This window comes from Bactrocera dorsalis, chromosome 1 (genome assembly GCF_023373825.1).
Source record: "Bactrocera dorsalis isolate Fly_Bdor chromosome 1, ASM2337382v1, whole genome shotgun sequence".
Taxonomy (NCBI): Eukaryota; Metazoa; Arthropoda; class Insecta; order Diptera; family Tephritidae; genus Bactrocera; species Bactrocera dorsalis.
The window spans coordinates 102986582-103101779 of NC_064303.1; the positions used below are offsets into that span (position 1 = coordinate 102986582).

Here is a 115198-nt window from a genome sequence, read left to right on the forward strand (position 1 = left end):
AACTGCGTGCGCAAACCAAATCCATAAATATTTTGTTTCTAGATTGATACCACCTTTTAAATGTTCAGATGAAGTTTGATCTCTATATGTTTGGCAGCTGTTTGTTTACAACTAGGGTTAGTCCTAATCAATTTTGATCATTTGCCTTTTGTCGATAAAATTGAGCAAAAAGTGTAATCTTAATGAAGTTTACTACTCAAAAAAGATTTTTTTTTAATACAGATTTAGATTGCTGCAATCGTAACTAACATTAATATTCCACTGCATGTTAGTCAAGATACCCATAAACAAATTAAATTCGGGGAAGTTGAAAAAAAAAATTACAACTGTTCAAAATTAAGTGAAAATAATGAAGAAATTCGCTATATTTTGAAATTTTTGTATAAAAAAGGGAAGAATGCCACGCAAGCCACCAATGAAATTTGTGAAGTTTACGGAGACGATGCTGTATCAGTTCGTGTAGCACAACAATAGTTCAGTCGCTTCCGATCTTGAAATTTCGATATTTCGATTTACACTGATGGAATAATGTCTCTAGCGGAAAAATGACATTTATTAGTATAAACATAAAAAAAAAGTTGAAGTTTCATTAGAAAGAGGAAGCGACTTTTTCGACTACCTAACATTATTTTCCGAATTAAACTATTGAATATTGTTACATGATTTGTTCTAAAATCTTTAGCTGAGGGAAGCTTATGTTATGATGGTATAATAGTTAAATGATATAACTCGGGAAAGCCTTTATTAAACCTACTACATACATTGTCCATCTATAGATAATTCTTTCATACTGCACCTAACTTGAGACTTCTTCGTTTAACTTTTTAATTGGAGTCTAGGTGTCATTATGGTTGGCGATTATGAATCAGGCTAGGATCGAAGAGTTGTTTTAAAGAAACAGCTCCGAAAGTCTTAGTTCGCTTATAGTATAATAGCTCAAAATTTTTTAAGCTCAGATAAATGCACGAAACTTAATATTTATGCAGAACAATTTACATTTCCTAAGTACATTAAGCTTTAGCAATAATACGATGTTCAAAACAGCAGTTAATTACCATAAATAAAGAATAAACTGATACTTTTAATTGAACACCCGTTAATTATAAAAGCAATTTTTTTACATCAATCGCACTAAATTTTAATTGTTTATCTCTCCCGCCGATACTAAGTCCCTTAATTACGCCTCTCGACGATAGCCATGAAGTAAGCTGTTGAATATAGCTTTATATGTATGTATTCGAATGCAAATGTTTAGCAAGTAATTTAAAAACAGTATATAGTTATGTAATCAGCATATTTTTGTTAAATGCTACCTGTGCCATCCATTAAAGAGCCTATCTAAAAAGGTCTAAAAGCAAATCTCAAAGCTTTGTTAACACATTTGAATAAATGTACGCGCTGTAAGTACGGTATGCATCTCGTTTAACAGCGAGATATTCGTAACGCTCATTTAATAGCGGTTAGCGTGTAGGCAATCGGAAATATTGCGGCATTATCGGCAATAGGGATCACTCTAACTGCCGTGTTGGTTGTATTTCGTTAGCATGTTTATTGTATTTTATTTTGTTTGCAAGCAACTTTGCAAAAATATTATATATACAAAAATACATTTAAGAGCTCATAAAAGAGTTGGTGCGGAGCAGATGATTTTTGTTTTGGCAGTGCTCCGTTCAGTGTAATCATTATCAGTGTGCACAATTAACCTGAACGATCAGTGATTGCAATATTCAAGTGCCGAATAATTTTAAAATAATTACCAACCATTTGATGGATGGTTAGTCCCTTTCGAAGTACGCCACTACGCCACCGTATAAATATTACAGCGCGAATGGTACTTTTAACTTTCTGCTTTTTGTAATTCTACGCTATTGATCGAACAGAGCAGAATATAGCAGGGGTTTCAACATGGTTGCTATTAACTCTTTGATTATACTGATTTTCAGCATTGCCTTCGAAGGCGCACTGGCTTGCGTAAGTTGAACATTAAATAAATTTAATATTGATGTAGAATTTTGTTTATTTTTTTTTTCGAAACTTCCGCAGAACGGTTACAAGGCAAGAATTGTAAAAGCGGAAAATTGTGCCGGACCTGACGCCATTGTCATGCTGGATGAGGCTTTTGCTGTGAAACTTAATAAAAAGTGTGAAATTGTACCTACGGGCTGCGTCACGAACAAAGCCTTCAATACAGCTGTATCGAAGTTTAAAGTGCAAAAGGATGGTGTTGTCCTAAAGGAAGGCAAATTGGACCTTTGCTCTGCCGCGGAACATGTTCCGAATGAAGCAAAGGATATGTTAAAATTATTTGGTGCTCCATCTAGTTGCCCAGTACCAGCGGTGAGTATCCATACTTAATTATATGAATATATTATATATATATACATATAAATAATATTAAAAACATTTGTGATTTCGGGAAAATCTAGGAGAAAATCTGTGCAAATGATCACCGCGTCGATTTATCCAAATACAAAGCAATGCTGAGCATGGCTAAAGGCAATATTATTATCGATTCGGATATTACACACGACACTGTAAGATTCTTAATTTAATTTTCTTATGTGTATTGTTTGTTTAACAGTTATATAATATATTTTTTAGGGTAAATCATGTTTCCACGTTGAGCTCGAAATTTCAAAAAGCTAAGGCAGTTACAGTAGTGTAATCAAATAAGCAAATATTTAATGCAATTATTGATGTTAATTAAAAAAAGTATATATTAATAAATACAAGCAATTTAATAAATTAGATATTATTTTATTTGCATAAAAAAACTATTAGACTTGGTTAAAATAAAGTTTAATATGTTCCGAGGAAATTGTAAAGTTGTATAAGAAAAGAAAATGCCTCAAATAGTTTTGATTATTTTCGAAACACATCGCTTATAAAAAAGTTACTAGTTCTCAATGTCCGCCGTAAACGAATAGTTCGATACACTACTACAAATAAAAGACCCTGACAGAGTACTAGATTACTACACATAAAAATTATACTAACCTCACTTTTTTGTATGCTCGCATAAAAAAAATGATAAACTAACTTCTATAGATGTATGTATGCTGATGCGTTTATCCATGAGTAACAAAAATCTTTTCCTTTGTGGTAAGTTTGAAACATCCTTGTATATAATTAGCGCAAAGGAGAAGCTGGTGCCATCGCTGAAAGTACTCATATTATTTCGGCTACAGAAATGGCGTTGAATTCGTAGAAAAAATAAACTTCGTTTATCGAAAGTATTACACCCAATTGTTAATAATCTATTTATTTGCACTAGCAAAACACTTTAAGATTACTGAATAACAACAGAACACAATGATATTTCGAACTCAAACACTTTCAATAATTATTTCTGGCTTATTGTTATTTAATTTCCTGTTAACTGATTACCAAATTTCTAAATCTGAAATGCGAAGCGGAAGTTTAAATTAAATAAATCAGCTGTCAAACTTCGGAATAGCTCCATCTATAACTGTTATATTGTCATATAACAGTCATATAACAGCAAGAGTGGTTAGTGATCTGAAGCCCAATTATTTACATCATTAATTTAGTACCTTTGCAAAGTTATTAGTTCCATTTACAAATTATATTTTATTTAGATAAAGGTTTGGTTACTCACAGCAATTTCAAAAGTAAATCTGTAAGCTATTATTTTCAATGGATTAAAAATGTCTAGCTTGCCATAACATTACTGTTATAAATTATTGGTCAGAAACGAAAATACAACTCTGTCGATATATTCTCCGGCTGTCAGAAGAATGGAAAACATGGCGCTAGAAATCTTGCTAGTTTTGTGAATTAGAGAATATAATTTCTTGTTTTTCTCATATTTAAAGTGCAATTTATTAGAAGAAATTCCTTGACAAATACGTAGAAGTCTACGAAGAATACATAATCGTTGCAAGAAACAGTGCAATTGTGCGGTAAATAATAGGAAAATACTCGTGAAAAGCGCGTCGTTGCGAAAGAAGGAAGGAAAAATATATACAATAGTTTGAAGTGAAGAGTGAAGGGGTGCTATTGCAAATTAAAAAAAAAAAGAAAAGTGTTATCGGGTCTAGTGCGCTCCTGGCACATTGCTTACTCGCTGCTGTGGGCTATGCAAAAGCATAAATATCAACGAGAATAATGTCAACAATAACGCGAAAATAAGTAAAGACGCATTGCGAAGTAATTGGAAAACGCGCGTAAATTGTTGTAATAGTTTTGTGTTATTTACTTGCTGTTGATTAAAAGTTGCATATACTAAATATTTGTTGAGAGAAACCAATGTCCTAAAAATGAGTGCAGATAATTTTGATGATGACTTCTTCGAGACACGTCTGGAGGCACTCAAGGATACGCAGGAGGGCATACAGCAAATGTCAGCTTGGTGTCTACAACAACGTACTCACCACAAAAAGATTGTGTCCTGCTGGTTGAATGTGTTTAAGAGAGGTTTGTTTTGATTATATTTTTTATATAATTGATGCGAAATGGAAGTTTGTTGGACTCAAAATCTTGAAATGTTACCATCCACATATGCAAATCATTTTGAAGTTTTGAGTCAAAGTAGTACAACGTAAAACGTGCAACAACGGGCGATTTGAGAGTCCTGTATAAAGTATTCAACCAATTTTTTTAAGTTCTAAATAGCTTAATGAGCATATTTCCTGCTCGCGTTTATCAACATCATTGTATTTTTTACGTTTTCCTTAATTTCATTAAAGTACGTGTGGAACACAGGCTTACTTTATTCTATCTGGCTAACGATGTCATACAAAATAGTAAACGGAAACGGTATGAGTTTGTTGAAAGTTGGGCTACCGCTTTGCAGAGAGCAACGACCATGGTCAGGTATGTACACCTACATATATAAAACATATATTGTTAATAATTTTAACCAATTATACTCTACTTTCTGCAGAGATGAAAAGGTAAAAAGCAAAGTTCTACGTATATTCAGTATTTGGGAACAACGAGACATATACAGTGAGGAGTATCTGAGTGATTTAAGCGGCTTATTGAATATAAATCCACCCAAAAAAGCGCAAACAGTTACTATAGAAACTTCAGATGATTATACGGTTTGTTTTAAAAATTTTAAATATACATAGCACACAAATACAATTTTTTTCTTATTGGAATAGAATGGGCCACTCATAGCCAATATACGCGAATGTGTCGAACTTTCTTTGGCGACTGATAACAGTTTTAAAAAACTTCCGAAAGCACCTAATTGTGATATCGAGTTGATAAAACAACAAATAAAGGACAAAAGCCATTCAGATGATATTGAAAAGGAAATCGAACGGTACACAACTTACGCGGAAGCATATAGTAAGCACTTACAAGCCGAAATTCGTAGCCGCAAAGCGGTGCTAAGTAATCTCGATACAGCTATTAAATTCTATGCAAATCAACGTGGAGAAGTAAAGGTGGTCGTTAGCGTAAGTGTAAATTGTGTTTAACCTTTTACTTAAAAATTCTTTATATTATATATTGTAGACACACATACATGTGTATATATTTTTAATGTGGCCATTGGCTTTGTTTTCTTAGGCTTATAAAAACTTTGGTAGTCGCATAAAACTTGTGAAGAAGAAATTGGATGAAATCACACCCAACTTGCCTAGCCCTATACCATCGCCGGACATAAATGCGCCATCACCTGAACCTGATGCAGATCTACAACTGCCGGATGACCAAACACCGATCTCAATGGTAGTTTGAATGCATATATTTATCAAAATTTTTCTATATTAAACAATTTAAATATATTTTCAGAATTTATTTAAAAATTCAATCAATGGTTATTCAAGTTATTTAGATGGGAAATTACCCTTTGACATAAATGACTTTAAGCGAGACGACAATTCAAACAAATCAAGTAAGTATAAAATACAATTATATTCGTTTCGTTTCTAAAATTCTTCCATAAATCTCCAGGTCAGCCAATTGAGGTAATCGGTTCTCGTTCAGACGATGAGAGCTATAGTTCCAGCACGGAATATTATAAACCTGAGCCAATAACCGCTTTTTCCAGCAGCACCAACATTTCCATACCAGGCTTAAATCCTCTGCCAGTGCCTCCAGTTGAATCGGGCTACACATCACTCGCGCGCTCAGCTCAACAATATGGTGGTTTATTACCGCCACCCGCGACAACTCTCTTTGGTGGAAATAATGGCATACATCATGATTACAACTCGAGCTATACACCTGATAGTGGTTATCATAGAAGCGGTGGTGCGGGTGGTGCCGTTAATAATAGTACGATTATGGGTGGACAACCGCTAATGCCACCGCCGCCAATGCCTAATTTAAACGCATTAGACAATGTTAGCGGTGGCAATGGCATCAGTGGAGTGTCACGTACATCTAATAACAGCAGTGATGACTTCAATTCTACATGGAATATGAATTTGTCGTGGACATCCGTAGACAATTCTAATTTATCAAACTCTTCATATACGCGTGATAGCATAGATACACCTGTTTCACCGCCACATTTCGAGCGCGAAGCTAGTAGTGGAGCTGGCACGACCATCGAGTACAGCGAGCATCACACGAGCAATCTTTTGGTATCGCAACAAGATGTTGACCATCGACAATTAGCATTCGATGTGCCTAGTGCTGATTTGGGTGTAAAATTAGGTCTGAGCAAAGGTTGGTGATATTTATTTAACACTAGAAAAAACATTTTTTGTGTTGCTTGTTGCTTGTTTCTTTTTAATTTTATAATTTGTTTTAAATTATTAAAACAGCATTAAAAACTTGTTTGTTGTGAGCGTACTATGCCGGATGTCAATCCGGTACGTCATGGTAGCGTAGTAACGAATATTTGTGTCACTGTTCCTTTATAATATTAATTATTTTTGGTTTACAGAGAAATCACGTCAGTTGGATATAGATCATAGGAATTTGATTTCGCTAACCGGCTCACCAGGTGGCAATGATGGTGACAAAAAATCTTGGTTATCACAGGATCCGGTAAATATATAATTTTTTTAAGTAAAAAAGTTGAAATTACAACATCGATTTGTAATTATTAAATTCGTAGAATTTCCTTGAAAATACATCAGGCGATGTTGATTACCGTGCTTTGCCAGGAATGGCTATGGAGTCTGCTGATTTAGCGTCTAAACATGGAGTACGTATTGTACATTTATAATTTAATTAAATAATAATTGAAAATATAAGTTCAAAATATATGTGTTCCTAAGTTTCCAATTACTTAAAACCTAAACAAAAATAATAGCGTTGTTTTCATTTGTAATATCCACAGCTAATGGCCCCACCACCTCATAGTCTGCCGAAGAAGACGAGTTCGCCACAAAAAAGCAATGCCAGTAAGTTTGTATTTACAACAAAGTGAAACACTATAAAATTTCTACTTACGATTACTGCAGGCTCGTCATCAGACAAGGAAGATGCTGGTAGTGCACGCTATGATCCCTCCGATATGGTTATCGATATGGACATGTCCGATGAAGATCTCGATGATATATTGAGAGGTTTGCTTTACTTGTACTTTCAAACATACTTACAAATGAAAATATTTATTTTAACGTCAACAGAAGTGAATGAGCAGCAAAATGAACAGCTTGATAGTTCGCAGCAATCAATTGGTAGTGGTGATGGCTTACAAATCGATATTTCAAAAGACCATATCGACGATGAATCTTTGGGTGCAGCCGGTGGCGGAAGACCGGCTTTATTAGAAACACCGCCGGAATATATACCGCAACCGGTCTGGAACAACAATCAATTGGGTCAAGCGCCAATGCCCAACTACGAACCACAAAACATCGGCATGAACATGGAAATGCAACAGCAGGAAATGTGGAATCAAAATAGCTGGCATAACGATAACAATGGACGTGCTGGTGTGCCGCCACCTCCGCGCCCACCATTTCCATTGCCTTTTAATAATTTCCCGATGAATTCAAATATGCGCGGCGGTCGTGGTGGCGGTGGGCCAGGCTGGGGAAATTCGCCGCAACAAAATCAATTTCGCAATGACAGATTTCCACGGCCGCCACGTGGTGGACACCCCGGCAGCCCGTATTACAATCGTGGTGGCCGAGGCGGCGGTGGTGGTGGTATGCGTGGCGGATTTCGTGGTAAATTTCGCGGCAATCCAGCGTGGATTTAATTTTGATGTGACACTTTGAAATAAATATTTGCAATGTAAAGAGATGCAAAAGCGAGTTATATCATTTTTGTACATAACTTAAATTCTATATGAAATTTGAAAGAAAACTGAAACATTTTAGATATTTCATTTTTCGTTTAATGCATAGTTTTAGTGTGGACATAAATTATACTATGCATATGAGTTCATTTTTATTTGACGTTATAACAGTTTAATTGGATAATTAGCGTGTGTTTAAAATATATATGATTTGGAAAAAAAAAAACTTTTGCAAAAAGTTGCATAGTAAAAATCAGGTTGCATTTTTATAAAATCACAAAAAAAAAATGTTTTTAACACACTTTTGTCCAGTCAAGCAGCCTAAATATAGCTACTATATTTATTACTACTTAATTCTAATATTTGCACAACTTCATTAACATATGTGTGCGTATATACGTATATATTATGTATAAATTTATGTACGTACCTTTACTGCTTAAAGATTTACGCTATATGAACTTAGTGTTATGTTATTATTTTACGATATTCGATATGCAAGCAGAATCTCTTTACCAGCAAACAGTTGGAGAAGTTAAAAAAAATTAATGTTTTTTGATATAGATAGCCAAGAGCCATCTGTGCTTCGCTTTAACTTGCATACCGGCTTATTCGATGTGTGACTGCGCCAAAAGCTTTACAACGGCTTCCTTTTGCTGGTAAAGAAATAAAAACAACTACTGTTTAGTTTATTGTTTAATCGTTAACTAGGTTAAGTGTGGTAAATTTCTCAATTAATTGAACAAATATGAGTTACGTAATTTATCATATACCCTTATCCCATATGAAAAAATTAATTAAAGAGGAAAACCTGAAGTTTTTCTTTTCGAGATAGAACAATCAATCTTTAAAAAAATCGAAATTTGCTAAAAAAAATTTAAATAAATTGTTCTATAAATGATACATAAGTACACAGAAGATTGCACACACCAGAAACCTAGCGTTTGAACTCCATTACAATTACACATTTTTCTTTAAAAAATGTCCGATGACCTCGCCTCCCCCTACAACAATCCACAAGTACGTAGAGTTAGCAATTATAAATGTTTATCAAATAAAATTTAACAATAAAGTGTTTGCATTACTTTAAGGCGTTGCATTTATTCAAATTAAAGCATAAACAAAGCGTTGGAAAATCGACCTGAGCGCACTTACTTCAGCAAACGGTTGAATCTTCGTTACTCCAACACCGAACACGTTATTTCCAGTATATATATTTATATATATGTGTGTATGTGTAAGCAAAACCGTGGGATTTAACCAAATGACTTACTACACTGCTTTGACTGTTACAACGTTTATTAAATCAAAGTGAATTGCTTAAAGGGCGATAAAAAAATTATTTTTACAATGCAGCTGGAGTAAAGACGAAAATTCAATAGCTCGGATATCAATTTATTTTCAAAAATTAAATTTATTACTGTATGCTGATTCTTGTTGCCTGGATGGAAATCTATTTGCAGACAGTCAGCTGGGAAGAGCGCTTGTTTTGTCAATTAATTTTTTAATAATAATGATTTGCTTAAAACAATTTTTTGCAAAATTAAAATTGTGTTTTTTTTTTTAATTTTGAAAAAAGAAAATATATACAAAACTTTTCTGAAGTTTGCTTAATTTTATATTTTACAGCAAATTTTTTTGACAAGCGCACAGACTACATTCCTATAAAATATATGTATTTATATATAGTTTAAACTTTTTTTTTTGCCGTAAATTCTTCTCTACGTTTTTTTTTATCTCAGAACTTATATAAGACTGATATTTTACAAGGAAGTTTAAATAGTTTTTCATTGCTATGTTTTAAAAATAATTTTTTAAACTAAAAAGAGTCTTAATTAAAAAAATTAATTAAAAAAAATTTAAATAAAAAATTAACAAGGAAATTGCTGATAATTGGCGTAAAATTGTAAAGTTTTCGTTACATATATAAAATATTAATAATTTTCACAGCCAACAGCTGAGGTGTATATTTCTTTTGAGGTAACGGAGGAATAATTTAGCAATACAAATTATTTAACCCCAAAATTGCCTTAAGCTAATAAGGTATCATTTGATATCAATATGTGGAAGCCAACAGCAAATATTTTATTTATTTAATTTTTTTTTTCAATATCTTACATTTCGCTGATCTCACGTCTCACTTTAATTGTTATTATTTTATTACAAAAACAAAAATATTTACACTTCTAATAACTATAACGCCTAGTAATGCAATGCAATTTTTTCCTAATTTTTTTTTTAATTTTTATTCATTATTTTTTTATTTTAATTTTTTTAATCTTTAATTAATTCTTTTTTTTTAGTTTTTTATTTATTTCTTTTATTTTTTTACTTATTTTTTTGTGTTTTATTAATTAATTAATTTTTTTTAGTTTTTTATTAATTAATTAATTTTTTGTTTTTTTAGTTTTTTATTTTTTTTTTAGGTTTTTATTTATTTTTTTTAATTCTTCATTTATTATTTATTTTTCCTTTTTTCTTTTATATACATATGTATCTTTTTCCCTAATATTTTTTTTTATTTTTTATTTTAATTTTTTTTTTAATTTTTTTATTATTATTATTTTTTTAGCTTTTTATTTTAAATTAATTCTCTTATTTTTTTTATTTTTTTTTTAAATAATTTTTTTTAGTTTTTTATTTACTTTTTGTAGTGTTTTATTTTTTTTTTAGTTTTTTATTTATTTTGTATAATTTTTTTAATGTTCCATTTGTTATTTTTTTAACTATTATTTTTTAAATTAATATAATTTATTTATTATTTTTTTTATTATTATTTTTTTTATTATTATTATTTTTTTTATTATTATTATTATTATTTAATTATTATTTTCTTTTTTTTAGTTTGCTATTTATTGTTTACTAAGGTTTAATTAATTTCTATGAAAAGACGGTGTTTAACTACTATTTAGAAAGACTTTGTTGCCAAGTAACGCTATAAAGTGTTATTATAACAATAGGTTATCATATAAAGATAGGCAGATTATATACAACTTTACTACAAATTAAATTTTTTAACGGATAATAAGTTTGGCAAACAAAAAAATGGACTTTAACTATTATATGACTAAATTGTTTTTGTTGTTTACTTAGAATAAAAATTTCTGAATGTGCCTGATTTAATGAATTTACCAAAATTATAAAATAAAATTTTTTTATATACGTTTTTTATGCTTTTTACTTTTAGCAGAGTCAAATGCATTTACATTTTGTATTTAAAATAATTAATAAAAATAGTATCACGTAAATCAGTATGCATTATTTATGTAAAAATATTTTATTGAATTTTTAAAAAGTTTCAGTTATTAAAAGAAGATATAAAATAAGTCTTAATTTTTAAGCTAAAAATTATTTTTTTATATTAAAACCTATACCTTAAAATTATTATATATAATTATTTTTTTATTTAAAAACTTTAAATTTAATATTAAAATAAATAAAAAAGGAAATATTATATACCGAATATCGTAAAAAAGTATGCAGTAATATAAAACTATTTTTCATGAAATAAAAACATGTATTAAATATTGTAAATACATATATTTGTTTGTACATAATGAAAAGTAACTTACACATAGTGTTATAGAAAACCCAGGAATATATGTAAAAAAACATTTAGATTGTAACTTAAAATAAGCACAACAAAAACTACTTTAAACATTTAGAAGAAAAAGAGTAATAATAATAAATAATAGTATAATGTATGCTTTATTTAAGTAATATTCACATATGTATGTATATATGCTTTATTTTGTATGACCGAATGTACAAAGAACAACTGTAATGAAAATTAACTTGGAAATAGAAAACATTGTGATACTAAATGCAACTGGATAACGTCACCTAAAATGCAAAATACGTAACAACACTTTTCATTTTTTTACATAAGAAGTAAAAAGCTATTTAAAACAGAAATTCGTATTTAAATATGTTTGCACTTTTGTTATAATAAGATTATACATATGAGTATGACAGCAGAAACTTAATTTTAATCGTAGTCAATCGAATCGAAGTCAACAATAAAGTCAATTTTGAATTTTGTGATGTTATGTTGTTTTGCATTTTAGGTGACGTTGTGTACTTATTTTACCTTTAACTAATGTTCATATATATACATATGTATTTATGTATTATATATATGGAGTACAACCACCCCTTGATACACATTTGCTTCGCTCTATTTATCTACGACAACAAAACCGCCTACATCATCATTACAGGTTAGCTGCGGTTTAGAATCAATTTTCATGTCCTTCAAGTACGCCCACAGACTGTTAGGCAAATCCAAGTAGGTATGTATGTATATTGTCCATACTGCGGTATATCTAAAAATGTTGTTATGTGTGTGTATGTATGCATAGTCACTTAACTAACAAACATTGCGGACAAAAACAAAGTTGAAGGTAAGATCCCTTTCTGCCGTGCCGCATGTATGTACTTACTAATTTGTTACATTACGCGCATCGGAAGTCGGAACTTGCTACTTATCTATCTTTTCGTGTTTTCATTACATTCCTTTTTAGATATTTTCGGCAGGCTGATCCGAGATTACAGGAATATGGATGCTATTTTGATTTCTGGCACAGCGTTTACGCCCAGCACTCAATCGTCATTTAAAGCAGCGGTGTAGCAAGACATTTGCTAAATCTATATCCTTTTGATACACACACATACATGCACACATACTGAGGATTTTCGGACTTTTTTATCACGATAATTAGTTCAACTGGAGCGCATATCCGTCTACGGTAAGATCACTGGTGAGTTATTTTTTAAATGCATGTACGTATTTATGTAAGAAAAAATTGGAATGTCATCGCTGATGGAATTCTTTCCAATCAGCTAAGTTATAAGAAAGATCAGTAATTTTTGGAAAACTCTGCAAACTGTTATCGGCGGTACGCCATTTTTCAACGCCTCAATTTCTGCATACACAGTCAAAAATTGGGTTCAGCGTCTGGACTTCCGCAAGCGTGCCCGTGGTGGCCATGCAAAAGAAATCGAGTTCCATACATATTGACATCGACTTTACTTTCACAGAAATAAAGATTTTCATTGATATACCAAAACGGTTTTTGTTTTATTTAAAACAAAAACTTTTGTAGTGCTCTTATTGAAAACCCTTATATGTACTCGTATATAGCATATGTGAGTGATATCTGCATATATGATTGATAAGCAGAACAACCTGATATGAATTAGGCATACCGTCTGTCTGTATATACGCGAACTAGTCCATCAGTGTTTGAGATATCGATCCAACATTTTGCACGCTCCTTTTTGGAGATTGTATGTAGCTTTGCTTTGGCAATAATCTGAACTAAATTTTTTGGTGGGCACCGGGACTAGCTAGTGCTCAGGAGACACTCGCGCATCGATATTGATGTGATTAAAAAGTCATGAAGTGACCTCAAAAGATGCCGGCTGCAAGCTGGTATGAGATGAAAGTCAAAACGGTGACTTCGCGGCGTCTAGTTGCTATATAAGAAAAGCAAGCAGCGTGCCTGGCCAGTGCTTGAGTGATGCTCACGCCGCGAAGTGATGTGAGATGAAAGTCAAACGGTGACTTCGCGGCAGCTGTCTGCACGCTGGGTCTATATAAGAAAAGCAAGCAGCGTGCCTGGCCAATGCTTGAGTGATGCTCACGCCGCGAAGTGATGTGAGATGAAAGTCAAACGGTGACTTCGCGGCAGCTGGTTGCTATATAAGAAAAGCAGTCAGCGTGCCTGGCCAGTGCTTGAGTGATGCTCACGCCGCGAAGTGATGTGAGATGAAAGTCAAACGGTGACTTCGCGGCAGCTGGTTGCTATATAAGAAAAGCAGTCAGCGTGCCTGGCCAGTGCTTGAGTGATGCTCACGCCGCGAAGTGATGTGAGATGAAAGTCAAACGGTGACTTCGCGGCAGCTGGGTCTATATAAGAAAAGCAGTCAGCGTGCCTGGCCAGTGCTTCAGTGATGCTCACGCCGCGAAGTGATGTGAGATGAAAGTCAAACGGTGACTTCGCGGCAGCTGTCTGCACGCTGGGTCTATATAAGAAAAACAGTCAGCGTGACTGGCCAGTGCTTCTGTGATGCTCACGCCGCGAAGTGATGTGAGATGAAAGTCAAACGGTGACTTCGCGGCAGCTGGTTGCTATATAAGAAAAGCAGTCAGCGTGCCTGGCCAATGCTTCTGTGATGCTCACGCCGCGAAGTGATGTGAGATGAAAGTCAAACGGTGACTTCGCGGCAGCTGGTTGCTATATAAGAAACACAGTCAGCGTGTCTGGCCAGTGCGCGAGGGATGCTCACGCCGCGAAGTGATGTGAGATGAAAGTCAAACGGTGACTTCGCGGCAGCTGGTTACAATATAAGAAAAGCAGTCAGCGTATCTGGCCAGAACTTCAGTGATGCTCACGCCGCAAAGTGATGTGAGATGAAAGTCAAACGGTGACTTCGCGGCAGCTGGTTGCTATATAAGAAAATCAAACCAGCGTGCCTGGCAGTGCTTGAGTGATGGTCACGCCGCGAATTGATGTCAGATGAAAGTCAAACGGTGACTTCGCGGCAGCTGGGTCTATATAAGAAAAGCTGGCAGCGTGCCTGGCCAATGCTTGAGTGATGCTCAGGACGCGAAGTAATGTGAGATGAAAGTCAAACGGTGACTTCGCGGCAGCTGGTTGCTATATAAGAAACACAGTCAGCGTGTCTGGCCAGTGCGTGAGGGATGCTCACGCCGCGACGTGATGTGAGATGAAAGTCAAACGGTGACTTCGCGGCAGCTGGTTGCTATATAAGAAACACAGTCAGCGCGTCTGGCCAGTACTTCAGTGATGCTCACGCCGCGAAGTGATGTGAGATGAAAGTCACACGGTGACTTCGCGGCAGCTGGTTGCTATATAAGAAACACAGTCAGCGTGTCTGGCCAGTGCGTGAGGGATGCTCACGCCGCGCAGTGATGTGAGATGAAAGTCAAACGGTGACTTCGCGGCGGCTAGTTGCTATATAAGAAAAGCAAGCAGCGTGCCTGGCCATTGCTTGAGTGATGCTCACGGCGCGAAGTGATGTCAGATGAAAGTCAAACGGTGAGTTCGCGGCAGCTGGTTGCTATATAAGAAACACAGTCAGCGTGCCTGGCCAGTGCTTGAGTGATGCTCACGCCGCGAAGTTATGTGAGATGAAAGTCAAACGGTGACTTCGTGACAGCTGGTTGCTCGCTGGCTCTATACAAGAAAAGCAGGCAGCGTGCCTGGCCAGTGCTTGAGTTATGCTCACGCCGCGAAGTGATGTGAGATCAAAGTCAAACGGTGACTTCGCGGCAGCTGGCTGCACGCTGGCTTTATATAAGAAAAGCACGCAGAGTGCCTCGCCAATGCTTGAGTGATGCTCACGCCGCGAAGTGATGTGAGATTAAAGTCAAACGGTGACTTCACGGTAGCTGGCTGCTATATAAGAAACACAGTCAGCGTGCCTGGCCAGTGCTTGAGTGATGGTCACGCCGCGACGTGATGTGAGATTAAAGTCAAACGGTGACTTCACGGTAGCTGGCTGCTATATAAGAAACACAGTCAGCGTATCTGGCCAATGCTTGAGTGATGCTCACGCCGCGAAGTGATGTGAGATGAAAGTCAAACGGTGACTTCACGGTAGCTGGCTGCACGCTGGTTCTATATAAGAAAAGCAAGCAGCATGCCTGGGCAGTGCTTGAGTGATGGTCACGCCGCAAAGTGATGTGAGATGAAAGTCAAACAGTGACTTCGCGGCACCTGGCTGCACGCTGGCTCTATATAAGAAACGCAAGCAGCGTGCGTGGCCAGTGCTTGAGTGATGCTCACGGCGCGAAGTGATGTGAGATTAAAGTCAAATGGTGACTTCACGGTAGCTGGCTGCACGCTGGCTCTATATAAGCAAAGCAAGCAGCGTGCCTGGCCAGTGCTTGAGTGATGCTCACGCCGCGAAGTGATGTGAGATGAAAGTCAAACGGTGACTTCACGGCAGCTGGTTGCTATATAAGAAACACAGTCAGCGTGCCTGGCCAGTGCTTGAGTGATGCTCACGCCGCGAAGTGATGTGAGATGAAAGTCAAACGGTCACTTCGCGGCAGCTGGTTGCTATATAAGAAAAGCAGTCAGCGTTGGCCAATGCTTGAGTGATGCTCACGCCGCGAAGTGATGTGAGATTAAAGTCAAACGGTGACTTCACGGTAGCTGGCTGCTATATAAGAAACACAGTCAGCGTGCCTGGCCAATGCTTCAATGATATTCACGCCGCGAAGTGATGTGAGATGAAAGTCAAACGGTCACTTCGCGGCAGCTGGTTGCTATATAAGAAAAGCAGTCAGCGTTGGCCAATGCTTGAGTGATGCTCACGCCGCGAAGTGATGTGAGATGAAAGTCAAACGGTGACTTCGCGGCAGCTGGTTGCTATATAAGAAACACAGTCAGCGTGCCTGGCCAGTGCTTGAGTGATGCTCACGCCGCGAAGTGATGTGAGATGAAAGTCAAACGGTGACTTCACGGCAGCTGGTTGCTATATAAGAAACACAGTCAGCGTGCCTGGCCAGTGCTTGAGTGATGCTCACGGCGCGAAGTGATGTCAGATGAAAGTCAAACGGTGACTTCGCGGCAGCTGGCTGCACGCTGGCTCTATATAAGAAAAGCAAGCTGCGTGCCTGGCCTGTGCTTCAGTGATGCTCACGCCGCGATGCGATTTGAAAGCCAAACGGTGACTTCGCAGTAGATGGCTGCCAGCTATCTGGTTGGCCAAATGGACGGGACAATTTCCCTCACTTTTCATAATTTGCAGAGACGCTAGATATTATTTTAAGATTAAAAGATCGTAACTGAATTTTGTTACTCAAAACAAAATATTTAATTATTACATAATGAGGCTTCTAGTACAAATCCAATATTTCAAGCAAAGTCTAAACAAAAACATGTTCTAATAAATTAATTTTAATTATGTTTTTCAGTCAAAGTCCATTTTAACAAATATCGTACTAACTAATCTTAAATATAATTTAATCTAAATGATAGCAGCTAGAATAATTTATCTTAATGAACTAAATTTAATAATCGCGCGTCAGCAACTTAACCAAATCACCAATATATGCTTGAGCCATTTGCAATGTTTCGTATTTCGAGAGTCGACGATCATTTCCCAGCGATGGTACAACGTCTCGGAGTTTATCGAAAGCATCGTTCAAGCTATTCATGCGTCGACGTTCACGCGCATTGGCGGCTAGTCGGCGTTTCTTGATAACATCCTGTGGACCACAGTCGCTAGAACTCGTTGAAAAGCTGGAGTTTGTCTTGAAATGATGCTGAGATGGTGACGCAGACTTCAGTGAACCAATTCTATACGTCGATCTATAATGAGCTTTAATATTTTTCGTGCTTTCGACAGTTGGAGTTTTGCAGGAATCGTTAGTGTAAAATTGTTGATCACATAGTGAAGACCAGCGTTTAGGATTTGCGCTAATGCAGGTGACTTGTCTTGTGCTTTCAACTGCATAGCCAAAATCAAAGTTATCCACAAAATTTTCATCTGCTTGTAAGCCTATAAATTCCGGTTGGCTTTCTAACGACGACGAAGACGTTGATGGACTGTTGCTGCTGCTAACATCCATACTATACAAAGCCGTAAGTTCTTCCAAATTATCACTAAGCATTTTCGAGTAACTATCACTTTCCACCGATTCACTCGATTGCAAGCGCCGCATCGAAGAATAAAACGAAAGATCGCTCTCACAATATTCACCAGCTAACATTTTCTTGAATTTCGTGTATTAGTGCTGCACTTCAGTGTCAGATAAGAACTGTCTGGTGCTCCGCAGTTGTGCCTGTAATTTATATAAGCTAGCCTTGAGGATGCCGCAAACGTAAGGATGCACGAAACAGCAATATTCCGATTGGCTGATACTCAAATACTCCTCGCATACCTGCCCTCACCTGATCACGCAACGCTGCTACGCATGCCTACTTTTGATTCGTTGCTGTACTCGCTTCTTGACCTTTTGCTTTTTTCGTGCGCAATTGCCGAACTCCTCAACAACCGTTTCTTTTGCTCTCATTCTTGGACAATACAATTGTTGTTGCAGACACTGCCCCAAATTGGCTTGCGGTCAAAACGTTTAATTATTTCATTGTAACCAAAGAAATTTTTTATGCACCTATGCTATTATTGTTGTAATGGGGTTTACGCAAATCCATTGTTGCTGACTCCTTTGTAATACCAGATATGTTGCTTACAAATTGTGATAGGCCTTTAAGTGCTACCGCTTCGCAATTTTGTCGATCACGTCGATTTCTGGGCCAGTAGCTAATTTGCGGCCGCCGAAAGTACATACATATATATTTATATGTATGTATATCTGTGTATGTATGAGTATGTGTGAGTTTCGAATAGGACCTCAAACTTTCAATTTCTTTTGAATTTTTGTGGCTTTTGTATTTGCAAATTATAGTGTCAAAATCGTATTATGTGAAGCATTTTAAATGTCAAACATTTGCTTTGTACATACAACATATTATCAATGGTTTACGCTTACTCAGGATAATATTAAGTATATATACATACATATATACATATACATACATGAGAGCAACACACAAGGTCAACGGGAAAATCCTACTGGGAGAAGCGAAATCGCATACGAAGCCTCTAAAATTAGTTTCTCTGCACTAAAAGTTGTATGTGTACTGGAGAGGCAAAGCTGTGGCTTAGATAACGGGTTTTCCAACAAAATTTATGTGATGTTAAGATTAAATAAAGCACTCAAATTTCTTTAAAATTTATGCTAATTATGATTTGAACAAAATCTCGGTCAAATGGCTCTGTTTGCAGATCTTCACCCGTTTACGCAAAATTTTCGATAACACCGTGCAGCATTTCGGCTATACGAGGGCTGCTACATATATATATTTCTGGCCTAATAATGTAAATACGCTTATTTATCAATGAAAATGTTTTTTTTTTCCGTTGGATTTGGCTCGTCTTGGAAGACCCACACGGTCGATTGCTGTTTTGTTTCGGGCTCATACGCATAGATCCATGATTCGTCACCTGTGACGATCTTATAAACGTCTTTTGAAGCACCGCGATCGTATTTTTTCAGCATTTTTTTACACCAATCCACACGAGCCCTTTTTTAAGCGATTATCAAATTGTGCGGGATCCAACGAGAACAAACCTTTACGGCCAGGTGTTCATGCAATATCGAATGTATGCTGGTGGCAGAAATACATAGGCATGCCTCTATCTGAAGGTATGTTACATGACGGTCTTGCATTATCAGTTCACGTACGGCATCGGTGTTTTCTGGCACAACGTACCAGTTTTTCACAGTGCTATAGGATGGTGCTTCATAGCCGTACAAAGATTTTAGTTCATCGATGCGCTCTGGTCGTGATAATCCACGTCGAAAGTTGTGAAAATGGTCGCCCGAAAATGTTCACGAGTTAAGTCCATTTTTTGGCCGAGATGAATTTTTTAATTCCCTGTAAATAAAGCAATTCATGGTTAAATGACAAAACGTTCTGAGTGATGTTATGCTAAAAAATGTCAAACTTTCCAATGGAAATGTCAGATTGCACCTGGCAACACTTAGTGTTGCCTACGCCAGAGATATATATAGCAGCCTACGTAGTAAGCAATTGCTGTCTTCGAGCTTTTCGAGTGTTGCTGATTGATTGGGTAAACCTTTGGTTTAACATACCACCACCATCTAGAGGGGTTATCTCGCATGATTTTGGCAGCCATTTGGTTGGGCCATTTATCGAAATTAACAAGTCGCCAAACTTTGCACGCAATTTCTCCAAGTTTATATATGGAACAAGAGTCTTGAAAATAGAGACCTTTTGCGTCGATTTCAGCAGATTCCAGGGAAAAAAGTGGGTCAACATCGTGTTATAACACTCGCTAGTGATCTTAACGCGTTTTCCGACTCATTTCGAAAGAAATAAGGCTCGAAGATGCTGCCAAACCACAAGCCGTGAGATGAAATTGGGTTTCCTGAACCAAACAAGGATCTGACTCACACCAAAAGCGACAATTTTATTTGTTGACGAAGTCGTTAAGCCAATATGGGCTTCATCTCAGAAGACGATTTTTCGATGAGCCGTAGCTATCGTGAAATGTGAATTCGGATAGTAATCTTGGACAATTTTGAATCATTGAAACCAAAGTAAAACATGGCACGAGAAAATAACAAACCTTACTGAACACACTGACAAAATTAGACATAAATCCATAAACAAACATGACCGCCAAGAATTGTCAAAATCACGTTATTCCTAATGTAAAATATAAATAAAGGGATATGAACTAATAGTCGATTGATATTATTAAAGCAAATTTCTAAAACAGAAGCGGATTTATATAAAAACCTTACGTAGCCTTAGACGACTTCCGATTACTGTTCTTAATCTTAAATTGCCTTGCAAATTTTGACGGAGCTATTTCTCGCCATAACACCAGCTCAATTGCAATATTCGTCAGGACAGTGATGTATCTTAAAACTTGTGCTTTCATGGCGTCCGACCTAATCAAGCCATTGGGTACAAAACCCCCATTTTATCCAGCTTTCCAACCAATCCCGCCAAACATATAGTAGAATCTTGCCGACTGTCAATCCTGGCTTGGTCATCGTTTGTGCTGGCTCACCGCTGTTCGACGATCACAACCATTTTCGCTTGTTTGTTTACGTAAATTTCTCACTTTTATCATAAGTAACCATCCGCTTCAGAAATGCAGAAATGTTTTTTTTTCTTGGTTTACTCGTTTGGCATCCGTGAATCGAGTTCTTTTCGTATCCAGCCTTATACAAATGGTTCGAAACGGTGCAATATTCAGAAGTAGTGCTTACTTGCCGGTCGTACTCGACGGTTTTCGTTATATTATCGACATTTGCGAGGCTCTCCATTGGTTGATGCAACTTTGACATCACCGACGGAATCGGAGTCGATGAAACCAGAATTGCGGACAATCGGTTATTATAGTTTCTGAACACATTTTCAGCAGCCTGGAGTGCGTTTTCGCCTTTATCGAAGAAAGCTTATAAGATACTGTGGAAGGAGATTCCTAAAATCATCTATTGGAAAAATAATAGATTCCTATTTACTATATCTAATAATTTAGTAGCTATTTAGATCCATTTAAAGGTGGTAACTGCGGCATCAGAGGAAATGCTCGGCCAAACATCTTTAAAAATGTTCGATTATTCCATTCTTCCGATATGTTAAAGTCTTCAAGTGTTCATCTTTTGCCTGGGGAAATTTCTTGGTATACACATATCTATATACACCACACAGCATCAAAATAAAATTGCGCAAATGTGCAAAATCCTAGACAGGATGTCTACGAAGTCTGCATGCAGAAGAATACTACACCTGTTGCTGCATATATCCGGGACCCAAACAAAAGTCGCCTGTTTTCGTAATAATTGCAAATAATGGCATAGTATTACATGGCAAATTAGCTTAACGGCAATTCACATGGACTTACTAATAACTAATCCCTTGCTGAGGATAAAAGGGCTAAACTGAAAACCAAATTCGAGTAAGCAATTCTGTGAAAAATATTAGCCACAACAAGTGCGGAGAAATGACACAATGAGTGTCAAAAACTAAGTCAATCTATTGTTTAAACAAAAGGGGCTTACATGATTTTACATTGGATAGTTCAACGCCAAACGAAAGCAAATTGCACACAGCCAACAGAGGATTATAATCAAGAAATTCCTAAACAATTGAAGTTCCTTTTTGTATAACACACGAATTTCTTTGCACTCAACTCCCGCCCTCAAGGAGGCAAAGGCACATTTGCTCATGCCAACATCACTTCGCTAACCAACCGTCTTATTGTCTGACCATTGTTGCTATTGTGACATGGAAGATTTTTCACATAATCAGCTGTGTAACACGCATGCGTAAAAACAAAAAGACTACTGCAACAAACACTTTCTTCAACACACTAACAACCAGAACGCAAACTCACACACACACTTACAAGCGTGCGGCTTGGAAAATGAGAGGCGTAGGTGTGTCGGCGATCTTGGGTAAACCCTATAATTAGCTGTAGGCAAGTCTTTGATGTAAGCCACTCAACTGACATTCGCTCACACCTACACACAAGTTCATACTTTATTTTCAACCTCAATCACACTTTTGTAGTCAAAATTTCAAGGGAATTTTTCGCACAAGTGTTGCACAATAGCCACACATGCACACATACATACACAGACGCGATTATTTAATTGAATCAATCGGCATTTAGTTTCTTTGCAAAGGACTTGCGGTCGCGTGGCATTTTTGACATCTGCAATCGATCAAGGATCAAAGGCGAGTAGTATGCTGTTCGGCTTTACCTTGTTTTTTGGACCTGCTTACACCTACAAAGGCATATTCTATTGTCATATAAAACCGTGTGAAACATGGCATCATTTGTTAATTTTAGTTCTGGTCTACTTATTTCTATTTAAATAGACAAGACGCTACAAGTGATCGGCAGGGGAGTGTACTCATATACATGTATATGTATGTATGTATGTTTTGCCTACTTATCGCTATAAGAAAAAATATTTTAATCTTAGTCGGAAATCTAAGCTTTGTTGGACCGAAAGCACATAAGAAACCCCCCTAATATACCTTCTTGTACAGGGTTTGTCCGGAAAGTAATAGGACTTTTCTTCCGCAGCGACTGTACATCGGAACGTGCACGCACCGACTGGATTCGGTAGAGGGCGTTCCGAGCACCTGGAGAGTCAGGACAAACATTTTCGCGCGACGTATTTCTGTGAGTGGTGCAATCCGAAAATCCAGAGTTCGTTAGAGCAGAGGTAAGCGATTAAATTTTGTGTGAAATACGGTAAATCTACGACAGAGACGTTTGATACGATCAAGCAGTCTTACCTAGAAGTAATTTTAGCAAAAAGTGGTGTGTTTCGGTGGCACCAGGCCTTTTTGGAGGGCCGGGAAGAGGTCGCTGATAAAGACCGTGAGGGGAGACCTTCGGCTGCGACAAACACCGACAATGTGACTCGTGTGCGCAAAGTTTTGAACTCAGACCGTCGACTAAGTATTCGTTTAATTGTCCAGTTATTAAATTTATCAAAATCTATGGTTCATTTGACATTGTGTCGGAGCACTTGAGCATGCGCAACGGAAGTGTGCCAAGAAAATTTGAACTTTGGTGAAAGTGACCCCCAATTTTTGAATAACGTCATCACAGGTGACGAACAATGGGTCTTTGAGAATGATCCCGAGACAAGGAGGCAATCTTTCTGAAAAGACCGATGAAAGCCAAGCATTTTGAGACGACAGAGGGAATTCAAGCAGCCTGCATCTCGGCTCTCAAGGCCATTCCGGAAAATCCTTTCCGTGACTCCTTCAATGCTTGGAAATCGCGCTGGAAGCACTGCATCGACGCAGACGGAGCTTATTTTGAAAGTTTTTTTTAAAGAATTGTAACATTGGACCACTATAGGATATATATACATATATATTCTTTTTATGGCTGAAAATTAAGTGATAGTAAATAACCGCTTTAGTTCAATTATATTTAGAATTACTCGAACCAAGACACTCATTAACAGTGCGCACACTTTCCAAGAATTCGTCCTTCTATTTGGTACGTTTACTGAGATAACTTTCAACTAAAAGTCACTTCTCAAACTCCAACAACACAACAGTTTGTCCTTTTTACAGCACAAGACAGCATAAATACAATATTTTAGCGCACTCCAAAATCAAAACTAAGCCACTTATAGTAGCAACAACAACAACAACTTATATCACATCCGTTAGGTGCCTCTTCCCAATCAATAGTTACATAACTGTCGCCTATTGTCATTGTTGAGATAAACTCATTATGGCACCTAATTGTCACATTTACGTGAATTTATTGACACTTTCGAAATAAAAAGGATCAAGAGCGGCAAGGACAGTCCGACGTACAAACATACAGAAGGACAATGTAAACATTTGTTGTTGCTATCGAACTGTTTTTACAGGTAAACACCCGTACTTACATAAATTTCGAACTCGGAAAAGGTAGCGCTCGCTAACTGATGCGTATCATAATTACTCCGTGCGTTTGTGTTTACTTGTCTACATACAATGCAGTAGTACAAACTTACGCACACGTACAAGAATTATTGTTGAATCCGGGCAAAGAGATATGGACCGATGGTTGACATTTATGACTTTCGCCTTATCTTAATAAGCGTTTAATCGACGTACAAGAGAACGTGTTAAAAGGATGTAAGAAAAGTAAATATTTATGGAGCACTTATCTGCAACGCACTCACCCAACACTACAGTTGAACCAATTTCAAGGTCCGAAACACAAGAATGTCTAAATATACAGTTTAGTTTTTTTTATTACAAAAACATTTCGTTAGAGAATGTGCTGTGTTGAAGAATATTTCGAAAATACTCTTTTCTGAGGCTGTAAGTCCGAATTCTAAATCAAAGTCTGGGACTGTTGTCTTCAAGAATATACAGGGGTTGTCCGTAATAGGACTGCTTTTCTTCCGCCGCGACTGTACTTCAGAGCATGCGTGCACCGACTGGATTCGGTTGAAGGCGTTCCTAGTGTGAAACTCGATAAATGGTCTTTTTCGGTGGCACCAGGCCTTTTTGGAGGTCCAGGAAGAGATCGCTGATAAAGACCGTGCGGGGAGACCTTCGGCTTCGACAAACACGGACAACGTGACTCGTGTGCGCAAAGTTTTGAACTCAGACCGACGACTAAGTATTGTCCAGATATTAAATTTATCAAAATCTGTGGTTCATTTGACATTTTGTCGGAGCACTTGAGCATGCGCAATGGAAGTGTGCCAAGAAATTTTGTACTTTTGTGAAAGTGACCCCCAATTTTTTAATAATGTAATCACAGGTCATGGATCTTTGAGTATGAGACAAAGAGGCAATCTGTCGAGCATTTTGGGACGGCAGAGGGGATCCAAGCAGCATGTACCTTGGCTGTCAGGGCTACTCCGGAGAATGCCTTCCGTGACGCCTATAATGCTTGGAAATGGGAGCGCTGCATCGACATAGAAAGAGCTTATTTTGAAAGTTTTTAAAGATTTGTAACGATTGGTTCAATAAATTTTTTAAATCGCCTCAGTCCTATTACCGGACAAGCGCTTTACACTATTAATTGTGCGATTATGTCCGCTTTTTTGCCAAATAATTATCATTTGCAGAATTCATCGGGAAGACGCAAGAAGAGCTTGCTGCATTGGAAGTCACCTCCAAGCCATTTTAAAGCTACTACATGCAAAAAGCGGTCTCAATACCAGGAAAAGTATGAAAAAGTTATACTGCTCCATGACAACGCTCGGCTTTACCTTGCCACACCCGTCAAAACATACCTGGAAGCTCTTAAATTGGAAATCTTACCCCACCCACTGAAAAGCCAATAATCACGGGAAGAGATTAGTTTAAATGTATAATAGTTCCAGTTAACAGATATCGTCAGCGTATTTCGGGAAGTGATATCCCCGTCTGTAGAGGTTATTTCTTCGAAAACCGGTGGTAATATATACGATTTTTCTGGAATTTTGTGAGTGCTTGTGGCTAATTTCCCACCACAGTATTATTGGAAAAGACCCGGAATTTTCACAGTAAAGTTCTGTTAATAAGTAATCTAATAATGCTTCAAACAACAAATGCAGTTAGACGTTCTCTACTTGATAGAAAGTGTCTTGCTAAATTTTACAAAAATATTACTTGAATCTCTGAGTAATAAAATAATTTTTTTCTTTTTTAGATTTATTTATTTATTTCTGTTAAAAACACTTGCGTACAAATATTCATTTAAAGCGGACACATGACTCGCATTATATATATATTGTATATGTTTATTATAATACGCAAAACGTGATAGGTATGTATAAATATTTTATATGTATGTATGCATGTATGAAAATGTGTTTCAATAAACGATAATAGCTTTGTTTATTCATTAATAAAAAATAATAAAAATTATGGTTTATAGCCTTAAACAGTTTGCATATGTTTATGTAAAAATCACATTTAATTAAATTTAGTTGTTCATACATCTAAATATACACATTGTTATGCAATTTAGTTACATTTTAGCTTAAGGTAATGTTACTTGTAGATTTTGGTGTTAGTTATAATTATTTGAGAAATTTGTTAGATAATAAAAAAAAAAGAAAAAGGACACAAATACATTTGAGTATATTGCACAACTCTTTGAGTAATAGTTAGAGTAGTTGTCATGGGGATATTACGAACATATTTTTTAAAGCACGAATACGTAATTAAGATATCCTTATACAAATGGAATTTCATGTTTAAGGCAAAATTAATTCAACTGTTCAATTCATGTTGAAAAAATTATAGTAGGAAACGATATTGTTACACAGGCGCCTCGAGAGTTCAGCTCTTCTTCGCAATTTATACAAATTAAATTTTCTATGGAATGCAAAAATTACACGAATTGATATAAAATGCGTACATAATAATTTCTCCAAAAACTTGGCGCAACATGCCTGACATTATTTTGTATAAGAATTAAAGGATTTTATAAAAAAATTTTTGCCTTCTCACATTTATCTTCCACTAATTGTACAATAACTAATCAAAACTTAAGAACACGGACATCTTTAATAGAATGCTTTTATACTCTGTATAGTTATTCATATGTATATGGATTGGGTTTTGAAATACACTGATATGCAACTTTCTTATAAGAACAGATTGGAGCTTTTGACAAGCAAATTATGTCACTATTATAAAAATGATTAAATTGAAACAATTTTCATTCGCAGTTAAGACTTTTAATTTACTTTGATAAAATGTAAATATTGATAACTTGATAAAAAAAACCCATTGTTGTCTGCTTGCCTAAAATTCTTTACTCTTCTTTGTCTATTAAAAATAGTACGCTTAATTATTTTTTTGAATACTATAGTATTTTGAAAATATGTAAAATAATAATATAAAATTTCATTAAAATGCTGTTTATCTCAATATTTGTAAAATTGTTCATATTGTATGTAAAAATTTTGAAGAGTGACAAATAAAATATAAATGAAAGAGTAAAAAAATTAAAATAATTTAAAAAAAATAAAAATTAAAAAATGTATATATGTAGATTCATTCGCCAATTGTTGCGACCATTAGAGTAGCAGTAATTTTTAGTGCGCTACACATACACGGTCGAATATTTATAAATTTAAAGCGTCGTCGACGTAACTGTGCTTATGCCATGCACCAGTATAGTCGGTGGTAATTCGGCAGTCAACTCGGTAAGTAGCTCAATATAACGGGCACTGCGCTCTCTAAAGTCAGGTGTGCCTATTTGTGGTGGTGCAGCCAAATATATGAAGGAAACAGCAGTCTGATCGGAACGCTCTCGTATTATTTGATTGGCTCTGCAACGAAATGGATAAAAATAGTTCTAAGCTAACCGCACTTTTATCACATGTCAGTGTGCTATATATGTACAAATATATTCACAATGTATTGACAATTTTTTCCACTTGCAACATGCTGCACCTGAAGCTGAAAAATTTGAAAAATGGTCGTCGTCTCGCCCTCTAATATTAATATTAAACTATTCAAGCCATAATAATAAAACAAATTCTATAGGAACTCCTACAGACAGTGGGAAAACAGGTAAACTTGCATGATAACCACGCCCACTACCCTTCTAAAATCCCTATAAATCAATAAATAAATACGACAGAGATATTAAATTTTACATCTGAGATGGTACGGAAAGATTTTAAATGAACCGGTGTCAAATTTTGACGATGTAAGGGAACGGATGAATTTTTACCTAAATGTAGGCGGAGACATTTAGGTGAAAATTCATCCGTTCCCACGAATGTTGGGTCTACGTAACCGAAACGGACCGGATTTTTATTCGGGACTGTCAACTCGACATAATTCTGACGCTACTACAACAACAAGGTGAAAATCCATTTCTCAGGACCTACTGGACCGATTTCCTACGATTTTTCCCGAAAATATCGGTCAATCTGTGAGATATATTATTGAAATACGAGAAAATGTTTCTTTGATAATAATTGTGTTAAAAATGGGTTGAATTGGATAAATTCTTCCCTCAGCCTTATACATATATAAGTATTTTACCGGTTTTTATACTTTTAGCAATATTTATGAATTGTTTTTTTCACTTTTTTTACTGTTACAAATAACACTTCACGCGAAGTAAATAATAAAAACATATTTTAGTTGAATTTGAAACAAATCCATATTTTTTTCAGAACGTAAATTTAGTACTACTACTACTTTATTTTCCGTTGCTGCATATCACTATATGTGAATATATATTTATTAATTAGATTTTTCTACTCTGTAGATAACCATTTATGCTAATGAAGAAATGTATAAATAAAATTACTAACCTTTGCATATAGAGTAGTGAGCGATTGATATTTTCCTCAGTGATAACTTCATGGTCTTCATCGGCATGACTTGTGAATTGTTTCAGTATGCGCGAATGGCTTGTAAAGTCCGAATCGCTGTTCCATTCTTGAATCTGCAATAGTTAAATAAATGTAAATTAAATAATGACATATGCTTTTGCTTGCTACACCTAATTACCTCAATTATATCTGCTTCAATACGTAAACTCTTTAGTGATTGTTCCAGTTTCATTCTGGAAAAAGTATCCAATTGTGGCATTTGTGTGTCAAAAGAACTAATGGATAAAAATTTAAACATGTTAACTGAAAACAAATACAAAGAAGACGACACGGAGTTAAAATGCATACCTTATATTCGAATTTTCATTATTAGATTCGCAGAGAAAAACGCGCAAACGTAAATGTTTCCACTTGGCAAGCATATTTATTATCACGGCTAGCTGCATCATGAATAGTGAGACTACATCGAAAGGGTTATTTGAATTTGGATTAAAAACATTTATTGGCCAAACGTCTATATATCTTAAGTGTTTGCTCCTATTAAATAAAGCAAATTAGATTAATTTAAACTGCATATTTTTCACATTCTTACTTGGCAATAAAGTTTTTGTCCAAACGATGGAAGTGACGACACAAGCACAAGTTTTTCTTCATACGCAACACATCGCTCATAATCGCAACGTATTCGGCGACATCAATATGTTTCTCTTCACCATCACGACGTATTGGAAAGTTTTGAATTTCACCATGATTAAATCCTTCAGTTTTATAAGGCGAAGTGCCACTATAAAAGCATAAAAAATACTAAAATAATTGCAAAAAAATTAGGTGTAGGACTTACGCTTCGAAGAAATCCCTCGGCGTTTCACTGTCATAGAAACCTAAGATTATGGTATTCGGTTTCATTGCTCCTATACCGGATAAACGTATTAGATGTTGTACACCTTCACGTATGGATTTGGCTAATGTCACTTCAGCAAACGCCTTCACTTTCATATGATCAACGAAGGAGAGCCAATATTTATTTTCTTCGATCGTTGGATCTACGACGGCTGTATAGTCACCCACTTTCACATGTCCGATTACGTAGAGCCCACCCTTTTTCATGTCATTAACAAAATCGACAAGAGGGCAACATGAACGGGGCGATGATACTAGCAATAGCATTTGCGGGCGCCAGAATTTGACATGATCCTTTCGTGAATCCAACATTAACAAGTACTTGCGTACCTAGAAACGAAATAATTCCATATTTTTTTATTAAATTCTGTAAAAAAGCATTAACTTCGGTTACACAGAAGCTATAACACTCTATAAAATAAAAAATATCAATATAGGAACTTGATTTTGATCGGTCAACTTGTATGGCAACTATAACAGATAATAATCCACGACAACGACTTGATTTAATCGACCAATTTGTATGATATAGCTCCCGATATCAGCAGTTCCGACAAGTGAGCATATTCTTTTTGAGAAAATAACGTGTGTTACATTTAAGATCGATATCTCAAAAACTGAGGGAATAGTTGGCGTATTCGCAGACAGACGGACAAGGTTGAGCTCAGAAGTTTCCTTTTATTTTTATAATAAATATATATTAATTTTGTTTCTCCTCTCATACATACCTGATGAAACATGAGCGCTTGCGAAATGGAACCCCACTGTGCCCCCTGTGAAGCTGGCGAGAACAAGTGCAGCGCTATCACCAAAATTAAACATAAAATAATACTAGACGACGCATATATTGGATTTATCACGAACATCATAATGAGTGTGCCAAGCAGACCAATCAGACAGGTATGCCAAGTGAAATATTTGAAGAGCGGACGAAAATTCGGTGCACCAGTCAACTCGATGCCCAAACAAGCCAAATTGGTTGCCAAATACGAAAGCATAAATAATACTGAATTGACCTGTGCAATTGTATTCAATGAACCGATTAATAGAATGCATTCTACGAGCAACCAGCTTGTGAACACCGCCGCCACAGGATTACCCTTCCATGTGCCACGTAATACGAAATTCAAAAGCGAACCAAATACTTGATCTTTTGATAGTGCTTCCAATATACGGCTTGAACCAATTAGATTACTGAGACCAGTGGAAAATGTAGCTGTAAGTATGCCAATGGCTGTAAAGGGTGGCCAAAAGTTTACCGGCATAAGGAAGAGATAGTTATTTTGCATGGTTACGGCTGGTGTGGTAAATGCCATCAGGAATGACAATAAAATGTAAGAAACAAAAGTAAAGGAAACGGCCGATAAGGTGCCGGTTGGTATACTTCTGGATGGACTCTTCAATTCGCCCGACATATTTGCACCGGCCATGATGCCCGTCACACCAGCGAACAACACGCCAAATGTTGTGGCGAAATCAACCATTTTACCATTCGAGGTGTAATCTTCTACATAATGTGGATACAGATTGCCCATTAACGTATTACTGTCTAGACCAGTATATGGAAGTTTCGTCGTCTGATTATAGATGATATTTTCTTTAGGGCGATCAATCTGAAAAAAAAGATACATTAGCGATAGTACATTTTTGTAAAGAACAAAAATCAATTGATAATTTATTTATCAAATTAATGCATGTGTAGATAATTGTATACTTACTTCCTTTGGGCCTTCAGCCAGAAAACTTATATATGTGGCCAACAAACATATTGACACAATGCCCAAAATTAATACCGATGTCTTAGCAAAGAGTGCCGCGCCAATCAAACACACCACCAACATAGCTGTATTGATTATTGTGGAAAAAAGAAAACGCCACCACGTGCCATCAGGTAATAAGCCCTTATTGCCATGTGTAAAATATCCACCTTCGCCAAAGTTTTCCATCATGCCCTCGGTGCAACCAGATATAGCCATGGCACAACCAACAACATTGGCAAGGAAGAAAAGCGTACCAATCGAGCCGCCAAACTCTAGGCCTAAGGTACGACTTATCATGACTAAAAATGAGATAAAACATAGTTACAATAGTGTAATATGTAAAAATAAACAATTACTCACAATAGACGCCACCTCCTTCCACGGCACCGTTAGTGGATATTGCGCATACTGAAGCAACGGTAAACAAGAGAATTAAGTATGCGATAACAAATTGTAGTAGCGTCACATAAAGACCAGCATTGCCGACAATAAAGCCTAAAATTACAAACCATGGATACTATTTGTTCAACCAACCAAATAAGTAATTTTTAATAGATAATATACTATCTATTTGTTAACTAATCATCAAACTTAATCACATAAAATTTTTATAATTAATGACTCAGGAAAATGAAATGGTATATGCCCGCAAGTGTAGGTAGATTTACAAATACTTTAATGTCTTCAGTAAAAGTTCGTTATTTAGAAACATGTGTACATACACAATTACAGACAGCAAAATTTGAATAATTATTTTCAGCAAAGCCGCAATATTTGTCTAATTGCTTGCTGGCGTAGTTTTAAAATTATTTTGCTTTGTTGGAACATTTAACGGTAACATAATCTATTATCTTGCTTTCGAATAGCCAAAATTAGAATGTATATACTTTGTAAATATATGAACATAAATGTGTCTGTCCGCATCCGCCGTGGGGTAGCGTTTGAAATTGCGTTTTACCAATACACAACCGTTATACTGATTAACACCATGAAGAAGTTCCTTAAAGCTTTTATCTATCGAGAGGCAAGGTCAAACCGTCAAATGTATTTCCGCCATGAAAAGTAAAAATCATTAGCAGGCACAGAACTTATAAGTCTCTCCAATGCAAAATGATACATTCTAAAGTAATAAATTAACACAATTGGAACTATTCATATGCATACATTATATTATACATTTTTGAATGATGGTGATATAATGCATTTCATATTTCTACAAATATATTTATTTTTTGCTAATTAGAGCAATACAATGCAATATATAAAACATTATCACCTACTACTTAAAGGGTTTTCTTACATTTATTTGTTTTGCTGTTGTAACTTACAAACACATAAGTACACGAATAGTATCTACTCACCCACACGTATGAAGACCAAAGCACTGAACATTGACAATGCTACTGGGCTAAATACGCCTGCAAAAGTGCCCAGCGTGCGACCGCTTCGATCTGGATCCTGCATGCCAAACTCTACGTATCCATGAACATCCGCATTCGTAGGGGAATGTATACCTCTCCCGCCAACACTGCTATTGGTGGCTCCAAACAATGAACCAAAGGAACGAAACATTGAGGAAGCCCCACCACTACGATGTGAAGCAATTGGTGCCGTCTCATCACTTGCAGCGGTCTCACCACCACCGTTTCGCCTCTCAACTGGCTGCTGGTTCATCTCAATTATGCCAGCTACAGGTTCGTCAACGTCTGAACGCGACAATTTGTGTGTTTTGCTCACACGAACGCCCACAAAAAAATAAAATACCCAATTTTGGTCAGTAACTTACTGAACACAGTTTATTATAGGTCTAGGAAAATATTTCTAATAAAAGTATTTCGATTGGATGATACAAATACGCACAAAAAACGTATTCTTCACTGAAGCAAACAAAATTTATTAACTACCGTTTACTTGTTTCTTAACTTTATAACTAATACACGATTTTCTCCAATTTACATTATTTGAATTCTCTATTGAAGACACCACGAAATAGAAAACAGAAAAATACAAAGTATAATCTGGTTTATTCAAGTTGGAAACCGAACTGAATCATCAGCTGTCAGCAATTGAGCTGTTGGCGATGTTAAGAATGATGTGTGAAGGAGGAAAAAATAAAACAAAGAAGCAAAATAAACGAAAGAATCATAAACAAATAAAAAAAGCTGTCATTGGATTGTTTATGATTGTTAAGCCATTTTCCAACACTGTTTCCCACCGTATATTCATAAAAACCAATTATTTAAATATATTCTTATTATTATTGGTTTTATTATTTGAACAAATATTAATTGTTATTATTCCAATTTAAGAATGGACAAACTTCATAATTATTTAATCTCTGTTTAATTTACCGCTAGGTTTTATCAAATACTACTGATACATGTTACGTATATAAATTATATATATCTAATTTTCTAAGGTTAGTCCCTTTTGGGAAATTTGGAAATGTAGGTAAGGCATTGTGATCGTTATTGGTCGTCAACGCAAAACTAGTAACTAAACGTTTAGGGCAAAATTATTTACTTAAACACGATGACGTTGTTTACGTCAAGCTTTTCGAAAAATATCACCAGATCCATATGAGTATCGTCGCTCTTTGGGATTCGCTACCAATATTTCCTCATCAAATTGCGAAATTCGTTGCATTTTGGGTCGCATAATGCTACGTACATCATTCAAAGAAATATCCATATCCTTAAACGCATTCAATATGAAAACAGCTAAGATTACTACAAAGAAGCCGCACACGTCGCCTAATATATCTTCAAAACGCATATGTGTGAATTCTTTAAATAGTATTGCAGAGGCTGTTATCACAAGGGACGTGAACATAACATAATACACCGGTGTCACTATGCCTGTGTTGAAAACATCCAAAGCTTTGTTTAAATAATTCATTTGAATAGCGATGAATGTAACAGTTACACATATCAGGAACCATGGCATCCAAGTCTTGAAATCGTTACCTGTGCCATTTAAGGTATCTCGAATCGCCAGTCCAAGCGCTTTGCACGACATTACAGTTAAAGAACCGATGCCTGAGCAAAGGTATATATACACCGTAACATTCGAATGTCCATATCGAGGAGCAATGAAAAGCGCAACATATACTGTTGAGCCAAGTATACAAAGCACGTAGAAAATGAAGCCTGGATCTTGTAATTTTTCAAATAGCACCTCTAAGTTTTCAACCTCTTTTTCTTTTGGTGAATGTATTACGATGATGGTAGATCCCAAGATGCATAAAAGGCAACCAATTTTTCCCAAAAGATTAAGTTTCTCATTTAAAAATTTCGATGCCATTACTGCTGATATAATCACACTTAAAGCACCTAATGGTGTTACAAGCGAAGCAGGAGCGAAAGCGTAAGCTGCGAAATTTGCGCCCTCCCCGAGTGCCACTATAAATAGAATTTTTGAAGTCGCTTTCATATTTATTAAAATATTTAAATAATTACTTGTTAATAAACCAGCCCACCAAATCCACTCTTTTAAATATCCATATCCACCAGCAGCTGCCCGCATCTCACCCTGTCTATTTAAACGCATCAGAGCTTTCTTCTTTATTATGAAACTGGATCCGATAAAAAAGCAAGAACTAATTGCTAACCCCACTCCAATGTAGAAGTCAACCTGGGAGTATAACTCAGACAACAATGGCATTTGGCTTGTTGAAGGTATAGAATTACTGCCATATCCGACCGCAGTTCCAATCGGTTCACTACTCATTTCCGTAGGTTTTATATCGTTGAATATTTTTACTTTAATTAGAATTTTCTTAAAAGAAAAATCTCAAGATATCACTTAATAATAAATTTAGTTGAAGAACACTTGAATAACTAAATTATGATAGGAGGATGACTCAGATTAAGCAAAACACGAAAATCACGAATTGAGATGAATGTTATCAATAAAAACAAATGTTACCAGACCTAAAAGATTACTTAAACCGAAACATTTCAGTTTTTTAAAACAATCTTGAAAACGCAATGTTTAAATTTCATTTGTTAGCATTTGATAAATTATGAACTATTATTAATAATACATGAAAAGAGCTATTTAAATTAACTTTGTTAAGGTACTTTAACATTACATAAACATTTTTAAATTCTGGCCACACTTGTTTACATCATTCAGCTGTGTTATCTTGGTCTTCCGTTGTGTATTTTGTTTCGCGTCACACAATCATTTTTTTGGAAGTAGCTAAGTGAAAAAGTTATGAATTTTCAGACAAGTTGCTGTCGCATTTGCTTAAAAAGTGAGTTGTTAATGTCTATATACCTTTACAGCCCCACTTTTCCATTGAGGCCTATTGAAATAGTAGAAAAGTTGAATATATTCAAGGTTGGTGGCTTGCGTTCAACTTTACCCACGAACTGAAATGGACCACATATAAATAAATTTTTACTCGATTTCTTTTGTAGTATGATGAAACATTGCCCACGCTCCTATGTCAGTCATGTTTGTACCGACTACTGGACGCATATAACTTGCAACAACTTGCTGAAGCATCCGAACGCCGATTACGTGAATATATAGGGAATGGCACTGCTAGTGGCAGCCTGGGGATATGTGGAATTAGCTCAAATACAATGTGAAATTAAATTGATTCACTATCATATCTATCAATTGATAAATTCAATTTAATTTCAACAGAAATCAGGACTCCTCATGCTTTTCTTCAACTGCACCAATTGGCGATACCTGCAAGGATGTTGGTGGTACTTCTGCTATTTATAGCAATATTTGCGACATGTTCGAACGCAGTAATATGCAGTCGAATAATGAAGTAATTAACGATAAAGTGTGCGCAGTGGCGGGCGAAGACATGCTAAATGATATCGAAATTGACGTCAGCAGTTTGACACGATCTGAAGCCAATGAGGATACATTGAATGAAGTTTTCGCAATCAAACATACGCAGTTTTGTTTAAATAGAGAAAACAACTTGAAAACCGACGTTACTAGGGACCTAGCTAATTCGGTAATTTTTGCTTGTTTCGTACACAAAACTCGCAATGATATGATTTATATAATTTAGCCACCTTCCAAGGCCAATATCGATGTGCCATTGAACGAAAAGCGTTTGGAATGCAGTAAACATTCTAAAAACTCCAACCTCGTTGAAATAACCAAATTGCAATCAAGGGAAAAAACTTTCCATTGCAAGGTATGTGTTAATTTTTTTAAATATAGCGACAATATGTAATTTAGAGTAATTACAGTAGTAAAGTTATACTATATATAATATAAAAATTTATTCAAGCCTTCTACGTGTTTTAATAAAATGTCATAAACATTTTTTCGTATAAAATTTTATGACAAAGAAAATACTTACATACATATGTATATTATCTAAAGCTACTACATTGCTCATATGGTATTTTGCTAGTATTTGGTGACACACATATGGTATTTGTACCATATATGGTATTGTTACTACATGTCTGTCTCAGGTATTAATGATCATATATTAAAAATATTCGATCTAATTATATTGCACACAATAAGTACAAAATTTTGGGCGTTAAAATATTTTTTCTTTTGTACTAATAACGCCGTAATTTCTTAAACAACAATCGCAAGAATACAGCACCAAAGTACATAATTGCAATTGCAATGAAGTAACAGCCATAAATAAAAAATTGCTCACGTGGGCCTAGACCATAACCCGTATCCGTCACCACTACGAGTGTGAGAATTGTCTGTAACACAAGAGCAGCTAGTGCGTTAATGCCAAAAATCAAGCCAAAACTATCGTCAGACAAATTCTCTGCCACAATCGCACTAGCAGTAGTTATAACGAAGAAATATGAAATACCAAAAAGTATATACATAACATATGCAACCCAAACAGAATTTGTTAGCGACGAAATGATTGTGAAAGTCCCCATAAAAAGCGAACAGACAGTCAATATCCACATATGCCACTTTTTATGATGGCTAGTGTTAGCGATTCCAGCCAACATAGCGCTGCCAGCACCCAAAAGAGTTACAGTTGCTTCGACCGCGCCATTGTAAAAACTTTCATGACTTGGATCTATTTCCTTCCACAGAAATTGCACATAAGAAATCACCTGCACTTGTCCGCATGTGGCCATAGCCCACCAGAAACTCCAACGAATCACGGTTCGATTAGTATACGCACTCACTATGTGATTCACAATTAATTCATACGCATTAAACCATGAAAACTTTGGCGATACAGTAGTTATGTCACTGGAAGTGGATGTGATATCAGCAGCTATGCCATTTTTTGGTAAAACTAAAGTTGTTAAATAATTAAAAAAATAATTGTGTTCAATTGTGCATAAAAGTTGTATTGTAGAACTCACCTTCCGTTTGTATAGTAAGCGCTACCGAATTATGCTTTGTTCTAACGTCTGTAAGTTCAGTACTTGGATTTGTGTAAAAATACAAACTTCTATGTACTGGTGGCAAAAGTAAAGCAATTAAAAGCGAAACAATTTGTGAACCGAATGAGAAATAATGCAGGCCCTTGTAATCCATAATTTCGGCAGAAACCAAAATTTGCGCTAAAACTCCAGCTAAAAATTTTCCACATAAAATCGCCGAACGCGTATGGCCGGTAACAATTTGATATCGCTCTTTATCCACTTTGGCATAAATATATGTGTAATACGCAACCTCGGTGGCCATAAAAGTGCCGTAAAATACTTGTCCCACTTGTAGCTCCCATATTTTATCTGTCCACAAGAGAATTGCGAAGAGTATTATACCTGAGCATGCGGATACGATAATGATCGGTTTGTATCGAAGTATGTCCGTTATTAGGAAAAAAATAGCTAGTTGTGCCAGCACAGCGTAAGTACCAAATGGATAAATTTCTTTATTAACCTGCTCAGCAGTGATATTATGCCACGGACCGCTCAAGTATTCGGTAACAAACGGTTCTGATGGGCGAAACTCTCGAAAAAATCCAAAAACCCATAACAACAATGAGATACGTAACCACGCTTGCATCTTAAGTGCGTTGAGTGACCGCCAAATGTTTGTCAGCAACTAAATAAAAATAAATAACATCGAATTACGCTAACACCTGCAGCAGCAACAACACGCTTCGCTCAACTAATATGCGCAAACATGTCAGATCTCGTGCAATGCCAAGGCGTCAATTAACCATACTTTATCACAGCTATCAAAGCAATTAAAATCAGAATTGCTGATTAAATAAGTGATTACTACACATTCGGCATCACTCAGCTGATACGTGGCGTAAAGACAATACGAGTGTAAAGCGGCACAATGTCAGTACATCTTTCTGTAAAAAACTAAGCTAACATTTGTAAATAAACTGATATACATATGTACATACATATGTAAGTGAGAATAAAAGATTCGACTGATCAGAGTGACAAATAAAGTGTTCAATCTTTCCGCAAAACAATCGCATAAAACACATTCCAATACAAAAAATGCCTTCGTTAATTTATTATATCATCAGTTAGCAAAAAGTTTTGCATTTATAAGTAAACAATAAGAATTCATTGCAAGAACTGAAGTACATACATACTTACATACATATAAACACAACTTAAAACACGTTTAAAAAACTGAATTTTTTTGTTTTGACTTTTAATATCTCGTAGCAATGTCCACGACAGTTTAAGCAATCTAGCAATTTACTTATACACCAGCGTACACATAGCGGCGAAAAGCGTTTTCAATGTGAAATTTGTGCAAATTTCTTTACCACATCCAGCAATTTGAAGGCACACAAGGCAACACATTTAGAGCAACGTGAATACCTTTGTGGCCAATGCAATCGAGACTTTAAAACACTGCGTGAATTGCGCCGTCACGAACCTGTGCATAAAACGATAAAGGACAATGTGTGTGGAAAGTGTCAGAAGGCATTCACAAAACGGAGTTATCTAATGGAGCACATTGCGGCGATGCATCGAGACATGCGCCGGCACAAGTGTGCCGATTGTGGCAAATCATTTGGCAGGCGATCAAATTTGGTTTCCCACATACGGTAATTTAATTTCAGATACAAGTTGCTGAGATGTTTTATTTGATCATTTTCTTTTAGTATTCACTCAGGTGAAAAGCCTTTCCAATGCAAATTTTGTGAATGGAAATTTAATCAATCATCCACCTTGGCCCGCCATATGAAAAAACACTCTTCTAAAAGGTATAGCAAAAATCATATTTCTTACGCACAAACTTAATTATAAATAAGTCGTTTTATATTACAAATTTATACATAAATGTATATTGCTTTTATCTTTTTTCTAGCGAAAAACTCAACTTTAATTTTAAAACTACAGAGTTAAAAAAATCAACACTGGTAGACATCTTGCGAACACCCGAAGCGATTGCACCGGACGCCGTTGACATGGATGATATAGATATTAACGCTCAGAGCAACTTTAACGTTCTAAATAATTTATCCAGTTTGAGTGACATACATTGCATGAGCAACGACGGCTTAAATACCGAACTTGAAAGCACAGCAATTACCGAAGTTGGTGACGAAAAGGAGGCATTACAAAATAATGGAGGATATGACTTTACGAAGAACGACATTTTGGATTTCTCGACAAATCATGTAGTTTGTTAGTTACATGCAACTGATGGTATCAGCTTTGTTTATTGTACTCATCGTAGAGAGCCAAAAGTTCCGGACTTGTACGTGGTTGCACCGCATTTAAGGCGAATTCGAAATGCGTCCAATTTACACTTTCAGCGTCGAAACTATCCTCTAGACATTTCAAAGCTGCTTCTTGACATACAGCTTGTATCTCGGCACCGGAATAACCTTCAGTGCGTTGCACCAGCAAGTTTATGTCTACATCATCCGCCAGCGGCATAGGTAATAATTTAATGCGGAAGATTTCTTGTCGTGCTTCCGCATTTGGTAGTCCTACGTAGACAATGCGATCGAAGCGACCTGGACGCAAAAGTGCTTTGTCAATCATATCAGGACGATTGGTCGCTGCTACGATGGTGACATTCTCCAAAGCCTCCACACCATCTATTTCCGTGAGTAACTGCGTAAGTACGCGTTCTTTAACGGATGTACCCGAACTGGAGCCGCCATCTGACCGCTCTCCACCAATAGCATCTATTTCATCAAAGAATACGATAGATGGGGATACCTGACGTGCCTTTCGGAAAACTTCACGTACCGCCCGCTCAGATTCGCCTACCCACATAGAGAAAAGTTCAGGTCCTTTTATGGAAAGAAAATTCAATTGACTTTCGGTAGCAAGTGCTTTAGCGATCATCGTTTTGGAACAACCCGGTGGACCGAACATCAAAATGCCACGTGGTGGTTTTAAGCCCAAACGTTCAAATTTCTCAGGATGCAGCAATGGCCATTCTATTGCTTGCTTAAGCTTCAGTTTCAAATCTGCCTGACCTCCGATATCACTCCAGTGCACATTTGGATTCTCTATAAGAACTTCACGCATCGCTGATGGTTTGATATGTGTCAGTGACGCATGCACGTCATTTACATTCACAGCACGGTTACCATCTTTCATTGCACGCAAGGCTGCCGCATATATAAGATTGGCTATATCAGCGCCAACGAAGCCATGTAATACTTGAGCCACAGCGTTGATGTCATCTAGGGAAAGTGTATGCACAATTTTTCGTAGCAGACAATGAATAATGGCAGAGCGTTGTTTAGGCGTTGGAACACCAATTTCAATTTCACTATCCAAGCGACCACAGCGGCGTGCATTCGGATTGAGTGTTTCGATTTGCGATGTGGTGGCAAGTAAAAAGGTGCGTTGTGCCTCGTCTTTCCCACCGTTCAGCATATCTAGTATATTTAGAAATGCGGCTCCTACACGTTTGGTCATTTCATTGGTTTCATATTTTGGGCACAAATTATGCACGTCTTCGATAATTAAAAGAGTTGGTTGCGGATAGTTTTCGAAGGCTTTATCGAAATTAGCCTTTAGATTTTTCTCGGTTTCACCAAGAAATTTGCTGAACAGTTCACTGGTATTAATTCGCATAATATTCCCACTATCTGATTTAGCCGTCTTCTCCTGTATAATGGAACACATAGCTTCGCAGATTAAACTTTTGCCACAACCTGTCGGACCATGCAAGAGTAAAGCACGTGAAACTTTCACACCTAAAATAAATACAATAAAATCTTTATCATAAATTCTTAAATACAGTATATATATAATATATGAAAATTAACATTTAGCACGATTTATTTCTTACCCGCAGGCACATTTTTTAGTCCCAAAGCGATATCCATAGCTTCTTCAACGATCTTAATTTGGTTGTCCAACCCGCCGATATCCATTTTGTTTATACTAGTCATTTGTGGGGAGCTTTCTTTAATTTCTGAAGATTTGGTTCGTTCTATATTAATTTTCGTACCTAATGTTACTTCGAAGAACTTTGGTGTTGCATCAGACTTCAACGTTAAGTTTTCAAATGTTTCGGTTAAAGACAAATCAACATCTTTAGCACAAGGGTCTTCCAAAAAACTTCTCCACGAAACCACTTGCAAACTGAGCTTTTTGTTAAAAAAGTCCATGAAAATACGACTGTCTTTAGTAAATATCAACTTCTTTAATTCGAACTTCAATAGGCGCTCCACTTCTTTCACTTGGGCTTCGACCAGTTCTGTTGTTTCGCCGGACACTTGTATTAAACGTAGAATAACAGACTTTGCTACTGATACACAACCTTCTGGTAGTGCAGTTATTTTGAGATTTTTTTCTCTGAACTCCGACCAATGATCGTTATAGTCTGTAAAATTACGCAAATATGTATGTGTATATTTAATAAAACTAAAAAAATAAAAATTTTATTTACCTCCTTCGCTGACAAAGATTGTTGTTAGAAACCTTTCAGGTATAGGCCAAACTAATCTCACCAGTCCCAATGATTCTGATGCGTCTACTGGTCTTATTAGCACTCTTTGGCCGATATATAAATTTGTAAGTTTCATAGCGCCTTCCGAAATAAAAACTAAGTTGTTTACATATTTTGTCGACACATCTTGTAATTGTTCAATATTAAAAGAACGCTTTTCTACTCCAACTGTATATAATTTGTTCTGATGGATATATTCCAGTGGCTCCGTAGAATCCGCCTTAATGGGACAGTACTTCTCGTGTGTCTCGCGATCCTTTGACGTAATGTGTACATCGCAAATTTCACAATGATACCACGTTGCTGCCTTGGCTGTTGATTTCTTATTTGAACTTTTTGGAGGCATTTGGTATATGAACTGAGAAAAAAAACTATTTGAAAGAAATTTGTTTACTAGTGAGGATAGTTAGACGTAGGGATGTCCGATATACATCGATGCATCGAAAAAATCGATGTTTCCTTTCCGATGCATCGAAAAAATCCGATGTTTTCAAAGGCATTCGATGTATTCGATGCATCGATGTATTTTCAAGAAACATCGGATAACTTTTTTTGCCGGGCTTTTACTTGGAAACATTGTGTAAACGTTTAACAAAATAAAAGTGTGGAAAAGAATAAAATATAAATTTTTACTATTATCTTAATACGGAATTGATTGGAAAAGTAAGTATCGTAATGGAATAAGTTGATGTTTTTTTGTATGGAATTTAATATTGTTGTTTTAGAAAAACAAACATTATGGCTCCAAAAAAAAGCGGCGTATGGAAGTTTTATGACAAAGAAGAAGGAAACAACTTGGCAAAGTGCAGACTTTGCCGAAAAAACATTAAATCATGCGGAAATACAACCAACCTGATGGGGCACCTAAAAAATATTCATAAGGCAGCTTTCCGAGAGCTTACCGATGATGGCTCAACAAAAATTACGGATTCTTTACCCTCAACAAAAATCTATAAAGGAACCCACTAAAGAAGCAGATAGAAGTGACGCCTTGAAAGAACTGAAAATAATGTTGGTCCACCAAAACGCCAAAAAACTATTCAAGCTAGTTTTGAAGAGATTTATGCTTTCTCGGCCAATGGTGACAAAACTATTAAAATTAATAATGCCTTAGTATATATGGTGTGTAAGGATAATCAGCCATTTACTATTGTAGAGAACGAAGGCTTTCGCAATTTCCTTAAAGCGATTGAGCCGCGTTATAAACTTCCCAATAAAACAACACTCACTCGTTGGGTTGATGACAAATACGCCGCCCTATCAGGAATCATCCGTGAAAAGTTGTCGGGCATTGAAAATCTGACTTTGACAACTGACATGTGGTCAGAATCGATGTCCATGAGGAGCTTTCTTGGAGTCACAGCTCATTTCGGTGTTGGCAGTGAGTTGTTTTCTATCACTCTGGGAGTAAGCCAATCAAATGAACGCCATACATCACAACACATTGCTGAAATGCTGCTGAACACTTGCGACGAATGGAGTATTGACAAAGACCAAATTTCGGCTGTGGTGACGGACAATGCACCAAATATGGTGAAAGCTGTAGAGCTAGCCTTTGGTAAAAAGCACATACCTTGTTTTGCTCATATTTTAAACTTGGTTGCACAAAATTCAATAGAACAATGCAAACCACTACGCGAGTTAATAAGCAAAGTCAAAGATGTTGTGACGTGGTTTAAACAGAGCAACATAGCAAGCAACGAACTCCGTAAATCAACCTCAGACGAAACTAAATTAATTCAACAGGTGCCTACTAGATGGAATAGCACATATTATATGATTGAGCGATTCATCGAACTTCGTGAGATTGTTAACAATATAATCATCAGACACAAAAATGCACCAGCTATGCTGCATGCGTCAGAACTTGCACATCTAAGTTCAGTTCTACAGGTACTACGTCCAATAGAAGCTGCTACGAAGGAGGTCTCAGGTGATAAGTATTGCACTAGCAGCAAAGTAATACCACTTATTCATTGCCTCGTTTTAAAAATTAAGCCTCTGAGCTTCGACGACTCGATTGCCAAAGAGCTACAGTCTCTGGTTCTTAAGGAGATTCAGAAGAGAATGGGTGTCATCGAAAACGTAACTCCCCTCGCTATAGCCACGGTATTGGACCCCAGATTCAAGAAAATGCATTTTACGGATCCGCTTGCATGCTCTGCTGCTGTAGGAAAAATAAAAGATCTCATGAAAGCCGCAGCCCACAACACGACCAAAGATTCGGAGTCATCGGAACTTTCTGATAAAAATGAGGATAACTATTCATTGTGGGAGGACCACCACAAGCTAGTCCATAAAAGTTGGAAATTGTCAAAGGCCGATGACACTATTTCTGATGAGCTGGCCATATATCTACGTTGCCCAGTGGGTAGACTCACTGAAAACCCATTGGAAATTTGGAAGGACTTGGAGATACAGCTCCCACAATTGAAGCCAATCGCATATAAATATCTGACCATGGTGGGAACGTCAGTCCCGTCAGAGCGACTGTTTTCAAAAGCGGCCCAAATCGTAACTCAGCAGAGAAATAGGCTTAAAGGCAAGAGATTAAACAAGCTTTTATTTTTGCAAACTATCCCTAAGGAATATTGGTATTAATAAAGAATGACATTATTTTTATTATTATAATTCTATTATTTATAATTCCATTTTCTTAAATTAAAAAAAAAACACTCGATTTTGAAAAAACATCGATGTTTCTTAAACGATGCATCGAACACCATCGATGTATATATTCGATGCATTGAATCGGAAAAAAAATCGATGTATTTCCGCAATGGACACCCCTAGTTAGACGGCACGTGCAAGTGCAAGAAGTGTGAGACAGGTGATTTATAGTGTTGCCGTGCTCTATAAATAATATAAAAAACAAAGAAGCGTCATTTGTTTTTCGATTCCATAATTAATACCTACTATGCTATTTTGCTATTATAAAGAATTTCATATTTTTCCAGTGACTTTTTAATAATTATTAATCCGAAATATACTTATTTTTATTTATAGCCCACACTTTAGAAATACGGTAACTACATTTGAACAAATTTTCATGTTTTGTGAATCATTCATTCCATTATTTTCATTTGGCGATCGTAAACAAACAACTGTTGCTAAGCAACAAACAAATACAAAATTTATGAGCAAAACAAAAACATTTTCCTTCAATTTAGCAATTAACGGTAACAAACCTTAACACATTTTCAATGATGGATTGGGCAGAAGAATTAAAATTATCTATAAGAAAGGTAGAGTAAACGAGATTTTCCGTGTTTATACTTATCATTAAATACTATTGTTTAATTGTGTGTTCTGCATAGAAAACTGCCCGTAAAGGACGGCGCTCCAAAAGCCGTGATCCAGTTGGTGGAGCTACAACCAGTATCAACGTAACCAATCCGAATCAAAATGAAAAAGAAATAACTATCGATATAACGTTGGATTTGCAAAAGAATTCTACCACTGCCACTAGTGAAGAAACCGATGGTTCAAAGAAACCACCGCCACGACGCATATCGGGTGGTTGGGCTGATGTTGGCTTACTGAAGAGTTCAAAGTAAATAACAGTACAAATTGGGCCAAATAAAAACTTTTATTTATCTTATCTCTTATACAATTATATTTTAGGTCCAAAAAGGGAGCCTCATTTGATGAGTGAGTTTGAAAAGAATTAACACACACACATTTACATATTTAAGTTATAAAATAATTTTATTGATATTTTCATGCGTTCGCTTTTAGTGAACGCTTTCAAAGTGTGTCTCTCGCAAAGTCTCCTGTCGGCTCACCGCCGCGAGATGAAATACCGACTATTCCGGACATGGACGATTTAAAAGATGAAATTTTACTTAATGAAATTGTTGAACCACCTATGTTCGTACACAAGCAAAAAGTATAAAAATTTATATATTGACAAGGCTTCCGTTACAGTTCTAACCCTCAACGTTTAAACACTTTGAGCGAAATCAATTCGGATTTATTGAATCAGAGCGCATTTGCTTCATTGGAAAATATTGATCTTACAATTTTGACACGCTGTTTAAAATTGCCCGAAACTTTAGATGAACCGGACGAAGAATGGGAATGGGACAAATTATTTACAGAAGTAATTGCAGAAATACATTCCGATCAACAAAGTTTCGCAAGGGGACATAAAAAAGAAATTGGTCCAGATGAAATTCCACCGCCAATGTACTCTTAATTTGAATTGGTATAAAATTTAATATTTTTCTAATTTTAAAAATTAAAATTTTAATTATTAAGCTATTATGGTGAAAATTGTTTAACATATCACTCAATCAGAATGTAGTACTACATATTTATGATTACATATTAAATATTAGTTTTCATGCAAGCACATCTTGTGGTATTACTGCGTCGGGTAACACATTATTTATCTCTACGGCTTCAGCTTCACCGGCAGGTTTGGCTGTTGTCGTAGATGACTCTTTTGTAGTTTCTTCATTTGACAATGTGTTTTTTTGAAGCAGTTGTTGTAAATTGTCTTCCTGCACTAAGCCGTATTCATCAGCTAACTGCATCAGATCGCAGATAATTGGCGACTCTACTACAAGTATGTACTGGCATGTCTTTGGTTCCAACAAATATATGGAAACTGAACTCGAACTACTACTAATCGGAGTACACATTAATTTAACATCCACCTCGCGCGGAGCACCCGTACGATCACAATGTGTACCCCGATCATAGTGATGCCAAAGAGCTGTGGAATAACCACCACGTTTTGGCATTTTGTCCAAATTTTTTGCCAACCACTGACGATGTGAACTTTCGGAAAAGTACCCCAAAAATAGTTCCGACTCCAATTTTTTATCTTTGTGAAATTGGCGTACATGACGACCGTAACAAAATTCATATTTCCACCAACCAGTACCCTAAAAACATATTTTTTATACATATTATATAAAACATGTGTGTAAAACATATGTGCTCTTATTTATACTCACCCCAGTCAAGCAATTATTACCCGATATGAATTCTTTTATTGGTGTTAAGTCCGTAATAGGTGCTTTTGGTAGATTTGGCAAAACTTCATTCTCGGCTGCTGGTGGCGTAGGTACATCAACACCAGCACCAATCATTAACTCGTGAACAAGCTTATCAACATCCGGTCCGACTTTGTTGAAGAAAGATAAACGTTCAGCTGCTGCGGCTGAACGTGCCAAAGCCATTGCAGCGGCGCTCGCATCATTCGATATGCGAAGTTCATCATCTGCTGATTGCATTTCACTAAGCTCTTGCCGTAACATACTTAGTGGTTTATGTACATCGGTAAGCCCATTAAAACATTTAATAGAAACCTCTTTCAATTCTTCGGGGTGGAAAGCAGGATTCATACAAAGCATATATGTAAGAATAATTGCTTCATAATTGCAGGAAGATGTTTCTTTAAATGAATATATCTCGTTCTTGCCGTGAGGATAACAAACATAGCGAACACGTGTCGTACGTGGTGAATCAATAATGTCACACATAGTGCCATCGGACATTTCCAGTTCAAAGTATGGATATCTGGTATTCTCAATTTTGGTGGTTTTATATTTAATGCCTGCCTTGCGATCACTTTCCCATATTTTTGTAAGTTCTTCGGTCTTCTCCGGCGACCATTTGCCTAAATAATATTCTTGTAATTTTACGCTTTTCCCTGTAAGAAAAAACAAAAATCATATATTTGGGTTCATAATATTGATTCACCAACCTTCTCTTTCTTCGTGCGATTGTCGCACATGTTGTCCATGGCAAATTTCATAAGACCAATAAGCTTCAATTCTGTATGAACAACTTTGGGTTGAGAACAAAGGTTGCAGCAATGTTAATGGTGCTAAAATGAAGATTTATTCAATTAGCAGTTGTATTTTTGTCTTTTTCAAACTGTGTTAACTTACACAGTTCAGGTTCCTCAGAAGTTTGCTCTTCTTTGCTGTCCTGTACAACAGGGATAACACAGTCATACTTTTCGTGATCATGAGTGTAGAAGGTTCGCAGTTGATTCTTTAAATCCTACGATAGCAGTGATATAAGTACACGGCATCAAACTATGTTACTTACACTTACTTGGTCTTTTTCTAAATCCGGGACATCAAATTCAATTTTATACAGGACAGAATCATCGAAATCCTTTGCCTCGTGGCTCATCAAAGAGCTTGCGCAAAGTACAATTAGTAGAATACATTTAGAGACCATATATTGAAAAAGTATCATCTTAAACCAAATATTTATTTATTTGCCATGTAATTACACTAATATTTCCGAAAAACTGAGTGATGTGTCTTTTCATCGCAATCTCAGCTGTGCATAACAGTTGCACTTGTCACCTTCGATAAAAAGCAAATGAAATATCGATAGATAATCCGTTAAAAGTTTGCGCAAACCTATATATCAGAAATGTTAACATTACCACCAACTTCCACTTAAACAGTCAAAAATTTACAAATATTCTTTAACTTAAGCAACGAAGTTGACTAAATTTTGACTTATCGCTTTCGTATTTGCTTGCAACTATTATATATGAAATTTCAACACTCGCTGGCAACATCTTTTGTAATCCACCACGAAGCAAAATGGAATGCAAAATTGAAGCAATCCGCTTGCATCCGCAGAGAACGTCTATTTCTGCGTTCTCTGGCAGCTGCAACAACGTACCAAACGAATGCATACGAACGAATTTAACGAAAGAAAACGAATGAAAAGTGGAGAAGAATATCCGAGCGTCATATTTTAAGCGTTGCCATTTAAAATTAGAAACATTACACGTCTGTTAACTTCGCATTTATACTTTAATTCATTTCAATTTAAATTGATTCGTATGTGATTGGTCGTTATTCATAATAATTTGTGAATTACAGCTGGCAACTGTGTCACTAATAACTTGCAAACGCAATTACTTTTTCTCATCGGTCAACATAAGACCAAACTACTGGCAGCACTGGTTAAAGCGAAGTGGCGAACGAACGCTGTCTACAATTTTATTAATAAAAATGTTGTAAAATCAAAGGAATATATAACTTTTAGACTAAAAAAGAAAGTGCTGTTAAGCCAGTGAATTTGAGTGAAAAATATAGTTTAAGTTGCATTAATATCGATAACCGAGTGAAGAAGCACATCGGAAAGCATAGCATAGCGTTTGGGTTTGGTTTCTTAATAGTCGTTAGCTTTCACGAATTGTGTGTGAGTTGATGCGCTTTTGTGAGAATAATTTTCTGAATTGAATTCGTTGAATAATTTTGAATGCTTTGTGGTATTGTAGAAACGCGAGTTGGCGAACGTTGCTATATAATGGCCGCTTGAAAATCGAGATGAAAAGTGTTAACGTTGGAACCTTCTAAATGTATGTAGGAAGGTGTACCAGTAAAAATATAGCGAAAGTGATGACAAAGTATAAAACAGAGAGAAACAAGGGAAGAGTAAATTGAAACAGTTAAGCAAAACGAAATTCAATAACTATAGACAACAAAAAGTTAAAAGCTACAGACCAAGTGAGCCAAGTGAAATAATACCATTCCAGCTAATTTTATTTACACGTTGACGACTTCAGCCGTAGTGGAGGGTCTCCGATGTTTTTATTGCTGTCGCTTTTGGGAAAATGTCTCATTTGCCATTGGATGCACGCGCCATTTTGGACTATTTAAATGAATTGGGTTACAGAAACATATCTGCCGAACAGCTCAAGGAATTCATGAAAGGTAAACAATACTGATAATAAGTCACTTACATATACTCGAATCTATATATGTTTGCGAAATATGTGACCACATTACTAGCATATAGTCTAATATACGCAAACATATACACATACATATAATTAAAACTTAACCTATATATCTCAGTATATTATCGCCTTTTAAATATTTACAATGTTCGTTTTTATAATGTACGTCGCGTTTAATTAAAAGTTTCAAACGTGTTATTGGCAAATACCTACTACATATTGATTTGTTATTGTTCAACGCTGTACCTACATACTGTTTATTTCCACCGTTTTTAGCATTGAAACCCACATACTATTACAATAATATAGGGTCAAATTAAATTGTTAAGTTTATATCATACTTTGCAAGATTAAATAAGAATTTACGCACATGTAATTGCTAGTTAAAAGGCGTATATCATACGACAACGAAACAAGTATTCGGCATAAGAAATTGTGCATAACAGTCAACGAATAGAAAATACAGCAAATAAGTACATCAAAAACATAAAACAAACATGAATACTATGCGCCATACGCTGAGGCACCAGACCAGACGTCGAACGCAGTAGTGCTGTTTGCCGGGAGTGCTGGTAAAGGCATAAGCGGCAGCAAAAACAAATACAACAAAATGTAGCAGCGATTATTTGCAGTATAGTGTTAGTTATGTGTTATGAGTCCGATCTTAGTGTTGGAAAGGCAATGGCGGCGACCAAAGCAGCGATACTGCACCACTGCTATAACAAAGTGTTTTGATACTATAACAACCTCCACCAAAAGTAGAATTTACTCGTCGCTTGTTAGATTAAATCGCCGGTATTTTTAGTTAAAATAGAATATTGAATTTATTTATTATATATTTAATATTTTAATTAATAATCGGTGAGGCGCTAACAATTAATTTTGCGTTCCTTTTTGTTCCGCTTCACAATTGGTTTTGACAATGTTGTGTTTTCCAGTTTGTTTAGTTTATCGTTTTGTTTATAAATATGTGTGTTGTTATCGTTTTGCAGCGGTTATTTCTAATTTAATATATATATATACATTCATTTTTTATTTATATAGTAATTTAAAGTTAAAGTTTATTCTAAAAATAAAAGGCTTCGAGTTATCGGTATTTTGTGTGGATTGGTTAAAAAAACCGAACAAAAGAAAAGAGACCAGATTGAGACGAGCGACAGCTGCAAGAATACATTCGAATCACATGTAGTTTATACCAGAATCAAAATAGAAAATAAAAAGGACGGCTCTGGTAACGGCTGTTACTGAGCGCGCCACAATTTTACCTGTGTAAAATGGAATATTGTGGTAGCGAGTTTGTCAACCCTCCTGACGCAATGTTTTAAAACACTGTCTAGCTACGCTCAGATAGTTTTAGCAACACAAATGTGTATATGCATAGTAAAATCTTTATTTTAAATTTCGAAGATATATTTGCTGTCTGCACAGGTTTATTCAAGCATATTTTATTCCAAGGCATTTGTTGTATATAAGCATTAATTTCACAATTTAAGATTGCTCAAATTAGCATTTACCTATAAAAGTAGAGTTTAAAACTATCATATCGTCGAATGTAAATGTATGTATGTATGGCTTCGTGCGTCGAGTACTTCCATAATCATTTATTAAATATCTGTAAATTTGTCTCATACCCGCGTTTAAAGCCTCAATGACCACATTAAAGGATATTCGGGTGTGTTATTTTGCTTTTCATATATCCATGCATATTGATGTTGCGCTCGTGTAATCATACATTTGGATATACACTCATATGTACATACTATATATATATATTATACATATATATGCATACAAATGTTTAACACTTTTTCAAATTAACTATTCACTATTGGTTTAAGGGATACACACTTTACTTTAATTTTTTTAGAGAAAATTTAGTTAATGTCTTCTTCAATAAGCACACAGTGGTCATTTTTGCTTTTTATCGCTTACACATAATGGTATAAAAACTAACTTTTAAAAATATATACTTATTAAGTTAATTTCTTTTGTGATAAAGATTTATTTATATGAAATGAAAACAATTTTGTTTATCTATTTTATTCTTCTACTTCTTGGTGTGTGCGCCAATCATTCAATTGCTAAACCTGTACCGCTGCAACAACGATAACAAATTCACTGAATCACAACAAAAACATATGCTAACAATTGTGTATGAACGACACAGTTAATCTGCACCTAAAGGTATGCAATCACAATCGGAAATTTACAAAAGCAAATTCAAAGAAAAAATTAGCAACAGCCAAGTTCAGCAAGAGCAGCGTCAGCAACAATCGCAAGGACGAGAACAGTATCGTCAGCAACAACAGCAGCAGCCACTACAATCGACCACTAGTGTATCTACAAAATCAACAGCAGCAGAAGGTTCTGAAGCAGTCGTTGCCGGTGCCGGCAAAAATCAGCCTTTGGCGCAACGCCGCGCTACTGTCAAAGTAATTAAATGTAAAAAACCTTTGTGCCATTTCAAGTTCTATCTGGACATTTGCGATCACCAGCTAACTAAACGCATTGAAGAACAAATTCGTACACTTGGAGGATCGTTCGAATTTTTTCTTACATCAAGTGTTACACATTTCATTACTGACAAAGCGATATTGCCTCCAGTTGGTGGTAACAACAACAGCAATAATAACAATAATAATTCGTTAAGCAGTCGTCCCGGTACTCCTCAAACACCAGGTACTCCAACTACACCGCAAACTCCATATAATTTCGAAACACACGATGGTAAAAGTAATGCCGGTGGTGGTAATAGTACTCCAACTGGATCTGCCAGAAAAGCCAATACCCGTCAAACACGCGCCAATGCGATTCTAAATAGAGTACGTCGCACTAGTACAACCACCAACACTATCAATGTTAATGCTGTCAGTGTCGGTGTTAACGAACCGCAAAATTCACCAACGCCCTTAAATGTTAAAGACGTTGTTAAGCAATCGTCAGTTGTTGCAACACAGAGTCCTTACATAGTTTGGCAAACTGAATACGCTTTGCACTTCTTTAAGAAGGTACAGCACGAACTGAAGGATTACTTGGGTGTCAATTCCCGACACGATCAGCACAAACTTTTGAGTAAAGGTCGTAACACTGCCGACCCCATAGATCTCAAAGGTGGTGGATTTATAAAAATCGAAGCGATCAAACACAACTATAGACCTTATTATCAACTATTTCGAAAATCTTCAGGTACTGAGTGGCCCAAAATCGAACTTTCACGTGAGGACGGCGCTTTTCGACTTTCACCGAAAAAGAAAATCACACCAAACATAGACGTGCAAGAAAAAGAAAAAGGTAAAGCTAACGAAGAACGAAACATGACGCGCAAATCTCGTTCAAGATCTTCACAGCACCAAAGGCCATTACATGCGGCCGTACAATCTTTGAAAAAAGGTGCTGGCGGAGGCGTTGCAGAGTCTGCTAACACAGTGAAGAGTAGTCCGCGAAATTCACAAGCTGGTGGCGTGGCTGGCGCTATTGCGACTGGCTGTAGACAAGTGAAAGAATCCAGTGACAAGCAATGTGGTGTCTGTGAGATTTGTAAAATCGAATATGATACCTTAACCATACATTTGAAGACTAAAGATCACGAATACTTTGCCAAGAACTCGCAGAATTTTATAGCATTGGACTCGCTGATACATACATCAGCGGACGTAAATAAATTTTTAAACGAGGATAAAAAAGTGGTTTTGGAAGAAATGGAAGTGGAAAATATTGAAGTAATAGGCGATGTAAATGCACCTGATCCACTAGAAGGATCGGAGCCTTTGATGGTAATGCCATTGTTGGACGTTACAGATAATACCCGAGGTGGTGTTCACCAAACACCATCACCAACATTACGCGAGAAATCGAAGCGCAGTACTAAAGGAAAGCATTCATCAGAGAAATTTCAAAATATACGCACTACAAAATCTCCTAAGGCTACATCAACAGCTGTTAAGTCACAAACTAGCCCACTAAAACACCCAACGTCACTCAGCCTTGCCACATCCAGCATGCTGGAGCTTCAAAGGATTGAAACATGTGCAACTGCCAACGTAAGTGCCACAAAATCCGTACCGCTTCAATCCGTTTCGCCTGCGGCAACAACGCGACGAAAACAAACATCGGTGGCGGCGATTTCTCCACCTATACGCGCAATGCTGCCTCCCTCATCGTTATACAAAGTAGTCGGCACACCGGAAACAGTAGCTACAGCCGCACGCAAAACACGGGGCGACCTGCTCTCTGGCGGAGATCAAGGAGTAACGGCATCGCCTTCACTAATCGTCAAATTTAAAAAAGTTCGTTCTACTGAATTAAACCGGCTAAACGGTGAAGCTGAAAGTTTTATGTTTCCTAAACAGCGCACATCGAGTGAACTGCCCACCGATATCGATCGACAAACTACTTCCGACAATGCGCCTGCAAGCTTTTCGTCAACAAGTCTAGACAGCACTAGCGACGGGCCAATGGAAATAGAGTTAGCCATAACAGCAAATAATACCGATAAGTCTGCAGTAGGAAGTAAGGAGGTGGGAAAACGCGCAATCGCTAATGCAAAGCGTCGTAAAAGCCAAGCGTCGACGTCTACTAAGCAGCGCTTTCCAACCGCCCCCATCCAGCCAGAAATACAACTGAAGAATAAGCTTGGATCACGTAAGTCTGTGCCTACAAAGTCGGCAGTGATGTCGACAGTAGGCAGTAATGTCACTGAAACAGCAAAATCTGCCATATCAGCGGCAGCTGCCAAAGCGAATGCCACAGCAGCTGCTCTAGCGGCAATTACACTGCCAGAAGCAACACGTAAAAGCAGCCGCACCGCCACCGCTATCGTAACGGCAGCAACTACTAGTAGCCGCTTACTACGTGCAGCCGTGGAAGCGGCAAAGCATAACTACCGACAAATGGCGGCAGCCAACGAGTTGGTCGAAAACGGACGCAAAAAGTCGAATGCCAGCGAAACGACGACAAAGTCCTTGATGGCAGCAACGGCGACGGCGATGAAGACTAGTCAAAATGTGTCAGTTGTGAATATGGAGGATCGGATGGGGGATGTTGAAAATGTTAAAAAGGAAGATGAAAATGTTAAAAAGGAAGATGAAAGTGAAAGTGAGGCCGATAACTCTAGTAGCTATACGGATGAAGAAGAAAATCACACAGATATTTGTAAAGGATTTGGAGGTGGATATTTTGATGAAGATTTAGATGATGATGATGACGACGATATTGATAATGATGATGAAAACGATGAAGACTATGTACATTATAAGAGCAGGTGGCACAAATCCATTTCTTTTGACAATTCGTCCGACATTTGGCAGAGTGCATGTAGTGGTCCTACATCAAGAAGGCAACGGGCAATGAAGCGAGAAGAGCAGAAATATAAAATCGATGTTTCAATAGTTGAAACGAAAGATCGCGCCATTGCGAAAAACACACGTGAAGTCGGGAGAGGGGGAAAGCGGAAAAAATGTAGTGAGGAGCCATTTAAGGCCAAAGCACTGAATACAACCGCATCTGGTAAAAGTAATAAAAATTCAGCTGATGAGATGGTATCGCGAACGCCGTCACCGTCGAAGAAAAAGTCTATTGAATCGTGTTTCGATTATAAGACCAGCGAACGCCTAAATCAAATGCGATACTCCTTTGAGCGCGTACCTGCAACTGATCTCTGGTACCGAGTTTTCTCACGTCAAGATAATTGCACCGAACGCTTTTTCGAATATTACGGTTCAACGAACTATCGTAAGCTACCTTATGAACTTGGCCCAATACCATTCGCACGCACGTTGGACTCTGCCCTATGTTGTAAACTCTGCGAAAGTCAAAAGAACGTAGAATTACCGTCAAATGCAGAGAGTAAAGTATTTTCAAATGCGGCAAATGTATGCAAAGTAAAATCAGAACCATTGGAGGATTCGGAAGCGGGTGCCACCAAATCAAGAGATTCGAGCAGTTGCAATTCGAATGACATCGCCAATACAACCAACATATGTCACATTGGAAATGCCAATAATGTACCACCCGAGTCTTCTACAACACAGTACAAGCATAAACATAAAAAACTACAAATTCTACAACGTTATCGCCAGGAGCAACAGGAACTACAGAAACGACAATCCCAACAGGTTTCTGCACTTCAGGAGAACATCTCCAACGAATCGCGATGTGATACCAAAGCTACTAGTACATCAGGTCCAGAGCGAGCGCGAGATCGACAACGAGCTGGCTCCACACATAGCACAACGAGTAGTACGAGTTGTGCCAGCAGCACGGCCACTACGAAAACCAGCAAAAATAGATACCTCAATAAGCATCTGAATAAAGCTGCGGCCGCCTTTCTGAACCTGGAATTGCCGCCAAGAAAATCTCCGCGTGAGCACGCTTCAACGCTTGCGTTAGTGAGCTGCATTATAAAGCAGCGGCAAGATTCACAGAGTAAACCGAATTCAGAGACCGACGAGCCGTCCACTACTCCCACACCAGTTTCAGTTACCGAAGTAGCAACCGTTACCACACCTGGATCAGAGCTCGCTTTAGCTATAACTTCAACAATAAAAACTAAAGCGCAGAACGTAACGACAGCATCAGTATACACAGACTCAGTATGTAATGCGAAACCATCACCAACTGTTAGCGATTTACCTGTTTTACGTTCTCCACGCCATACACGCTCTGCTGCGGCTACACCCGTCGAAGAGTTGCGTTTCACCACTGAAATATCGGAAAATGTTAAACGCATGCGACGTGGTCAAAATAAATACGATCACTCTCCTCCAATAGCGCTTAACCAATCACGGAAAAGCACTCGTGGCGGCCGACAGATGGTAAAATCACCACTCAGTAGACCATCACGGGGTTATAATAGTGTACAAAAATTCCTGCACTCCACTGGTCGCACCACTAATCGAATGAGTCAAACACCCAACTCGATGGTCGCAGCAGCAGCAACGACAGGCAAACGACGCAGACGTGGATTTGCGGCCAGGCGACATAATTGCTACAGTGGTCTACTTGGACAGGGTTCTGCTATGCCGTCCATTCGTAAGACAGGTTCCAAAAAGGGTGTATTAGAATTCGAGGTGGATTCGGCTGCATTAAAAGCGCTGGATAGTGCGACGAAACATACAAATATTCATAAACTAGAGTGGCAGATTGATAAATACCTGCAATTCCACGGCAGCGAATACGATTTAGAGGAAGATTTAACGTTGGACAACTGTGAAGGTGGAGAAGCGATGTCGCTTGCAACGATAAGCACATCCTCGAGAAAGAATAGCGCAACTCCTGCATCGGCTACTGCATCTACGAGTAAGACACTAGGTGGAACCAGTTCAACTAATGCGAATGTCAAACGTAATACAAACGCAGCGATATCTTCCGCTACCTTGGCGTCAAATACACCGCCACCCACCGATTGCTTTTCTAGTGACTTCGATCTGTATGACTTGTTTACGAATGCAATGGGTGGCAGTCCGTCAGATGAGGAACAAACGAGAAATGTTGGCGGAAAACGTAGAAGCGCGGGCCTTAGTCTATACAACTCGCTATCAATGCAGAACTATTTTCGCAAACGAAAAAGTCTGAAATCCAACCGTACGGGGTGGCCAAAAGTACAAAAAAAGAAGACTTCCGCGCGCCAACAACAAAAGTTAGCACAAAAAATACGTTTCCTGCGAGATATAGGAGAGTTGGCTGGAAATGGGATTAAAGAAGAAGCGGGTTTGACAGAGAGTAAGGAAGTCGATCAAGCTGAAGAAAACGATATGTCGCTTATGTGTAGAGGTATACAACGGCGGCGGCGAAATGGTGTTATAACGCCACCACAAAGTGAGGGCGAAGTCAACCAAAAAGCGCAAAATGATGTCGAAGATGAAGAAGAAGCAGGCGCGGACGATGATACGGAACTAGGGGCTGGCGAGAGTATACCGGAGGAGGAGGAAGAAGAAGATGATGGAGACGAGTTGGAGGACGATGGTGAAACTATGATGGATTCAATTGATGAGGAAGGAGTACAAACTGAACCCGACGCTGATGATGCGGCCGAAGCTGATGAAGAAGACATAGAAGATGCTGAACTGTATACAGAAGCAGTCGGAACAGCAGGCGAAGATGAAGATGATAGTAATTTCGTGTCCTTGCGTAAACGCATACGACGGCATACGAATGCTAGTCCACTCGAAGATAAACTCGCGCCTGCAAACTCGTTAAGAGCGATTAGTTGTACCACCAATAATAACAGCGGTGCCACTTCTACGCCCTCAACGCAAATGCTACTTGGAAGTGCGAGACGTACACCTCAGTTGCTCAACGGCAGCCTGGGCAGCTGCATTAGTCCCAGCGAAAAAGCCGGCGACAATTCAGATATTTTTACAGTCTCTTCAGATGGACTAGATACCGATTTGGATATGAGCAATTCGCAACATAAATGTGACGATGAACATATGCATCATCATAACCATCATCATACGCATCATCAGGATCAATGTGTTGGTCATCAGACGCCAAAACGTAAATTCGACTTGTCGAAATATGCGCCAAATAATACTACAGCAAGTAGCTGCGCTGCGGAAGCCGCAACTGCTGCCGTAAAATCCTTAGCAATATCACAGTTTCTTAAAAAAGAGGTACGGGTGACATGTAGACGCTTGCGGGCACCATTCCGTCGCTATCGATATCGCAGATAGGATAATAAAAGTTCAACTAATGTGGCTGCAACTATAGTCGCTCACAACACGTAACTGCACTGGCGAGCAGCAGGCAGCAATAGTGGAGCAATAACTTCGAGCACCATAAACAACAACATGCAACAGTGTACATACACATTACATTACAAGCAACTTTCACCCATGAAAATATTATAAGAAAATGAATGAATTCAATCACACAACTAGTTGTATTTTGTACTTGTAAATTGTTACACAATCAATGTTTTAAGACGAAACCCCCCCAAAAAAAACAAAAACAAAAACACTGCATACCTATGAATGATGAAAACCATTAAGCAGTAGAGTATATAAAGAAAATAAAATGTATGTAATTTAATAATTGTCGGACTTAAAGTACATTATGTATACCATACACACACACAAGCATATAATTTTTGTAATTAAAATAAAATTAAAAGAACTTAAACGAAAATAAATACTAAGTACCACAAACATTCGCTGCCCCATGCACTAGCCTCAATTTCCACTATGTACAGTATGGTGTAGTAGAGTTAGTGTTTATTTTGTGAATAATGTTATCCTAATAGAATTTTGTAAAACCTCAGCTAATACAGTATATCAATGTTTAATTTTTCGTTACGAAATGCTCGCGAAAATAAAGAATTTTGTTGATTTTATTTTATTTTATTTTTTTTTCTACACAATAAAATGTAATGTAAAGTTTAGCGTTTAAGTAGCATATTGTAATCGTATACGTTTAAACAAAATTGAAAGTAAAATGCTAAATGCATTTGTATGTATGTATGTGTTGCAGCGAATTCACGCGAAACTAAAATAATTTTCATATGTTCTGTAAACAACTACCAAGATATGAACTTAATTATAATACAAAAACAAATAAAAAGATCATTATAAAAAAATTAATGCGATTTGCAATTTAAAAAATTGTCTATTTTTTACTTGAAATAATAATCGTGTATTATAGTTACCAAAAATGCGTATGTATTCCATATAGAAACTAGATTTTGAACGAAGTTTGACCGACATATACTATAGTGGTCCGATCTGAACAATTTCTTCAGAGATAATAGTTCCACTGTCTGTGAAATGAGTTTCACTTAATCAATTTTACATATGTACATATGTACTTAAATACGTACATATACATATGTAGATATATGTACAGCAACCGCATAAAAAAGTAGTAACAACAAAAATTCAAAATTCTCTTTAGAAAGTAGTCAAAATTAAACGTCTATGCATAATTATAATGATATTCACAATCCTTAGATCTTCGCAAACTCATTAAATACGAGGAGACACTAGGCATCAATGCTCATCAAGATAATTACTTTGAGAAGCTCTTTAAGCGTACAACCGCCAGTTTTCGCGCTAAAGTTGACAAGGAGAATGCACATCGTGAACGCGCTGTCGATGTAAAGTCAAAACGTGATCATGACGCTCATGTCTTACGATCGTTGAATCAAAAAGAGCATCAACAACAATTGGAATCAAGAGCGGGTATGGCCAAGAAATGTAATCAATCGCATTCTACGCGCACCAATTCTACTTCGCAGTATGGGACAACTTTCGGGGGCAGTAGTATGATTGACAAACTGCATGGTAAACAAAAGTCTTCACAACAGCAGAAACAAGTGCAGTCTGCGGAACCACGCAAAAAGGTTTCAGAAGCACGTCCACGATCGCACACAACCACATTCGATGCGGGAACTTTATCACGTGAGCAAGCTTGGCAAAGTAATAAACGTGTACCGTTTGGCGAATGCAATGAATTGAGAGGTCCTCAACCCGTAGCGACAGAACAGGCCTCAACGCGTCCATCCGCCCAAAGGGAAGCGAATCTGAAGCGTGGCCAAACAGCAACCAGCACAATTAGTACCAGAGAAGACAAGACTAAATCAAATGGAGCAGCGGCAAATCCAAGGGTTGAATCGCGAGATACTAATCGCGGACGTGCTCGTGTTAGATATCCATCTCACGAACGTAGCGCTCCAAGGCGTAGTCCGAGTGGCGGCAGTTACACCACAGCCAGATCTTTGGGTGTTATGAGTAAGTAATATAGTTACATGATATATATTTTGGCTAGGAAAATCGCCGCTATAACTAAAAAGTGTTTAAAAATAGAAAAACTAATTAAAATAGTAACAAAACATTATTTTCCCCCTTTTTTTTAGTACCACGACAATGCACAGCGACACGCCGCCGCCGACCACTAAGTAAAGATCCGGTCGCCTTATATCACTACTATCAGAGTGAATGGAATTACTTTCGTGAGCAAATACCAGGCGAGAGTTCCCATTCGGAGCTGCGTTGGATGATACGTGAACGCCTATTGGACCCCAACTAAAAAAATATATGTAAACTTATAAAAAAACAAGGATTTATGAGTTATGAAGAAGATAATCAATCGGATTTTTACTTCCATCTTTTTAAGTATATAAAATGAACTGACTTCTTAACAATGGACAAAATTTAATTTGAATTCTTCAAATAATTTACTACTCCAATTATTTTATGGATTTGAAATTAAAATAAAATCAAATTAAATAAAAAAAATTAGAAAAACCTTTTTTGTATTTACGGGCAAATACTTTTTTAACTTTAAAATTTGAAAGATTGACCTATGACTCTGAAATTTGTATTATTTATTTATTTAATAATTATACTATATAATTATTAAAGCAAAACATGCTTCAGGCAGTCGGTACCATTAAGGTGGTCCACTTGAGAGCATTCCCAAAAAATTGTCTCCGCTAAAGCAACATTAATATAATATTAAGAAGGAATAATTGAGAGGACTTAACTGTAGTTCAAATCATTTCAAATTAAATTTAGAAAAAATTCTTAAAAAATTAACTTGACAAAACGCAAATGTCACTATAAAACAATAAAAAACAAGGATATTAAATACATATCTAAATTTATTTTATGTAAAATTTGTCTTTCGCAGCCTATCGTTTCGGTAAAATATTCTGTCAAAATTCTATTAGTTACTATTTTTCGGAGAATTATTTATGTAAGATTTTATCGCAAAAATACAAATGACTTCGTGAAAAACAATAATAGGTGGTACAAAACAACGCGATATTATTAAAGCCTGTGAATATAGAAATGTCAGCGTTTAAAAAAATGTTTAATGTTTTACGTTCAAGCAAAGGAGAGGGTAGCATAATGGATATGCGAGCAATGAGTGATAAAAGTTTACACTCCACGTACTCGGGTAACACCAGACCGAGCGTGTACACATTTCATAATGATTTCGGTGCCTCATGTAGAGCCTCACCTTTGTCAACAACATCCGAAGCAACGCACATTAACTACGCTAATGAGTTAACCAATTGGCGACAAATGGATCCTAATCAATCGGTAATGCCTTTTCCCGGTAATTCTATGTCGCCAGGGTATTATGGTCAATATGGTTATTCGGAACCATATTCTACAAATATGCGTAAGCTTTTCTAAGAAGTTTGACATTTCTATTTAAATTTTCGTTTTAATATTTAGCATACCAAAATTCTAATTTTGGTTACCCCATAATGAACGAAAATCAAATGATGGTACCGGAGAATCCTTTGTATACAGAAAATAGATTGATGGGTGCCGATAGTCCGCTGCCAACAATGCCCAATATGACAACTTTAGCCGAACCTAGGAATCAATTTGTAAACTCACGCTCCGATGCGTATAGAACCAGTATGGCAGCTATTCCACTAGATAAGTTGAAAAGAATGCGCGCAGCGAAAGGCAAGTTAATTATTTCTGACATTTTCACATATTTATTCTATAGATAAATGCTGTTTCTATTGCATTTAATATTTTAGATTTATACAACGTTTTGAATTACTTGGATAGCGATGAGACTTTCTTAAAGAAAACGAGCAAATCTAATAAATCCAAAAAAAGTAGCAAACAATTTTAAACTTGATCCAATTTGAATTTGCCTTGTTTCTTTATCGCATCAGTTCGATGAAGTTGATACAACAGACGTTCCTCGATATGTTTCACCGCATTTACAGTTAGCACTAAAGTGTCGTGTTTAAGCATTGAGTATGTATTGAGACCATATGAGGGCATTAAGTTCACATAACTCAGCGCATCGGTGGCATAAGAAATATTCTCCGGAAAAATATCATCTCTGCATGGAAAAAGAAAATATATTATTTCGTAACCCTTTTAAATAAAATAAAATACCTGTCCACAATTAACACAGAAGGTCCCCAATTGCGTTCTTTTATCAATTCTTTAATGAACTGTGGATCTTGTGTGGGCACGTCAACGGTATCAATAACATGTAGATCGTCTTGTGCAAGTTTTACACTAAGCGTTGCAGTCAATCCCATCACTCGCTTGTAAAACGGTAGCATATAGAAATGTGTTGTGGGGGATCGTGGGCCGTGCGCAACGCCACCACCACGGAATAAGGGCGATCTTATAGATCCATGTCGGGCACGTCCCATTCCTTTCTGAGGCCATGGTTTTCTTCCACCACCACGCACTTCCGCGCGTGTTTTGGTATGGGCAAAACTTACATAACGATATTTACGCTGCCATTCTATATTTTCTTGTATGACATCGACGCGGGGCTGTGTTGCAAAAACGTCTGGATGCAATTCGATAATACCTACTTTACGTTCCGGCACATCATCAATGTTTTCAATCCAAACTTGTCGTGAAACAGCACGATTCATTGGTTCATACTGCGGCCAATTTTGTGGCAAGATGAGTGGTGCCGTCGTTGTTTTTGACACTGCAACCTCTGATGACGATTCCTTGACCACATCGTGGGTGGCACGGCTGGCAGTTTTACGTAGATTTGGTATTAAAATACACTTGGTTTTATTTAACAAATTTAACATTTTCGATCTATGTTTATAGTTTCTTAAAAGCCGAATCCACCGAGAGAAAAGCGTGATATAAACACTCTTCCTTATTTTGACATTTATCAACTATTTACACTATATACATTAGCGTGATCCAATACATTCCAAAAATGTGTACATCACACTTTTTGGCTGCATTAAAGATTTATCGGTGAGGAACCCTTCTGCATTTAATAAACATATATGTATTTCAAGTTTTATATGTTTTATTTAGCGATTTTTACAAAAGTTTATGTATCGATACAAATAAAATTTTACCTCACGAGTCACTCTGTTTTGTTTTGACACTGAAGTCATTGTGAATGGGACATTGTCATCGCTAAGAAGTATGCTATATTTTTCGTCCGCCCTTTTCCAATCAGAGAATCAAAACCGGAAAATTAAATAATATAATTATTAAATACTGTTAAACAATATCAGGAAAAATGTTAACGGATACGGATGATGATTACTTCTTTGAAGAGGATAAAATGTAAGTTCAATAGCATTTTGTTAAAACAAAATATTATTATATATTTTCACACATATGTTTATCTGTTCTTAAAAAACTGTGGTCTGAGTAATAATCAATATCATTGCATTTGTGTCGTCTATTTACGTTTCATCTAAATCACAACTAATTTTCTAAATTTTCTTGCAACTAAAACTTTGTTCAATTAAAATTAAACTTTGTGTTAATCATAAAAGCATTTTAACGGAGTCCGCCGTCATTACACCGTTATTGCTCAACGAGAAGTAAGTAGAAGCACTGATACAACAATGGCGGTACACTTTCTCTGAAACTCCATGTATGTACTTATGTATTCCCAAAGTTCTACCCATTTGGCGATGCAACAACAACAGGAAACGCAGAATGTGCCGAATTCAAATGCTGACAATTCCGATTTTGAAGTAGAATTAGTGGTTGACAACGAACGGAAGTCGACACCCGAAACTGACGATGTCGCTCAAACTAATATTATTGTGCCCCTTTTGAGCGAGCGTTTAATTGAGTTCGATAGACAAAAATTTGAATTAGACCGACTGTAAGTTGTGACTAGCACTGAACGGTATAAATGTACGAACCTACCAAAAGCAGCAACTATAATTGTTGCTGTGCACCAATTATATATAGTACATATAATCTAATTTGGTATACAGATTAGCTCAACATACTGGCTAGCATTAATGTAGTCAACGTATTGTCAATTAAGGAGGACCAAAATACTCCTAGTAGTTCCGCTTGCAAGTTCATAGTTTCCCTATTTTTATAGTTTAGATTTTTACAACATTAGGACCAATATTATCATAGTTTTCTGTGAAAGAAACGGTTGAAACTTATATTTTAAGATATATTTATATAAATTTATTTATAACCGTTATTTAAGCCAGAAAATATTGTAGTCAACATAAAAAAAGCGCAGCGCAACTTGTGGACATTTCAATTTTCGACCATATTTCGACAATTTAGGAATTATTATAAATTATAATTTACTCGCATATGTGTACATACATATGTATGTACATGTATTTATTTTCATATATCCATATTTCCGATTTAGGAGTAGAAAGAAAATATTCGAACAGTAGCTTTGGTGTTGGATTCATACACACACACATATGTATGTACATATTTTTATCAATGCATGCATAAGTAAGTTGTCTCAAACTTGTAAATATACATATATTTATTTTGATTCCAGTTAACTCTTTCATCAAATAAAAATTCATAAAAAGGCCTTGTTTTACACCCTCCCTTAAATCACTCAATAAACAATTGATCAAATTTGAGTTAATAGTTTTTTTAGATATCGTTTTTATAGGAACTTAAATTGGCTACTTTAGAAAATGTGCATAGTTCCGACTCATGTTACACCACATCTAGCTTTATCACTGTAAATCTGCATACTAATTTCCAATGCATCTGTATCATATACATACATAATTATACATATGTACATCACAATTAGCATCAGTAGAGTTATGGTAGCATCACCGCATTACATAACAACAAAATTATGAATAAACCTCAACTAAATCTTAATTTTCAAAATAACCAACATTGAACACAGGGGCATGACGGTGACTGTGAGTTCGGTGGTGATTACGAAGGATCAGAGCAATTTAATAGGAATTAGCATAGGCGGCGGTGCGCCACTGTGTCCCTGTCTTTACATAGTACAGGTAAGTTGGAATTATATTTAATGCCTCCAATGCCAAAATTTACTTATTTTCTTGACTGCCGTTAGGTCTTCGATGGCACACCAGCGGCGCGTGAAGGTTCACTGCAAAGCGGCGATGAACTGTTAGCTGTCAACTCGGTAAGTGTGAAGGGCAAAACCAAAGTGGAAGTAGCGAAAATGATACAGGCCGCCACCACAACGGTAACCATACACTACAATAAGCTGCATGCTGATCCAGAGCAGGGCAAATCGTTGGACATTATATTGAAAAAACTAAAGCATCGCATAGTGGATAATATGTCCAGCAACACGGCAGATACATTGGGTCTTTCGCGTGCCATACTCTGTAATGATTCGTTGGTTAAGCGACTGGAGGAACTTGAGGGTACCGAATTAATGTATAAAGGTTTGGTGGAGCATGCGCGGCGCATGCTAAAAGCCTACTACGATCTGCTGCAAACTTATAAGGCATTCGGCGATTGCTTTACACATATAAGTGCGCATGAACCGCAACAGCGCGCATCTGAGGCGTTTCGTATGTTCGGTGAATTTCATCGGAATCTGGAAAAGGATGGCTTAAATATTATAAAGGAAATTAAACCGGTGCTCTCCGACTTGGGTACATATCTGAATAAGGCGATACCAGACACCAAATTAACGGTACGCCGTTATGCCGATGCCAAATTCACCTATCTCTCCTACTGTCTAAAGGTGAAGGAGATGGACGATGAGGAGCATAGTTTCGCAGCGCTGCAGGATCCGCTCTATCGCGTCGAGACGGGCAACTACGAATACAGACTAATTTTGCGTTGTCGTCAGGATGCGCGCAATAAATTCGCCAAATTGCGTACGGATGTGTTGGAAAAGATGGAACTGCTCGAGTGCAAGCATGCAATGGACTTGAATAAACAATTACGCAGTTTGCTCGACAGTTTGGCACAGCTCAATCGTTCGGTTGTAGAGCGTATAGAAGCATTGCCGCCACTCTTTCCGATTGAAGTTGATTTCAAAGAAACTGACTTCCAATATAAATCGACCACGCTGAAACCACAAGATCTCGATGAGGAAGAGGAGGAAGAGCAGACGATCGTGCGTACCGATTCGCACAGTTTGCGTATGGCAAGTACAGAAGTTGTTTGTGGCTTAGAAGCTGTAGAAACGCCAGCACAAGTGGTAAATATACCACAAAAGGGTAATCTGCTGGACGAGCTCGATACGACATCCGATCAGAGTGTGGACAATAATGAAACACTACTCAAAGAGTTGGGTCTATTCGGTGTGGATCTTATGTCAAATCCACAAACATTAACGAATCAAAAGGACTCGGTGGCCGCACAGAATGGCGCTTATGATTTCGATTTATTTCTCAATCAGTCAGCAGCAACGGCAACACAATTGGAACAGGATTTAATGTCAGCGAATGCGCTCGAAACCGATTTGTTGTTGCAGTGAATCTACTTTTTTGCGTGTGACGGACATGCATTTTGAAAAAAAATATTTGTAAGTTGTGCGTTGTAAGTAAATATTAGTGGAAGTATTAGCTAATACATTTACAAATTGTATTATTATACTGTAAAATATAATAAATGGAAAAATGAAATTTCAGTAAAAAATTATATGCTAACTTTCTACTATCAGTTTGCATCCGGATTTTGAAGTGGCACAGCCATGCAGTGGGAATTGAGTGAATAAATAAACTGTGTTTTCCACAAAAGTAAGCAAAGTGTATAGCTTCCGTACAGAGAAGAAGCGAGAAAGGTCGGAGAGATAGCAGTGGAACGCAGGTGAAGAAGCTACGGACCTGTCAGAACACTACACTACGGACTACGACAGGATGTCTCTTGTTGTCTCCCATTGAATATCTAAATAGTGAGGGGCTTATGCTCCCCAGTTAAGGAGCATAATGAACTCCTCTCCAAGCAGTTCCTGCTGGGATGTTTTCGCAGAAGCGGACTTCGGACGCAACTTACTTCCGACAGGTACTGATCGCCATTCACAGTGGAGCTTTCAACACTTTCACCGGCACTCTTTCAGTGAATGGTGTTCTTGGAGTCAAATCCCCACCCATTGTAGACGAAGAGCTAGAGTTGCCGCGAGAAACGAGAGCGATCATGCTAAACTCCTATTTGCCCAGAATAGACGCCGACATATCCAACATATGTCCTGCGTGCAAGGAGTCACTTGACCATCTCATTGCATGCTGGATGTTCTTAAATAATGAATATCGAACTTATTCTGCGGTGGAATCGGGATAAATCGAGAGTTCGTTCCTGTTTAGTTGTTGCAGCGACTGTCCTTGACCGCCTAAAAAATCCGGGTCCGTTCCGGTTACGTTGGCCCGATTGTCGTTGGAACGGATTTTATTCAGTATTAATCATCTCTTCATCTTACGTCCATACTAAAACGTAAAGAAATATGAATTTTTAATATTAATATTTCACGAGGTGAATTCCCTCATCGGGAGCTGATTTTGGCGATTTCTAATTTTCAAATGTTCGCTGTCGAACTTCCACCTCTACTATTGTTGTTGTTGTTAACGGCAGAATTATGACGAGTTGGCTGTCCATAACCGGATAAAAAACCGGGGTCCGTTCCGGTAACGTAAACCCAATTGTCGTGAGAACGGTACTCCACCTACTCATTATTGTAAGTTCTCTGCTAAAACCATTCGGCTACCGGCGACCAACCAACTTCACATCATTAAATAAAAAACAAAGTTTGAGTTACTGCTATTTTAGTTGTATTTTATATATACATATATATATTTTTTTTTTATTTTTTTCAAAACGAGTTTAAACAATTGTATTTATAATAAATTCAGTTTTACAGTCATGGATATGTAAGTACAGCTGAACACTGTGACTGCAAACTGTATATTGTACTTTCTCTGCGTTTTTTGCATTTGTCGACATTTAACAATAATTTACAATAATAATATTAAACTTGCCGCGCCGCAACAAAAAGTTAGATACAGTAGCAATGCCAAGTACATTCATTCATTAACAATAATTTGTTCACATTTCTAATATTAATGGAGGATGTGCAAGCTACTGAATTGAATATAACAAGGAAAAATAAATAAATAAATCTGAAGGATGAAAAGAAATTTGTTATGACATGATAAGAGAGTCTAGAGAGCGCATAATGTACGAATGTCAGATATGTAATAAATAAAACTATAGTATACACACATATTTATGGGTGAAATAAATAATGACATTAACTATTATTATAAAACTAGTTTTTTTACATTTAAATGAACTAAACGAAAATATTCTATGAATTATAATATAGTAACAAGCGTATAACACACACATACATATATATGTACATTTTATATTACATACAATTTTAATAGATTTTTTTTATATTCAACATTAAACTAAGCTACCAGATAACTAGCATAAATACTATTTTCGCAAATGCATTTTGATGCGCAACCAGTGGCGGGACATTTGCTGGACTTAAATACAAACGTGCTTTGAGCATGAATTTACCTAAACCCAGGCTGCTTGTTTGCTTGCTGGTTACAACAAAATATTCATCCTAACACATAACTGCTGCTTAATACTATTTTGATACCGCAACATGTACAATTTAAAAAAGAGTGTGTAAAGCGACGTTAGAGCTTTTCTTCTTTGATACTGTTGCAATTGTGCATGGGTATGCTTTGTTCATTTCGCCCGTCACACACACACACCGTTTGGAGTTTTTGTTTGCAATTTTGATTTTCATATTCACTGGGATTGTCTTAAATTTATTTATATAGCTTGTTGTTTAGCTTAGTGTTGTTGGTTTGGCGTTGACATGCCTTCCGGCTGTTGCTGTTGCTGCCGTTGACGATGTCTTCTCTGACGCTGCACATTGTTGTAACAGTTCAAATTCGCTGTTACACGGCTTAGTAATTCTGTCATGCGATTCGGTATTTTTAGGAGTTGTTGACGTCGTGGACGCTTCATTGAAACACCGTTGCGCACACAACTGCCGGCATCACTGTTCAATTGTTCCACCACAGTGGAGTGCTGTACATATGTAACGAATGTGTTTGCATGCTGCAGATCTTCGAGATCGACAAGGTCTTGCAGCGCCTCCACAGACACCACACGCATATTCACCAAACCATCAACAAAATGTGCGGCAGCATTACTTCCCACTCCAATATTGCCAGGCGCAATAGTAGCGCCCAAATTTACATCAAACGTAGCTGCACGCAACATTATGCGACCGGCATCACCGGCACTCACACTACTGGTGCCGGTTACAATGGCGGCCCGGTAATTGGCCGCGTTCAGCGGACACTAGGTGTATGTGAGTAGTCTTTCATCGAGCAGTTTTACGCGCAATTTCTGTTTGTAGTGGTATTCCTTGAGGAAGGCTTTGAGACGCACTGGCAGCTCCAATTCGGATATACCGTCATAGCTGGTGTTCGATACAATGGCGGCGCGTGCCAATTGCTGCAACGAGAATACTTTTTTGCGATGGAATGGTACGGTCAGCATTGGTTCGAAGAACATAACGCTGCCGGGATCTTTGTAATGTTCCAATAAACCGGTCACGGTGGATGTGCTAAATACGGCTGGGTCGTGACAGTCGAAACTGGAGAAAGAAACAACAAAAATTTTGTTAATACAAACATTGCTGATTTTGATGGAAATGCTATTTTGCATTTTCATTTAGAAAAATATGAAAAATTTACCTAAATTTGTGTCCACTCTGTTCGATACGCGCATGTAGCGAACGTCCGTACTTCCGGAATGTTACCGAGAACAAGTATTCCTCTTGAGCTGAGTCGCGTAGCAAAAATGTGCCCTCAGGCTTGCCCTCAAGCAAACGCTCGGCCTCGTAGCGATCCATTTTGCCCCAGTAAAAACTCGAATTGAAAATTCGCTCCAAATCTGGCACGAGGTAGTGTACAAAATCTACTTGTGAGTGTACAATAGGCGACGTCGCTGTGGATAAGACATGCATGACATTCTTCGTTACATTTGTGTGATCGCGACCTTCACTAGTTGTTTGTGGATTACTGCTGCATTTCTCTTCTGCCTGTGCGCCATCAGTTCTAATACCGTTTCCAATTTCCGCAACCGTTACGCGCTCTGTTGGCTTACTCGTGGTTGCTGTCGCCGACGCGGTTGTTGTCGTTGGACAAACCACCACATTTATGGAAGAGATTATTAGATCTTTGTTGGATGCCCAAACGGCAAGCTGCTCATTTGCTGCTGCCACTGTTGGTGTTGTTGGATGCGCTGCACTTGAGGTAGTTATTGATACTGGAGTTGGAGGAGTATGTGAGGTGGAAGTTGTCATAGAATTAACGTTCCTAACAGCACTATCACGCTGACAGGTGGAAGAGCTGACCGTGGGTAGTGACATTCTCACTTCACTGTTCGACGGTCGTAATTGCTTTTGTCGTAAATGCGCCTCAACTGCTACTGACGGCGTTTGAGTAGTGTTACGGGAATGATTAGAGCTGCTATTGCTGCAATGATTATTGTTGCTGCTATTTGATAGTTTGTTTAGTTGCGACTTACTGCTGCCGGAGGAGGAAGTTGATGATTCTAGCATGCTTTTCAAATTCATAAATGCCGACTTGGCTTTCTGGCGTCGACTACTCACTGACGACCGGTTATGCGTTGTAGCCGGGCTCTCTTCCGTAACCTCGTAATACTCAACGTTACCAGCGCGATCCGTTTCCTGTTCTACGAAGGGTTCCGTAATGCGTAAAACATTTAGATTATTTGGAAGGGATGCTCTGCTATTGCTGTTGGCATTGTTATTGTTCAACATTGAATTAATGGAGCTGCCAGCAGCTTCCACAACACCAGCATCTGTGTGCGGCAGCACCTTATTCGAATTTGTATCCACTAAGCGACGATAAGTATCGTTATTCGCTGCCGAGTGCGCATGTGACTCAGCTGTTGGTTGCAGTATGTTTTGTTGGGCATTATCCATCTCAGACGGCGAATGTGTTTTGAAGTGTATTTTTATAATAATCTGACCGCTTGAATTACTGGCCACTGATGAAAGGTTGGAGGTGTCAGCTATTGAATCGTTATCTAGACGTAAAATCGGCAAGAACTTATCGCCGTAGACAGCGGTGACGTTACTGCTGGTAAGTGATGCTATTGAGTTTCTATAAATCTTACTGCTCTCACTATTCGCAGGTGAAGACGATTTTGGAAAACGTGTTGAATGACGACGTGACGAATGTTTGGATAATTTAGTGGATGATGATGATGTTTCCTTGATTGAATTTTTGTTACCGTTGGTGAGGCCAGCAGATAGTTTGCTGGAACGGTGCCCCATCGGAAGATATTTATACAAGTTGATAATTGCTATCTATGTACATAGGTGTGTTATTAATACAGCGCAACGAAATCAGAAATTAACTGAAATATAAAGAAAATATTGCATTGAATATAAATATGAAATGAGAAAATAATTAAATATATAATATTATTATTGATTTACTACATTGAATTCAGTAAAAAATGCAAATTCAGGAATCTGAGCATGTTGCATGTTATATTTGAATATTTATAAAACAATCACGGCTTATTTATGGTATAAGCTTACTATATTTATTTACGTTAACGTTGTCTGCATACGCGATGTGTTATTATTTTAATTTTTTTTTTTAGCAATGCAAATTGTTTAACACACGCCAGAGATCAGCACACTTGTGCGGCGAAAACAAACGCGCCACTGCCTTTATAGAACTTTCGAAGCAGCTACGTGCATACATACATACATGCATATGTGGTTGAAATCAATTCTCCCAGAAAATTATATTTGTTATTAATTTTTAACGAATCGCACACTCACCCCGATAAAAATAAGCGCACACAAGTTTGAAATTAGATTTACTCTTTACTTTCCGAGTATGCGCACATACGTACATATGTACATGTGTACATATGGATTGTATTTTTGCGTCGTTCATTCATTAAAATGTCACGAATACAATGTACAAACACAGACACATGAATGAAAAGTTGCAAAAGCCAACAAAACAATTAAATAGTACAACAAAAATGTGTAGTTTTATAACTGTATATAGCTTTGTAAGAATTTTTCCATTAACTTGACTGAAGTTATTATTCTGTAAGCAAATTAAATTTTAGGAAATTCAATTTTTAGGTGATTTTTATATTTTATATGTCTAATGATCACATTTGACTCGGATTGGCAAAAAATAAATACATTTTTTTTGTATTTTATTATAAATTTTTATTATCGCGGTACTTCTGGACGTCGTTTGAGATTCAGATCTTTTGATATGCGTCTAAATTTGACACGATTCCTATCCAGAATGTGTTGAGTCGATCCGTAAGAGTTGTTGAAATCCTCTAATGCCAACACTACGATTTTCAATCACTATTTGTATAACTTTTTCGATAGTATCGTCATGAACTGAGATGGATGGACGACTCGATAAAGCTATTTTTCTATGATTTCGCGACCTTCAATGAACCGTACTCAAACCACTCGGGTTCATGATAAAGTAGACTCCACAAAAAACCCCTGAAACATTTTTAACGATTCCGCAGCCGTGATTTCATTGGAAACACAAATCTTCCAGGAAACTCGTAGTTAATTTTTTTTTTAATGGTAAAAATTGGCAGACAAACGTTTCGCGTTGTACTCAAACAGCTGCCAAATTAATTGTCATATGGAGATAAACTTCACACTAACATAAAAAGTGTGTAACCACTGGAAAAAATTATATATTTAGTGTCCGCGCGGAGCTTATTTGGGTCAGTCCGGGTCAAATTTGATATGATTGCTTGTTTACTTATGCATATTATAATGATAGTAACTTTTGTAACAGCTGTTTGCCTAAAAACGCACGCATTAGAAAGATCCTTCATTCTCATTATCCCGAATCCCGCATTTCTATCCGGTAAAGGACTGTCAACTCGGCAACAATCCTCTATATTACTTCAAGGATGTAGTTTGCCACTTACAACAATTACATACATATACATATATGTACATGTTTCAAGCATGTCTACCATCATACTATTTCAAATGCCTCCACATACCACTTTCCATGAAGGTAGATACTCATCGCCACAATGACTGTTTGAAATGCTTATTGTTGTTGTTAGCTTGCCAGCACAAAACAACCAAAAACACAACAATGAGTCTGCAATACGAAGAACTTAAGCGAAATTTTCAAAAGGCTGATCCCTCGAATTTCTTGATCTTCGATTAATCTTTTTTTTCATTTTTCCCCATTGCGAAAATGCGAGTCCAAAGAACAATGCGACAGTTGGCTCAGCAGTTAATAATTTCAATTTCGTAGAAAATTGTTGTGATGTGTGGTGCATGCTGCTGACACCAGTCAGCCCGCCGAACAAGCAACTAACCAACCGTCGTCAGTCAAGCGGACCCAACAAAAACAACAATATTGTAGTGACTCACACTGAATGGTTACCATCTGCTGTTGGACGGTTGGCGTTTACCATTAAGTGTCTGCTTGCTATGCTAACAATACATGAGCATAATAATACAGAAACATACATATATACATACATATGTACACACAGAAATCGAAGAGGAGCACCCAGCAGGGAAATTTTTCAATAACTGGTGGCGTTGGTGGTGGACGTTGCTGATTTTTGCATCTGTCGATAGTCCACACTTCTGAGAACAAAGCAATCATATTTTTCAAAAGAATGAAGAGGTAGTTAGATCTACGGTAAATATGTTGGTTTTGTAATGGCTGAAAATATTGCTCTAATAATTTTGTGGGATGTTGAGCTGACAATACTTGGCTGGATTAGGAGTTATTTGGCATTTTTTGAAGTAGTGTACAATTTTCAATTTTTTGAACACTATCGACTTAGTATGCGTCTCTTTCGAGATAATGGGATTTCAGGTTTTGTTATTACCTGCTAGTTACAAATATGCACATCTTGATAGTAAAATTTACTATAGATTTCAAAATTAGTCAGCAGTCCTTATCTCATCGATTTTTATTAAATTTGTGTTCGACTAGAACTTTCAATGTTCCTACAAGTAAATATTGTATACAAGTGCATAGTATGTATGAATGTTTATTTACATACATAAATACAAACATATGTATATTAAAGTTGCAAAAAGTCAAATATTCCATCATAACTTTTAGTATAATTGGTTTATTGAAAGGCCGGTGTCAAATCGCAATACCAACACATGTATGTACATATGTACAATAACATGTTATGTTATCTTAGATTTATTATGCATCTATGATATCCATACATAAGCGCAGATATGCAGACAATTTACAGTTTTTTCTGTAAGTACAATATTTATAAGCATGATGTCGTTTACCCGTGCTCGGCACTTTCAACCAGAAATGCTTCCGCAGAAATGTATTTAATGGATTTTTCCGTTAATGCTTCCTACAATTTCCTCGTAAAATTCTGGTCACTTAACGCTTTCACACAAAACAAAATTCGAGTTCAAACAGTGGTAGATGCATACATATCTATGTATGCAGCTACATTCGTATCTGTGTGTGTGCGTATCGGCTTTTGTTTGTGTGCCGCTGCTTTGCAGCTACGAGGAATTCATATGAAATTTCAAACCCACTTCATTTTCTGTTTCTGGAATACGAATGCATTCTATAGAAAAGTAAATGATGTTCTCATTGTTGTTGTTGCTGTTGAGTGCAGTATTAGCGTGCAGTTGATTGTGTGCTTTGAAGGCAGTTTGTGCATGAGCAAAAGAAATTTTCTTGAGAACACAATCAAGCGTCATTGCACAATTTTCAGAAACGAACTCAAATGTACATAAACATACATACAAACATAAAAACGTATTAAAAATAAAAATATATATACATATGTAAATATAGTACATATGTCTGTATTTGAGAAAAATAAGTTGTTTCATTTCAAACAAACAACACTAATAATTTCTTAAGAAGAGTAATAGTTATTTGAATTCTTCGGATTAAACGATCCTTTGAACAAAATATGTATTAGTAATGGCTCATTTCAAAGCAACTTGGAAGAAAGTATGCGCACATAGAGAAGCATTGAAAATATTAGCTCCATTATTTTTATAGTAAAAATTGTGGGCAATTCAAGTACAACGGTAAAAACTTGGCGTATTTCGTTGATTTTTTTGCAACTAAAATTTATGTATAACAAAATTTTACCTTTTATACGCATTGCACGTTTGGTTAAAAGAAAAAAATTCTTTAGGCAAGACTTCTATCAATCATTATCTCTAAAGAATCCCATATGTGCCTAAACAAATGTTTTCCATAGATGCAAGGCAAAGACATAAATGCATACACACAGCTGCATAGTTAGTAGAAATAACAACAAAAACTGACCGTTTGTCTCGTGCTGTGCTTTAAATGTAAAAGACCTTGACAAACATAGCGGAAAATTGCTTTGATATCCTTTTCGTAAATAACTAAATAAATGCGAGCACACCGTTTATGTATGTATGTACATACAATATGTATGTATGTATATTTGACAATAGTAAACGAAAAACCTCCGACCTAGTTTGGAGTTAGTAACTTACGGTGACTTGTACACAAAATCCAGACACTTTCAAAGTAATATAAATATTTACACACTCACACACTCATGTTATTTTTTGTACCGAGCTGCGAATACAATGTTGTAATCGCAGTAGAACGACTATTCGAATAGTACTAATCCGTTAATATTCACACGAACGGTTACAAACCGGATATTCGTATAAACAGTTTTCAGGTTATAATAATTTTAAAAGGCCTAATACAAATATTAATAGTTTTGTTCTAAATAAAATTAGGCACAACAAAATTCGTCAGCCCAAACATAAAAATATTGTTGCAGTTACATACACACATACATACATGGTGCATGATACTCACTTAATTAAGTAGTTTTAGCTGGAAATTATTTTTGTATATGAATCTGTATATATACATACATACATATTGTATAAGTATGCTTGTAGATAAAAACACCACAATCAATTTAGAGTGCAGTGATTTCGCAAAATAATTTAAATTGACATACGCCTGCGGAGGGCAGGTGGTTACGGCGAAACTGTCGTTTGGGTATTCCAGGAAGCTCTCATCCAATTTGTGTGTGTGTGTTTGCATGTAGGTCGTTGCTGAGTGCGTGTTGGCGCAAAATTCAAGCGAATCGTTAACAGTATTGCACGGATTCTTCTTGGAACTTGTTAAAATTATGAAAAGGAAATAGTGTTGAATATTTCAGCGCATGTTTGTGTAGATATACCATATTTGATGTAGCTAAAATTGCACAGAAACTATGTACATACATATGTATGTGTTTATAGTGGCTTATATGCATATGTATGTACATATGTATGTATGCATGCAAAAAAATAATGGATTACCGAAAATAAAATTATGAATTATAGACAATAAATTTCGAAGCACAAATGTCGGATTTCAACTGATCGTTTAGGGATCTACATATAACTCTTTTCAAGTCTGCTCATATTGAAATTAAGCAATTCTTTTCTTCTCTGTTACATGCTATACTCTCTTTTAATTAAAAAAAAGTTGATCTTTCATTTAAAAGATTGCGAAATTTAAAAAGCAAATTTCTGGGAAAATTTTTATATAGTATAATAAATATATACATACGCAATTTTCAACAGAAGCAAATCGACCATATCTGTCAATACTCCTTAAATTAAAGAGCATAAATTGCGTGGTCTTTCTTCGGAATCTGTTATCAAAAGCTCTATGCCGCTTTTCTTGGAAGTTCTCCGATTAAACATGAAATGTATGCACCGCATATAATTGTATATCTCTTACTTATGCGCACGTGTATAAATATGTATGTACATACATGAATTTCTTACTTAAGCACTTTGCCAATTTCTAGGAAGCAATATCTATTCGATCGCTTAAACATTGGAGATTAAATAACTAATAAATGTACGAAGGTCGTTCAACGTTTCACTTAATTATATAAACATACATACATACATATGTACACAAATATATTAAGCGTGTATTCTCGTAGTTTACACTTATCAATCAAGTTACATGTATGTACATATATACATATTTAGACAAGAGTTTTGGTGTTGTAACTTCTGCTAAGAAATAAAATAATTAGGTACATATACACATACATACATATGTATGTGTGTATAATACAATTGAGTTTAGCTCTCAAAAGAAAAACAAGTTCAGATAAATAATTAATCCATAACCAGAAATAAATAATTAAATTTATGAGTCTGTGCACCCCCGTGTTTATGTGCTTAAATATTATTGTTAGCAGAATTTATATTATTAATGCAATTCTGAATAATAGTATATGAATATTTTCTATTTAATTGGCACAATTTCATTTGAATAACCATTTGAGACTTTGTTATATTATATTTTCTAACCTATACCTAAATATGTATATATGTATCTATATTTATTCACAATTTAATACTCAGTACTTTTACCTAGTAAATAAGGGAGTGACTTCAAGCCAAGCCAATGGTCCTACGTTTGTACACATTTATTGGCAAATAAAATTTCCGATTAAACAGATTTCATAGAATGATTTGAGTATAACAAAATTTACTCACAATAATTCTCTATGCGATAACAAATTGTGGTTTCTAAGAAATCGTTTACTTGAATATGAAAACAAATGTACATACATACATATACTTATGGACGATGATAAACAATATAGCCACGAAAGGATGACTTATATATCTATAAACTGTAAACGTATGAATAATTCTTATCAGTTGGAGAGTTAACAAACTACAAGTATGTAATTTACCCTATTATACAGTACTATGTTGATTACTCATGAATACATTTCACTTGACAACATCATATGTATTATCATATATTTATTTTTTAGGTAAAAATTTAATAAATTTAATTGGAATTCTCTAGCAATCATTTGAACTATCCGGGTATTTTCTGCATTTATTTATTTTGTAAAAGTTTCGTGTATGTACGTACATACATACATGTATGTGAGCGATGAGGCAATAGACAATTGCTCATTACGTTGGACTTAATAATAATTTGCGCGCACGAGTCACGAGTATTGCTTCTATTAATAGTATGATGTCACAACCGATGACAAGCCTCCAACGCTTTGAATATATTTAACGTGTTTCCACCGACCACATTTTTGCAAGTACATACTAACAAAGTTTTTTTGAGAAAATGTTTTAACCCATACATATTTGTATGTACATATGGTTTAACAACAAACTGAAGTGCACACAGCCTTTTATAATTGTAAATACATTTAAATATTAGACGTTTATATAAATATGTATATATGTAGATACCATATAGGAAGTTTGATTGCATTTTAATACACCTGAATTAATGTGTAAGCTATTATTCGTGGAACAAGAAACAAATATTTGCTGATCTAAGTAGCGACAAATAAAATTAACGCGAAAATTTATTTTCTTTACTTTTTCACTTTGACATTCACCAACTAATTTCGCTTCCATTGTAAATTCACAGAAACAATTAAAAATTTCCCACGAATCGAAATAAAACGACATGAAGTGTATATTTCTCGTTTTTTTTCTCTGCCACACGCTGATACTCATATAATACAATGCACACAATACCACACTCGCACACCTTTTCTTTAAGCGTTGGCAACCGTGAGTCAATTCTCAGCTGCTGTTGGGCTCTCATTTTTTTCGTTTACGCTCTTATTCGATTTGTTTCATAGCTGTATATGTTTATACACAGTCATACACAAGCATACACAAGACTGCCGTGCATTGCCATTGAATAAGTGGCGCTCAGCGCTTTCCGTTGGCCACACGGCACCCCGCGTATTTTGCTCCCATCATTCACACTTTACCAAGTATTTATTTTTCGTACTGTGTTGTTGTTTGTGTTGCCTTTGCCGTGATGCCATGCCGTCCTCACACAACGCTATGTAATTTGTTGTTGCCTCGGGCTGTTTTTGCTGTTGTCTTGTCTGTCACTTCTGAGAATTCGGTCTAAATTAGAAATGCGCTTCTCGGAAATTGGTATCTGAATGCGTCAATAATTTTTGCTTCTTTTTTGGCCGTTTTCTGCCTTTTGATTAAAATTTCTTGGAATTTTTGCTATTCAACTAATATTCGATATTTAGTGTACACAATTTTTAATCATACCACAAATTATTTTCGCGATTTTCACTGCACAAATATGTACTTGTAGTTTTTCTATTTGAACCACATTCGTAGAAATCATTCCGCAATCAAACCACCAACAATGTTGCGCAAACCGAATTTCACGATTTCTCAGTATTTTATTTACCTGTATGAATTGCACTCAGCTCCTCAATAAGTATTTTTCTTAATATGATTTTCTTTTGTACACATACACGAAACTATTTAATACATTTTAATGTTAGCTGTTTCGGTTTTAATTAGCACCTTTTTACTTTAATGTTACTTGGGCAATTGTCAATATTTAACTAAATGCAATTTCCTGTTTTCACAATATTTTAACATTTATTGCTCTATGAATTTAACCAAACGTCATACTTGCTGGCACTGAAAACTGGTACTGAATTATTGAAAAGGGAGACCGACTATTAGCAGGGTTGCATTTCAAGAAATTACCCTGAGTGCTGCCAGATGCATAAAATTGATAGCTATTGTTGAATTTGGCAATGGCGTAAACGAGTAATGGCGGAAGTACAACACTTGGAAATGACAAACAGTTATACTGTACTGCAAATCCGTTATTTTGAAATAACATTACACGTGGCAAGATGACAATCAGCACGCTTTTATTAATGCATTTTAAAGCGCGGAATATCGTAGTTTCTTTTGTCTATAGTTTTGAAAAGATTATAACAGCCAAGTGGTGTAACATTAACTCAACTTTTACACACCCATACATATACATACACATTTTTTGTACCTATTTGTAGTACATAATATAGTGCTCCAACAAAGAATATAAGAACAGGCACATAAAATTATAGATATGTATATAGTTTAAAAAGTATAACTTGCTTGCTATTTGAAACTATTAAACAATTTTCAATATTTATTCTGTTTAAAACGGCCCAATTTAATTTATGTACAGTGATGTACAATCAATCACACAGTTACATGTTTTCATGCGTGAATCTCTTTGAGTTTTCTATGTACTGTAGTTTTTAGATAATACTATTTGCCATAGCACAATAAGCTGGTTATCAACGAAAACGAGTAGTATGTCTTGAAGACGAATATAATCTTGTCAGACCTTAGCTTAGTTTGCGTTTGTAATTTCAACAACAAACAACGTGAAGCAGCAGCCACAGCAAGGCAAGTGCTGACTGTGCGTCTTTGTAGCTGATTTAATTTAATTGCCTTCAATTGGATTTGAAGCTTCATCACAACCCGAGTGAGTGGGTGGACAATTAAACATTTTGTTATATAAACAGCTGTAGCCTTCAAGACATGGATCAAGCTGATAATCCACAAATACGCCGATCCATATCGATGCCGGTTAAACCGCGTCCTATTGAACCTAAATCACTCAAGCGTTCGGAAGAAAAGGAGCGCATCAACGAATCGGCCGACTATTATCCAGAGAGTCCGATTGTGCAGCGCCGTAAGAAAAGCGATTTGGATGGACATATAAGCAGAAGCGCTAACAAGTGAGTATGATTTACTTAATGTGGAACAACTTAAGTTGATTTAGTTGTGCACACATTATAATGATAAGTGTTTGCGTATGTAAGTATGTGTGTATGTATATATAGTACATATATGTATGTATGTATTTTGTTTGACTTGAGTGCTTTAACTAAATTTATGTTCTGAAATCTACTGAATAACTTAAATTCAAGTGTTTAATCTTTTTATCTAACTGTGAGTCATGCCTGTTAAGTTTTATAGGACAAGCTGAGATGCAGGTAAATTTAATTTTTCACATTTCTGACAAGTTCTGCAAATATTAGTTTGTGGACTTTGTCGCAATGTTTTGAATTGGATACGAACTCTTAGACATAGGACATTTTTAGAGTGATTTATGAATTAAAATTTATACACTTATAACTATAAATATATGTAAGATGCACTGTTATTTTGACGAGATTAATGCTCTCATGTACTTGCTAATATGCCGTTAAACTTTCCAGTGTGCCTTGTGCAAGCGATTGGGCTGGTAGCACAATTGAATTGAATCGTGATTGCCGTTACAGTGGTAAGTTAGCGGATTCTTGTTAATAGTCGTACTCCTTTGAAATGCTAACACGCAGATTAATGTAGATCCAATGTGTTCGCGAAGTCGTCATCATCGTGTCATTGAGAAAAGTGGCCATGAAAATGTCAGTTTTCGGCGTATACCACAGAAATCGTGGCGCTACGTTAGAGATTTGGTAACAACAATGGTAAGCGCGTTAACACGTTTATTCCCAAAGAAATGTCTTACAACAGCACCTTCAAATGTGAACAACACAATAACACCAGCATCAACTAAATTAAGTTTTGAACAATCGGATTTAGAGTCATGTGTGGAAGATGATGCCAACAGTTATTCGGGCATAAAACAAAATAATACAAATGGAAATTTTCGCATTTAAAAATATTTGACCGGCTGGAAGCCATAACAAATCGCATCAACTGAAATTAAACTAAATAGTAATAACTAAAATAACATATGTCACCACTGTACAAATATATGTATGTATTGAATATATGTATGTCCTGGATTTTATGTGCATGTACTTTTGTATATACATATGTACATATGTATTATAGTTTTCGTTGAAACTAAGCATTTATGAAATACTAGCCAAGTTATATAATCACAAATACTCAAACAATATATATAGTTCTTTGCACTAATGTTAAATTATGTCATTTGTTGAAATAAATCACCATTAACAACTAATTCATAGTTTTTTCTTCTTATTACTACTAAATTTGATGCCATGATATGTATATATAACATTTTGAGAGGCACTGTATGCATAAAAGATAAGTATATTACAAATGTATGTGAAATATGAAAATTTGGCGCCACCATGCACTGCATACTGCATTGCTCTTGTAAATAAATATGTATATTCCAAAGTCGATATGTTCATTTGCACTGTTTTCTTGACAAGCAAGTGCGACACTTTTCAAATTTAGTAGCATTTTTTTGAAAACTAAATTCCACTCTTGATTAGCCAACAGCTAGCTACCTCTATAAGTAAATCAATGATTATAAGTATATATGTATATAAATATGTGTGTATGGTATATGCTTAGATCGAACTTGATTGGAAATATATGCTGACGATTTTTGTTGGATCCTACTTCCTCACTTGGTTCTTCTTCGCCTTGCTCAACTATATGGTTGCTTATTCGCATGGAGATTTAATGTTTGACGAAGTCACCGGCGAGCGTTTGGGCGAGGGCAAGGAACCATGTATTAAGGGCGTGCATAATTTCGTCTCCATGATCATTTATTCGGTGGAAACACAGACCACAATTGGTTTCGGTGAGAAATATGCGAGTGACGAGTGCCCGGAAGCTATATTTCTATTCGTTTTGCAAATGATATTGGCTATTGGAATTGAGGGAATGCTCGTCAGCATGGTATATGCAAAGACGGCAAGGCCAGCAAAGCAAATAACGAAAATGAAATTTAGCGACAAAGCGGTGGTAAGTATAAAAAAAAACATAATAAATAATAATAATAATAAATAGAAAAAAAAAATAAATAAATCATAACAAATATAATAAAAAAAATTATATAAATAACATAAAAAATAATAACAAATATAAAAAAAATAATATGAAAAAGTAATATAATAAAAAAAACTATAAAGAATGATAAATAGAAGAAAACAAAATTTGAACTTTGTGAAATTTTTGGCGTTTACAACTCAAAATGTGCCATTACATATCCTTTAGCTAGAAATAATTCTGTACTTTCCAGATTTGTTATCGGGATGGCAAACTTTGTCTCTTATTTCGCGTTTGCGATCCACGCAAACAACAAGTCATAGAGTCGAAGATACGTGTTTATCTCATAATGGGGAAAACGTAAGGCCTGTTACCAGTGATAAGTGTTGAAATATGTTCTGAATACACCTATTTTAATTATTTTTGTTTTTAGCACACGCGAGGGCGAGTTCTTGCAAACACGCACTGAACTGAAATTGGATGGCAATGGCGAGCAAATTATTGTCTGGCCAGAAATCGTATGCCACTTCATAGATGAGACCAGCCCTTTGTACTATTTGAAATCGGCTAAAGATTTGAATGAAGCACAATTTGAATTGTATGTGTCGATTGTTGGTTGTTCTGCTGCAACCGCTATGGTAACGGAGGCACGCACTTCCTACGTGCCATGCGAAGATATTTTCTGGGGACAGCGCTTTGTCAACATTATCAACTACGATTCACGTAATGAGCGATATATCGTTGACTATAGTAATTTCAATACAACAATATCGGTACATTTATAATATAACTGGACACCAAATGCGCAGAGTTTTACAAGTTTTAATTGCGTTTTCTTTGCAGGTCGACATGAAATCTATTGAACATTCCTGCTTGGAGAACAAAGCTTGAATGAAAGTAATCGAAAAAACACAATTTGTGTTACGTATATATATTTTTCTAATTTTCAAATGCATAATGTTTGAAGTAATTTTTTAAAACTCAATTTATTAACTGGCAAAACTTTATATTTGCACTAATAAAGTATACAATTATGTTAATCATTTAATTATTATATAGTTAATTCTTATTTCTATGTGTATGATTTTTGTTTGGTAGCATAAAGTCTTTTTTCGTGGAATTATGCAATAAATGAAATACAATTTCGTTTTAATAAGTTTCTACTCAGTGCGTTTACTTAATTCACTACATTATATTTTTTCCTACTGATCTTCGAGACCAAAAAATATTTTTAATAAACAGACAAAGTCATTTACCTACTTTTTCTCCATGATTTGCTGTAGCTGAGCTTTCAGTAATTCGTTTTCATCTTTCAAACGCAAAAATTCGTTGACAAAAGGATCAGTTTGCAGCAGATAGCTCAGCGCATCACGTATATCTTCACTAGTGTTCATTTGCCGTGCCCAAATGTCAGCTATTTGCGTGAATATTTGCCACTTATTTTGCTCAGCATTAACTTTTACTTCCGATTCTAGTTTTTGAAATCGTGTATTCATTTCCAAGCGCAAATCTGCGATATGTTGTAAAATATCGCTTGGTGTGGCAGTAATATTCACATTCTCTGAATGATTATTTTCGGTAGTATTTATAGTTTCTACGTTATTATTTTCGGTGATTATTTCTGACTTTACTTGATCTAATTTCTTAACTTTTATGCTATCTATCGGTGTGTGATTCGGTGTGCTACTGTAGGCATTTAACGGTTTACGCAGTTGGCCGTGGGTGTCGAAATCCATTTCCGCATTCGATGGATTCTCTTTATCACTAGTATTGCTAACATTGTTTTGATGTAGAATGTGAGAGGATTCCTCTTCTTCAATTTGTTTCAAATTAGTAACCATTTTTGATATACTATTTCGGTCGCGTAGTGGAGCTGGTGGGTATTAATAAAAGTTCAGAATTTGTAAACTATAAAATCACGAAAGCAATTTTTATTTATAATGTTAACTTACTCGTATATGGTTTTTTACCGTCCTCAATCTTTTTACGTCGTGTATTTACATAATCGAAACTCATATTTAATTTTCCATTGGAAATGTTTTCAGTCGATTTTTCTGTAGATTCATTAAGGTTCTCACTGCTCCCGTTGAGTTTCGATGCGGTTGGAGTGGTATCCTCGGTTTTGGGTTTTCGTCCGAGTGTATCCCAATCAAAACTGTCCCGTCGCATTGTGAAACGAGCCGACATGCGATCTAATTTATTCGCCTGAAAATCCAGGAAATCACAAAAGGAATCGCGTTGTCGCATTGTTGCGGTTGATTTTTGTTGTTCACCAAGATACTCCGTTGGGCTGTCAGTATTGTTAGCTATTGTACCGCTGAAACTTGAAGTAGTGCTTCCGTCATCTTCAGACAGCGGCACAAATGATAACCTTGTAACAGAGCAATCATGCACTTTTTTGGTGGCCAAACATTTTTTAACACTTCGTATATCATATGAAATCAATTCACCCTTTAAATTTCCCACACAAAAGTATGTGCCACAACCACTCATTGCCACCGTTGACAGTGGATGAGGATGATTTAGTTTCATTTGTGGTGTTCTACGTCGCGTGTCGAACACATTAACAATACAATCGTAGCCGACGCTTATTAGAGAATCAGGTGTTGCAGCGGACATGCATAAATCGCGACAGGGCGAAGCGTGTGCATCATTTAAATTAAATATTTTGCGTTTAGTTTGCAAATCGTAAACAGTTACAGCGCCCTTAAATGATGCTATAGAAAATTGGAAACGTTTGGTAGGGTGAAAGCGAGCCAGAGTTGAACTAGAAAGAAAATGTTAGAATAGAACTAAATCAAGGCTACTGTGTACACTTACTTGCCATCTATGTTTACACTATCGATTTTTGTCTTTGTTTTAGTTCCGTATATGTTGATATGACCATTTTCAAACACAGAAGATATGTATTCATCCGTGCCATTGTAATCCAAATACAATACGCTATTACGATTATTATCTATACAAATAATAAAATATTAAAGAACGAATATATCATTATTAAAATATGTTGAGTCCTAACCGGCTTTAAAGCGATGTACCAGCTCCGAGTTTTTATAATTGTATATGCTAACTTGCCCATTTACTCCACCAAAAGCCATTTCTTCCATCGATTGCTTTGCGCAAGCGGCACTGTAGACATTTCCGATATTTAGTTTGCGCACTCGTTGAATATTTAAATCTTTATATAAAAACATTACTTTTCTGTAGAAAACAAACTTTTGTATGTTGCATTGTATGCTTACTGTTATTGCCTTTATCCTTAATTCGCATAATTTCCAGACCTGACTTTTTGTTCACCTCTAGGAAAATACGCTGTCGGGCGTAAAACTGAAAATCCGTTGTTTCTCCATTTGCATGCTGATAAATAGATTTTGTATCTAAATTACTAAAATCCGAAAGCACAGTAGTCTTCCCCGTTGATATTAAATACATTTTCCAAGATTATTTAAGTGCGGACTTTAAGAAAACACAATTTTAAGCAGCAAGAACATCAATTAAATTTCAATTTCAAACATTTATGTTGATTTCAGATTACTCGTATTGCAGCGACAGCTAGCGGCAAAAAAGTAGGGAAAAAGAAGAAACCCTGGCAGATGCAGTGGTGCCATAAAAACCATTTTACTACTGATAATTATTCTTAAGAAAATAATACTATTGCTTAGTACTTTCACATTTTATTATAAATTTGATAAAATCAAAAGTAGTTGGTTTTTGTAATATTACATGGACTTCGAAATTAATGGCATTCTCGATTGTCAAACATATTGCCTATACACCTGCTGAAACGAAGCAATGTAGGCGTGAAATTGTCCAACCAGCACAGCTGTTTCTGTCAGGTATTTGTTTTTTATTGGCAATACTGGCTGTCAAAAAGATATCTGTCGTGGAAGGAAATGTCAGAATTTAGAGGAGGAGAAAATTTACGACGAAAATAATTTTTTCCTCTATCCAATCGTAAATATCGGCAATAAATCGTAAAATTGTGTTTTTCTGCAAAGTGTGTAGCAAATTTATAACCATTCTGTAAAAATAAAAAAAGATTTATATTGCACATAATAACTAAATAAAAGTAAATAGCTATAACTTGTTACAGTGAAGTGAAGTGACACAAAAGTAGCATAGAAACGGAAGGAACAGTAATAACAGCAACAAAGAAAAGGTGTAAAACAAAACGTAGCGGAGCGCCACTTCACCAATTACTTACGAATGCACTGACAAATAAAATTTGCGTATATTTCTACGGGTAAAAAATTAAGTAAATAGCGACATAATAAATTGAAGTTTTCTTTTCAATAAATAATATCAAACATATAAAATGAACCGGAGTGATGGTTTGGTGAGACGAGCCGTTAAAACACGGGATAATGGAGCTGAAGGTGGTGCTGCTGGCCTAAATGCAAACACACCGGACGACGATAACGATTTGAATAATAGTAATAAAGATCAAGAGGACAATATAGATGATGGAGATTCCAAACAGACACGTCTAACACTCATGGAAGAAGTGTTGCTGTTGGGCCTAAAAGACAAGGAGGTAAATAGTTGTAGTGCAGCTTTATCGTAACTCTTCCGGAATTCTATTAATATTATTGCAAATGCCGCAATTTTTATGTGCGGGTATTATAGCTAAAAACAATGCTGTAGAATTGAAGTTATCAGAAAAACACTAGCAATTAACGAAAACAAGTGAGCCAAAGCTCAATTCATCAATGTGGTGCGAACAACACGTTCTTCACTTAGAATTGACGTCTTTATATCTATCTGCCATTAACTTTTCAAACTGTTATGGCAATGACGAGCTTCTGCTACCTTCATTAACATTTGATGCGGTGGCGGAACATTTTTGTATTTGTAGTTGCCTCTCTGTTTACGAAGTGTGTTAACATTCAACGTAGGCACATATTGTGTCTTTGTTTTCATTTTCGCACCCTTTAATTTCTTTCATATAAAGTTCACTGTGATGGAATGTACATATCTATGTACTACAATTGTGTGGATTCTATTAAATGTTAATTGAACTTAATGATAATATAAATCTTAATAGAATTATAAGAAAACAATTACTTTTCTAAAGTATAGTGCATACTAAATACTCTAGGGTACTATTTGATTTTTAACTGAAAATTTTGCATAAATAAGCGTTTTCTTATTAATCGGCGTTTGGGCTCAATGACACACATAAAGCAAATAGAAATAAATCAATTAACAATTACCTCATTTTCAAATTAGATAATGGCTCAATAAAAAAACCCTTAAGATATATGTATAAGAAGTAATTAATTTCTGAAAATATACCCACATACATGTTTGATGTCCAAAGCATTTCTTTTATCAAGTAAACGACTGAATTGCTCTCTTTCTTATCAAGACAAACAAGTATTTCTTGTTATCACAAAAAACTAAACCACTATACGGATATGCTTCCAAATATGAAATTTTTGGAACTATGATTAATATACTACGACTTACGGTTTTTCCAGTATACTTCTTTAGATAAAAGCAGCTGTCTCAATTAGGCAGTACTATGATATTTTTAAAATACCTATTAAAATGATTAAGTTGTTATTAATTTTATATGTATGTACATGCACATACATATGTATTATACATGTATATATGTATGTAAGCATTTATATATATTTCCATCATTTTGATACCTCTTGTGTAGGCTAACACATTTTAATTATTTTAAGTAGTTCCTTATGTTTTAACCAAGATTGTGATAATATCAGTGGTTTCATTTCTTATCACCAAATTTCACTTCCGCTTTGCCCGGACGCTCGCTCACTTAGAAATCTATTCATACATAGACCTTATGTACATATGTATGTACATATATAGTTGATGCTTACGTATATTGTGGGTTTGAAACTAATATAATTTGAAATGTATTTGGTGCTTTATATTTTTTAATTTTTCATCTATTAACATATGCTTCTTCAATTAATAGGGATACACATCTTTTTGGAATGATTGCATATCGAGCGGTCTACGTGGCTGCATTCTCATCGAACTCGGCTTGCGGGGTCGTGTGATGATGGAGAAAACGGGTATGCGTCGCCGCGGTTTGTGTTCCAGGTAAATCAAAAATAATGATAATATAATTACTGTAAAAATTCAAATATATAAATTACTATTTGCTATTTACAGAAAACTCGTATTGAAATCAGATCAGCCGACCGGTGATGTGTTACTTGACGAAGCGTTAAAACATATTAAAGAAACAGATCCACCAGAAACTGTGCAAAGTTGGATAGAATATTTGAGTGGTAGCTTACTAAACGCTCATAAAAAGAAAAAATCGTAATTAACGAGTTTAAATTGATTTTAAATTCTAGGCGAAACATGGAATCCCTTGAAATTGCGGTATCAATTGAAAAACGTGCGCGAACGTTTGGCAAAAAATTTAGTGGAAAAGGGCGTTCTGACAACAGAGAAACAAAATTTTCTGCTTTTCGATATGACGACACATCCGCTTAGCGACAATGTCGTCAAATGCCGTTTAGTGAAAAAGGTGCACATTATTTGTAATAATTACATTTAAATAACATTATTATATTTGTAAATGTTTATTTTCGTATTCACTTCAGATACAAGACGCCGTACTTTCCAAATGGATCAATGATCCACAACGCATGGATAGACGTATTTTGGCCTTAATATTTTTGGCGCATGCTAGTGACGTAATCGAGAATGCATTTGCGCCGCTAAATGACGATGACTATGAATTGGCCATGAAGCGTGTACGTGAATTGTTGGACTTAGATTTTGAGGCGGAGGCGGCCAAACCGAATGCAAACGAAATACTTTGGGCAGTGTTTATGGCTTTCAGTAAATAAGATCCTGTTAATTATTATGGGATTGAATGATGAGCAATCGCGCTATCTGCCAATGCCACTTTTATATATATACATGCATACATACACAATATACATAGTTTACAAAAATCTAGTAGACAAAAGCAAAAACCAACAAATGGATTTTTCTAACATATGAGAATAATTACTATCATAAATTTATATTATAAATATGATGTATTTAATTTTTTCTTGCGAAATGCCACTACACACATATACTTTTCCATTATTTACAATTGTTGTGAAAGATAAAAAATTTAAATAATAATAATAAAAATATACAGCTATACATAGACACATAAAGAAAAAAATAACAATTTTGAAATAATGGAAAAATAAAAAATTAGAGAGGTAATATTGCATAATAAATAGTATTTAAAAAAAAAGAGTAAATAATATTAGCATTGGTAATAAAGGACACATATATTCGACAAAAAAACAAAACGAAACAAAATCAGACGATAAATGCAAGCGAAATAAAATCATAGATAACAACACAAAACAATAGACATTTTATATAGATAATATTACATATATAACACAAAAAGAGTTTGAGTTTCACAAAGACATCACTAAAGTCGAACGATTTGGAGAGCCAAGCTCAAAATCATGTGCTTTTTTGTTTTGTAAAAAAATCCTTAATAAATTTGTTCCAAAGTTGCAGACGTAATATTTGATATAGAAGACACGATTTTGAGGAACTAAACGTCTGTGGATTTTATCTCAATGTCTCTGTGTAGTAAGCCACAAAAATGTTAAGAATAGTTATTGCAATGTGAATATAAGAAAATATTTAAAAATACGAAAACAATTGAGTATATTATGTAACAAACGAATAACGACAACTGCAATGTATTAGTAAGACAAGCACTGAATAATAATTTGCTGTTTATTAAAACTTCAATTGAAACATAGCTGTTTAAAGTTTTTGTTGTAGCCACTGAACGCGTCATTTTATATTACACGTCGTTTTTTATACATATATTATTTTTGACCATTTTTTGTTGTTATTATTCATTTAGCGCCGCTTCGAATTGGCAGAAGAAAATTTTTTAAATTGATTGAGCACTTCTTTCTTAAAGAAACAACAAACAAAAAAAAATTGTTCCATTTTCAAAACTAACTAAATTTAAGCATATATACAATTTATTTTCTAAATAAATTCATATTTTATCTTGAAATATATGTAAATAATATTGCGTACTTTTATGGGCTAATGCAAAATAAGAGTGAAAATGGTATATATTCATATATACTTACATATTCTTGCAAGCATGCATACATACATACATATGTATGTGCGCTTTGTAAAAGTCTCGTCTACAACAACAATAGCAAAACACACCACTACACACCCAAATCAATGGCAGAAACTTGCAACGCAGGCACGCAGTTGCTTTGAAAACTTGTTTATATAGCTACATATATAACTTTATGTATATGTATGTATATGTATACCCCTACATACATATATAAGTTCATATACTGTGTAATGCAGTTGCAGCCACTCAATGCATTCACAAATACATCAACAAATGATATAACCATTGAGATGAAAACATAAATAGAGCAATAATCTTGTCTTGTCTCAGCATTATCGAAGTGTTTTGAAGGCAAATAATTTCATTTCAAATAATAAAATTTCATTTGCATGGTCTACATACATATTATACACACTTTATATAAAATATTGATATATTTATTTTGCTGCATTTTCCTTCGCAGCGCTTAAAGCGTAACGGTAATCATTTTCGGCAAGTTATTTGGTTAACCAGTTGCAACATTTTATTGTTATTTTTGTTGTATTGGCAGAATTCTGCCGAGTTGACATTACTTGGCCGGATAAAAAATCCGGGTCCCTTCCGGTTACGTAAATCCGATTGTTGTGGGAACATTTTATTGTGTATATATGTATACATAATATGTACATATGCATATATATAAACATATATTAATTTATTGTTTAATCAGCTGCTGTGGCTGACTTTTATTTATAATGAAATAGTTAAATTTAGTTTAAAACTGAAATATGTTTTGTTTCAGCGTTTATTGCCCCCAATTGAAATGTTTATACAGGTGTTGTAACTCCAATTAACAGGTTGTTAACTACTCTAATACCCTTTACATATACCAAAATTTGCATAAAATGATTTCGATCGCTCGGTTCGTATGACAGCTATATGCTATAGTGGTCCTATCTGAACAATATCTTCAAATATTGTAGCGCTTCCATAGAAAATAATCTGTGCAAAATTTCGTTAAGATACTCGGTCTAATAAGAAATTGTTCCATACATTCGACTTGATTTCGATTCCTCAGTTCGCATGACAGCTATATGATATAGTGGTCCGATGTGAACGATATCTTCAAATATTGTAGTGCTCGTTTGAAAAATAGTCTATACCAAATTTCGTGAAGATATTCCACCAAATAAAAATGTTTTCCATACAAGAGATGATTTCGATCGATAAATTTCTATGACAGCTATATGCTATAATGGTTCGATATAAACAATTTGTTCGAATATTGTATATTTACCTTGGTAAATAATGCATGTTAAATTTCGTGAAGATACTCCGTCAAATAAAAAAGTTTTCCATACAAGAGTTGATTTCGACCGCTCAGTGTGTATGGCAGCTACATGTAATAGTGGTCTGTTATAAACAATTTGTTCAAATATTGCATATTTGCTTTGGATAATAATAATTGCCAAATTTCATGAAGATATCCTGTCAAATAAATAAGTTTTCCATACAAGAATTGATTTCGAAAGCTCAATTTGTATGGCAGCTATATGCTAGACTGCAGCGCTCCTTTGGATAATAATATATGCCACATTTCATGAAGATATCCTGTCAATTAGAAAAATATATCTAAAAACTAAGGAATTGTTTTACATACTTATACTTTATAGGGTCTTCGACCCTCTGGCCGAGAGTTACAAACTTAAAAAAAAACTTAATATTTCCTGTTTAGGGTATAATGAATGACTGAACTACAAAAATAGCGCTAGTAAAGTACACTTTTAGTAACAATAGAGTTAGATATGGCGTGCTAACACTTTGAAACGGTCTTACTCTGACATTAGTTTAGAGTTTTAGCGACTAAACGTGTGGTTCTTTTTCTTACTGTTTACTTAGACTATGATTAGTGGTAAAGTTCAAAGATTGTCACCGAAGATAACTGATGGCTATAATTCTGGGTCCAATAGGAAAGTTACATCAACGGGTATTAGAGAGCAGGTTTGTGGAGACAAGTGAATTAGAACATAATTCAAGGTTATATCATAAAATAATATAAAATTTATTATGTTATAGATCATATTTAAAAGATATATAATAAAGTAATATAAGCTGATTATTTCTTGAAGAAAGATCATAACATAACCTCTAACCGTATGATCAGCGATAATTGGAGCCACTACTTTACCTGCTCAACATACACCAACGCATTTGGAGAATATTCTATGCTGCAACAACACTAAGAACAGCATAATTTAGGAAGTATACAGTAAAAACGATTCTAACTGGTAATTTGCAAGTTGTTTAAGCTTTTAGCCTCACCCATATTAAATCAAGGGTATATATTTCTATGGTGAGCTGTTACTGAAAATCTCTCCGATGCCGTAGAGTTTTCTAATATCAGCGTGGAGAAGTCAACGTGAAATGCTTGCGAAAGAGCAGCATTCAAATCGAAACAAGTCTATCACTGGCGTTTAAGCAAGACAAATCGGAACTAAATTGAACATAAGCCAATTATTTAGAAGTCCATTATTGAGTTGTAAAATAATTCGAGTATTGTTAAATTTTAATTTAATATTTATTGATTATTTTATGAAATTTAAGGTTCTTTTAAGGGCGACAGTGCCATAACGTTCAAAATTGAAATGGAAAATTGCTGTTTTCAACTTTATAGTCTAATTTACTACGGAAGCAAATACAATTTTAGTACTTTTGACATTATACCAATTAACCAATACCGGCTGTCATTGACATTTTCAATGTTTTTACTTAGGTTGAGCAACGCCAAATTGGAAACAATTCTTATTTACGCACATAAAACTATAATAGATGTATAAGCAATGGGAAAATTTCGCTTAATTTCAAATATAACTAACGTATGCCATTATACCAGTTTTAATAATACAATAAAATTACATATTTAATTGAATATTTTCGTATTTTCGTATATATTTTGCAAATATGATAATCTTCTCTCTTTCTTAACATTTTTAAAATAATAATAATAAAAATTTGCACAATATTATTGTATATATATATACCTAAATTACACGGAAAATAATAGACCACAAGCAAAAGTTTGGACAGTGCAAAATAAAAAAAGAGGGGGAAAGGAAGCGTTAAGGCAAATACCAAATCAAAATGTTATTTAAGCATTCAAAATGACAAAAAATACACAAAATTAGTTTTGCGGTTATATAATTATATATGTATGCATGTGGGTAGATGTGGAAATTGCAATAAGTATATGGAACTGTCTATTGTATGCGTATGCGTTCAAGTATAATTGTTTGTTTGTTTGTATGTATCTATGTGTACGAGTATTCATACACAATCAACTACCAACGTTTACGAGAGAGCCGATGCAACCGTGCACGATTCTGGGAATAGCTACGGCACATTAGCTGGCTGGTTGTGTTATACATTGTGTTTGTTTGTCTGTCAGCATTCCCACTTTGCGACATGTTGCAGCTGCTACTTTTACCACAACCCACAAGCTAACTTAACAAATCCTTAATCTCCTTATGCATATGACATAAGAAGTCCACATAGCTGGCCGAGCCATCTGTGCCGCGATCCTCGATCAGGAAATGACGGAAAACTGATTCCAGTTTGTCGTTTTGTCGCACGCACGTTACCTGTTGCCAAACGAAAGATATGGAAAGTATAAGAAAATAAGTAACGCTGCGCTAAAACTCACACAAGTGCACATGTGACTACTTACCCGCATATTTCTGGTGCGTTCCTTCATGATCGTATCGATAATGTTGCGCACGCGTTCCGCCAACGGTGTTTCGCCAATAATGGCAAATCGTTCAGCATTCACCTGTTGTGTGCACTGTACACCGAACAGTGGCTGGATGAAGGTTTGCGGCAACGATTGGCCCAACCAGACGAACAGGTGCACACCGTTCTCGAGTATGTAGGCGCCGTCTTCGCTCATCTTTTCGTGTGTACAGCGTATGGACATGGGCAATTCGTTGTCATCAACATCGACATTGTGTATTGGAATGAAACGTGGATACAAATAGCTGACAGACATATTCAAATCCATGGTCTGCACGAATTGCATAACGTACGAGCGATCGTCGAGTGTCATATCGGAACCGCCAGAGATGGCGTCGTTTTTCAGCAGACACGAAACATAGAGCGGCAACAATTTCAGACACTCGGGCAGTATAAGTTGGCCAGCCGATGTGGGTGAAGTGCAATGCTTGCGATAGCATGCCAATATCTGTGCCGAACGATTTATCAGATTGTCCTTGACCTGTTTCGGCGTGTGTTCCAGCAATTTGGCGCAAGCCTGTTTGGCAAAGAACAACATCATGGCATCCAAGTCGCAGCATTTGAAGACATCCGCGATTGTTGTTGTGGCACGAAGTGCCAAATTCAAAACACGTAAACGTCGTTGACCGCTGACCGATGTGTAGAGTAGAGCGATTTGTAAGTATATATTTTCCTCAGGTGGCAACTTGTCGTCGTGCTTAATTTCAATAGCAACGGACTTATTGCAGTCTGTGGGAGAGTAACGATAAAAAATACGATTTTAAAATATTTTAAGTTTTGAGAAAAATTTTGAATTAAGTGCACCTATGCTAGCCAGTTCCACATCGGTTGTGTTCGTCATGAAGAAGTGACCGTAGAAATCGGTTGGGCGTATGCCAGCCGAAGTGCGCACGCGCATCACCGCATCGAAAGCAATAGGGCGCGATACGTTCTTAATGATGTCCTCAATCAAGCGATTACCATCAAGGTCAGCCTGAAATAGAGACGATGATTGTTGAAGATTGATTGATTGTTAAAAAAAGTTAAATATAAATTAAAAAATATATATAAAATAAAAAATATAAAACAAATATTAAAAAAACTATTAAAAAAAAAAAATTATTAAAAAATATATAAACAAAAATATATATATTTTTTTTAAATATAAAATAAATAAAAAAATATACTAAAAAAATTAAAAAAATATAAAATAAATTTAAAAAATTAATAAAAAATTAAAAAAAAAATTAAAAAAATACAAAAGAAATTTAAAAAAGTTAAAAAAATTGATTGTTGTTAAAAAAAGTTAAAAATAAATTTAAAAAAATATATAAAATAAAAATTTAAAAAAATATATAAAATAAAACATATAAAAAAATATAAAAAAAAAATATAAAAAAAAAATATAAAAAAAAATAATTAAAAAATGAAACATAAAAAAAATATAAAAATATTAAAAAAAATACAAACAAAAACATTAAAAAATATTTTGAAAAAAATATAAAAAGACTATAAAAAATATAAAATAAATTTAAAAAAATAATTAAAAAAATATATAAATAAAAATTAAAAAAATATAAAAATTAAAAAAAGGTTAAAACAAAATAAAAATAAAAAAAAACTTACTTGGAAGTATGTATATTTGTAGACTTCACCGCCACTTAGGCGCGATACCTGCCCCAGAGTTGCAATGTCTATGTACGAATTATTAAATAAGAATAAATCGACCGATACACCATTCTGTACACAATCCTGTCCCAATGTATTGTAGGAAACACATTGTGGTGTGAGTACGGTTTTCTCTTTCTCAGTACCGAGCAATTTACGATCATCACGATTTTTCAACTTGCCGCGTCCTTCAGCAATTGGTAGCGTGGAATTGAATATCAACAATTTGCCAGCACAATTGGAAGCTTTCAGTGCTTCGAGACCAGCTTGTATGGCTGGATAGAGTACGGTCTCCGTCTCCTTTGTATCGACAAACATTTTCGGTATTTGTTCCATCAAGGCGTCAATCAAAGCCTCCGACTCTTCGGGATGACAGAGGAAGCCATCGAGCAACGGCATAAACATGTCCTGTGCAGTGGATTTGAAAGTAAATCGTTTTTATTGCTAAAGTTTCAAGTAACTCACCTGCACATCGCCGACGACCATCATTTGTGGTTGTGCCAAGCTACTTTTTATATTATAGAAATGCACAGTACTGTTGTAGGTTATGAAACCAACGCGCATTTTCGATTTGTCCTGGCCCTGATCCACAGGTAGATGTTTCAATACCTGCTTCATTTGAGAGCACAGTAGATGTACCAAACCCGACTTGATGGTATTGTAAGAAACGTCAAGTACGAATATAAATGCTGGTATCTCAGGGGGTGTATTATTCTACAAAAAAAAAAGAAAATTGTGTATCATATTTTGTTGCTAAAAAGTTATGAGCTTGCTTACGCGACAATAGTCCTTGGTAGCCAAAAACTCGTATGTGCCCAAAACCAATTCGGGACGCTCATATTTGTCGACACGCTGACCAGTGTGGTCCAAATGTTGGAAGTATTCAGTTGGCACTGCAGAAACAAGCAAAATTTCAGTCATAAGCAGGCTTGTAGCACCAATAATATATTACCTTCCGTGGTTACTTTGCACATCAGACATTGGAAACGGCGACCGGCATCCACGAATTGCATGTTTGGCGACATATAGGCTTTGCAACGATTACACCTAATGGGGCCCAATTCACCAAAGTTCACAATTGGCGGCTCATATTCTCCCTCCACGGTACGGGCCATTGGTGAAACGATAAGGGTTAGGGGCAAAGCAGTTGTCTTCAGTAAATCAGCAGTTGCTGGTATGCAATACAAAGAGGATCTGCGTTTGAAGAGGTAGAGAATGTTAACCATTCACATAAATATAAAATTTTTTAGTTTTTGCTTACCTGACATAACGTGGCGATGAGTTTCCTTGATCCTGCACAACATATTTGGTGGTTACCAATGGTGGCAGCAGACCCGGCTGATTGGTGACAAAAGCGCCACCAGCATTACGTTGATTTTCAATAATAACACTAATTGGGTTTGGCATCTGATCGGGGTCGAGACGGCGTTGGGCCTGTGGATACTGTTGTGGCTGTTGGTACATACCGCCTGGGGCTGGTGGTTGCTAAAAAGAATATTACAACATTATGCATAGACAATACCAACATACTATAACTTACGTTATAGCCAGGACGGCCGGGCATTGGTGGTTGCCCAGGTTGTGTTGGCGGCATCATTTGACCGGGGTAACCAGGTTGTTGTGGTTGTTGAGGCGGATAACCGGGTTGTGGCGGATAGCCAGGCTGAGCGGCTTGTGATGGATATCCAGGGTGCTGTGGTTGCGGAGGAAAACCAGGTTGTTGTTGTTGGTTTGGCTGCATTTGTGGATGTGGTGGATATCCTTGCTGTTGCGGTTGTGGTGGATAGCCTGGCATTGGAGGCATGCCCGGCTGTGGTGGCATTGCTGCTGCTGCGGATGTAGGCGGCATGCCAGGATGACCAGGCAACATTGGTTGTTGTTGTTGTTGGCTCGGTGGTCCAAGCGGCTGCGACATGGGTTGTGGTGGAATTTGACCGGGCCGTGGCGGCATTTGTTGTGCGCCGGGTTGTTGATACTGTGGCATGCCACCAGGTATCGAAGTTGGTGGAGTTGCTGCAACTGGTGGTTGCCCTGGTAATGGCATACCACTCTGAAAATTATAGGTAATTATTATAATTTTAAAATTACAAAAACTTTATCTACTAATTACACATACCGGTTTGGGAGGCATATGTGGCAATCCTGGTATGTTTGCGCTGTTTACTGTCATCTGATTGGGTCCTCCCGGTACGGATTGCATTGGCGGCGTTGATGTATTTGGCGCCGGTGGATACATGGAAGTGGGTGCCTGTGGTGGTTGTTGCGGCTGTTTAGCTGGCTGCCCGTTTGTATATGGACCCGAAATAAAGTTGTTGTTAGCGTTCGATACTTGCTGTTGTGGTTGGGATTGCGCGTTAGTGGGTGGCCCATTTGATAAAGGTGGAGCATCTGGACCGCCGGCTTGAGGGTTTGTTGTGGGGAATGGAGCATTTGCTATGTTAGCATTCGCATATGGAGTATTGGTTTGGGGAGGTACGGGTGTTGGCTGCTTCGCTGCATTCATTGATAAACCGCTCATTGAGTTACTTAACTGCATGTAAAAAAAAAATAATGAATTACAGTGACAGTCAGTATGCGGAAGTGGCAATAAGACTAGTTTCAATATTGTGTGGCCTTATCACTTTTGATTTCGTTGACCCGAAAGTATGCTTTACTTGCGCGTTGTTGTTATTCTTATCACTTAAACCTACTTTATACTAATTTCAATTTTATTGTAAGCTTTTAATACAAACCTGTTGTTGGTAGTTGCCGTTGAGTAAGCCTGGTTGTTGTCCTTGCCCGTAGTTTTGCTGTGGTGGTAACGCACCAAGTGGCCCAGCAGGTGTGGATGCTGCTGATGTTGGTGGCATACTGTTGGGTGGATAACTAGCGCCTGGTGGGCCCAGCTGTGGTGGTGCACCACTTGGTTGCATAGGCTGTTGTGTAGCTGGTGGCCAGCCTGGTGTATATTGTGGCTGCTGCGGTGGCGCTCCGTACATGTTCGGATTCATGTTTTTTTCTTTTTTTGAGTGTTATTTATATCAATTACTTTTATCTATACTTGCAGAAGTAATGGAAGTGTATGGATAGTGAATTGCTGTTTGCTACAGAAAAACTGAACTTTCTCACTGTAATCACTTCACTTTGTTGGTAAATGTAATCTTAATTCGTAGCCTGTTAAGTCGCGAAACTTCCCAGGTAATAATGAAATAATGTTAGTACCCTGAAGTACTCTTATTTAACTCACACACTAATTGGTTTTTTAACTATTAATTAACAATAAGTATGTTTAAATTTATTTTAAACCCGATAAAGAAATTGAGAAAAAATGTCACTTCCACGTCAGAGCAGCAGTTCCAATTTGCTTTACATAGAGATTTTGACGTTTGCCACGTAAACAGTGTTGCCGGTCCGCTAGATATGTTTAGTTTAATGTTAATTTCTTTATTTTCTCATTTCTGCATGCAATTAAAATAAAAACGTTTATTATTTCTTTTCAAAATAAATGTTTATAAGTGATTTACATTTACCAATTAATAATATAATCAAATTATCAATATACCACACAAGAAAGAATTCTTTTATAAATCAACGTAAGGTGGTAATGCTGGTGAAGAGAAAAATCTAGGGTATGTTCAGTGCGTAAAAAGGAAGTGGGTGAAAATATTAGAAATGTAGAATATAAACAATTCATTTATTTAAATATTGATATTTACAAAGTAACGTTTGTTTTTATTATATTAATTATATAATGCTAACAAATAAAGTTGTTTTTGTCATGGAGATTATAATTGACAGTTGTTTTTTATCTTTTATTCAGTTCTGTTATTTAGCGTTTCCTTTTTGCATTCATCCGCTTCCCTCGCGCCTATTTTGACAGTTGGTAAGCAGCTTTATTTTTGAGTGCAGTGATTTTAACATGTTTAACCAAATTTGTGAAAAGTAATTCAATTAAAGAAAGCAAAAGGTGAAATTATGTGAAATTTGGCATAAGAAAAGTGTAATGTAAAGGCTAATATATTGGTGCAAAAGTGTATTCAATGTGTGTGCAATTAATAAGTGCTTAAATTTCGCAGCCACGCCACGACAGCTCTGACCATTAGACAGACACAGCTAAGTTAACATGCACATTTTCTAAAATATATATCATATTTAATTTATATCTTTCCACGACAGTTTAATCACTGAAAATTCCTATATAATTCCGGAGTTGTAGTGTAGTTAGTGTCAAAAAAGAAGCTGCGGCGCAAGCCATTAAAGAATTGCAAACCGGCAATGTGCTCAATCTCTCTGATGTCAGCTAGAAAATTTCGTATATTCGTATTTGTACTAATAGGCGCATTTGGCATTATGTATGCCTCCATATATGGTTGGCCGCCCGGTAATTTCGATTCCACAGTGATTACTTTGAAAAAATGCGTAGGCACCGCAACGGTATTCTCACCAATAACCTCATATTCCACACACCACTTTCCGTTTGCCCTTCTGCTATTCTCTACTTCTGTAAAACCAGCCATTTGACGCTTCGGCTTATATAGCGGTCCGGTACAAACATAAACAGAACCGTAGCGTTCCGTTAATTCGCGTACATAAATTTCCAAATTATTCCACGCATCACGATTGAAGCCCTTACCAACTTGTGGCGCTATATTTGTCAGATAAAATGTCTCATTGCAATGTGTCTGATGACACTTATGATTGCCAGCCGCAGCCAAATGACCGCGATCGAATCCAGAATTTTTGTAATCAGTTACATCAGCTCGAAAGTTGGAAGGCACACTCATATCGGGTTGATAATTTGCTTCATGGCGACTTGCCCCACCACCATTAGATTGGACACAGGGCGCACGTAAATGCTCGTAAACCCAATGTGCAACACGATTGCGTCGATCATAGGAGAGTACAAAATCAGAATAAACACGTATATCGTCCAGACCAGGGAAGCCGTACTTCATGATCTCTGACATACGTGAACCGTTACCGACTGACTGCTCCCGACAGTTAAGATTTAAAAGGGGCAGCTGCAAGTAAAGTGTTTGTGAAAATTTGTAATTAATAAAGTGTGTGTGTAAAGTGGTGGCCAACCGCGTCATATAACTTTTCGCGTATATAGAACGCATATGGATCTTCTTGTATGAGCTGTTGTAGTTTATGCCAGAAATCATGGTGCTGATAGTAGGCGCCGAGTACGAAAAAGCTGCTGCCGGTGAGTACCAATAGTGTTAAACCAACACCAAAGAAAGGCATGCTGCCGTTATTTTTTTTTACATTTATATGTGTGTATATATGATGAAAATATATTTTTTAATGGTTTTTTGTGATAGCTGGCCAAAAGTATTGTAATTTTTTCTAATTTTACTACGCAATTTATTTTTAATTTTCGGAAATTTGAATTTTTGTTTGAGAGCAGGAACAACAACTTTTGAAGTGTTTATAAAAAGTGTGATAAAATTCAAAATAAGTAAATATAGAAGTATTTGGTGAAAACACAATACAGTACGAACAAAAATTTGTTAAAGCTTGTGGCAAAATAATTGTTTTAGAAGTTGTGCGGCAGAGATTTCTTGATTTCACATTAATTCTTTTAAAATAATGTCCATCAAAAGATATTATTATACCATTTATAGAGCTTAGTAGTAAAAGCAGCTTTTTTAGCATGAGGGTGTACATACATATAAACACAAGTACATACCAAGCAGTAGGTAATATAAAACCTCTAATGTCTTGCGCGCAATACTATATACATACTACATACATACATATGTATGTACATACATATATGCAGACATATATGCATGTGCATGTTTTTCAGAAACTTTCGCAAAGTTATCCTGCAGGCATAAAATAAAAGGCGGTCATAAATGCAATAACGGAGATAAACGGCGAATTCGCTGAAAAGATTTATATGAAGAGTTTTTTAGACACGGATTTTCTTACTACATACAAAGCAGATTGCAAAAACACTTAAGATTTCAAAGCGCGCAACGCTAAGGGGAAATTGAAAAGCAAAAGTGTCTCCAAAGACTAAAACGAAGTTATAAATTTTTTAGCGAGAAAAGTGGGCACTGGCAAAGTGGTGTATAATGTTGAGTGGCGAGTACAGAGAAAGCTGAGTGCTAGTGAGACACTAAAAAAATAATAATGAAAGATAGAAAATTTAAAAAATAATAACAAAATTGAAAGTGCGTTTAATACATTCCTATATTACTGATTAACTATTATTAACTACATTAATAACAAATTTCATAATTTCTGAGATATCAAACTGAAATTTTGCCCACGTCTTTTTCTCACCAAGAGGCTACCAATTTGACGTAGGCGCCGATATAAGACCACTATAGGCAGTAGCTGTCATACAAACTAAACGATTGGAATCAAGTTCTTGTATGGAAAATATTTTTATTTGACGAGATATCTTCACGAAATTTGATATTTATAATTATCTAAAGCAGCGCTACAAGTTTTGATTATATTATGCAGATCCAACCTCTTTAGCATACAGCTGCCATACAAGCTAACTGATCAAAATAAAGTTAAAGATCTTTTTATGCACTTTTAGGCTCTAGAAAATACACTTGTAAGAGTTTTACAGCTTCGGTGAAATAAAACTCTTTACCACGGTTGCAGGAAATTAAGTAACAATTCACATAACCTCTCGCAAAATCCATGTTTTAAGCAATTCGCAAAGTGTCATTAAAATTTATCACATGAAAATCGGCGCGTATTTATGTAACTCAAACTTCAGCGTGCTTCTAATGAAGCCAAACCCATTGACACCTAGCACGTGTTTCAAGTACATCAACCCGAGTCGTTGAAAAGTTAACGGTTTCATTTTAACCTTAATTGGTGGTTTTGCTCATTAGCATTTGTTTGCGCATCGATTGGAGATGCGATGAAGGCCTAAAAAGCTGCTACCAACACGTCGAAACCCAAACTGCGCGCGCTGACAGGGGAGGTGTACTCGTGCCAACAGTGTGATGTGCTATCTGTGTGTGTGTGCGAGCGGAAGTGGGTTGGTGCGCAGGTGTTGGGTCGCCGAATTTCCAGCGCCCTTATCAAAGCGTTGACGTGTGGAATGCGGCGCAATAAGCCCAAATTAGCGCACATACAAACATACATACCTAAACATATATATGTATGTATACATACCGCATATGTTACATAGCGACGTCATGCACATTGTAGGTATAAACGTAGGTGTTCAAGTATAAGAGTTATTGTGCCAGTGTGCGCGCTTGCGTGTGTGTGTGTGGAAAATTTGCATAATTGAAAAATGTATGCACTAATACTGTGTCATCATTGGAGTTTGTGGCTACGAAGTATGTGTGAACATTTGTGGGCCGCCAGCGACCAGGATGTTTGTGCCTGGTAAAACGCGCTCACCCACTCGCTCACCTGTGTGCTGAGGTGCTTCTAATGTGTGCATACATATCACGTTGTGGTTAGCAGTTAAGTGCAGCTTATAAATTTTTAAATAAATTTGTCTTTGCTTTTGCTTTTGCTTTTGCTTAAGTTGACAGGAAACACTTAGTGGCGTATTTAATGACACGAAGTGCAAGCTTGAGCGACAGCGCTACATTTTTGAGGGTCAATTTTGTTATGGAAGCAATTAAACGTGTGACACGTGTGGATAGAAGAGCTTTAAATTTCAATTAAGTGTTTGGCGGTTTATCCATTTAAATAATTTATGGTGAATATTTCGCATCGAATTACTGCAATTTATGAATAAATCATGTTTATGCTTGCACAATAGTATTTTAAATTAATAAATTTGTAATGAGTATTTTATTTGTGCTACAGTGACCCGATCAGGAAATTTCTTCCGAGTCTTATACATATAAGAACCTACACCATATTTCGTGAACATATCTCGTCGAATGAAAAAGTTTTCCATACAAGAACTTGATTCCGATAGCTCAGTTTGTATGTTAGCTATATGATATAGTAATCCGATCTGAGCAATTTCTTTGAAGAATACATTACTGCCTTAAGTAACAAGCCATGCCAAATTTCGTGAGAATATCTCGTCAAATGAAGAATTTTCCATACAAAACCTTGGATCCAATCGTACAGTCGACTATAGTGTCCGATAACGTCGGTTCCGGCAAATGAGCAGCTTCTCGCTCTATCAAAAACTTCGGGACTAATTCGCTTATATACAGACAGATGGTTGGTCTGTCAGACAGACGGACATGGCTAAATCGACTCAGCTCGTTCCGCAGTTCTTCTTCTTTATTGGCATGGATAACGCTTACACGGTTATAGCCGAGTTTTCAACAGAGCGCCAGTCGTTTTTGCTTTTCACAGCCAATTGGAGATTCCAAGTGTATTCAGGTCTTTCTCTCCTCTTCACCTAGTTTTTCCAACTGAGTGGATGTCTTCCTTTTCCTCTGCTTCCCCGGTTACTGCGTTGAATACTCTCAGAATTGGAGTATTTTCATTCATTCTGAAGACAAGACCTAGCCGGCGTAGCTTCTGTCCCTTAATATATCTCGTACATCTCATCGTTCTATCGACTTCGGTTGTTGTTGTTGTAACGGGTACCTAATCTCCGTTATGATGGTAAGGATTAGATTAGTTGTCATCGTGGTCATTCAATGGTATTCCCAGGAAACGTGCTGTTTCGACGGGGTCGGACCATAGGTAGAGGGTGTCAGATGTCTGTTGTTAGCAGGGCATGCAAAGAGGCGGTTAGTGTCATGTGGGGACTTGTTGTACACTGGACATATGCTTGATATGCAATTGCCACAACAACCGGTTCTATGTTACCGGAATTGACCCGACCAAAGGTTGTACTTTCGTAGATCTAACCTCCTTTGATCATTTTTTCTTTCTACTCTAGGTTTCGCTCTTTCCTGACAATGATGTAGGGGAATTTTGTAGAAACACTGGAAAGAAAATAGTTGTAATTCTTATCATCACATCAGATGAGATCATAACACATCATATATCTCGCCATACCAACAAAGAGTGCCCAGAAAAACATAATTAGTATGGCTAAAATCAATTTCGTTTTATACTATATATCACATCTCATTATGTCAACAGGAATTTTTATTATATCGCATCACATCAAGTTAACAAAACGTTACAAAATATTTAAATCTGATGGTGGGTTAATCAAATTTTAAATTCCATACGTGTATATATCCAGTAGATTTTGTCAAATAAATAAAATAATTCTTAAATAAATATTTATATAAAATCATTCGACTCTTTAACAACACTGAATTTTTTCACTCAAACTCTACACTTAAAAACTATACAAATTCATACTCGCTGATCGCATTCTTTTCGTCTTCGAATGTTTCATTTGTTTCGTTATCTATGGCAGCTGTGACCAATCGTTGCGGTTGTATATTTGGACCCAGTGCATATGGCGGCTTAGCTGCTGTTTTAACATAGAATGTGCCCCTCTTTGGCGTAGAGGGCTCGCCACCCATACGAAATTCCACACCCGTCTCGGAGAATATCCAAACATCATCCGATTCACGGCGACAGAGTGTACCCCAAAATCCCAATTTGCTGGTAATCGATTCGGCAAAATAGTGGTAAGCCCGCCGATGAGAGCAACCATAAAAATAGCACTTCTTCTGGTCACGTCCATAATTCGGATAGAAGGTGGCATGACCGACTGGTTCTTCGAAACCCAAACTGCTGCTAGTCTGTATAGATTCGACGTACTCAGCATCGCTTGGATCGACGCGAAACTCATCGCTGACGTCGCGAAACTTCGGACCGGCCGGATCGAGCGCATAGATCGTGTTAAAGCGGTAGGGATGTGCTTGCTTGCCAGCGCTACCGGCGATTTGTGCGCCCAACGAGTGACCAATCAAATAGACGTCATTATAATTGAGGCCGGTGCGCAGGTGCAGAAAACCAACCAAATCGGCAAGTAATCGACCTAAATCCTCAACCATTTCGACGACACTGTAATAATTCACATTCGACGAAATAATACTCCAATCACAGACGATTATATTATAGTCGCTCGGCATTACAGTGCCATTGAGATCACTACGATTACCATCGCCAATGTTATTTACGTAGACACTGTTGATTGGTGAACTGGTGGCGACGGTGGCATCTTCGGTGGCACCTTCGCTGGAAACGTTTGACTGTGGCTCGCGTTTGACTAGACTTAGATACGCATTTTTGACGGCACGATTCAAGGCGCCTTTGCTCTGACTCATCCAACCATGTATGATTATTCTGCAAGAGAGGGAGAGAGAGGAAATATTTGTGATCTTTAATATGTACCTCTACAGTTTTTGATGTAATGTAAATTTGTAAGTTTGTATGCCAATTTTGGGTATATACTACATTATATATGTGTGTATGTTTAATCATGAAGTGCGTTCAACCAGACTTTTAACGAAATATAGTCGGAATAAAAAGTACTAATTTCTCTCTGAGTCATAAAAGTTGTTAAAACCGGTGTCTGCAGCTGTGCATACAATTTGTTGTTTATATCTGTATATATACTACCTTATGTGATATACTATATACACATATGCCGATGCATAATTGTTGTTTTTGTGGTCGGTATGAGAAAGTGTCGACCTCAAAACCAAATTCGAAATTCAAAGAAGTCAATCGCTTATCAGATTATTTACTTCAACTTTTATTTTTTTTGAATGTGAATCACGTAAGAATTGATTTCAAGTCCTCACAAGATGATTCACATGCGTTCATTGACTCTCTAAAAACAACTGCAGAAAGACTAAAATCATCAGACGACAAAAATTATCGCCCTTGACTGTTACGTTCTCATCGGCATGAAGCGACGGACTTATGAAGAAATATGGATTGAAGATTCTATCGGCCTACAAACCACGCCAAACCGCTGTTTTTTTTCTGGATGAAAAGGCAGCTCTGGAATCTCTTCAGGGTGCTCTTCGTCCCAAATGCGGCTACTTTGCTTGTTTACTTACCAATTGAGCCAGAAATGAGACTCACCGCTGAACAAAATTTTGCTCGAAAACGTCTGATTTCCCGAACTTCAAGAGCCCATAGAGTGAACGAAGGTGGAGCAGCTTCACTTCTTGCACAAGCTGTATTTTGTACGTTTTCGTTCCATTCGTCAGCCCGAGTTGCTGCGAACGGCGCCTAATAGACTCTCCACGGTCTTCGTGAACGTTAATTTTCGTAATAAAGTTGAACGATTTGTAAACGTTGTTCAGGCGTAAGTCTTCCTTTGATGAAATGCCTAACAGAACTGAACAAAAATAACATCAGAGCTTGACAATCACGCGTGATCTGTCAAAAAAAGTCTATTGAAAACCTTTACCTTTATTTAGATCACTCGTTCTATCGGACAGGCGGGATTCAGCTTGTCTCGTCATTCTGGTCATTTATATGTATAATTGCAGATTCCAAGTGTAGCCAAGTCCTTCTCCATCTGGTCTCACCAACGGAGTGGAGGTCTTCCACTTGCTGTGCTTCATTTCCTTTGAAAACTCGTAACGTTGACTTATCAGCTGACTGTCAAGAGTGACGTGGGACCCAAGTCGCAATTGCGACGACTACTTTTTTGATGACAGGAAATATATCGTTTTGTCCTCGTTTAGAATCAAACTCACACGCTTCGCTTCCTTATCCACTCTACAGAAAGGAGAACTAACGACGCGGTTTTTGGCGCCAATGATATCAATACAATATAATCTGTGTACCCGACTAAGCTCTGCAGCTCGAATTATTTTCCCTAGCAGTAGATTGAAGAAGTCGCATGATAGGGTGTCGCCTTGTCTGAAACCTCGTTTGGTATCGAACGATTCCGGGAGGTCCTTCCCGATCCTGATGGAGCTTTTGGTATTGCTCAAGACTGTTTACACAGTCGTATTAGTTTTGCAGGGATACCAAATTCAGACATATCGGCACAAAGGCAGCTCCTCTTTGTGATGTCAAAAGCAGCTTTGAAATCGATGAATAGATCCTTTTTTCACGGGTCTTCTCCAAGATTTGGCGCATGGTGAATATCTGGTCTGTGGCTTGACATGCCCATATAATATGTATAATAAAAATATTTTCTCAGCTAGATGTGGTTTGTTATTGTGTACGTTGTTGTTGTAATTTTCATATTTACCGACCTCTATTTGCGTATGCTACTTACATATTTCCTATGTGCACTTGCTCGCTATCAACTCTCGCGTGCAGTTTTTATACTACCGTTATAGATTAAACGATCGTTTGTTTGTTTATGTAATTAAAAACGTATTCAATCATCTCACGATTAATTCCGTAATATTAATAAACAAAAATATCAATTAATCGCTTTCATCTCGCCTGCATTGGACAATGCGATTTGTATATTTTTTGCTTGCCTAAGCATATTATACAAAGTAACAATAACACCTATGTATGTATAAGTATAACAAAGTATCAATTAGTGATTAATTAGTTAAAAGTGAGTTTATTGGTGTATTTGTCATAATGACACAGTAGCGGTGACAAATGCCTTAATTATAAAATCTGTGCTTATTACGTAATTACAGCTTGCTGGCTTTGATTTCGTTAATTTCTTACATTAGGGTGGGCGTTTTTTGTGAAATCAATATTATTATTATATTATTTTATATACATTTTTTTATATTTATAAATTTTTCGACTGAATTTTTAAATACTTAATACTTCCAATAGACTACCTTTCAAATCGTAAAAATAGAAAGAAAGAAGACAGTAGGTTGAAATCCATTGGAAATGAAAAAAAAAACAAAAAAACGCTAACTTCAGATTCAGCGTAGCCGCAGTACCTCTAAAAATTCCAAAAAACAGGTCCATGCCAAATTTGGTAAAGATATCTCCTAAAAGGTTTGAGAAAAGAAGTTGTCCATACAAGCACTCGATCAATTCTATGACAGCTATATGCTATAGTGACTCGATCTAAACAGTTTGTTCGGAGTTTACACGAAAAAAATTTCCATACAAGAACATGATTCCGATCGTTCAGTTGTTATGGCAGTAGTATGCTACAGTGCTCTGATATGAGCGATTTCGGAAAATGAGCTGCTTCTTTTGGAGAAAAGAACATGTGTTACATTTCAGATCGATATCTTGATACGGGGGCTGCTATATATATTTCTGGCCTAATAATGAAAATAGGCATATTTATCAACGAAAATGTTTTTTTTTTTTCGTTGGATTTGGCTCGTCTTGGAAGACCCACACGGTCGATTGCTGTTTTGTTTCGGGCTCAAACGCATAGATCCATGATTCGTCACCTGTGACGATCTTATAAACGTCTTTTGAAGCACCGCGATCGTATTTTTTCAGCATTTCTTTACACCAATCCACACGAGCCTTTTTTTGAGCGATTGTCAAATTGTGCGGGATCCAACGAGAACAAACCTTTTTTACGGCCAGGTGTTCATGCAATATCGAATGTATGCTGGTGGGAGAAATGCATAGGCATGCCTCTATCTGAAGGTATGTTACATGACGGTCTTGCATTATCAGTTCACATACGGCATCGATGTTTTCTGGCACAACGGCTGTTTTTGGACGACCTTCACGGAATTCGTCTTTGAGCGAGCGTCGGCCACGATTGAATTCGTTGTACCAGTTTTTCACTTAGGGACTAGTTACTAGTACATTATAAAGACAGACGGGCATGACTAAATCGACTCAGCTCGTCACGTTGGTCATTTATATATAATTTTTTGGATTTCCGATATTTCCTTCAGTATCTTCATGGCAAACTTAATACACCCTGTCCTTTACTGGCTTAGTCATCGCTTACGCAATTATAGCAATTTAAAAAATACACCCTGTTCAGGGTATTAAAACGAAAATTCAATATAGACCAGCCTTAATGCAATTGTTTATAGACTAACGTGTTGGCAATCAAAATTTCGGTAAAAAAAAATTTAATTTGCGTGACATTAACGCAATTAAAAATTTATTTATTCGGATTTTGAAACGCACGTACATAAGTAGTATATACCTAGCAAAAAGCTTAGGTTAAGTTTTGGAAAAATACAATGCCGAAACTTAACCTCAATTTGCTTCAACGCTTATAACTAAAGATAGTTTTTTTTGTAAGTTTTGACTATTTGACAGTAATTGTGTATATGTATATTAGAAAATTCGCATTAATAAAATTTTCCACTAACCTGGTTGGATGCTCTGGATTAAATTCAGACATTTCCAAGCTGCTGCCATCGTCTGTTATTATCTCACGTCCACACTCTGCAAAATCTCTTTTATATAAATAGAATTGCATTTTGACGCGCATGGCACTGGTGAATGGTATCCAGTGTTTGAAGAAACGTTTCAGGAAAGTCGAATCGAAAAAACCGCTTGGTCTGCGTAGCGTGTGACCGCAGACGTCACGCAATGAGCTAGCTAGCGGTGCACTGTGGGCTGATGGCACTGCCGAGATGAAAAACAATAATTGAGGAAATATTATAAATTAACATAGTTTTTAATTATACATTTTAAGTCTAAATTCTAATTGGAAGTCCATTTCAGCGATTTTGATAAAAACAGCTTTAAATGTCAAGTAACTATTACCCAAAAGGCTTGTTTTGGTATCAATATTTTAAGTTGATAGCATTTAAATTTAAGGTATTTTTCTACAGATTTTTTTGCCCGAAGATATTGCTTTATTTTAACGGTATTTCAAAAATTTCAGAAATTATACCACAGCGTCATCTGTCATACTTTTTAGATAGCACCAAATATACAAAATTTCGAAAATAATTACATAACGGGTGGGCCATCTAACGTTTTAAATTTGAATTATCTATATTTCGACATTGGAAACGTCAAATACCATTCGGAAAGTGACAGATATTCAGTAAAAAGTCTAAAATTTACGAAATGGGTCGCTATTCACTAAAAGAAAACTGGGAAATATTGACAGATTGGGCAGAAGATCGTTTGACCGAGGATGGTCAATTTTACCGAAAAATCATCTTTTCGGACGAGGCTCATTTCCACCTCGATGGTTACGTTAACAAGCAGAATTGTCACATTTGGGGCACAGAAAACCCGCACGTAATCGTCGAGAAGCCAATGCACCCAGCACGAATCACTGTATGGTGCGGATTTTGGTCTGGTGGAATCATTGGCGCATCTTTCTTCGAAAATGAAGAAGGAACCGTAACCATCAATGGTGTGCGATATCGCGCAATGTTAACCGAATTTTTCTTCAAGCAAATTGAAGAGGAAGACTTGGAAAACATTTGGTTCCAGCAGGACGGCGCTACGTGCCATACAGCAAACGCTACACTCAATCCTTTAACACCTATCTTCGAAATTTAAAATTTTATATGACCCACCCTATATATTGTTTAGTAAGGGTATTCAGTGTTAGGCGCCTTCAAAAACCGAACTGAGATATCATTGTTTGAAAAGCGTTTAAGTAAATCTTAAAAACTCCAAGAGCTCTTCTAATAAACTTTTGACAGGCTTGACAAGCGTCATTTATATGCTTGTTTATATTTTTATTTTATGTTCGAGCTTCGCACGGTATTTTTAGAGATAAGGGCGCCATTCATATGATAGTCGGGTCTATATAACCGGTTTTTTTATGCGGTGAAGATTTGCAACTCCAGGAGTATTTTCTGTCGCTTCAACAACAACAACAGAGATTTGGTCGTACATAAATATAACAGAAATATTTTATTTTCGGGCTTGCAATACACCTTTTCCACTTAAACGAAGATTTTATTTAACTCCACTTCGAATTGTACTGTAACGTTTGCTTACTTTTACTATTACTTTTTACTCTTACTACTTTTCCACTACCCACTTTATTTCTATACATACCATTTACAATAAATATCACTAGAACAACAACTGCCACTAGACAAGAGAGGCGCAGTGTGTCTCGAATCGCGGATCTGTGGTGCATCTGAATTCGTTAATAAATACACTACTCGGCACTTGAGCTCAACCAATTCACTTTCACTTCATGGATTAGTAAATGACAAAAATAGACGTAGTAAACAAAGCACACACCCCCACTCGATCTATTCAATTATGAAATCCGCAAATATGTCAACGAGATAGCTTATTAGCTGCGATTACTAAACAACACAGAACCACAAACTATTCCAGCGACGCGTAAATGTCGACGTTGACAGCTTTGGTTCGCGATTCGCCTGCCTTTGTGAATGCCGTTGAACTGAAGCTGCGATCGCGTCGTCCCTCGCCGTACTCAATTCGCAATCCACGAACGCGAACTAATTTTATAGGCACAAATATCTTTTCGTATTCGTTTCATATGGATAATTAAAGTACTGCGGAGTTACTAGCTCACAACCAGTCGGAGCGATCGCCGTCGCGCAACTGACTCCGCCAGCACTGTAGCAGCGTAAATGCACAAGCACGTTGGCACGAGTCGAGAGTCGATTGATCTTGACGATCAGCTGTTGAGCTCTGACAACTTTGCTACCGGACGCTGACATAAACGCTTGACTATACAAGTTGGCGAATGAGCTAATTGAATGTTTATAAACGTAACATTGACTAAAGTACCATGTCATAGCTAAGCGATACACCTGAGAGTCGAGCCCTTTTGTCTGAGAGAGCGATCAGTGCTTACTAAATGCACTCAACATCGGAGAGTTGCAATATTTATTAATTTGTACCTGCACATTTGTTTCTTGAGTGGGCAGGGTGTGCATGAGTTCATACATAAAAAAAAAAAATTTGAAGTAGAAAAATTGTTCACTATTCTTCAAGTTTTTTTTCAAAATACCGTGCCAAATATCATATCAAAATAATCATTAGTGTTTTTAGTGTAGTTTAGTTACTGAAGTGCGTTTGGGGATTTTTTCGCGTTAACGATTGTCAAGAAATGCATTATTATTGGCGATGACTCTTGGATCTATGCTTACGACCCGTAAACAGACGATCAATCGGCCGAATATCGGAAAAAACCGTCAAAGCGGGACAAAAATCAATGTTGTGTTGACAATTTTCCTCAATTATCCAGGCACTCCGAATTCCCCCCTACCAGCCAAACTGTCAACACGGAATACTATTGTGTTTTACACCGTTTCCGTGAAGCTATTTGCAAAGGTGTCCGAAATTATGGGATCGCTCAGGTTCACCGTTTTGATTCAATTGAAAAGTCGCTACGCCCATTGAAGGCTATTCCGGAAATTGACTGATGCGACGATTGCAAAAAACATTGGCACAAGTTCATTGTGGCCAAGGGGGATAGGGACGACATATATTTTTAAGAATAAATTAATAATTTTAACATTATGATCAAAGGCTTACTGTTTTTTTGCTCATATTAGTACTGATGACTTTTGCTTGGAGAAATATATCGGTATATCGGTGGTATTGACTATTTATACCTAAATCGGAATTGTAAAGAACTTCTGAAAGGCTTTGTTTTAATAAAAGGTTATTACCGGATACTAAAGGCTTGCCATGAAATAACTCTGAGTATATTATGGTATATGTAATACTTTCCATTCTTGAAGGTCAGTCACGGACTCCAGCAAAGGTTTTGTGTTTATGAACCACTCTCTAGGGAAAATGATCTCGACTAGGCCACTGATAGCAAACAGTCGAACTTAAGGGGTTATATACAGTTAGGAGGTCGAAAAAAAGGCATTTTTCAAGAATTTTTTCTAAGCAAACTATTTGGTTTATTGATTTGAAACTTGGCAGGTATATTATGACAACCTTAAACTATATTCACATATTTTTTATTGCCAAAAATAATTATCGGGAACGTTGATATTGCCAATTTTGCAGAGGTCCGCAAAAAAAGGCCTCTTGCGGTGAGCACGATATCTCTGGACTGGATCATCTAAAATGCAAAAACCAAATAAATTTCATTAATATAATAAATAATCTAGTGATTGATCGAAGGAATTAGCAAAAAAAAAAATTGACAAAATGGCGGCTACTCAAAGCAAAAGGTTCGATTTTCGTCCAAAATTCGGGTTTTTAATTGTTTATAAAAATAAGAAATTTTCATCGGATGGGGAAATCTCTCGACTAATTACTAAAAAATATAGTTAAGAAGCTTGTGTAAAAATTTCAGACCGATCGGTTCAGCCGTTTCTGAGAAATCTTGCTCACCGACTTTGAAAACACAGATTCGAGAAAAACGAGTTTAAAATTTTGAAAGCACTTTACATGTAGTCGGCGCGCCTTCACTAATGGGTCTATAACTTCGTAAACATTCTTTGGATCGTTTTGAAATTTTGTGTGTGTACTCAGATATATATATATATTAAGAAAACGTAAAAACAAAGAAAATCGATTTTTTGAAAATCCTAACTGTATATAACCCCTTAAGAATTTTTTTGTACAAGATATCTCTAGACCGGTCGTAGAACACTATAGTTAATCGCAAACAATTTATAAATCCTTTAAGAACAGCACTTTACGCCATATAAGTACATCTTTTATTGCTGCCTCAAACACTTCTTCGCTTTAGTCCATAAAGTTTTCCAAGAGTTCGAATGCACTCATAACTACTCACTGAAAAATTTGTATTGAAACAATTGTATTTTCATAAAAA

At 36.4% G+C, this 115198-nt stretch overlaps 23 protein-coding genes across 30 annotated transcripts; 11 read left to right on the forward strand and 12 right to left on the reverse strand.

The window, feature by feature from the left end:
- The first annotated feature begins 1419 nt into the window (after positions 1 to 1419).
- On the forward strand, positions 1420 to 2745 carry LOC105231200 (uncharacterized). Its single transcript, XM_011212366.4, has 4 exons — positions 1420 to 1971; positions 2044 to 2337; positions 2427 to 2534; positions 2602 to 2745. Exons 1-4 carry the CDS (start codon positions 1906 to 1908, stop codon positions 2644 to 2646), a joined length of 513 nt encoding a protein of 170 aa, XP_011210668.1. The 5' UTR covers positions 1420 to 1905; the 3' UTR covers positions 2647 to 2745.
- Positions 2746 to 3731: 986 nt separating this feature from the next.
- On the forward strand, positions 3732 to 9266 carry LOC105231201 (uncharacterized). Its single transcript, XM_011212367.4, has 12 exons — positions 3732 to 4437; positions 4710 to 4836; positions 4907 to 5066; positions 5130 to 5429; positions 5542 to 5703; positions 5767 to 5869; positions 5929 to 6648; positions 6869 to 6972; positions 7043 to 7132; positions 7268 to 7331; positions 7392 to 7496; positions 7560 to 9266. Exons 1-12 carry the CDS (start codon positions 4281 to 4283, stop codon positions 8135 to 8137), a joined length of 2670 nt encoding a protein of 889 aa, XP_011210669.2. The 5' UTR covers positions 3732 to 4280; the 3' UTR covers positions 8138 to 9266.
- Positions 9267 to 17052: 7786 nt separating this feature from the next.
- LOC105231260 (uncharacterized) lies at positions 17053 to 18870 on the reverse strand. Its single transcript, XM_011212452.3, has one exon. It carries the CDS (start codon positions 17922 to 17924, stop codon positions 17223 to 17225), a length of 702 nt encoding a protein of 233 aa, XP_011210754.1. The 5' UTR covers positions 17925 to 18870; the 3' UTR covers positions 17053 to 17222.
- A 7220-nt stretch (positions 18871 to 26090) lies between these two features.
- On the reverse strand, positions 26091 to 33357 carry LOC105231206 (solute carrier family 12 member 9). The gene is made up of 10 exons (XM_011212373.4): positions 32602 to 33357; positions 31601 to 31735; positions 31199 to 31539; positions 30209 to 31093; positions 29422 to 29810; positions 29173 to 29364; positions 28929 to 29117; positions 28759 to 28855; positions 28560 to 28693; positions 26091 to 27560 (listed from the first exon to the last, which is right to left on the reverse strand). The coding sequence occupies exons 1-10, from the start codon at positions 32912 to 32914 to the stop codon at positions 27362 to 27364; spliced, it is 2874 nt and encodes a 957-aa protein (XP_011210675.2). The 5' UTR covers positions 32915 to 33357; the 3' UTR covers positions 26091 to 27361.
- A 140-nt stretch (positions 33358 to 33497) lies between these two features.
- On the reverse strand, positions 33498 to 35126 carry LOC105231204 (magnesium transporter NIPA2). Its single transcript, XM_011212371.4, has 2 exons — positions 34699 to 35126; positions 33498 to 34641 (listed from the first exon to the last, which is right to left on the reverse strand). The coding sequence occupies exons 1-2, from the start codon at positions 34967 to 34969 to the stop codon at positions 33788 to 33790; spliced, it is 1125 nt and encodes a 374-aa protein (XP_011210673.1). The 5' UTR covers positions 34970 to 35126; the 3' UTR covers positions 33498 to 33787.
- A 308-nt stretch (positions 35127 to 35434) lies between these two features.
- LOC105231205 (zinc finger protein 182) lies at positions 35435 to 39827 on the forward strand. Its single transcript, XM_019992072.3, has 7 exons — positions 35435 to 35584; positions 35665 to 35834; positions 35897 to 36224; positions 36282 to 36410; positions 38851 to 39239; positions 39297 to 39398; positions 39503 to 39827. Exons 1-7 carry the CDS (start codon positions 35459 to 35461, stop codon positions 39825 to 39827), a joined length of 1569 nt encoding a protein of 522 aa, XP_019847631.2. The 5' UTR covers positions 35435 to 35458.
- LOC105231203 (thiamine transporter 1) lies at positions 36577 to 38519 on the reverse strand. The gene is made up of 2 exons (XM_011212370.4): positions 37576 to 38519; positions 36577 to 37505 (listed from the first exon to the last, which is right to left on the reverse strand). Exons 1-2 carry the CDS (start codon positions 38222 to 38224, stop codon positions 36790 to 36792), a joined length of 1365 nt encoding a protein of 454 aa, XP_011210672.2. The 5' UTR covers positions 38225 to 38519; the 3' UTR covers positions 36577 to 36789.
- A 19-nt stretch (positions 39828 to 39846) lies between the features above and the next one.
- Positions 39847 to 42794, reverse strand: LOC105231202 (ATPase family protein 2 homolog). Its single transcript, XM_011212369.4, has 3 exons — positions 42056 to 42794; positions 41453 to 41989; positions 39847 to 41357 (listed from the first exon to the last, which is right to left on the reverse strand). Exons 1-3 carry the CDS (start codon positions 42459 to 42461, stop codon positions 39847 to 39849), a joined length of 2454 nt encoding a protein of 817 aa, XP_011210671.2. The 5' UTR covers positions 42462 to 42794.
- A 440-nt stretch (positions 42795 to 43234) lies between these two features.
- On the forward strand, positions 43235 to 45133 carry LOC125778116 (zinc finger BED domain-containing protein 4-like). The gene is made up of 2 exons (XM_049454531.1): positions 43235 to 44482; positions 45122 to 45133. The coding sequence occupies exons 1-2, from the start codon at positions 43235 to 43237 to the stop codon at positions 45131 to 45133; spliced, it is 1260 nt and encodes a 419-aa protein (XP_049310488.1).
- Positions 45134 to 45181: 48 nt separating this feature from the next.
- Positions 45182 to 46469, forward strand: LOC105231208 (intraflagellar transport protein 43 homolog). Its single transcript, XM_011212375.4, has 5 exons — positions 45182 to 45360; positions 45433 to 45668; positions 45740 to 45766; positions 45854 to 45985; positions 46043 to 46469. Exons 1-5 carry the CDS (start codon positions 45319 to 45321, stop codon positions 46311 to 46313), a joined length of 708 nt encoding a protein of 235 aa, XP_011210677.1. The 5' UTR covers positions 45182 to 45318; the 3' UTR covers positions 46314 to 46469.
- LOC105231207 (endoplasmic reticulum lectin 1) lies at positions 45686 to 48628 on the reverse strand. The gene is made up of 6 exons (XM_011212374.4): positions 48531 to 48628; positions 48188 to 48447; positions 48019 to 48133; positions 47832 to 47954; positions 47080 to 47777; positions 45686 to 47007 (listed from the first exon to the last, which is right to left on the reverse strand). The coding sequence occupies exons 2-6, from the start codon at positions 48332 to 48334 to the stop codon at positions 46459 to 46461; spliced, it is 1632 nt and encodes a 543-aa protein (XP_011210676.1). The 5' UTR covers positions 48335 to 48447; positions 48531 to 48628; the 3' UTR covers positions 45686 to 46458.
- A 121-nt stretch (positions 48629 to 48749) lies between these two features.
- LOC105231210 (uncharacterized) lies at positions 48750 to 60872 on the forward strand. Of its 4 annotated transcripts, none has more exons than XM_049451261.1 (4): positions 48750 to 48885; positions 49380 to 49815; positions 59786 to 60565; positions 60691 to 60872. In XM_049451261.1, exons 2-4 carry the CDS (start codon positions 49716 to 49718, stop codon positions 60861 to 60863), a joined length of 1053 nt encoding a protein of 350 aa, XP_049307218.1. In that variant the 5' UTR covers positions 48750 to 48885; positions 49380 to 49715; the 3' UTR covers positions 60864 to 60872. The 4 variants fall into 4 exon arrangements, with proteins under 4 accessions (XP_049307218.1, XP_049307211.1, XP_049307210.1 ...); XM_049451254.1 differs by lacking the exon at positions 48750 to 48885 and having other exon boundaries at positions 48895 to 49608; positions 49668 to 49815; XM_049451253.1 differs by lacking the exon at positions 48750 to 48885 and adding an exon at positions 48895 to 49300.
- Positions 49910 to 58774, forward strand: LOC125775259 (protein chiffon). Its single transcript, XM_011212378.4, has 2 exons — positions 49910 to 50636; positions 52009 to 58774. The coding sequence occupies exon 2, from the start codon at positions 52028 to 52030 to the stop codon at positions 58511 to 58513; it is 6486 nt and encodes a 2161-aa protein (XP_011210680.2). The 5' UTR covers positions 49910 to 50636; positions 52009 to 52027; the 3' UTR covers positions 58514 to 58774.
- On the forward strand, positions 60873 to 62476 carry LOC109579897 (uncharacterized). The gene is made up of 3 exons (XM_019992098.3): positions 60873 to 61964; positions 62021 to 62260; positions 62338 to 62476. Exons 1-3 carry the CDS (start codon positions 61628 to 61630, stop codon positions 62433 to 62435), a joined length of 675 nt encoding a protein of 224 aa, XP_019847657.1. The 5' UTR covers positions 60873 to 61627; the 3' UTR covers positions 62436 to 62476.
- Positions 62270 to 63440, reverse strand: LOC105231212 (39S ribosomal protein L4, mitochondrial). Its single transcript, XM_011212379.4, has 2 exons — positions 62708 to 63440; positions 62270 to 62651 (listed from the first exon to the last, which is right to left on the reverse strand). The coding sequence occupies exons 1-2, from the start codon at positions 63370 to 63372 to the stop codon at positions 62432 to 62434; spliced, it is 885 nt and encodes a 294-aa protein (XP_011210681.2). The 5' UTR covers positions 63373 to 63440; the 3' UTR covers positions 62270 to 62431.
- Positions 63441 to 63694: 254 nt separating this feature from the next.
- On the forward strand, positions 63695 to 67174 carry LOC105231213 (PRKCA-binding protein). Of its 2 annotated transcripts, XM_011212381.3 has the most exons (5): positions 63695 to 63868; positions 64084 to 64131; positions 64209 to 64421; positions 65448 to 65559; positions 65625 to 67174. In XM_011212381.3, the coding sequence occupies exons 1-5, from the start codon at positions 63822 to 63824 to the stop codon at positions 67008 to 67010; spliced, it is 1806 nt and encodes a 601-aa protein (XP_011210683.1). In that variant the 5' UTR covers positions 63695 to 63821; the 3' UTR covers positions 67011 to 67174. The 2 variants fall into 2 exon arrangements, with proteins under 2 accessions (XP_011210683.1, XP_011210684.1); XM_011212382.3 differs by lacking the exons at positions 64084 to 64131; positions 64209 to 64421 and having other exon boundaries at positions 63698 to 63868.
- Positions 67175 to 68275: 1101 nt separating this feature from the next.
- LOC105231214 (mucin-5AC) lies at positions 68276 to 80083 on the reverse strand. Of its 4 annotated transcripts, none has more exons than XM_011212386.4 (3): positions 79834 to 80083; positions 70255 to 71947; positions 68276 to 70154 (listed from the first exon to the last, which is right to left on the reverse strand). In XM_011212386.4, exons 2-3 carry the CDS (start codon positions 71862 to 71864, stop codon positions 69857 to 69859), a joined length of 1908 nt encoding a protein of 635 aa, XP_011210688.2. In that variant the 5' UTR covers positions 71865 to 71947; positions 79834 to 80083; the 3' UTR covers positions 68276 to 69856. The 4 variants fall into 4 exon arrangements, with proteins under 4 accessions (XP_011210688.2, XP_019847651.2, XP_049307060.1 ...); XM_019992092.3 differs by lacking the exon at positions 79834 to 80083 and adding an exon at positions 79411 to 79519; XM_049451103.1 differs by lacking the exon at positions 79834 to 80083 and adding an exon at positions 72148 to 72625.
- Positions 80084 to 80760: 677 nt separating this feature from the next.
- Positions 80761 to 84240, forward strand: LOC105231215 (ATP-sensitive inward rectifier potassium channel 15). Its single transcript, XM_011212390.4, has 7 exons — positions 80761 to 81172; positions 81656 to 81720; positions 81786 to 81907; positions 82773 to 83168; positions 83446 to 83552; positions 83626 to 83965; positions 84036 to 84240. The coding sequence occupies exons 1-7, from the start codon at positions 80973 to 80975 to the stop codon at positions 84081 to 84083; spliced, it is 1278 nt and encodes a 425-aa protein (XP_011210692.1). The 5' UTR covers positions 80761 to 80972; the 3' UTR covers positions 84084 to 84240.
- Positions 84160 to 86760, reverse strand: LOC105231216 (uncharacterized). The gene is made up of 5 exons (XM_011212391.4): positions 86438 to 86760; positions 86215 to 86373; positions 86013 to 86151; positions 85145 to 85959; positions 84160 to 85065 (listed from the first exon to the last, which is right to left on the reverse strand). The coding sequence occupies exons 1-5, from the start codon at positions 86625 to 86627 to the stop codon at positions 84449 to 84451; spliced, it is 1920 nt and encodes a 639-aa protein (XP_011210693.2). The 5' UTR covers positions 86628 to 86760; the 3' UTR covers positions 84160 to 84448.
- Positions 86761 to 87059: 299 nt separating this feature from the next.
- LOC105231217 (Golgi phosphoprotein 3 homolog sauron) lies at positions 87060 to 90962 on the forward strand. Its single transcript, XM_011212392.4, has 5 exons — positions 87060 to 87729; positions 89146 to 89273; positions 89346 to 89464; positions 89534 to 89709; positions 89786 to 90962. Exons 1-5 carry the CDS (start codon positions 87511 to 87513, stop codon positions 90032 to 90034), a joined length of 891 nt encoding a protein of 296 aa, XP_011210694.1. The 5' UTR covers positions 87060 to 87510; the 3' UTR covers positions 90035 to 90962.
- Positions 90963 to 94212: 3250 nt separating this feature from the next.
- On the reverse strand, positions 94213 to 100060 carry LOC105231218 (protein transport protein Sec24C). Its single transcript, XM_011212393.4, has 11 exons — positions 99459 to 100060; positions 98843 to 99256; positions 98267 to 98776; positions 97988 to 98211; positions 97679 to 97920; positions 97504 to 97619; positions 97192 to 97440; positions 96685 to 97134; positions 95884 to 96052; positions 95018 to 95808; positions 94213 to 94931 (listed from the first exon to the last, which is right to left on the reverse strand). Exons 1-11 carry the CDS (start codon positions 99714 to 99716, stop codon positions 94791 to 94793), a joined length of 3564 nt encoding a protein of 1187 aa, XP_011210695.2. The 5' UTR covers positions 99717 to 100060; the 3' UTR covers positions 94213 to 94790.
- Positions 99742 to 102157, reverse strand: LOC105231220 (endonuclease G, mitochondrial). Its single transcript, XM_011212394.3, has 2 exons — positions 101791 to 102157; positions 99742 to 101726 (listed from the first exon to the last, which is right to left on the reverse strand). The coding sequence occupies exons 1-2, from the start codon at positions 101950 to 101952 to the stop codon at positions 100887 to 100889; spliced, it is 1002 nt and encodes a 333-aa protein (XP_011210696.2). The 5' UTR covers positions 101953 to 102157; the 3' UTR covers positions 99742 to 100886.
- A 3791-nt stretch (positions 102158 to 105948) lies between these two features.
- LOC105231221 (phospholipase A1) lies at positions 105949 to 113047 on the reverse strand. Its single transcript, XM_049451198.1, has 3 exons — positions 112477 to 113047; positions 110817 to 111075; positions 105949 to 106917 (listed from the first exon to the last, which is right to left on the reverse strand). The coding sequence occupies exons 1-3, from the start codon at positions 112559 to 112561 to the stop codon at positions 105966 to 105968; spliced, it is 1296 nt and encodes a 431-aa protein (XP_049307155.1). The 5' UTR covers positions 112562 to 113047; the 3' UTR covers positions 105949 to 105965.
- Between the last annotated feature and the right edge of the window lie 2151 nt (positions 113048 to 115198).

Bases quoted from the DNA above. Each gene is read 5' to 3' on its own strand.
- LOC105231212 (XM_011212379.4), bottom strand. From the start codon at position 63,372: ATGTTAAATTTGTTAAATAAAACCAAGTGTATTTTAATACCAAATCTA. The intron at 62,652-62,707 runs GTATTTTATTTT...TTTTCCATGCAG, and splicing joins TCTGTGTTAATTGTGGACAG to AGATGATATTTTTCCGGAGA.
- LOC105231215 (XM_011212390.4), top strand. From the start codon at position 80,973: ATGGATCAAGCTGATAATCCACAAATACGCCGATCCATATCGATGCCG. The intron at 83,169-83,445 runs GTAAGTATAAAA...TGTACTTTCCAG, and splicing joins AATTTAGCGACAAAGCGGTG to ATTTGTTATCGGGATGGCAA. The intron at 83,553-83,625 runs GTAAGGCCTGTT...TTTTGTTTTTAG, and splicing joins TATCTCATAATGGGGAAAAC to CACACGCGAGGGCGAGTTCT.
- LOC105231217 (XM_011212392.4), top strand. From the start codon at position 87,511: ATGAACCGGAGTGATGGTTTGGTGAGACGAGCCGTTAAAACACGGGAT. The intron at 89,274-89,345 runs GTAAATCAAAAA...TGCTATTTACAG, and splicing joins CGCCGCGGTTTGTGTTCCAG to AAAACTCGTATTGAAATCAG. The intron at 89,710-89,785 runs GTGCACATTATT...TATTCACTTCAG, and splicing joins AATGCCGTTTAGTGAAAAAG to ATACAAGACGCCGTACTTTC.
- LOC105231201 (XM_011212367.4), top strand. From the start codon at position 4,281: ATGAGTGCAGATAATTTTGATGATGACTTCTTCGAGACACGTCTGGAG. The intron at 5,870-5,928 runs GTAAGTATAAAA...ATAAATCTCCAG, and splicing joins CGACAATTCAAACAAATCAA to GTCAGCCAATTGAGGTAATC. The intron at 7,497-7,559 runs GTTTGCTTTACT...TAACGTCAACAG, and splicing joins TCTCGATGATATATTGAGAG to AAGTGAATGAGCAGCAAAAT.
- LOC105231216 (XM_011212391.4), bottom strand. From the start codon at position 86,627: ATGTATTTAATATCAACGGGGAAGACTACTGTGCTTTCGGATTTTAGT. The intron at 86,152-86,214 runs GTTAGGACTCAA...TTATTTGTATAG, and splicing joins GGTACATCGCTTTAAAGCCG to ATAATAATCGTAATAGCGTA. The intron at 85,066-85,144 runs GTAAGTTAACAT...AATACCCACCAG, and splicing joins CGGTAAAAAACCATATACGA to CTCCACTACGCGACCGAAAT.
- LOC105231210 (XM_049451261.1), top strand. From the start codon at position 49,716: ATGTCTCATTTGCCATTGGATGCACGCGCCATTTTGGACTATTTAAAT. The intron at 49,816-59,785 runs GTAAACAATACT...CACAATCCTTAG, and splicing joins GCTCAAGGAATTCATGAAAG to ATCTTCGCAAACTCATTAAA. The intron at 60,566-60,690 runs GTAAGTAATATA...CCTTTTTTTTAG, and splicing joins CAGATCTTTGGGTGTTATGA to TACCACGACAATGCACAGCG.
- LOC105231205 (XM_019992072.3), top strand. From the start codon at position 35,459: ATGAATTTTCAGACAAGTTGCTGTCGCATTTGCTTAAAAAGTGAGTTG. The intron at 35,835-35,896 runs GTGAAATTAAAT...TAATTTCAACAG, and splicing joins GGAATTAGCTCAAATACAAT to AAATCAGGACTCCTCATGCT. The intron at 39,240-39,296 runs GTAATTTAATTT...ATTTTCTTTTAG, and splicing joins AATTTGGTTTCCCACATACG to TATTCACTCAGGTGAAAAGC.
- LOC125775259 (XM_011212378.4), top strand. From the start codon at position 52,028: ATGCAATCACAATCGGAAATTTACAAAAGCAAATTCAAAGAAAAAATT.
- LOC105231214 (XM_011212386.4), bottom strand. From the start codon at position 71,864: ATGGGGCACCGTTCCAGCAAACTATCTGCTGGCCTCACCAACGGTAAC. The intron at 70,155-70,254 runs GTAAATTTTTCA...TTCTTTCTCCAG, and splicing joins CAGAGTGGACACAAATTTAG to TTTCGACTGTCACGACCCAG.
- LOC105231208 (XM_011212375.4), top strand. From the start codon at position 45,319: ATGATGGATTGGGCAGAAGAATTAAAATTATCTATAAGAAAG. The intron at 45,669-45,739 runs GTAAATAACAGT...ATTATATTTTAG, and splicing joins GGCTTACTGAAGAGTTCAAA to GTCCAAAAAGGGAGCCTCAT. The intron at 45,767-45,853 runs GTGAGTTTGAAA...GTTCGCTTTTAG, and splicing joins AAGGGAGCCTCATTTGATGA to TGAACGCTTTCAAAGTGTGT.
- LOC105231260 (XM_011212452.3), bottom strand. From the start codon at position 17,924: ATGTTAGCTGGTGAATATTGTGAGAGCGATCTTTCGTTTTATTCTTCG.
- LOC105231200 (XM_011212366.4), top strand. From the start codon at position 1,906: ATGGTTGCTATTAACTCTTTGATTATACTGATTTTCAGCATTGCCTTC. The intron at 1,972-2,043 runs GTAAGTTGAACA...AAACTTCCGCAG, and splicing joins TCGAAGGCGCACTGGCTTGC to AACGGTTACAAGGCAAGAAT. The intron at 2,338-2,426 runs GTGAGTATCCAT...GGGAAAATCTAG, and splicing joins CTAGTTGCCCAGTACCAGCG to GAGAAAATCTGTGCAAATGA.
- LOC105231220 (XM_011212394.3), bottom strand. From the start codon at position 101,952: ATGCCTTTCTTTGGTGTTGGTTTAACACTATTGGTACTCACCGGCAGC. The intron at 101,727-101,790 runs GTTGGCCACCAC...CTTTACTTGCAG, and splicing joins GCGAAAAGTTATATGACGCG to CTGCCCCTTTTAAATCTTAA.
- LOC105231207 (XM_011212374.4), bottom strand. From the start codon at position 48,334: ATGATACTTTTTCAATATATGGTCTCTAAATGTATTCTACTAATTGTA. The intron at 47,955-48,018 runs GTAAGTTAACAC...TCTTCATTTTAG, and splicing joins TTCTGAGGAACCTGAACTGT to CACCATTAACATTGCTGCAA. The intron at 47,008-47,079 runs GTGAGTATAAAT...ATATGTTTTTAG, and splicing joins GTAATAATTGCTTGACTGGG to GGTACTGGTTGGTGGAAATA.
- LOC105231203 (XM_011212370.4), bottom strand. From the start codon at position 38,224: ATGCAAGCGTGGTTACGTATCTCATTGTTGTTATGGGTTTTTGGATTT. The intron at 37,506-37,575 runs GTGAGTTCTACA...TAACAACTTTAG, and splicing joins GCTTACTATACAAACGGAAG to TTTTACCAAAAAATGGCATA.
- LOC105231204 (XM_011212371.4), bottom strand. From the start codon at position 34,969: ATGAGTAGTGAACCGATTGGAACTGCGGTCGGATATGGCAGTAATTCT. The intron at 34,642-34,698 runs GTAATTATTTAA...TTCTATTTATAG, and splicing joins GTGGGCTGGTTTATTAACAA to TGGCACTCGGGGAGGGCGCA.
- LOC105231206 (XM_011212373.4), bottom strand. From the start codon at position 32,914: ATGAACCAGCAGCCAGTTGAGAGGCGAAACGGTGGTGGTGAGACCGCT. The intron at 31,540-31,600 runs GTGAGTAATTGT...TCTCATTTTTAG, and splicing joins GGAAGGAGGTGGCGTCTATT to TCATGATAAGTCGTACCTTA. The intron at 27,561-28,559 runs GTTAGTAATTTT...ATTTCGTTGCAG, and splicing joins TCACTACTCTATATGCAAAG to AGCCAATCAAATAATACGAG.
- LOC125778116 (XM_049454531.1), top strand. From the start codon at position 43,235: ATGGTGTGTAAGGATAATCAGCCATTTACTATTGTAGAGAACGAAGGC.
- LOC105231221 (XM_049451198.1), bottom strand. From the start codon at position 112,561: ATGCACCACAGATCCGCGATTCGAGACACACTGCGCCTCTCTTGTCTA. The intron at 111,076-112,476 runs GTATGTATAGAA...TCATCTCGGCAG, and splicing joins AGTGATATTTATTGTAAATG to TGCCATCAGCCCACAGTGCA. The intron at 106,918-110,816 runs GTTAGTGGAAAA...CCTCTCTTGCAG, and splicing joins AATCCAGAGCATCCAACCAG to AATAATCATACATGGTTGGA.
- LOC109579897 (XM_019992098.3), top strand. From the start codon at position 61,628: ATGTCAGCGTTTAAAAAAATGTTTAATGTTTTACGTTCAAGCAAAGGA. The intron at 61,965-62,020 runs GTAAGCTTTTCT...TTTAATATTTAG, and splicing joins ACCATATTCTACAAATATGC to CATACCAAAATTCTAATTTT. The intron at 62,261-62,337 runs GCAAGTTAATTA...TTAATATTTTAG, and splicing joins AAGAATGCGCGCAGCGAAAG to ATTTATACAACGTTTTGAAT.
- LOC105231202 (XM_011212369.4), bottom strand. From the start codon at position 42,461: ATGCCTCCAAAAAGTTCAAATAAGAAATCAACAGCCAAGGCAGCAACG. The intron at 41,990-42,055 runs GTAAATAAAATT...GTAATTTTACAG, and splicing joins AATCTTTGTCAGCGAAGGAG to ACTATAACGATCATTGGTCG. The intron at 41,358-41,452 runs GTAAGAAATAAA...TATTTATTTTAG, and splicing joins ACTAAAAAATGTGCCTGCGG to GTGTGAAAGTTTCACGTGCT.
- LOC105231213 (XM_011212381.3), top strand. From the start codon at position 63,822: ATGTTAACGGATACGGATGATGATTACTTCTTTGAAGAGGATAAAAT. The intron at 63,869-64,083 runs GTAAGTTCAATA...TAATCATAAAAG, and splicing joins TTCTTTGAAGAGGATAAAAT to CATTTTAACGGAGTCCGCCG. The intron at 64,132-64,208 runs GTAAGTAGAAGC...GTATTCCCAAAG, and splicing joins CCGTTATTGCTCAACGAGAA to TTCTACCCATTTGGCGATGC.
- LOC105231218 (XM_011212393.4), bottom strand. From the start codon at position 99,716: ATGAATCCGAACATGTACGGAGCGCCACCGCAGCAGCCACAATATACA. The intron at 99,257-99,458 runs GTTTGTATTAAA...TTTTACATGCAG, and splicing joins ACGGCAACTACCAACAACAG to TTAAGTAACTCAATGAGCGG. The intron at 95,809-95,883 runs GTGCACTTAATT...ACTCTCCCACAG, and splicing joins TGTGGAACTGGCTAGCATAG to ACTGCAATAAGTCCGTTGCT.